General features: G+C 42.2%; 8 protein-coding genes across 22 annotated transcripts; 3 read left to right on the top strand and 5 right to left on the bottom strand.

The window, feature by feature from the left end:
* Nucleotides 1–9,709: 9,709 nt before the first annotated feature.
* Nucleotides 9,710–10,579, bottom strand: LOC128753570 (DAN domain family member 5-like). The gene is given in 2 exon segments (XM_053855352.1): nucleotides 9,710–10,015; nucleotides 10,112–10,579. Coding segments are annotated over 2 exon segments (774 nt in total).
* Nucleotides 10,580–15,094: 4,515 nt separating this feature from the next.
* Nucleotides 15,095–18,068, bottom strand: LOC128754502 (tetraspanin-1-like). The gene is made up of 7 exons (XM_053857168.1): nucleotides 17,941–18,068; nucleotides 17,180–17,395; nucleotides 16,174–16,248; nucleotides 15,978–16,085; nucleotides 15,779–15,907; nucleotides 15,608–15,700; nucleotides 15,095–15,391 (listed from the first exon to the last, which is right to left on the bottom strand). Exons 1-7 carry the CDS (start codon nucleotides 17,995–17,997, stop codon nucleotides 15,326–15,328), a joined length of 744 nt encoding a protein of 247 aa, XP_053713143.1. The 5' UTR covers nucleotides 17,998–18,068; the 3' UTR covers nucleotides 15,095–15,325.
* Nucleotides 18,069–19,979: 1,911 nt separating this feature from the next.
* LOC128753757 (ras-related protein Rab-3D-like) lies at nucleotides 19,980–30,718 on the bottom strand. Its single transcript, XM_053855817.1, has 5 exons — nucleotides 30,585–30,718; nucleotides 29,332–29,562; nucleotides 23,754–23,872; nucleotides 22,891–23,015; nucleotides 19,980–20,532 (listed from the first exon to the last, which is right to left on the bottom strand). Exons 2-5 carry the CDS (start codon nucleotides 29,560–29,562, stop codon nucleotides 20,348–20,350), a joined length of 660 nt encoding a protein of 219 aa, XP_053711792.1. The 5' UTR covers nucleotides 30,585–30,718; the 3' UTR covers nucleotides 19,980–20,347.
* A 2,503-nt stretch (nucleotides 30,719–33,221) lies between these two features.
* LOC128753569 (mitochondrial cardiolipin hydrolase-like) lies at nucleotides 33,222–36,665 on the bottom strand (the record flags this gene model as incomplete). Its single annotated transcript, XM_053855351.1, has 4 exons — nucleotides 33,222–33,706; nucleotides 35,465–35,694; nucleotides 35,857–36,026; nucleotides 36,615–36,665. Coding segments are annotated over 4 exons (711 nt in total), but the record flags the coding sequence as incomplete, so codon positions are not given.
* A 108-nt stretch (nucleotides 36,666–36,773) lies between these two features.
* LOC128754379 (transcription elongation factor 1 homolog) lies at nucleotides 36,774–38,730 on the top strand. Its single transcript, XM_053856953.1, has 4 exons — nucleotides 36,774–36,821; nucleotides 37,094–37,231; nucleotides 37,300–37,370; nucleotides 38,057–38,730. The coding sequence occupies exons 2-4, from the start codon at nucleotides 37,116–37,118 to the stop codon at nucleotides 38,119–38,121; spliced, it is 252 nt and encodes an 83-aa protein (XP_053712928.1). The 5' UTR covers nucleotides 36,774–36,821; nucleotides 37,094–37,115; the 3' UTR covers nucleotides 38,122–38,730.
* A 15,297-nt stretch (nucleotides 38,731–54,027) lies between these two features.
* LOC128754130 (phospholipid phosphatase-related protein type 5-like) lies at nucleotides 54,028–86,597 on the bottom strand. 8 transcript variants are annotated; one of them, XM_053856520.1, is made up of 9 exons: nucleotides 86,465–86,597; nucleotides 86,137–86,407; nucleotides 77,329–77,439; nucleotides 66,418–66,606; nucleotides 57,177–57,297; nucleotides 56,849–57,099; nucleotides 56,537–56,713; nucleotides 55,313–55,443; nucleotides 54,028–55,151 (listed from the first exon to the last, which is right to left on the bottom strand). In XM_053856520.1, exons 2-9 carry the CDS (start codon nucleotides 86,182–86,184, stop codon nucleotides 55,043–55,045), a joined length of 1,137 nt encoding a protein of 378 aa, XP_053712495.1. In that variant the 5' UTR covers nucleotides 86,185–86,407; nucleotides 86,465–86,597; the 3' UTR covers nucleotides 54,028–55,042. The 8 variants fall into 8 exon arrangements, with proteins under 8 accessions (XP_053712495.1, XP_053712497.1, XP_053712494.1 ...); XM_053856522.1 differs by having other exon boundaries at nucleotides 55,297–55,443; nucleotides 86,137–86,575; XM_053856519.1 differs by having other exon boundaries at nucleotides 86,137–86,574.
* On the top strand, nucleotides 86,112–111,461 carry LOC128754129 (paralemmin-1-like). 2 transcript variants are annotated; one of them, XM_053856517.1, is made up of 8 exons: nucleotides 86,112–86,251; nucleotides 100,936–100,988; nucleotides 102,198–102,278; nucleotides 104,039–104,160; nucleotides 104,263–104,326; nucleotides 106,638–106,668; nucleotides 107,388–107,438; nucleotides 109,591–111,460. In XM_053856517.1, exons 2-8 carry the CDS (start codon nucleotides 100,944–100,946, stop codon nucleotides 110,385–110,387), a joined length of 1,191 nt encoding a protein of 396 aa, XP_053712492.1. In that variant the 5' UTR covers nucleotides 86,112–86,251; nucleotides 100,936–100,943; the 3' UTR covers nucleotides 110,388–111,460. The 2 variants fall into 2 exon arrangements, with proteins under 2 accessions (XP_053712492.1, XP_053712493.1); XM_053856518.1 differs by lacking the exon at nucleotides 86,112–86,251 and adding an exon at nucleotides 86,275–86,538 and having other exon boundaries at nucleotides 109,591–111,461.
* Nucleotides 111,462–120,165: 8,704 nt separating this feature from the next.
* LOC128754297 (mitotic interactor and substrate of PLK1-like) lies at nucleotides 120,166–126,709 on the top strand. 7 transcript variants are annotated; one of them, XM_053856813.1, is made up of 5 exons: nucleotides 120,166–120,205; nucleotides 121,669–123,538; nucleotides 123,916–123,964; nucleotides 124,505–124,578; nucleotides 125,670–126,709. In XM_053856813.1, exons 2-5 carry the CDS (start codon nucleotides 121,687–121,689, stop codon nucleotides 125,750–125,752), a joined length of 2,058 nt encoding a protein of 685 aa, XP_053712788.1. In that variant the 5' UTR covers nucleotides 120,166–120,205; nucleotides 121,669–121,686; the 3' UTR covers nucleotides 125,753–126,709. The 7 variants fall into 7 exon arrangements, with proteins under 7 accessions (XP_053712788.1, XP_053712789.1, XP_053712783.1 ...); XM_053856814.1 differs by lacking the exon at nucleotides 120,166–120,205 and adding an exon at nucleotides 120,738–120,781; XM_053856808.1 differs by lacking the exon at nucleotides 120,166–120,205 and adding an exon at nucleotides 120,738–120,804.
* Nucleotides 126,710–131,214: the final 4,505 nt, after the last annotated feature.

Genomic DNA, 131,214 nt, shown 5'->3' with positions numbered 1-131,214 from the left:
TTTTTCCACAGTAAAATGGAACGTCCAAGTCCTGTACAACAGTCAAAGCCTTAGCTGACATATGCGAATGGCATGAAGCTACTTAGCTAATTACTACAATATAATTACCACCACAGATATCTGAAGTCATTGACCCTCTACCTGAGCTACTTCTTCAAAAGTCGAAAAACACTTCAGACAGCTTAGATTTGATGTGCAACTTCTAGAAAGACCGTTTCTGCTATAGTGGGAGGTGAAAATGTCATGTTCTGAAGCTTCCCTGAGAAGTTATGGCACAATGCGGTAAACGCGTTTTCAGCCTGAGATAAGGTGGGTTTCGGAACGCTAAACATAAAAATGTTGGTGAGCTTTCAAGTTTTTAACACACAACACACCTGGCTTTGCACCAGTATCTTGGAAAGAGATTCTTCAACTGAGTAAGGAAAATTCTTTCTGTAGGAGAGGGTGAAAGGCAAACCCAGAAAAGGACATAAATTCCCCTCGTGCTGCAAGTGACCTCGGAAACATGATTTGATTTTTGTCTTTTGTTTTCTTGAGCTTTTTGAAAGCTCCTCAACCTCCTGACTGTAAAATACCTGTCGTTTGGTTTGAAATATGTTCCCTGGTCCTTCGGGCAGGGTCTTTTCCTGCACTAAACTTTTACAAGACTTGACTGAAAAAAAAGTCCCGATGATGTTTTGATCTCACTTGCCTGCAGTATTGCTTGCAGGTGGTCTTGACGGCAAATACACATAAACATGCTTTTTAATTTTATGTCTTTCCTGTATAAACACAGTTGAAATGTATTGACGAATTAAGTAAGGACTTCATTAACCCCCCCAGAATCCTCCCTTAAAGTTATCTTTCATGCTACACAGCTATTGACAAAAGTTTGTTGACACACAGATTTTGATGGATAATTTATCCACTGTCTTCAGTAGTCTAGTTAGTGTAAAGAAGTTGGGAAGACCACTGCAGTTTGCGAGTGAGAGTTTGGTCAGTCAAAACCACGAAGCTAAAGATAACTGATGTAGGGAGAGCAACAAAGGCAACTCCAGAAAAAAATGATAGGTGCAGGTGAGTCTGAAGAAAAAGGAGAAGATTGCAGCGGAGAGGGTCCCTGCAGTCAGTGAAGCTGTCACCGGCCCGACCTGTGACTCCAGTCCGACAAGCAAACCAGTGCAAAGAACCACCAGGTTGGGATACTGGCAGAATAACTATATATAAAGTACAGCTTCTTTGTTGAAACTGAGAATCGTTTTTCGTCTTTAAACTCGAGCACTTGAAGGGTAATTTCCCAGGCATTGCCAAATTAATGTAACTTTTAGGAAGGAACCAAAATAAATCTACTCAAAACCGATTTAACCTCAATTATACCATGGGATGTGTTGCCACACAACAGAGTTTTCACAGAAAACTGTACATAAGAAATGCACTAAACACCCAGATGGGACGTCACACCTACTTTATTTACCAAGTGACGTGAACCTAACCACATTTTCTTCAAGTCCAGTTATCCTGTTACCAGACAGAAAGTCAGTTTTGGCACTGCTGCATTCAGAATGTGGACGGCCAGTTCACCACATCAGTCTTCTTACTAGATGTAAAATTGCTCGAAAAACACAAGACTTTCAAGCTGACTTGAAAGTGTCCTGTTCTCGAGATATTTCCTTTTATGTAACATATTACATCAATGTAACATCTGGGCTATCCGTACTTACAGGGTCTACCAACCCCATTATATTATAAGGATCAAACAGAAACCTTTTTAAAATCTAATTCCTCACTCTCAATATCAATATAACAGTTAAATAAAAGAGCTCAGACAAGTGGATACAGTGGACTCACACTTGTTCTCTTGTTTCAGCCGTACTCAGGTTCGGGGTCACCCCGGGACACAGGTTAGCACAGGGTTAAAGCCTCATGCACATGAGAAAAACAGCAGAAACAGATTTAAGAGAGAAATGGATGCCAAGAGTGCCATCTGTTTGAGTTACCCCCAACCCCTTTCCAGTATCCTCACCCTGTTCTTCCATCTCTCTCTGTACTTCTCCATGTCCTTCTCTCCGCGCATTCCCTCATTCCCACGTCCCATGAGGGCCACATGCATTTCTGGTCCCCAAAAGTGGAAAATATAAACCATTTATTAGTTGTTTTCCAAACACTGTTCCGGCGCTGATAATAAACTAAGAAGGTCCAGATAGAAGAGCGAGTGTGAGAGTGGGGGCTGGGGGTATACGATAAATCCAAATCTGGCAACCGTCTCAAGTGTAATGACACTTCCATCTCTATGGAAAACCATCCCCTTTTGTCTTCACTTGCATGGGACTTCTTTCTTTTTACTGTTTTGTTCCCAGAAAAGCCATGGAACATTTGCCAACATTTTAAGAGCTGCGAAAAAGCAGGATTTTTTTTTTTTTTTTTTAAATATTCCACCTCGCAGGTGTTTCTTTTTAAGGCATGCTTGACAATGCCAAGCTGGTCTTGGCTCATCTTGAATGCGACAGGCCTCGAGGGGGAGAGAAAAAGAAGAGGTTTGAGAACATCTTATTGATTAGCCTTCCCTTTTCTTTATCTCTACTTTTTTGCCCTCAATCACTTGAAACTATTGATCTGGGTAAGTTACATAAAAGCATGTCAAACATTGTTTAACAGAATATTTCAAATAAAACCTTTTTTAAACGCACATTTGTTGGATTTATTTCATATTCACACATTAAAAAAACATTATGTCCCCATGTTTTTTACTTAATAAAATTCCAAAATGTAAATTTGAATTTTCAAATTGATTGACTTAAATCTTAAATTTTACAGATGATATCGTTGTAGAGGCTTTGACTGTTGTTGTACACGTTTATAGTGCTGGACATGAATTTGTTATGTGCGGGACATAATCTAATGGTCCAAGTGCCTGTTTCCTAATGACCACCATAATGTAAATCACGGATACATTTACACCAGTTTTGCTGTAAATCAACTCTATTTCAACTACCATTTACTTTATATATTGTTTTTCCAGATGGTTAACTGTTCACCAGCAAAACAAAAAGCATCCTACAGAGCTGAATTTTCCCGTCACACCACGTTCTGATTATGAATAAAAAGACAGAAAAAAACAACTTGCTCTCCAGAGCCACCATGTGTTTACAAATGAGAACAGCAGCTGTACTAAAAAGGCCATTGTTCATCAATCGCTCTTAAAGACAGAAAAAATACCTCAGTGAAGTACATTTGCCGTAATGACAGATTTAACTGGAGGGCTGCCAGCGAAGATCACTGATAACCCGTAACTCAGGGACAAAAGAAGGGAGCAGCAAAGCCCAGTGAGAGGTATGAAAGGAGGGAGTCGGAAGTAGTACAGACGGACCATCTGCTTCTGTGGGAAAGATAAAGATGAGAGTCGAGCTCAGATGGAAAATGTTAGTAGACTCGGGGTGTGAGGACTCTACATACAGGGGTGCACGAAGAGGTGGGGGGGCAAAGGCGGATGAGAGCGAGGCGGACAGATGGAAGACAGGAGGATGTGTGGGAGAGAGAAAGAGGCTGAGTGGGAACCAGAGATTGGGCCTGGCAGTGGTGTGAATGCACTGGGCACGCTGGCATCAGGTGGGGACATGACTCGACATGCCGGCTCAGCCCAGCTGGGTCAATGCTCGCTGCTGCCATGTTGTTTTGGCTTGGAGCTTTTATAAGCACATGCACAGGCGCACAGAGCAACAAACAAATACAGCCTCTCTCACTCGGGCTCATATCAGGACACACACTCCTTCACAAGCAAACACACGCGCTCACACCCAAAATGCCACGGAATTGGCCAAAGCCGGGGAGGCAGACGAAGGCCCTGGACTAATGGAAACGCCAAACTCGTTACTCTAACGCTGGGTGACAAGGGCACCTTGGGCTGCAGATGTTCCTGCTGATGACAGATGGAGCCTGGCACTGCCAGGGGACAGTGGGCCAGGCCGGTGCCAGCGCGGTTCCACCTGCACCCCTCTTCTGTACCCAAGCACACAAACTCGAACACACGCTGCCTCACTTTCTCTCCTGCCCTATCTCTCTTGAACACTGGCAAATATTACCCCCAACCGCCATCACTCACTCTCTCACGCTGGCACACTGCGAGGACGACTGTTTGTGGACAGATATCTATGGCACTGGCAGAATGTGTTGCATAAATGGCGTCTGTATTGGTATTGATCCTTTTAACACTTTCATTATTCAAGACGAGGAAAAGTGACAAACTGCCTGGTTATCAAACATTGGTCTCGGCAAATCTGGTTTGCATGTTTGTCGCACATTCTGTCGCTGTTATCTGATGAATCCAGAGAGTTTTTTGCCGAGCGCATTCCGCTTCAGTTCATGCCTGATAGGGGCTGTTTAATGATGCCATTTATCATCATGGAGCTCCTGACAGACTTCTGGAGTAGACTCACTGTCCTGGCTCTAAGAAGCAGTCCACCAGGATAATTTGCTCCATGCTGTTGGTGGCCAGATTACCAAAGTGTGCTCAGCTGTAATTTTGATGATCCTCTCCTGCTTTCAACTCATCATGGAAAACTATCTCACATGTCATTGTTAATGCCTCTAAATTATCCAGACTCAAATATTTTACCTTCAATTACCGCATGCCAAAAACATATCCAGACACATCGGCCGTCAATCTGGGACTCCAAGTTTCATAAGAACGTCAGGATTTTAACACAGTGATATCCACTTCTTGTTGTTTTTCCATGCGGCAACCTTGCGCCTTTGTACTTCTACTCTTGCAGACATCCCCTCAGCCCCCTCCCCCGGTCCACTTCATCCAAAAACCATGTGCGTCGTGTCATTTTAACTCCCTCCTGCTGAAGAAGGGCCCCTAACAAAACAAAACAATTATCTCTTCCCTGGTCAGGACACGGTTGGCATCCCCTCAACCTCTCTAATGCCCTTCAGTCTCCTGCCGGATCCAGTCTTCACGCTCTTCTATCCATAGCTGTCGGTCTGACACTAAGTCAGGCTGAGGGTCTCTTAAGTGCATCTGAAGTGGAGCGTTTAGCTGACTTCAACAAAATCATGTTTCTTTAAAAAGCCAGGAGTTTAGGACCCGGGAGGAGAGACGGTGCCGAATACGGGGTCACACCATGGCAACACATCGAGGAGGTGGAGGGGTTTGTAGGGTGCGAGCTCCTATGCGCCAGCTCTTAATTACCTTAATTGGAGTCATTAGGCGAGAGAAAGTGCGAGACGTCACCTGCAGGCAGACAGGCGCGCACCTGCATCGGCCTTGCTGGATCACCATCAACACACAACCAGCGTGTTTACTGCAGGATCCACTCTCAACCAAAACAAACACCTTCACTTGTTACCCGTTTCACCAAACTACCAAATGAGAACCACCGAAATGTATTTCATTTGGATGATGTTGATACAGTAGAGGGGCCAATAGAAAAACATCATCTTTATCTTTAGAAAACCAAAAAGAAAAAAAGTAAATAGAAACAAAACGCTAACAAAAACCATTTGGGATAGATAAAACTGTGAATTTTATGCTGTCTGAAAGAAGAAGAGGGGCAAATCTATAACCAGAGGGAGGGAGAGAACATCTCCACAGACACACTGTGCTCCTTAAACCAGTGCCTCAGTTGGGAGTTGGTGTCACATGGTTTCTAGCTAGAGTTGAAATGCACAGTCGAATCTTACCAAGAAGATTCAAGTCACTTCCAGATTCTCTTCATGTGTTGTTGACTGACATTTCCAATGAGCTGATAAAGGAATGGAGTTGCTACAAATTTGTAAAGGATTATGGGCTTCAGCAGGAAGGTGCCATTGCCATTTCCATGGCCAAGTCCCCTGTTCCCAATTCAATAGGAAGCCATCATGTAAACTATGTTGTGGCACAAACTTGATGCCGTTCCTGCCCCGTATGACTTTCCTCCCCTACACCTGCTGTCACAGCAATAAATAAACAATACTCATCACCCTAAATAATTCACACTGATGACCATATTTTTGTTTTTGTCCCAGCAAACTACATTTAACTTACTTAATATCATATTGATGTGACGCCTCTTCAATAGGTATGTGAGGTTCCAGTGAAGGAAAAATACACTAGAGGCGGCCTTTATTTATAGGCTCAAATCTTTCTTTCATAATAATTCTATTCCAACTATGGCTATCAAAATTAGTCTTAGGTGTTTATTACAACGTGGGAATTGTTTGGCTTTGTTTCTAAGACCTGCAAAAGTCTTAACTATGGCCTCGAAGACTTTAAAACAGTATGGCCTTAGTTTTCTTGCTTGACAAGAGACAAATGATAGAAATCCCAACAACCCTAAATCTTAAAGTGATGCTTTCTGAATCAGTCAAGCACCAGTGATCAAGCTAATACCCCAAAACCAAATAAGGGCACTTTCCAATCGACACCTCTGATGTGGCCCTATCAGCAGTCTGCACCAATCACGGTTCACTTCAGAAGCCTGCAACAGACCAGTCGCCGGGCAGAGTGGCGGTCGGACGAGCCAGCTTCGACCAGCTGCTCCAGGCTAACACCACAGTCTGGGCACCTTCCCCAGTATCAATATGACGATGTATGCTTGCAACTGTCCACATTCACCCAGGCAACTTTATCCCAAACAAGCTGATGTGTGAAACAGTTAACTGTGCGTGGGCGGTCGACATATCACTTTGACGAAATATCTGATTTTATCAAAGGATTTTCTTCTGCAGGAACTGGGCTCGGGTTCGCGCTTCCGTGCTGCTGCCAAAATTTGGAGCCTGATCCGCCAAAAAGCCCAATCTACCATGACTGTTGAGCAGCACGGTCCTGATGAATACGGGACTTTTTTTTTTTTCTACCGACACACACTGAGCTGCGGCGAGCATTTATCTGCGTTCACTCTAAAAAGACCTTCATCTGGGTGAATATTTTGGGTCGGACTTGGGTGCAGGTTTGTTTAAGCAGGTTTCTAAGAAATATGCTTTTAACGCAACTCTCAATTTTAAAGATAACAAATGAAGTTTAACAAGGAAAGGTTCCTCTGTTCTGGGAAAAAATTAAAATTTATCGTGTTTCATGAGCCAACCACAAGACCAGCGAAGCTGCGCATGAGGTGTCACGACAAAATGGCCAAGCCACCTGACCTGGCTTGTCTCAATGAAAGTAGAAGCAGTACGTGGAGTGTCACCTGAAGGACCAGCCTCCTCACCCAAGAGGCAAGTCTAGCGCCCGCGTATTGGACATTCATTGTAGTGGCTTGCATTTTAAGCTTTCAGTCAGTGCCCCAAACTTAGGGTGGGAAACACAGTCGATCAACAACTAGACTTATGGCTCAGCTCTTTCATGACCAGGACAGACACTCTTATCACCTTTGGAACCTGCTGCACTAATGCACTCCAGTGTCTCAAGTACGTAACTAATGTAAATCGATATAATCTAATTAAAACATGACTATAAATTAATTTCCGCCGCGACCGTGGTCGTGAGACTTCAAGGGTCGCCCATCATTTGCACCTAACATCCATTTCCATGTCAAACAGTAAAAAGGCGTACACGCGAAGAGACGGAGCAGGCAGCTCATTGTGTGTTTTAAAGCGCTAACTAGGCCACTTAGCACCCCGTGACGCTGATCTGATCCCTGAGGCGCTGAACTTGGCACTGCGCCCTCCTCCTTTCGCTCCTTCCTTTCCCCTCGCCATGGGAACCAGGCCATCCTTAATGACGCAGGAGTGCTCTGCCCGATCCCACAATGCAAAGAGGGCTGACATCTGTCTTGCTAAGTGGTGCACTCTCTTGTGCACCTTGTTTGTTCAATCAACAACCGCCTCCTCCCCTCTTCCTCCTTCCATTCACCGTGTATGCTCTATTTTTTTTTTATCTAGTTTTCCTGAGAGTCGATAAAAGATTAAGTAGCTCTAAATACAGAAACAATAGACACGCAGATAGATCATTACTGCCTTAACTATCCGCCACTCTCCCACAAACAAATTTGCCCAAAGCCGCGGCGTCTCTTCTTATCTCAACGCAACATGCCCGATAAGATTCCAGTGTGTTAGGAGTGTTTACATTGTCTTTGAATCATCACCGTCAGTCGACAGAAGTGTTCGACTTCTCCACCTTCTACTCAGATATGAGAGCCCATTTGAAGAGTCTTTGAACTCCTCATTCTGAAGCCCTGAGCAAATATTTGTCCCATAAATCTTTAAAAATATAGCCATCAAGCAAAGATGTTAATCAAATGCTAATGGAATCTGAGGGTTTCAATGCTCCCCCGTAGAGCAATGAAGGCTTTCACTTTTCCAGAGAGCCCACGTGAATGCAAATGGCCATCTAAGCAGTCATTTTGACTGCATGCCAAGGCAACGTAAAGAGCCCCCTTCTTTATGCTCCTTTGGGAATGTACTTTGGGATGTGTGGGATGAGTTCACTTTACCAGGCCCAGGTGCCAGGGCATAAATGAATAATAGGTTTTATGGGCCCTAACCGAAAAAAAGCACACATGCCCACTGGTTCAAGTGCATCTGTACTGAATGACGTTCAAATTCCCACAACCAAACTAAAAGGAGACTGGGCATGAGAAGCTGCTTCCTATACATAATTCAGGGCTCCATGCTGAAACAATTATGTTTGCTTACAGCTAAGTACCCCTGCTTAAAAGTGCCTTCGCTGCTTTCAAATGCAAACGCTTTGTGCGTAAAGTCTGTGGAACAAGAGCTTTTTTTAATAAAATATAGGACCTGATACTCGAATGTCGCACGCATGAGTAGAAGGAACAAAACAGAAAACAAGTGGGAACACTTGTAAGACTGTTAGACGCAGGTTCATCGAAGAGTAATGGACACAAACGCAGACAGACATTTGTTATTCTTCTTCTAATTGTACGCTCCGCATTAATACCGCCAAGTGCACGATACATTCATACAAATATTTCTGTTCATTCCTACTACTAATATATATATTTTTTGGGGGAACTTTCATTATTACTACCAGACTAACGCATGGGTCAATGTGTTGTAGTGTGATGTCACTGAGCATGGAACAACTACTTCTCATCTTTGTGGGTGCCACCAGGTGAAGGAACCTGGAATTTGACAAGACGATGTCACCTTCCCTTATTGTCAAAGGAGAGACTCAATGAACAAAAATTTATGCCAGTAATTGGATTATTTGTAAATAATCACATTTTGAGGTGAGGAGTCTAACCTTCTAACCTTTTTTAAACATACATTTTCCGTCCCTCTTATTTAGTCTCCCTCATCATGAATGTTTTGGTGCTATCTCACATTGTATAAAGACCTGCACCTGGAATTTGTTTAATAATACTAATAATAATAATAATAATAATAATAATAATAATTTCAATAATAATAATCATAATCCAATGCAATGAATAAATCAGAATCTGCATGTTAAAGTCTCCTACTTATTTCAATTGTTGTAGATAACAAGTCAAACAGTTCATCTTCCAAAAAAAGTTGCAGACCTTCTGTCCTGAATTATAGTTACGGTTAATGGTGCAAGCAAATGACCAGATCACATGAGGATGATTTGACAAAAAAGATTTATTGGCATTATATGAAAATACACTTGTCAGGTTTAGGTCAATCTAAACAATATTTATGTCCAGCGTGGACTGTCAGAAGGTAAAATGCATGACTCAAATTAAAGTCATTTTGTCAACAATCAAGAATTCTGAACAAGGAATTCAGACTTGGACAAACAAACAAGAAACAACCGTGACAACAGTTGCGCTTAAATAGACAGACAAAAACATTTAAAGAGAGACGTCTATGAATGTGCAGTCGCCGTGTTTTCTTCACGTCCTGTCTCACATTTGCATTCTTCCACCACCATCACTTTTCTGGAGCGGATGACAGAGCCACATTTCAGGGGAACTGTCACGGTGTGAACTTTTGATGGGGCGCATCTCGAGCAGGGGCTGCGACGGTGGGCTCCCAAACCAAACTCTCCTTCAGGTGGAACGAAGAGGGAGCTGCACTGGCCAAAGCACAGGTTGTTGTGCACCGTCACAGCATCGCATCCCGGTGCTGTCACACGCTGGAAGAGTCAAACAAAGAAAGAATAGAGTCTATATATTTCAAACAAAGAAGCTGAATAAAGGGCAGGAAAATCTGATGTTCAAACCAGTTTTACCTGAGTGAAGGGAACAGCGCTGCACGTCTGCTTCGTGTCCTTGAGTCGAATAGGTAGCAACGAGCTGATCTTATCTCCTTTCTCAATCGCTCGCTGCCACATCTGCAGACCCTGCTTCTTCTTCAGCTCAGGCTCAGCAGAAATCTTTGGTTGAAGGTGCTGCAGAGGATGCGAAAGGCCCCGAAAGGCTGGTCCAGGACGGCCCTGAGACAAGAACGTGGGCAAGGCCAACCTGGAGCTGCCAGAAGGAGCCCGTCTGGAGTTCATTGTTCTTCTAAAGAACCCAGACTGGGCTACCAAGTGTGGCTCCAGCTGCACAACCTTGACCGCTCCATGCACAGGCTCAACTGGACCACTGGCAGACGACTCAAATTCAACCCGAGACCCTTTCAGGATTTTGTCAAAAGAAAATGAAGTCGCAAATGGCGTCCAACAACACAAAAAAATGATGTTGAAGAGCTGAGACATTTTAACAGCGAATCGCTCCGTCAAAAACAAATTAAACAGCTAGAGAAGTATTTTTTAAATCTTGTTGCGGTTCAAGGTCTAGAAGGAAGACCTTGCTGTCAGTGCTCTCATGAGGTGAAGGCTCCAGTCTACTTATATAGTCAGCAGCCACTTCCCAGCAGAGTTTGAATGTGAAGAAGGTGTCGCATTTCCCACACCAGACCAGACGTCACACCAAAGCTACACATTCAGGTGCGAGACGACTGAACTTCACCTGACAATAAAACAAACGAATGCCATGACTTTTAACCACCGCCACACATGCAGAGGCAGCTTCAAGAGTTCTTGATTTAAAAATTTGAAAAGAGAAAAACATGCAATAGTACGGAAGTGTATACGGATAATAATGATATAATGTAATAATGATAATGAACAAAATGAATCCGAATGCTAAAACAAGAAAAACTGTCAGTAACAAGACATAAGAAATATTTCTTATAATTTTAAGATAAAAAAAAAATCACTAGCCACCAAAATTTTCCTTTTCAAGCAGTTCATTGATCATCCTCCTGCCCAGTTTATGGCAAAGTTTCAGGGAATGTATGCTCATAAATTTAGAATATCAACTTAAGATGCCATATTTAATACAAATGATTGAAAACATTAAATGTATGAATAATCGAACCTATACTAAACACTAACAAATACCAATATTAATAACAGTAGAATAGCAAAAACTGTAAAAAAAAAAAAAGGTGTTGTATAAAATGTGTATGATGATAGACAATGGAGAATGGACCGGCCACATTCTACAGCATCTCATCTCGCGCAGTAAAACAATCATGCCTCGTTTCCCACCAGCAGTTCTGCAGTCTCACCGGCGATCACGCCACCATTAGGCTCGGTCGCCCGTGACCAGAGCGCTCATTGTTTGTGACTAGACCACTAAAGGTGAGAGCTTATTTGACTTTCTCATAGAGACCTGGGTGTAAACTAGCGCTCTCTTCCTTTTCTGCGTTCTTTCCACGAGCTTTTCCCAGATCACAGTTTGATTCTTCGACATACAGCCTCGTAACAGACTGACTGCGCCACTGTGCTTAGAAGCGCTATATCCACTAGATGGCGCCAACGACGAATAAATTCTTTGATCTGAACGTCATCTTATTGATACTATTTTTCATTATTTTATTTCAGTTCTTGTGAGAGATTCAATACAATAAAACGTATGTGTGGCTTAGGATCTTTTTTAGAAGTTTTTTCTTGTAGTCATCCTGATAAGTGGACCCTGCAAGTAGCCTGTCTAGACATTACATTGACGAAACATAAACACATACATGTACACAACTGAACATAAATGTATAAAAATGGTAATATCTCCAGAACAGTACACTTTCAAAACTTCATTGCTTTTGCACCCACAAGGCTACTGAACACAAGAGCTCACTAAGGAGACATTTAGCATTACAGGATTTCTTAAGTTGTTGTGCAAAAACAGAAATAAGTAAATAAACAGGTAGTCGTCATAACATATTTTCAAATATACAATACCATGGCTCAACGTGGGGAGGGGTGTTATGCACATTACACAATATCAGGGTGTATATATGATAATGGTTGAACATTGTGGTGTATTAATTTTATAACCAAGATGATTGATGATAGCGTGTTGTAAACGGCTTGTCTTATGTATGGATGACCTTTGTACTGGTCAGGACTATACTTTACTCTTATTTGTGAGCAATGTGGAACTGCCACCTGTACTTCCTTCTTCAAATGGTTGTTACACCAGTGTTCCCGAATGACTAACACCAAAATGAGAAAGTTATATTAAATTATTATTAAATAGTTAAACAAATCAATACATTTGTTTAAATGTAAACAAAGTTTTAGTAATTCATTTAAATTGAAAAGTCATTGAGACAAATATCTAAAAAATAACAAGCATATCACTTTGCATTCATGTGAACTAACACACTTAAATTAATGTATTATTATCAATAATAATAAAATCATTGGCAAAACTGTAGTTTCTTGATCAACAGTTCATTCACAGTTCAACAGGGTCTGAAAACTAATGAGCACTATCTTCATCTCCACTTTGATCAATGCGCAAAGTTCAGATCTGTCAATCGTGCTAATGTCACAGAAGAATCTGAACAGATATGCCTATATCTCATGAAACAAAGTCTGAATCAAAAGGTCCATGGATTATGTATTCATAAATCACACACCCCCAAATACGAGTATTATTATGCTGAGGTTCATGAATTACAAATACACGTTTGATTTGATCTCAAAAATGACAAAAATAAAGATTCCTTTGGATCCTCATTTGGCTATTCTACACAAGATTCCTTTAAATCTTTCTATTAATGCACATAAGAAAAAAAATTCTAATTTTCTGTTTGCTACAGGCCACGCATGTTGTTGCATTGAATTGAAAAAATGTTTCAGGTCCTACAGTTGGTCAACGGATCAGGGAAATGTCCAGCAATCTGGCTCTCGAAAAACTGACCAGTACATCAAAAGGGAAAGTGCATGACTTCTGTGATATCTCTACAAGAGAAGCCATTGTTTTCTTTCCTGTGATCGTGACTTTATGTGACTGGATTTTGTACACTGAGTAAGTTGGTATTGAGGGTGGGGAAATGTGTATTGGTTGTTTCTTTGTATTTGTCATTTGTAATTATGGAAATTAATAAATGTATGTATGAAAAAAAATGTGATGTGGAACTTGTGTAGAGCAAGATTTAGTCTCAAAAGTGCGGCATAGATAAGGCTCCTTTCAGTGTCGAATAGTCTGCTCCGATTTGGAATGCAGTCTTGGTAGGAGCACAAATCCAATTGGGAAGTGCAGAGACTGTCAATATGCTTTATTTACCTAGTAAAAAGGAGATTAGGCAATGAAATACACTCTTGCTTTAAGTTTTCCGATTCCATTAAGGATTATACAAACAACTGCAAAGCTGCATGTATTTGTTTCGCGTGTAAATTTAGTGCAAAAGTGTTAAACTAAGGAGGATGTTGAATGCCATTGAAAGCAAACCTCATGGGATGTCAATAAAACATGACTAAATAATATAATAAATTGAGAAACTTACCCGTAGGTCATACAAACCACAACATTTAGAATGAACTTTTGGCATTTCAGCAAAACCAATACCACTATCTAATAAGCCCTTTACGCTAGCCGGACTTCTGCTACACACTTCCGTTTTTTTTAATAAAAACCTTTTATTTTATTTACTTTCTTTAATAATACTGTTATGAAATGCATAAACTGCACAACATTATTATACAGTATCTATCAATTATATTATCAACAGTCTGCTTAAATCACTAGCCTCTTTCCTCTGAAAAAAAATGGAATAAAAAAGAAAATAACTTTTATGGATGAAATTATTGAAAATAATAATTTGAAGAATATTTTTAAAATTTGACAATATATAGAAAGATCACAGACAGGATGCCCAAATGACAAGAAATGTACGGACTAGACTAAACCAAATAAAAGATTTCTGAGTGGTGGTAAAGGATGTTGAAATGTTTACAGCGTACAGCGGCAGCTGGCATCTGTACTGCACCACAGGCTGATGAGAAGACCAACAGGTGCAGACCGACTCAGTTAGACTGTAAATGACCTCACCACTGTCACTTGTTGGAGTTTATGGGGAATGACAAAGCACTGATGTCATCAAAGATGACATAAAAAAAGAAGCATAATTTCCATCTGAACTTATAAGTATTATTGTCATTATTATTATTATTTCGATTAATACCTAACAAACATCAAAGATATCCACAAAGCATGAATCACTTTTTTTCTTTATGTGTTAGATTACACGTCCACTTCTCTGTCGTAATGGATCAAAATGAAGCAACATTTAGAACAGCACTTTAACGATCAGTTGAGTATTAACCCATATCAACTTGTGGTGCGAACTTCAAATGGAAAAATCTAAGAGTTACTAGTTAATTAGTAATGCAACTGTGTGTGTGTGACTGAAGACTCTAAACTGACCTGACCTAAAACACAAGTGGGCAGCAATTATGCAGCTCCTTTAACACACAACTCCAGTTGTCATTTGATAACTGAAAAGATTCTGTCTTTTACCAGCTAAACAGTCATGGTTGACAACTCCTTTTCTTCACTGTAACACCAATGAAGCGTAACTTCATAGCATCTGTAACTTCAATAGCATCATTTGGAAACCACAATCTCTCACACTCCAACTTAGTGTTGAGTTTAGGTTGTGAGACGACATCACCAACGCAATTTAACAACAATAGCTAACTAATCCAACTACAAATAAAGTTTGCAAGGCGACATGTTAATGATCCCTGACAGGGATCACCCAGGTGCGAGTGCGTGTGTGTGGTTCTGTGATGCTCCCATGGTCCCCTGTCCAGGCTGTCTCCACTATTGTTGTGTTGTTTGAAACATACGGGGCTTTCAAATGCAAACATGCTTTATAACAAAATGACAAAAGACGCCATAGGTGATATAAAAATATTTTAATACAGTGTAATCACGGCGTAAAATGACACCATATTATCACCAGCTTTTGACAAAATATGTAAAGAAGTACAATTGTGAATTGTATGTAAATTAGACAATAAATAGTGTTGCCCGACCCGATCCGAAAGTGCATGGCCTCCATTCTTATTGATCTACAATTGGGAATTGTTCATGTTCATCTTCGCTCAAACACAAGTAACAAACTTTACAAACATGTTGAGATTTTTTTTTCCCCTCAGTCACTTTGTTCACTTCTGTCTTGCATCTGCACCAATCTTCTTGTAGAGAATCATGGACACCGTCATGGCAGCAATCTGGAAGGACAAGAGTTCACTTGCAGTCTGTTTAAGCATAACAAGTGTCACGTTTGTAAAGGTCACGTGCTCAGTGAAAACTGTTGGTGGGCGACAGCCTATCAAAGAGCCTTATGGCCCCTGTCTAGAGAGATCCCTCAGTCTTGTGAGGAAGGGAGGGTTTCTTCATCAGTCGCTGACTTTAACTGGCTAAAAAGATGCTTGTGAGTGTTGTACCTCCAGAGCGGCGACCCCGAGAGCCACGCCTGCAACGATCGGTGTGTTCTCCTCAATCAGCGCCAACAGTCTGTAATAGCAACCATTGACGTTCTGAAACACAAATATGAGGTTAGCGCAAATGTCTGAATAAGAATCTCTAGTTTTAATGGTAAAAAAGAGAATTCTCACAGATTCCATTGCGTTGGCTTCAGCGCACATGTCACTGGTTCCAGTGCAGCATGGAGATGGAATGCTGCCGTTTCTATTAAACGGGGAGCCCTCAAAATCAGTGTAGTTTGTGTATCCACAGCATGAAAGCTAGACGGAGGAGTCCAAGAGAGACATGTCAACAGTGGACGTCACCGGCCTCAAACCATCCGTGCGTTACCTTGTCCATGGTGACGTCCCAGAACTGAGTGAAGTCAGCGTCTGCCCCGTATTTGCCTTTAATGCTATTCACAACCTTTACCTCGACCGTCTTGAGTGCATCTTCCACCTTAAAGGTTGGAAAGAGAGGTTAAAGTAACACAAATATATGAGAGGTTCCCTCTCATTTCTGACATGAATTCTCCGCACAGACTTACCACACCATTGAACGCAAGGAGGACCACTGCTCCTGCCACCTCTGCCAGGAATAAGATCAGCACGATACAGAAAAACTAAAACAGAAAGCAACAAAACAATAATGAAGCAAGGAAAGCAGCACAATGTGGAACAGTCTGTTCATTTCCTGTGTGTGTTACCAAAGCATCTCCCTCACACCCCTGAACGCCCACGTTAATCGTCAACCAGCTCAGTTATAAATCCCCTGCTATTAACTACTATAGAAATCACGAGTTTTGAAAAAAAAAAAAAAACTTTCAGCAAGTTTTTAAAAACTTTCATCCAAAGTCCATAGTTGTAAGTCTTGACAAGGCACCTTTCTCTGAGGACTCACAAGGTCTAGAGGGTTAAAACTCCAGTAAAACTATAGGTTATTATCATAGTTTGGTTTGAAGTCCTGGTTAAGGTGAGCCATTTATTTTGGGTGGTTAGGTTAAGGGTGAGAGGCTAGGGAACGCATTGTGTCAATGAAATGTCCTCAGAAAGACAGCAGTACAAGTGTGTGTGTTATGTTCTGCCATACTTGTGAGCACCAAGTCTTGACTTTTTGTGAGGACACTTAGCTTGGTGAGGTCATTTTGGCTTGTCCTCTCAAGGTGTAGAGGGTGAAAATGACGGTAAAAATAGTTTATTATAGTTAGGTTTAAGCTTGGTTCATGTCTTGGTTAAGGATAAGTTCAGGGTGAGAGGCTGGGGAAAGCATTATGGCAATGAGAGGTCCTCACAAAAATAGGTACGTGTGTGTGTGTACTTGTATAGTTTGTGGGGGGCATTTTGCCGGTCCCCACAAGTCCAAGCCTCAATTTGAAGATGAATGCATCAAAATAACATTGTCATTTTAATTGATCTTTTTTTATTTAAGTTTGGTTCAAAGTCCTGGTTTAGGGTGAGAGGCTGGGGAAAGCATTAAGGCAATGAGAGGTCCCCGTAAGGATAGCCATTTCAAATGTGTGTGTGTGTTTGGCGTCACAGAACATTCTCGCTCACCGTCAGCAACATACACCGGCTCTCGGTGACGGCTCCACAGCAGCCGAGGAAGCCGATGATCAGCAGGAAGGCGCCCACTCCGATGAGCAGGTAGCTGATGTTGGCGAGGAGGGACAGCTCGGATGGAGCGCCCGGTATGCTGTTCACTAAGCCCAGCAGAGATTCACCATCCACCCTGAACCAAATTCCCACGGCGAGAATGGCAGCTCCGGCCAGCTGAGAGAGCGAAACAATAAAAGTCAGAGACACATTTGTACCAAAGTCAGTGGTAGATCAGCTCAGCATGAAGGTCCACTGTGAAGCTGAAACACCCAAAGCTCATCAGCGTGGATGTGATTTCCACAAAACTAATGGCACTATGGGGCTTTATGGTGTGACACAATTTTACGCATACTCATTTTGGGTGTTGCCTGGCAACAAGCACAGGCTTAATACACCCGAGTTATGTGAGTCTCTGTGGCCACCAGATTTTTAAGAATGGTGCACCGTTGATCAAAACATGTCTTTAAAGTTCATGTTTTAAAACTAGACCACTGAAATAGGGTGGGATGGAAAGTTGCTGGAGGGCCACCAGAGTGAGGACACTGCCACGTGGTCTGAGAAGCTTGGCCACTTCGGAGAGACTCATGGTAAACCATCTACAGTGAGAGATGCCGGTGAGGAGGCATCCTCTCAGACAACCTCCCTTCTCCTTCGTCCTCTGTTTAAATCACTTCTCAAAGTGTGTTCACAAAAGAGACAAAGAAGGAAATCCCACTCACAAAAATGATCCCGTTGAAGAGGAACATCATCATCTTGAGGAAGCCGGCACAACACATCTTGGCGGATAAATATGTCCCTCACACTGCTGAGGAAGAAAGACTTTGGTTAGACTCTGTCTCAAAATGGGACCAGAGTGGAGCAGCAGAGGTGGGCTGCTTGCACAACAGCAGGATAGTGCCGGCCATGGTTACACATTAACCTCCGTGACTTCAGGTTCTAATCCTGAATGAAGGTGACAGGTCATTCATCAGAGCCTTGTGGTTTCGGGTGAACTGATGGTGCTGTTGTAAATGACAATACTGTACATATGTTTATAACTGATCTGACCTGCTTAAGAAGACAAGCAGCAATTAGTCATCACATTGTTTAATTATTAAATACTTGGTTTTTTTTTTCCACACACAGTTCCTTCCCGGATCATTAAGCAGGTTTTATTGAACCAACTGCGTATTTCTTCCTTATTGCCGCCTTAGCGGTAGCGGTCAGGCCGGTGGCAGCTGTGTTTCCAGGAGGCAATTGAAGATTTTAAAGCTGTCACGTCAATAAAAGCACGAGGGAGTCGGATGAGCATTATCGAGTGCTGTTCCTGTTCCTTTCCTGCTGCGCAGGGAAGCACCGACAAATATTGATAGTTGGGCTTCAATCTGGGGCCACAGTTGTCTCATAAACGGTTACTACAATGAACCCGGTCAGGAGGAAAACTGGAACTCAAAATCCAGTAGTTCCCCTAGTAATAGCAGTACGGCTCTCATGAAGTCAGAGAAAACACTTGGTTATAAAGTTTCTTTACTATTTATTTATTTATTTTAAGGTAGTGTTCAGTTAAGATACCAGTTTAAAATATATATATATATATATATCAAGAATCTTTAAGTAACTATGCAGATGGAATGAAAGTTAGAATGAAACACTGTAAGTGTATTATGTTATAATGTTATTTTATAATATTTAAGTAAAAGAAAAGAACAAATTTTGGATCATTTCTGTTCTTTCTGATCTTTTGAATTGACGGCCCTTTATATTACTACAAAGTATGTAACGTGTCTCCTTAGGAAATGGAATCGCCCCGCCTTGTGAATATAGTGAAAACTTGTTTCACTATATTTTATATTCATTATATTCACTATTCACTATATATATATATTTTATATTCACTATATTCCAAAAGGTCATCTTGCACTTGAATATTTTTACACGTTCTTCCAAGTTAATGGGAAAATACGTTCATGTTTTAGCTTTGAAACATAGTGTGATAAAAATAACTCAATATCTTTTGAGGTGATGCGGCCTTTAAAAACCTGTTGTGCACCTGGAGATGCAATTTCTATTTTGTCTCTCAACAATTTTGTTCGCAGTTAAAAACTTAAGATCAACGTTCAAGATCAGCATAGTTATCTAGTAGACAAAGAGTATTTTGAGAGCTTCTCCACAAAGGTTTCCTAAACACCTTGGATCTTCTGAGAACTAAAACCAGCTTCAGATATGCATTACAGGTCATCCACCTGGATGTCAGGCAACAGTGTAAAAACACAGAGAAAGTACCTGGTGCTGCGTCGGCTGGTCAGTCAGGAGTGTCTCCCAAGTGATGCTTGTGCATGACCATTTATCGAAACGTTGGTTCCTCCCCCCTCTGTCTCTCCCTGTCCTTCTCAAACACAAAGTTCATGAACTTTACGTCACTAACTTATAGGAAAATGGTCCGGTTTCCTGCTGACCAAAGTCCACGAGAACGGCAGGTGCCATAAAGAGAAAACATCACTGTGAACTTCTCATTTTGGTTAGTCATGGGAACAAAACTTTTACAGTTCTAGTGAACGTTCTAGGTGTTTTTAGTCAAACAAGACCTGAACTACGAGCTACAATTGTTTGTGTCGTTATTCTCAGAGCTTTTCAATAGATCAACAACCTTTCATCTTCAAAATGAGTGTCTTCTTGTCAAACTAAACAGAATAAAAAGGCAAGTCGTAAAAATCTTTCAATCTTTTAATTACAACTTAAACAGAGGCGATTACTTTGACAATAACATTTTATGATTGGCTATAAACACCTGTACTTAAAAAAAGGAGACAGGGCTATGAACGCGTTTTAAAGCAACTTTATAATGCACATTTTAACAGTCTGCTCAGTCACTGTGAGGCATTGCCGGAAATCAGCCACAAGAGGGAGCTACTACACAAGCAGATGACTCCTCTGTGAACATTTGCGCCAGCAACAGATGCTTTTCGCACAGACGACTGTGTAAACAGGATATGTGTCAAAGGCACAGCAGCTCTGACCAGCTCATTGGCAGATACGTGCGACAGTCACATTAGAATATCAGCAGATTTTGCAGGGTCCTGGTGAACAGCAGGGACTAAAACATTGAGGAGTCAGTTTTACTATAACCTAAAAAGGGTCAGACAGGAGTCAGCATGCACAGCCTCCCTGGTTGTTCTGGGGCACTTCCTTTAATGCTGTTCCTCTGTGGTTGGCTGGAGTGGCGTCCATGTTGTCCCCATCATTCATCTTCTCACAGATCACATCCACCAGTTTATCAAACACTTGCTTGACGTTGATGTTGTCTTTGGCACTGGCCTCGAAGAACTGGAAGCCTGGAGACAAACACGGTTTAGCCAGCATAAGTACCTATAGTGCAAGCACAACAAAGATGTTTCTATTTTCACTTTCAATCCCGTTGCCTCTGCTCGGCCCCATGTCAGCGTACTAACTGGAATAGAAGCGGTGAGAATACTAAAGCACGATGAATGAAAGCCTGTTAAACATGCGGTGGTGTGAGACTGCAGGCCGTGCTTGCATGCCAGGTGAACGGTAATAACAATGATGACCACTGTTGTCAATAACTGTCTCAGTCAAGTGGCTGACTAATGCGTGAAGAAGTCAGAAGACTTTTTGGTCCCAATATCTGGCATTTAGACGGGTTACGAAAGTCTGATCAAATGACATCCACACAGAGCAAATTCAGAGGTCTTCAGATGATTTTCCTGATGTTCAGTATTCCGTGACTAACCAACCAAGCACTTCATCGACTGCTGCTCTGATACCGCATCAAGCTAAAAGCAAACCAACAAGAACAAAGTGAGCATTTTAGAATAACAAGCAGATATTCTGCCTGTAGGCAAATAAGAGGTTTGGTATCTTTCAATATTCACTGGCTACTTCTAAAAGCTTAAAGGTTTTTTTTCCAAACAGATTTTGCAGGTTACCGCCTCACCCAGGTGCTAATGACGAGCCCCACTGGTTGTGTTTTAGTAGCCATTGTGGTTTGAGGTTTGATGTGAGTTCAAAAGGTCATACACATCTGTGCGGGGAAGCTACTTTGCTAGCCTAGCAAGTAAACTACATGTCGTTCAGCTGCCAGTAGTTTGAACAAACAACCGCTAGAAAAAGTGGCTGCAGCAACTACAGCACATATACTACATGTACATATTCTCTAAGTCCAGTTCAAGACCCGAGGTGACCTTTAAGCCACCTTTAAATCTGGACTCAGAACTCACTTATGTAATATCCTCCAAACTTTCACTTTGTTCTACTTTCATAATCGAGCAAGTCTAAACTTCCTTCATTGTTGTCTGTAAAGATCTGTGTTCAGAACAGTGTTCTAAAAAGTACAATAAAAATAAAGCTTTATTATTATATTATCATCATAGTGGCCGGAGGTTTGCCCATGTGACCACTGCTGTGCAACCTGCCCCATCCTCGGGACACACGCATTCACTGCCTGGCCAAAAAAAAAGTGGCACCAAAAAAGGGTCATACACTCTAATATTTCGTTGGACCGCCTTTAGCTTTGATTACAGCACGCATTCGCTGTGACATTGTTTCAATAAGCTTCTGCACTGTCACAAGACTTATTTCCATCCAGTGTTGCATTAATCTTTCACCAAGATCTTGCAGTGATGATGGTAGAGTCTGACCGCTGTGCAAAGCCTTCTGCAGCACATCCCAAAGATTCTCAACGGGGTTAAAGTCTGGACTCTGTGGTGGCCAATCCATGTGTGAAAATGATGTCTCATGCTCCCTGAACCAGTCTTTCACAATTTGAGCCCGATGAATCCTGGCATTGTCATCTTGGAATATGCCCGTCCCATCAGGGAAGAAAAAATCCATTGATGGAATAACCTGCTCATTCAGTATATTCAGGTAGTCAGCTGACCTCATTCTTTGAGCACATAATGTTGCTGAACCTAGACCTGACCAACTGCAGCAACCCCAGATCCAGGATCCGACTTCTTTTTTGGAAATGCAGTGTATTACACTGGTGTGAGATTTGCCCAATGTCCTCCTCAGGCCACCGCAGTTGGGAGAAATGGTGGTGGACTGAGGGGCACAGCTAACTACATTATAAGTAGTGCACGGGTGTCAGATGCGATTGAAACAAGCAGCACCAGATGATCAACCGATTACAGTCTTCAGGCACCGGACTGATAAAGCGCGTGTGCTCGTTGGGTAAAACCAGTAATAGACAGTAGCTTGCTGATAGGAAACTTCAATGAACACGATTTCAGAAACATAGTTTGTGACGAGTCAAACCCATAGCCAATGTCAATACCCAGACTATGACTGGCTCTAGTCGCAGTCAGTCATTTTTAGGGTGCGTTCCAGTTGTGTTTGGAACTCGGAAATTCCCAGTTACGCCTCCAGGTAAATCACCCGGTGTTGGATTTCCAAGTCGGAATGTCACCCCAGGAAAAGCAACCATTCAAGATGGCTTCCCCAAACATGAACCAGATGTAGAGACATTTTGCAAACGTGTGTCTCCTCATCATCTGTCAGGTTTTCTATGTATCAAGAAGCTGCTTACATCAGAGCAGAATAGCTTTCATACACAGACTGTGACAACTGGAGCTCACTGATCTCAGCTGTGACGTCATTCCCACCTCTGACCTCCCACTACTGAGCTAACCGCAGCATTGTATCAAATCATCAGATTTATTATTGAGAGCGCTGACCTAGCTCTTTAGCAAGTCTCTCAGCTTCTTCGGTGGGAACTTGGCGGTCTTCCTCCAAGTCCAGCTTATTGCCAACCAGTACCACCTGAGCGTTGTCCCATGAATACGTCTTGATCTGCGTGGCCCTGGGAAAATAAAGCACAAATCAATGGCCCCTATATATAGAACGCTGCTGACACAGCACTTGAGCTAGTGTTCCGCCCACAGACCGGCTGCACTGACGTCTCTGCACTCATCACTGCTGACACTATCAATAAGCTAATCAACTTGGGCTCTTTATTTTAATGCCATTTTCAAAAGCACTGTTTCAGTCGATAGACTTTATTAGACGCCTTCTTACTGCAGCACTCGTCAGTAGGAGCACTGAGCCCTACAGTTCAGTCTGAGTTGCCATGAAAACATAAGCGTTTGGTGCTCAAAATATGCTCATCATGCTTTTGTTCCATGACTTTTTATCTCTCCATCACCACACACATGCAGAGGGATATTTATTTAACACTATTCTGGGGTTGTAACAGACTTCAGAGAATAGGACCTTAAACTTGAGCTTGTTACCTTGGCCGAGGCTAGTTCTGTTTCCACACGACAATTGCTGAGTATGTAATAAAATGGCCATCTATGAGGGCTCAGAGTAAAATATATAAAAGCATTTAGCTATGCAACACCGCTGTTAAAGTTTACCATTTTGACTCACCTGAATGAACCATACTATATAGTGTATATAGTGTGAACACAGATCCATATTCGTATCATTAACTCACAGAAAGTCATAAAAAAAGAAAGAAAACTAGGTGCCAAAATTACGGTGCCAAAAAGTACGTACATGCACTCACTACTGAAGTTGTGTCCTGAGGAACACCTACCAGTCCTGAATAGTGCAGAAAGATTCCTGGCTTGTGATGTCATACATGAGCAGGAATCCCATGGCTCCTCTGTAGTAGGCTGTAGTAATGGTTCTGTAGCGCTCCTGGCCTGCAGTGTCCTGCAATCACCACCACCACCACCATCATCATCATCATCATCATCATCTGCTTGCAAAAATAACAATAAAACATCACGGCCAATCGTATAATTGCATGTAAATGTAAAACAGTGAACTAACTGTTGTGCACCATGTGTAGGGAGGATGCACTACATAGGTTGAGGTGGAGGAGGTTGGCTAGCTGTGGCAACTTTTCACTTTGCTTCAACAAGTCAGAGGCTGCTGAAAAGACAGGTTGGAATAGCTCAAGGTTGCGTTTTCAAGGTCGATCAAAGTAAAGCAGAAACCCTGAAAGGGGTAAACAGTGGTGAACCAGTCTAGGCAGCTTCATAAGCAAGTATTGTGCAAGATGAATATTCTTCAAGGCAGTGTATGTATCAGAGCCCTATTATATTTGTTTGGTTTGAAGATGCATTTTCTGATTGAACACAAAAGGCACAGTGGTCCAAGTTCATCATGTTGAATATCAATGGAAGGACTTCATGGGGATCACTGAGGAAAAGTACAGGACCTCAATGTTTGCAATGCTCTTATCAAAGCTGGAAAACTCCCACATCTCCTGAACAAACCCGGTTTAATTAAATCAAGAATCTAAGTCTTGTTGTTTCTCTTCTTCTATTTACTCATCCCCCATGAAGCAATGTATCCAAAAAATGACAATAATAATATCATTTCCAACCTCAATTTAAGCAACAGACAATCTCTCAAATGGAAAATGGAGCCAACCTTCTGTGTGTGCCCAGAGAAAATATTTCACGTGATTTGGTTGTCATGGTTAGAAATCAAATCTGTTGTGTGTCTCAGCTCATAAAACACCTTCCCCTCAGGAAACCCAAGCGTCATAAGGAGCCGGAATTTGTTTGAATCTACTTCCCTTCAAAGGGAATAGGAATGGTTAACTAGTTTTTAAGAGAAGTACTTGCACACACGAGTCATGTGCTGTTTCCTTACACACACACCGCATATAACCAAGGACCCGCTGTGACCTGAAGGAACAGACACTACATGAAGAGGTACATCTGCATGTATTATAAGAATCAGAACAAGCCTTCAGGCTACAGGAATAGCTCAATAACTTGTAACTCATAATGTCCTGATTCGAAACTCTGCGACTGAATCACGGTCTGTGCTGAGAGGGAATACATCACGTTCAAAATAAGATGCATTACTTTGGCTTCACAACACAACAGCATGGGCGTCGCTGCCTTCACACTAACAGTCAGTCATATATCTGTCCTGGCGTCTGCCTGCACAGTAAGCACATTCAGCTCCTGCAGCTCTAGCGCATGCATCTTTCATGAGGCCTGCTGTCTAGGGACGATGTTAAACATCAACTGTCATTAACTTTGCAGCGCGAGAAATTAGTTTGCGCCAGAGCCATGGCAGCCAGCAGCAGCAGGAGAGCGAGGAGGAGTCAGTGTGGAGTAACAATCATTTCTAAAGAGCTTTCGGGTAATTGATCCCGGAGCATTAATAAGGCTATAAAGACGATGACATACACTTGATAAAGAGTTGCTTATCATGTGGGCTGCTCTGATTTTAATTATCAGAGACTGTTATTTTCTCTTAAAATACAAAATTCTTAATATAAAACGTACTCTCTCCTCTGACTATGAATAGAATCAAAGGTTAGCATGAATAAATAAAAAGTATGCTTAATATGGAATTTCTCACGTATGAGTGACAAATATTTTCAATAGCGGTGGGACTCGTTTAAAAAAAATAATCTAGTTAATTGGAGAATTTGTGATTAATTAATCTCAATGAATCACAGTTTAATGGTATAAGAATATTTGCCAGAAGAAGCCACATTTTTCAATTTGAATGAATTTGGTATATTACTGAATCAAATGATGGAGCCATACATACATTTAAACAACAAAATACTGTTTATTTTGCATCAGATTAGCATCAGAATAGCACAATAACTCAGGATGGTGACTATATTAAAGTTTTCACTTTATTTAAACTAAAGCACTTTTAATGTCTTGAAAACATTTGTATAAGAATTTCAATGTTATAGGAATTTCAAGTACATTCAGAGTAGTGGAAACCCTGGCCATTGTGTAGTGAAAAACCTCCCTGAACCAAAGCCAACAGATGCTTTTGTTTGCTTTGGTTCAGGGATTCCTCCATGTTTGTTGTTGTTGTTGTTATCATCCTAGCTGCCACGTGTCTTGACTGACAAAGGTTCCCCGTTGTCTGGAGAGCAAACTGTTAACTTAAATAAAATGATTTTTTGTTGTTGTAATTAATTAATTGCAATAATGTTGCAATTAATTAATCATAATTAATTCATTGAAGTCCAACCACTGATTTTCATACATAACCACCATAAGCACATATGACTCAACTTCCAAGATTTCCAAGACTGAGGGAAATAATAGTAGTAACAATGCATAAACAACAAATACAATGATCCATATCAAACAGATTTCTTTGTCAACAACAAATATATCCAAATTAAACATTGTGCATAACCAACCTGAGATTCACAAACCTCAAACCAGATTTGCTAATCTACACCTGCATTAAAGACGGTGAACATCACAGAGCTCCCATGGGACCTGTGCTTGGAGATTAAAAAGCTGTGCAAGACTGGCACCACATGTGAGGTTCCCTAGCTGGAATACCCAAATCTATCCTTGTGAAGTTGAGTGCAGAGGTTTTGTGGCATCATCCACCACAAACTGCTAAAAGATTCTGGAATCTGTGGACGGAACTGTGGGAAGACCATCAAAGCATTCTGAGACCAGGCAGAAAGAGACACCTAATGGATTGGCAAAAAGCGAGATGAAGCATGCTGGGCTCAAAATGCACACAAAGTAACCATACTTTTATTTCTTCACTGCATTTTTATGTGCAAAGGTGGCTGGCCATGGGCCACACGGTGAGGACTGGCCACCCTGCAGGGGGCTGCCCTTGCTGAGGGGGTGTCGAGTTCAAAAGCTGAACCCTCCAGAGATGCTGGGCCACAAAGCCAGTGAAGTCTGACGCCCACCATTGTTAACTGTTCCATAATGAGCTTCATCTTCCACAAACTCAGCTGAAACCCACAAAGGCCGACTGACCAAGCTCAACGGCAACTTCTGAAATACTTCTTCACCACTCATTAGCACTAAGGACATTAAGTAATGCTGTTGCACATAAAGGAAGTAAGGTTAGAAGAAAGCACTAACAGTTCATGAGAGAATCATGTAAGAGACAGAATGCAGAAGGAACTGTCAACAAATGTCCCGTATAGTGGCTGTAACAGCTTACAGGACAAAAAACTCCTACTCTTAAGCAGCACATTCTGTAAACTTTAGCTAGACATATGCGATGCAAAGCTGCTCTTGTTGCAGGTGAGACTTAATAAATGAATTTAAAAAAAATGCACAATCTATGATTAACTTAGCAGGTCTTGTCAGTAACTCATTCTGAGTGCTCCTCTACATTGTACACTGATCTTGAACTGTTATTTCTTACGCAAATAGCTCTCTTGACCACACAGTCCCCACTGTAACTTTGCTAGCACCTTCCTCCAAAACAAGGCTCCTGCCTGAAGAGTACCCTCAGCCTTGGGTTATGATGTCAGGGTATCATCTTCTCACTTTCTCAGTAGGCCCTGAACGCTGCTAAACTGAGGGAAAACAAATGATCCCAAAGTGTAACCTGTCAGTCAGGTCTCTCTCACCGCAGAGTAGAAGAGGTCAATGGCTGATTTCAGATCCTCTAAAATTAAGGAAATGTGTCACGTTCAATCGGAGCACCCTGAAAATGCTACTGATATTTTTGAAATATCAATAGCATTTTAAATTAATTTAAAAATGCACAATTTATGAGGGAAGTGTTCCAGGTCTGCTTTTATGATAGAGGATTCAAATCTGACATTGCAATTAATTTTGACTAATGTTAGTGTAGTGTAATGATCCTTCATATTTCAGCAGGAGTAGATGGAAAATTATGCATTTATTTTAACCACTTTCATATGTCTCTGTACGTTCTCTTTTAACCCATACTTGTGAGAGTGGAACAATAGAGGCGATAGAACACCCAGTGACTGCACTTTCTACACTTCCATGTTTGATTTTATGACAAGAACTGTAGCTATACATCACACGTGCTGCAGAGATTAATATGTCCATAAAGATTTACGAGTGCATAACTGCTTCATAACAGACATGAAAAAGACTAAACAAGGTTGCTTTTTTTCCACAAAAATTCATAGGGCAAACTTGTTTTCCCACAAGGATTTCAATCAAATCTAATGATGACTTAAATCAACAAAATTGTGTGTGTGTGTGTCTGTGTGTGTGTGCCAAAGTGGTTAAATAGAAGGTTTGTGTGTAAACAAGCGTGGCGCATCACCACAGATTAATTGAGAGCCAACAGCACCAAAGATGAAATCTGGCATGATCAAACGTATTACAACTGAGTGGAAACATCGAAACAAACTAACTCCTGGGGGTGGACATGAACATATTCGCTGTGTTTTTCACCCGAAAGAAACACATAGACTGAAGTCTATATGTATGTTCGCTGAACTCAAGTTGCACATTCCAGCTGGGCATACACAGAGACGGAATGCGGCTGAATGGAGAAATTTACTTATTTCTCACGATTGAACGTGTACACCAATTCAGTACACCTCAAAACTTCCCTGTCTGATTCATTATTTCTCTATAGCTTCATTTCTGGCAGAGTTCCATGTTTTGTTTTTGTTTTTTGGGGGGGCGGTGGCTGCTTTGCCACAGTTTCAAAAAAATCCTGGCAGAAACCCTGTAATATGTACACTAACCAGGGACTTTATAATAAGTTATTTTGGTGACCAAAGAGAAAATAAAGTCTTCATGAAGTCTCAGCATGAGGTTTTAGTTACTTTAGGAAAAAGTTGCAAAGTAAAACAGAAACATTGGATCACCAAACGTAAGCATGGCATGAACAACCTGAGATAAACCAAATGATAAAGAATGAATATAGCTCAGTGGCCTTAAAATGAATAATGTAGAATAATGTTAGAGCATAGTGATCAACTGGTAACATCTAACAGTTCACTGAATCTGAGACAGATTCAGAGTTTCTAAAGACCTTTAACTCACTTCACAGCCAAACCCAAGTGACGTGCTCACCATCAGCACAATGTGACTTCAAATCCCTGGTATGTATTAAATGTTAAAATGAACAACCGCTCTGTTGCAACTCATCTTTTGGAGAGTGCAGCCCTGAACAAGCTCAGACGTCTCACCCTCTTGAAACCAAGCCTCACATCACAATGGTGTTGTTGAGATGGATTTCATAACAATGCAAGTGGCATTTTTGAAAGGTAATGTTCTGAGATGAAAATCTGTAGTGCTCCACTTGGGCTTGTGAGCCGTAATGTATTTAATGTATTCATTAAAGGAAGGATGACATCATCATCATCTCTGCTCTTAAACACCCTTTTGAAAGCCTAAATTAAACACTTGATTGGTGCTCACCCAGATCTGAAGCTTCACTCGCTTGTTGTTCCTGTGGATGGTCTTCACTTTAAAGTCGATGCCGACGGTGCTGACAAAGGCCGACGTGAAGGAGTCGTCTGCAAAGCGGAATAGGAAGGACGTCTTTCCCACACTGCTGTTTCCGATGATCAGCAACTTGAACATGTAGTCAAAGTTCTGGTCAGCTGCGTCCTGCTCCGGACTGCTCTGTGGATCTTTAGCTAATGCCATCTGCAGACATGACACAAAAAGAGAGAAGAGTTTCTGAATAGTCATCCTCATCGCCGATAACCGTTGTGACCCAGTGTGACCCGTAGGTTATGTGAGGAGGGGACAGTCTACATACATACATGACGCAACACCACACCCACGCCATTTTTACAGCGTAAAACCAAGTGTATTGCCTCGACAAGATCTCCATACCATGCCTCTTATCATCCTGCGAGTGTCCTGAAGATTTACCAGCTATGCATCTGCCGTATTGGCGATTGAGAGAAGTGGCCTGATCCTGTGAACACTAACCAGCATCACATTTGTTGGAGGCTGGTTAGCAGAGGAGTTATTTCAGAAGTGCCCCATCCGTCTCCTCTGTGGCTCAGCGCTGTCATGAATCACAGCCAGGCCACGCTGCAAGCCTGCCCCTCCCTCCATCACTCAGCCACAACTCTTAAGTGTCCATTTCTCACATCACGGGCTGCTCAGAGCGGTGGGTGAGGAGCAATTGAGGCTCGACTCTGTATGCCATTCCTCATCCATCAGGACACTTATCTAGCCATGCACATTCCCACTTTAATGAACAATCAAAGCGCGCGCACCACACACACACACACACACATATATATATATATCCATTAATTTCCACTTTCAAACTCCTCCGGCCACATCCCCACACCACCTCCCTCTCCATTAGGAGAGCAATGGAAGCACACGCAGACGGCTGGGAACACATAAGCAGTTCATACTTACATACACGAACAGCCGGCGTGCTGCCGCACATCACACGCGCATGCGCGTCACACGTTCATTAACAAGACTTTTTCTTACTACACAGCAGCAGCATTTGATTTGAAAATTCTCGCGTCTTCCAAGCAGCTTTAGAATGGTCACATGACGTTTAAGCGCTAGTTGAAGCCACGTTTGTCGTCAAAGACACGAAGCGTTGCTATTTACTACTAATTGTTAATTAGTCACCCTGTTGCGCCACCTTAAGCTAACTTTCAACGGCAATAAACACACGCTTCCTTCAGGTTTACCTCGGAAACAGCTGGTCCCGACGACTCAAAGACACCTTCCCCGACCGGGCAGATCCGTGTGGTGCAGTCGGTCAGCGGGCTCACGGAGCTGCACACTTGGCGGCGAGCGTTTGATCCTGGGACGTCCGTCACCGCACTAGTCAACAAGTCAAGCGAGCGGCCGAACATCACACTTCCTACCAAGCTTCAAAATAAAATCTGCGTGGCTTTACCACCACCACCACCACCAGTTGAAGTCACTGTAGATTACGATAATAAAGATGTGCTTCATGTGACTGTGACTCTGCGAAACAAAAAAACAAGAATAATTTACCAATATATAAAAAATGTAAAGTAAAAAAATTACAACGTAAATCAAACGAGTGACTGTTAAATTTAAACATCAGGATTCTCCCTCACCGAAGACTTTCACCCTTATGTTTATTATGAAATATCGTTTGGACACGAAAGATTGATGGAACAATGACATGACTGCCATCTAATCACATGCTGTCTTATTATTCACAACTATAGTTAAGAAACATTCAATTTGCGTGAGCAATAGATACACTTCCTGTCCGGAATGAGCGTCTGAGTGAAAGTTGAGGCTGCTGCACTCTGAATGTACATCCGGTTTTCTTGGTTTGGCGCATAAACGCCAAAAAAATGAATGAATAATTAATGTCATTTTGAGTGTGCAATTCGGTAGTTGATTTTATTCAACCAATTGCGCCATCTGACCTTCCATGCTTTTACTTTGAAGGCTAACCATTTCCATATCAATGATTTATTTTTCCTCCCCATTCATTGGCACGACAGACAACCTTTGCTGGATTTGCACACGTGCAGTCATTGGTGACACATCCAAACTCATGATCACCCAAAACAGTGACTTATTCACTGGGGATAAACTATAACATCTGATTATTTCAGTGTGACAAAACAATTCACCACACCAAGCTTATTTTCTGTATGAATATTTAAAGTCAGTGACCTTGACCAATAAACATTGGTCTGCTTCACTGAAGCTGAAGAGGAGAACAGTAATACCAACAGTCTCTTTAATGCAGAATGACTAATTGTTAATTCTACGGACCTCTTGGTGTCTTGTCATGTTCCTGCCTGTTTTAAATCATCCACTATTATTACTGTTTACAAGGAAGCCAGGATCATAGGACTGAATGACTACAGACTGGTGGCACTGACGTTTGTGGTTCTATCACACCTTAAATCCATCTCTGCTCCCCTCCGGGACTCAGTGCAGTTTGCCGACAGAGCCAACAGATCTGTGGACGATGCAGTAAACCAGGCCCTTCATTTAATTCTGGAGCATCTGGACTCCCCAGGAACCTATGCCAGAATCCAGCTTATGGACTTCAACTCTGCTTTTAGCACAATTCCCCCAGGTCTGCTTGAAGACAAGCCTCGCCAGCTCAACGTGCCTGACTCCCTCTGCAGGTGAATTACAGACTTCCTGACCAGCCTGAGTCAGCATGTGCGGCTGGTGACGACTGTCTTAAACACTCCGACCCTCAACCTCGGGTCTCTTCAGGGCTCTTCTCCCTGTACACCTACTGCTGCACCTCCAGCCACCAGTCCGTGAAGTAGATCAAGTTTGCGGATGACACCACCATCATCGGGCTCATCTCAGATGGAGATGGACTGTTTGTTCTCTGGCAGGAGGTGACGGTCGATCCAGACCAGAACCTCCCGTCACAGGAACAGCTTCTTTCTCTCGGCCGTCAGAGTGATGAATTTGTGATCAGCCTTTGTTGTTTGTGGGTTATTAATTTATTAGTTGTTTCTGTTTATTTATTCTTTTTTAAATTATTATTATGATTATTACTATTATTATGGTGGTTTGCTCTCTCCAGGTTGGTGGAGAGTTCTTGCCCCAAGTGGTGGAGTTTAAGTATCTCGGGGTCTTGTTCTCGAGTGAGGGAAAAGGGGAGCGTGAGATTGATAGACGGGTTGGTGCAGCAGCAGCAGTGATGCGGTCGCTGTATCGGACCGTCGTGGTGAAGAGGGAGCTGAGTCACAAGACGAAGCTCTCGATTTACCGATCGATCTACGTTCCCACCCTCACCTATGGTCACGAGCTTTGGGTAATGACCGAAAGGATGAGATCGCGGATACAAGCGGCTGAGATGAGTTTCCTCCGCAGGGTGGCTGGGCGCACCCTTAGAGATAGGGTGAGGAGTTCGGTCATCCGGGAGGAGCTCGGGGTGGAGCCGCTGCTCCTCCACATCGAGAGGAACCAGCTGAGGTGGCTCGGGCATCTGATCAGGATGCCCCCTGGACGCCTCCCTGGGGAGGTGTTCCGGGCATGTCCTACCGGGAGGAGACCCCGGGGAAGACCCAGGACTCGCTGGAGAGATTATGTCTCCGGTCTGGCCTGGGAACGCCTCGGGATCCCCCAGGAGGAGCTGGAGGAGGTTTGTGCGGACCGGGAAGTTTGGGCTTCCCTGCTCCGAATGCTGCAGTAGAAGAAGGTGAAGGTGAAGGTGACTATTATTATGTTTTTGACTGCACGTTTTACAAAGCACTTTCCTATTAGGTGGCATCCCCACTGACCATGGCAATGAATCTAATTCTCTTATATGTAAAATTTGGATTAATATTGCGAAAAAGTGATTGAAAATAGCACTTTTATTGGAGTCTGGTCTCTGAGAGTGCAGAACATGAGACAAATCTTGGGTCCTTTACTAAACACACCCAGTCAAACAGTTAAAATATGAAGACAACAGTACAGTCTAATCAAATGCACAGGTGCAACTGAACAGACCTAAAACAATTCTTGTTTCTACTAGCATCACAATGTCATGCTCTGGAAGCTCCAAATAAACACCTGGGAGTCATCACTGGGAGTCTTGGCACACCTGATCAGTGGCCGGTCATGTTGGGAGGTTCACCAAGAGCTGAGGGGTAAGAGTGAAGCGGATCGTTGCACTCCCACAGCCTCTGGAACTCCCTGATGAAGGGCTTGACCAAGTCGGGTTCCTCTGTGACCAGAACGTTCTCCATGTTGCATTGCACTGCTGTCAGTGTCCAGTTGAGGGAGCCAGTGATGAGCTGCAGGCCATCAACAATGGCAAATTTGTGGTGCATGTACACAGAACCGTAGTCGTTGCGCACCCTGATTCCTACAGAGATAAGACAGAATATCAGTGAAAAGAAGATGGCTTAAAGAGAAAAATTCTCGACTTTGGAATAACAGCTACAATAGTTGTTGTTTATATACACACCAAGTGACAGAGAGCATCAGCTTTATGAAGAGTAAGAGTGGGCCTTCACTTTGTAAGAAACCAGCTCTTTAAAGGAGATTGGAAACAGTGCGAACCATGGGAAAACTGATGTAGGGATGAACAGGATTAAAGAAATACACAGTTTAGTATTAACACAAATAAATGACAAAACATACAGTTTAAAAAACATAGTGCAATAGCCTTGTTAGGAAAGACAGACGTGTATTCAAAAGCTACATTAATGGCCCCCTGACTATGAAACACACTTTTTCTTAAGCGCGATCAACCTCATTCATATGCTCAACACATATTCCTAAACAACTCTACAAACTGTAGAAATATTTGATCACCAAACTGGACTAGTCAGACCAACAACTGCAAACTCAGCTCGGGCTGTTTGGTGTCTGCAATTTTAAGATGAAAGAATTCTGCAGGACAGCGACAAAATGTGAGACAATATGGGGGCAAAAAAAGGGCCAAGTTTCCTGAGGCTTGCAATATTGATGCACACTCACACACACACAGAAACACTTTGCCTAATTAAATCAGCAGCCCTCCTTGCCAATCTCTTACTTACTTAATTCTTGCTTAACAATATAGCTAATTTTGTAGATGCAGATGACTGAGGCAGAAACTGAAAGACGAGGTCAGGAACAAAATTTTGCTGCACATTGGGGCAGCTGCCGTGACTCATGCCGGATCTGTCATAACAGACATGAACTCTCAAAATCAAAGGTTTTGTCTAAATATGGAGCATGTGAAATACTTAACTCTCTTCTGAATAACTCATCCGCATAGTGGGCTTTTGTTTTTGAAAATGAGGGTGTAGGGTGGCTTTCTGTTCCTCACTTGAGCAGGTACTAACATGCAAAAGTATATATAAATGAATACAGAAAGATGCAAGAATCAATGAGGAAGAAGTTCCTGGAAATGAAGGCTGAGACAGACAGTCTCTTCCCTGCAAAGATTAGAGTTGAGGTCCATGGTAAAGAGGACCAGAACCAAAATCCAGACGCAGCATTCCAGGCTCACCGGTGCCTTGCCAATGGAAACTGAGGAAGAGGGAGACTATGACTGAAACCCAAGTTGAAAAGTGAAGGACAAAGAAGTGAAACGCATCATCACCATTTGCTTTTACTGACTGAAACCCAAGTTGAAAAGTGAAGGACAATGAAGTGAAATGCATCATCACCATTTGCTTTTACTGTCTCTACCAATCATTACTTAACTTTACTTATGGGACTCATTGAGACTCATCAACTTCATTAAGAAAAATGGGAAATGAAAAAGGAGGCGGGAGTGATAACAAATATTCTTCTCTCTGCCTCTTTCCAATCCTGCAGATCAAGTTGAGATGAAAGAGTTGTTGGGAGTGTGATGCGGGACTGAAATAACAATGTGGCTCGATCTAGTAAAATAGGGTCAAAGTCTGGGAGTTTATTGTATACGTACAAAAACAACTTGCCTGGAGGGGTTACCGCTGAGCAGCATTTACAATGTCATAAATGTACTTCTCAAAGTTCAGAAATTCTCACGGAAGTCCAGTGACTTATGATGATGTAGCAACTATGCATTGTGCAGCACAAGAAGCTAGTATTTTACACAAGTCAGAAAAGCTAGAAGTGACAGCTGTTTCAGTAGCCGTGGTGTCCTTACCTGCCTTACAAAGCACACCGATCTGGGAGCCTGTGATGGCAGTGTAGTCCTTGTCAGTGAGGACTCGGATGGTCACTTTTCTTTTGTGCAGTGCAAGCACAGCTCTGCACAGGTCCATGTTGGAAAAGGCGAAAACACACAAGTCCAGAGAGGACGACGCAGAGAGGATGTAGCGGAGGAGTCGAGAGAAAGATGTCTCCACACCGTGAGGTAAGGGACACAAACAAGGTCTGGAAAAAACAGGATGTAAAACATTTATTGTTATCGTACTAAACTCACTTTGAATTTTTCACTTACTGATATACAGTAAATGTGCATTGTATCGTAATAAAAAGCTGCCGTACAACCGAGTACACAATAAACTGAGTATACTACAGGTACGATTTACTTACTGGGGTAAATCTGGGTTGAAGATGTGCTCCACACAAGCCAACTCAGAGGGGAAGAAGATGACTTCATTCCGAACTTTTTTGGTCCACAGACGGTGAATCAACACAAGCAGCCTCACTGAGAGGACCACAACACCAAGTCCAACCACCTTAATCTTCCACATCGCTGTCACCTATCCCCAGCAACGGACAAAATACAACGTTAGAGTGTGTTTTGAACTTCAGATTTTACTGACTAGCTAACATAGATTTCATATTTGGCCTGAAAAATAAAAAACAATCACGACATTGTTACCAAAACCGTGGATTATTCCATTTTAAGTCCAATTTACACCCGTTTTCTGTTATATTACAGTGGTTGTTTTATGTTGTCAAAGACAAGTCATTTTGACAACTTTGATAACTTCAAAATATGTTAAACACTACTGAACAATTGGTTTGAAATTTGAATCGTCAAATCTCATTTGATGAATTACCACAAGTACAGCGATGAAAAACGAAATTTCTGTGATTCATTCTCTACTCAGTCGATGAATAACTAAAGACATGAACCATCACTGGTCAATTTCGTCACTGAAAGTGAACGTATTTCAGAGGCACTAGTCACCATGTCAACCGAACAAACGGTGGAAAGTAGCTCGACAAAAAATGATACTCAAGTTGAAAACCAAATTAAGGTGCAATATGAGTGACTGAAGGTTACTTTTCAAAGCATTTTGCATCGTTATGCGAATAAAGCAGGCGCAATTTTATGAGCCAACCTGTGCTGATTCTGTCGCCACCACGCGGGAGTGTGTTCTCCCAGCGCTATGTCGTCATTTCAAATCCCTTTGATTGGCATATGTCTAAACCAATAATCGATTGCGCGACGAACCACGCTGCCCAATCATTTAGCTGGAACTGTCGGCCTACCGGGCTTAACTGAAGCCACTTCCGTATTGCTTCAACGTGTTTTTCGACCACGGAAGGTAAACATGACTTGTTTTTACTTTGAAACAAGCTAAAACCCACAGATCGTTCCAATTACCCAATGTATTTCACCCAGAGCGTCGTGTGTATCTGGCTACACATCGGTTTATGCATCTTTGGTGTTTGGTGTCTTTGAATTTAACGGCTCAAAACATGCTAACTCGAGCGGCTAACTCAAAAGTGCTTTGCTAATTGAGCAGTCCAAACAGAAGATCTAGCTTTTGTGTTCTGCTGCGGATCTCGTCTTACTGACTGTTGTTTACATGTGCAGAGTTTGATCAAGTTCTGTGGAAATGGGTCGCCGAAAGTCCAAAAGAAAGCCTCCGCCGAAGAAGAAGATGACTGGGGACCTGGACTCCCAGTTTACGTGTCCTTTCTGTAACCACGAGAAGTCATGCGACGTCAAAATGTAATCCAGCACCCCGAGCAGTCGCTCTTTTGACTCGCATCTAACTCCTGTCTTTCTTCTTGCAACAGGGAAAGAAGTAGAAACACGGGTATTATCTCCTGCACGGTCTGTTTGGAGGAGTTTCAGACGCCCATCACATGTATCCTTCTGTGTTCTTAGATACATAAAGACCTCACTTCAGGTGCTGACTGGCTTATTGTTGTGGAAGGAAGGTAGATGGATGAAGTTGAAGCAGAACAATATCTTAATTTAAACAACTGTCAATGGGTGAGAAAAGGATAATTCGGCTATTTGCCTATGTACTTGTATATGATTTGTAAGACATCTATCGCACAGTTGAGACACAGTAGTATTGTCCAGTCTGCGTCTCCTGAAGTGTTCCATCATGCACTGAGGGTTCAGCGGTCTGTTGTGGGAACTTGCTCACTCCATTTCTGTCCTTGTCAATGGTCCTGTTACCCCAGTAGACCAGTTCCTGCAGCCTGAGGTGACTCAGGAAAAACAAGAGTTTAAGCGATCAAACTGTTAAAAAGTGTGACTTAAGTTGATGCCCTAACACAATCTGTATTAACCTTTTAATTCCACAGTAGAGGAAATATTTAACAGTTACACATCAACAAGATATACAATTATTTTCTGACTGCAAAATATGTAAAGCAAAAAAAAAAAAAAAAAAAAAATCCCCCCCGCATAAAAGTCACCTGAGGAAAAAAAGAGTGCTGTCAGCAGTGTTCTTTCCTCTGTGTCTCTGTCTACGCACATGAATATTTAAGCGAATGTACAATCAACGTAATCGTATTACTTCCTTAATCTATTGTTCCCCAGATCTGTCAGAGCCTGTGGACGTCTACAGTGATTGGATAGATGCCTGCGAGTCAGCCAATCAGTAGCTTGCATGTCTCTGACAGCAATAGAAGCGGTGGTCACCCCAAAGTTGAAGTGAGACATTAATAGCCAGCTCAGGAGAGGACGGCTGCTGAATGGTCGGGTCTCCTGAGATGAGGAGTCGGATGGACAACACAATGTCTGAAGAAAAGCTGCTGCTGCCGCCCTTGTTTCCTAAAGTGTTCTCTAGACATTATTTCAACATTAGCTGTATTGCATCATTTGTAGTGACTTATTATGATTTATGCATAAGCGTGGATGCTTTTGTGTGAATTTTTTTTTTTTTAATTTTATTTTATAGGTGTTGTTAAATCGAATAATGTACAGTACACACAGGGTTGTAACTTTCTGATGAGGTTGGTCTTTATTCAGTGCATCCTGATGTGTGGTACCTAATTTGACCTGTAAAAAAAAAAAACGATGCCTCTGCATTTTAATTGGTGTTAGTTTCTTTTGTTGTGCGGTTGTTCCAACACATGGTCCTGGTTTGGATGAATTGATGAAGTTGATTCTTGAATTGGAAGCAGAAACGATGAATGTTTGAATGCAATGGCAACCTATTAATTTGACCTTTTCTTAAAAAAAAATAAAAAAAAAAACAGCCAGGAATGCCTCGGTGTCTCTGTTTTTTCTGTTAGATTTCTCTTCAATACCGATATTATTAAAAAAAAATCTTAAACTTTAATATCATTTGAGAAATTGCTTGCTGGGAAGTGCTTATCATCAGTTTCCCTTTTGATTCAGCTCCACTTACCATATGAAGAGAAGTTACAAGGCAATCCATTTCATGAAATTGTCAGGCTGTTAATATACTGTAAGACAGGACAGTAAATCAAGCAAGCTCACCCTTCTTATTCATGAAGCGAGGGCTTGGAATGATTTGGTTTTCTGGCTGGTGAAAAGATGTTTACCTTAACTAGAGTGATTCTTTTAGATGGAAAATGATGCAACATTATTTCCCTGTAATCTTATTTGGTTTGATTAAATTTCCCTTTAAAGGGTTCATGGTCGGAGGCAAGCATTCTTCCTCTGTTTCAGACTATAACTATATGTACCATACGATTCAAAACATTTGTGAGCAAGGTCTCCTACTTGTGCGATCTGCATTCAGAAGTGAAAGAAGCAGCAAGAAAACACAGCTACAGCCAGAAAACGGTTACAAGGCCGTGCAACACTCAAAATTCAAGGTAAAATGTATTCCGTCATGGCATCTGTGACCACAGCACATGTTTCAGGAGTCCAGTTCCCATTCAGGGCGGCGGCGGCCACAGGATGCAGCAGATCACAAATGAAAGAAGACGCAGCAGGCAGAGTGATAATAAATGAGATGTGGAGTGGCTGCCGTGACTCCCCAACTAGGAAGAGTGTGTGTGCACACAGCAATGAACGCTGCGTTGTGTTTGGTGATGGACCCCAGCTGGAGAGGTATTGGCGACGCCTTACGAAACGCTGTAGGATGATTACAGAGGAGCATGATTGCTACTTAGTCCCTTTCTCCTGCCGCCCCTTTCTCCTCCACATCCAAGCATATTAGCCTCCCTCCTCCCCTATTCAGAACGTGAGGTCAAGTGTCATTGTGTCTCTGTTGTCAAGGCTGCCAATCATCCACTCTGTGAGTGCGCGGCAACTGTTGCCAGGGAAACAGCCATTCGGTTGCTAGGCACCTGGAGCAGCGCTCACAATAGTCATTATGTAGCTTCGAACACGCACAAATGCACGAAACAAAATCACCAGTTAAGGTTCAATCAACAGGTTAAACATGTCAAACGAAAATCCAGGTTCACTTTTGATCACGGCTTGAATAACTGCACACAACGCGGCTCACGCCGGTGGCAAAACTCAAATTGAACATGAAGCCGCTTTGATAGACGTTTATGTATTCGCCGGTCCACTTGTGTAAGGTGTTGAAAATTCAGCAGGTTTTGCTGATCGCAGGACATATTTGATACGTTTAAATTATTGCTAACGGTTGTAAATAAGAGATGTAAATGCTTGGTCAGCTAGATATTAGCATTTGGCTTTGCAAATGCACATTTGATAAATGGAACTTGCATTATTTATCGCCTGTGTGATTGTACTTCTAACTAAGCACTTTTCCTTTTTTCATTTGGTTCTGTTTCCCTCCAGGAATGCTCTTCTCAATAAGATAAACAAGAAGCTGTCATACATGAACCACAAATGGCACTTGTTGATATATATTTAATACATTTAACACATCACCATTTCAATCAGTTATGAGTGTTGCTCCTGTTATGAACAACTCTGAAGACAAATGACTGTCTGCACTTGTTCTGGCTCTTTAAAAAAGCACAGCCTGTATCAAACAGAACAGACAAAACGTTTTGGAATCATACACAAACTAAAGCTCAAGTGAAGCTGCAATGTTTTGATGAGACTGAGAATGCACACGGTGACAACCAAGTCCATACATGAACATCTTGCCTCATGCCACAGCTTTAAATCAAGACTTTAAATAGACTTTTCATCCATCCCTTCTTTCAGCTAGAGCCAATGGAAACCTAGTGACGACCATGATGTGTTTGTGAAGAACACTTGACTCTAATAATCAATGGTGAAACCAGTTATTCATTATTATTAGTGGTGGGACAACAACAACAAAACAAAAAAAAGCAATTTAATTTAACAGTTAGCTCTCCAGGCAACAGGGAACCTTTGTAAGTGCAGGAGTTCCTGGTCCACTGATCACACTGATCACAAGACACGTGGCAGCTAGGATGATAACAACAACAACAAACATGGAGGAATCCCTGAACAAAAGCAAACAAAAGCATCTGTTTGCTTTTGTTCAGGGAGGTTTTTCACTACACAATGGCCAGGGTTTCCACTACTCTGAATGTATTTGAAATTCTTATAAAAGTGAAATTGTTATCCAAATATTTTCTAGACATTAACAGAGCTTTATTTTAAATAAGGTGATATAAAAACTTGAATATAGACACCATGGTGAGTCATTGTGCTATTGTCAAACCGATGCAGAATAAACAATATTTGGTTGTTTAAATGTATGTATGGGTCCATCATTTGATTCAGTAATATACCAAATTCATTCAAATTGAAAAATGTGGCTTCTTGAGGCAAATATACTTATCACATTAAACTGCGATTAATTGAGATTAATTCATCACACATTCTCTCATTAACTACATTATTTTTTAATCGAATCCCACCCCTACTTTTTATATATATTTTTTTAATTCTTATTGACAGTTTCACCTTTAAAAATCAAGCAGAAGAAAAACCAATCTGGTGAGAACAAACCAGTTTAGCCCTCAGTTTTGTAATAAATTGGAAAGAAGTTGTTGATAAAATCTGCTTTCATTTCAAAAGGTTGTGAAAGATTTCCTGGAACCAGAGTGTCCTCTGAGCTGCCCAGCTTTCCTCGAGATCTAAAAGACACGCATCAAGTGATAAGATTACGGGCTCAGTTGAGACTAGGGCCGACTGACAAGGGTTTGTGATCAGGAGGGGTTGGAATTAACATTGTGTTAATCTCCCTGAACTAATGCCCAGGTGGGGACGGAGCTTAGTGGCAGGGTGCATGTCCGCCCAGCTGGCAGCACCACTGCAGGAGAGCATGAATCCAGCTTGTGAAAGCAAATTCATTTTCTCCACAGGTGTCAACACCGGCTGATCAAAAGCTTTTCAGGGCACCTGGTTCTGGTTTGCGGCAAATTAGTCCAAGAACGCCTCTGACTGAACCAAAAAAATCCATTAAAAGTCTCCGTCTTCAAGACGCTTGTCCTGTCTGTGACCGCTGCGTAATGTTTCCGTCTAATCCAGTGGTGTGAAAAATGCTCTTCACCTGACTGGATTCAAAGCAGCAGTGTATTTCTCAAACCTACGGATCAGGAGGGACATCCCGCTCACAAATAAGTCAAATCCTTTTAGTCGTTGAACTTCTAGTGTGATAGAAAAGCTGATGAAGCCATGGTGAGATACAAGATCTGACTCAAGTGGTCAGTGTTTTGTGTGAACTGGGTGGAGATTCACTGTTCATTCTCATTCTCACTTGCACATGTAGGTGACAGTGCTGGACTGAGGTCATGTGTGTGACACGTGTGTCAGGTGTGGAGCGATGACCAACCAACCAGGTGTGCTGCCTCCATGAGACCCACAGGACGATGGAGGACTAGACAAAGTGAAGAAGCTACCAAAGACTTCACTGTTGCAGTGAATAAACACAAACTGGATTTTTTCTAGTGTTTTGTTGAAAACAATTTTGCAAGGTGAATGTTACATGTTGACACAACAAAGAAACATTGTCAAACGAATCAACATATTGGTGATTCAGAACACGAATTTCATGAGTAGAGTTAAAAACTTTGTGGTTGTGGGGCATCTGTTCTTTTTATTAACTCCACAATGAAGTGTCTAATTCAAATTTGATGCAAAAATGTCATACAAAAATTGCCCCGCCCTCTCAGCCGTCCATGGTCACCTCCTCCATCATCCTCAGATGCAACCTCCACACACACACACCTCAGCGTTGTACACATTTGGGTGGTGATCTTGGCGGAGTAAGTCACATTGATAACTCTGTTGGAGCTCAGACAAGTTGTGCCAAGTGTCTTATTCACCTCAGAGGATAAATGCTCTGTGTAATACAGCTGCATGTTTATTTTGTCTTGACAAGATTCTGATCTTAAAACACTAGCAGCAGGTCAACAGCCAGTTCAACCTGCGTGTGGCTCTTGTATAGTGTTTGTTATGGTTAGCTACTGTAACACTGCTGGCAGTAGGCTGCTCAGGGGCACATCAGCCAGTGTTGCAGTCGAGAGCACCTAACCCGAGACTCAGACCAAGACCAAGTCCTAGACCAAGACTTTGAGGCCAACTCAAGACCCAGACCAGACAAATTACAAGTTTGGTCTAGTTACAACATTTCAGTTCATTTTTTATGTTGGGAAAAAAAGCATGTTTCTTGTACAGCAAGTGTGAGTCTACTTGCAAGCAGACTTTAGCTTCGGTACTCAGTGTTGATCTTGGTCACGACCCCCTCATTGCTCTCAGTTAGCTAGTCTCGACTACCCCACAAACATCCCCATAAACACATCCAGGAGGTTTGGAAGCGGTGGCCCCTCAGAATGGAAGCGGTGATACAGTTCAGTGCAGACGAGGCGTCCACTCGACTACGCGTATTCTCAAGCAATAACATCCACATCTGTATTATCAACCCAAGAATACCCGTGGTCGAGATTGGAGCAGAGGCCCTCCTCCTGCTGCCGCTGCGCTTCCCCTTGTAATTATTCTCTTTTCTTTCCGCTCGCATCTCTTCAGCTCCCGCCTTTGGATGGTAAGAAGGAGGTCTGTGTGGAGGAAATTCTTAAAGGACAACACCTAGGATGAGAGGGAGACCAAAGAGACTATTCATCGACACTGCAGCACCTTTCAAAGGTTATAACACACACCGCATGCAACTCACATCTTCAGCGTATTGTTCGACTAATAACCTGATGGCAAGCTTTACACAATGGACACAAACTCTCGCTCTCCCGACTATTCTTTTCCCCCAGATTTAACTGCCAGCAGTCAGTCCCTTCGCTCCGCAAGGTATCAAGCAACCATTTATCTCGGCGTGGAGGGACAGGGCAGCTTCAGCTATTAACAAAAAAGGTGTCACAGTTTGTTACAGGCCGTTGAATGGAGGCACAGATTACCAAACAGATGTTTGCTCTTTTTTTTTTTTTTTTTTAACTCCAGCTTAGAATGTAACTTCCCTGCTTTTCTCTCAAGCTGTTTCTTCCCGAGCAATTCTCACTCCTCCTCAGTCTGTACGATAGATGATAAATCCTCACTGCCCACATATGCCAATTAACGCCGGAGCTGTCAGTCAATAGCAGGGAGTGAAGCGAGAGCGTCATTGGGGGCTTGGTTAGGGGTTACATCAGCACAACAGACAGCTTCCTCTAGTAGCACAAACATGACTCTGCCATCTATTTCAGGGCTTTACATGCAAATGATCAATTTCTTTGTTAAGATGTGCATCTGTACAAGAACAGATCCACCAAACTGCACAACTTTGGATGGATATTTTGGTAGTGCATCTTTCTTTCAAACAGTCATAGTCTCCTGTCTGGAGCTCCAGGGTTAGGGTTATCCACTAAAGCCTCCCCCGTGCCGGATGCGCCGAGGGCGAGGGTCGAGGATCATAAAGCGCCCAGTGAAGCCTTTTGGCTCAGCTCATGACATGATACTGTGTATTCCTCAATGAAGATGCATTGAGGGACCTGAAAAACTCATTTTCTGTCTTTCCCTCACTAGTGACCCAGACCCTGACACCCACATTTTGGGTTATAACTGCGTCGCCAGTTAACCTCCAAGCGGCGAATATATGAAAAACATGACTTTTGTTTTTCACTTTATCACCTTCCTTTTCAGTTTGCACACTATATTTGTGACATTTCAATTAATGTAATTTAAAAATATTTTAAAATTGAAAATATTCTTAAGTTTCCCCATTGATCCTGGTTCTAGTTCTATTGTGTGCTCATGTCTTTTTCTTTATTTAATATGACTGTTTTTCTATTACATTTCTAAATGCTTAGGTCACGGGGGTGTGGCCTGTCCCTCAGTCTTCTGTGATTATGGCAACATATTTGTATTTTGCTGCTGTCTTTTGCAGTTATTTTGAATTATTTAAGGAGAAAAGAATGCATATGAACAAAAATCAATTACCAAAGCATCGTCTTGGATGCCAAGTGAGACAGAGAACAAAACAGGGTGATTGATGATCATTTTTTGGTTTGGAATTCATCACATGGCAGTTGCGTCCCCTCACCTCCGCCACATCTGCTGTCTACTCCGCTGGCTTTTTGAGAAAGTGCAGATAGAATCCATCACGTTTCGATGACTTTGACACTCAGCTCCCATATTTCCTTCCCTCCTCTAGTGCTCTTGTGCACCGTCCATGTCTGGGGTTGATGATGAGGGTGATGACAACTGGAGAGGGTGTGTGTTCTCCTCGCACTGGGAGCTGTGAAGAGACGAAATGTCAGAGAAGTGGAGTAAAAATACACTTTGCTGCAGATTTCCAGATGTGTCTCCTTGCCCTGATAGATGACTTCCTGCATGTCCACGGGGCTGTGGTTCCCACTGAGGGGTAGTGATTGTGCATACAAGACATTAGCCGGCAACATAATGAGGATAAAATGAGTCTGAGGTTTCAATGAAATCATCCCATTAGCAGGCTGCAGATCTGCGTCCAACAAGTGCCATCACTGCGTCCGTTCATCCACTCCCGGATTACTCTTTTCAGCGTCTATTGCCTTTATTAAAGAGATTATTTCGTCTTAATAAGCATAAAATTAAATAATTTTTCAGCGCTGGGAGTCATGTAAAGATTTGTGCATCAGTTAGACTATAACTCCCTCATTCTCCACTTCTAAATAACGTGATGTAAAAAGTGTTGTTACTTTTTACACTCCCCTTATACAGCTGTTGAAATAGCATCATGAACATAGGCGGCACTTCAGCTGTCTTCCCCATGTCAAATGAGATGTCACCGCACGCTATAATTACCTCCGGTGCATTGCCTATGAACTATTTATAACACAAATTAGCTCATTTCAATTCCATCTTAATTGTTGTTTAATTGTATCTTCTCTTCCACTTTGCGGCTGGAATGATGACGTTCATCACCTGGGAGACGACTCAAGGACTTGATCTTGTTACTGTATCATGTGCTGTCACTAAAGGCCCTGCTGTTGGAGAGCAGCCTCCCATTTCATTCAATGTCAAGTCTTGGAAAGCGGACAGATGCTGAATATAATTTATGTTTTGTTTTTGGTTTTTTTTGCATTTTACCGCTGTTTACTGTGATGAATAAAGAGGAGTCTTAAGTATAAAGTGCCCCGCCCACTCAGCCGTCCATTGGTTGTCAGATGCATCCTCCACACGCAACACACACACACGGGAGATTCCTTTCCCATCCCTTCATAACAAGAATATCCAAACACACAAGCGACCTGAACGTTCTAACTAAACAAGTAAGAACCGCTCCACTCAGTTGTGAGTGCTCCCAAACTGAGAATAGCTTTGGACCTCCCTCATAAACACTCATCAGAAGCGCCGTAGCGCCACAGTTAGCATTTCTTACGCTCCTTTTTCACCTCATTATTGTGTTTTTAGTTTCCTTAATTGGACCCGAAACCGCAGCACATTCCTTGTGTCGACCTCTTTACATGACAATTTTACTGCTTGCTATTTCTGTTAGCTTGCAACCCAAGCTCCTCTTGTTCACCCCATTCTGTTTTCATTAACAGCATGTGTGTAGTAAGAAAGCTGATGTCTCTTTTCCCAAACTATTATGGACCATTTCCACTCTTTTTATCTCTCTAAAGAGCTGCAGGGGGCTGGAGCATCCCAGCTTCGTGATGACACCTTCGAACTTCCTCCCATGAGAGGGTCATGACTTAGCTGGGCGAGATGACCCTCTTGGTTGTTCACCAAAAACCACCAACATGACTGAGTTGGATTGAAAATGTTGATATGTCTCTTTGGCCTGCATTGTGAACATTCAAACATTAAAATGATGAATATTCCACATGGCAGCCATGCAAACATCACATGTAGGACCACCCATCTGTACACGCATCTTAATATGAATCATCCCGGCGGCACCCTGGTGAGACTAAAATGACCCATTACACGTTTAAATATGACTCACATGCTCGGAGCTGCTGCGTCAATCTACAGCACTGAATAAGTCCCAATAAAAGATGGCTCACAACAAAGAGCCAATAATTGTTCTAGATCATCTCAGACCTTTGAAGAATATCCATTATTTTGTCTTTCAAAACCTAATCCTACATGTGACTAACCAGCTCCAATTGTCAGCCACACAAGAGGCCTTTTAAAAAGCCCTTTCTCTCGCTTTTTGTTTCTCTTTTTTATCAGCGAATCACAGATACTGATTCATGATTGACCTTTTTCGCCGCTCCCCTCACTCTTACTCACACATCTCTTCTATTTCTGCCATTATTCACAGTCATTGTGACACATAAACATCAGGGAAGTCATTAATATCAGCGTGTCACAAACAGCACTATGTTTTAAGCCTTGTTTTTATTTTGTTTATCAACCAGTCATGCACACTCTGGTTTGTCACACCATCTTTGTGGGGACGGCTCATTGCTATGATGCTTTCCCCAGCCTCTCACCCTAAACTTAACCATTCAAAACAAATGACTAACTTTTACCAGGACTCTGAATCAAACTTAAACTCACTTATATTGACTTTGTTGTTCTGAAGTCTTTATCTTTAGACTGAAGCTTAACCTCGTGGGGTCCGAAAAAAAAGGAGGTCTTTTCCCAAAACTGGTCCTCACAAGGATAGATAAGCTTAAACACAAACACATGTTTGTATTCCTATTTTGTTGGGACCGCTCATTGACTTTCATGCTTTCCCTAGCTTCTCACCATAAACCCAGCCATCCAAAACAAATGGCTAAACTTAACCAGGACTCTGACCCAAACATAGACCCAATTATAATGACCCAGTTACTTTGATGTTTTAATCCTCAAATTGAGGCTCAACCTTGTTGCTTTGCTCTCTGCAAAGAAAAATGTCCTCACAAGTCAGAGTATTTCCAATTGTTTTCCAAGAGGTGGTCCTTGTATAGCTAAACCAGTTAAACACACACGCTTATGTATGTTCAGCGTGTACGTTCTAAAACAGAAAAATAATACTCACAATTATAATAATAACTGTTTTTTTTTTATAAAAAAGAAGAAAACCATCATAAAATCAACAGGCTTAGAAAAGAAAGATGAAATGATAAGGAGGGACAATAACTAAGAGGACAAAGTACAGAGCTAGAAAAGTCTGGAACGACTCTAAACTTTTCAAACTAAACAGCAGATTTCAACCCCATTTTAAAACATCCATGCTCCTCACTCACTCACCCACCCTTGATAGCCAAACACCACTATTACAAGATACAAACCTGGCAGCTGGAGGTTTCATGAGTATTGATGCGGTAAATGATGTGGACCAAGACCATTGAGTGATTTACAAACCAGTGAAAGTGAATGTAGTCGAAAGCAAGTAGCAAGACTTGTTGTGAAAGTACAATTTTCAATGTGTGTTTTCGGCAACCCAACACTCACCTTCCTCCTCACCCGGCTAAGAGGGTGGTTCTCCATATATACACGTCGAAACAGTCTTAATCTGCGAATACAATTCTCCCTGCACCCAAAGGTTTATTCTCTCATGCAGCCGTTCACCGTTAAATAACTGAGCTGAAACTTCCTGAGATGTGTTTAAAGTAAAGGAAGCTGACGGTGGTTTCTTTTTTAAGGTCTTGGTCCTATAGTGGCTCCTCTGAAGGGGGTGGGGAGAGAGAAATCACAAGTGTCTGCCTGCTGCCTGCACATTACGGCTTAATTGCTCGGAACTAAAAGGAGCGGGACGTAAATGTGGAAATATTTCCAGTGGTTCTGGCTGCACCGTGGACTCTCAATGAGCGATGGGAGCCCAAAGACCAAATGCAGCTTTTGGGAAAACTTTGTCTTCTTTGGCCCTGGAAGCAGCGCAGGTTCACGCCGCTCTCATTTCAGACGTGTATCACAACACGACCGCTGAGTCTGACCGGGACTGACACTTAACCCTTTAAGCATCAGCAGGGAGAGCTGTCACTCATCTGCGGTGCTGATGAGAGCAACCTGTTCACCGAAGAGGAGGAGCGGCAGCTTCGTCCTCAACTTCTCTCCTCCATGGAGGAGCATTGGCAGCGAGCAGCTTTTCCTACTGACACGAATCACAAAACAGGGAACTTACCGCGATGTCCGGCAGCAGCAGAAGCTCCACGGATCCACGCTGGAGTGGGAGAATAGACGACACTGTGCAGGGAAACGCCCCCCCCCCCTTTCCCTTCCTCCTCCTCCCCCTCTCCCTTGTGTGCTTCTCCTCCTGCTAGTGGAGAGTCACACAACCACTCCTTGTTTTTCCTTCTCTTCCATCTGAGGGAGGGATGGAGTCGATGCAGCATCAGCATCCCATTCAGCTCTCCTGCAGTTTCCTATCATCCTTTCCTTTAACCTTCTTTCCTTTCATCAGTGTCCACATCCCTTTGCCTTTATTTTATTAAAATGTCTTTCTAATTTATGTTCAGTCACTGCCGTATTCGCTCTCTGTTCTTAATTCATTTCATGTTGTCTAATTTACTTTCCTCTGTTCCTCCGCTCTTTTCTTTTGTTGCATGTCACTTCACTCCCCTTTTATTGTATAATTCATTTTCAACTGTTTTTTTTTTGTTTCATGCTTTTTTTCCCTTTTATTTACTTTACATCTCTTTCATTACCTTTTATCTTGTCCCTTTTTTCTTCCTTATCCTTGCATTGACATCAATTCCTTCTTGTCTTTTTTCCTTCTCTCTTCCTTCACCTTCCTAGTTTTTATTTCTTTAATGCTTTGCTTTCATTCACGTTATATTCCAGTGACCAGTTTCTTTGCCTTCCTGCCTTTTCTTCCCTTTCATTTCTTTTCAATTTACACCGATTCTCTCCCTTCAGTTTCGTTTCATTTTTCCTCTCCTTTCTTTGTTCCATCTTCAGTGCCCATTCCTTTCATTTCCTTTCAAGGGCTTGCACACCCATCATTTTTTTTTATTTTCCACCCCTTTCCTTTGTATTTCCTTTTCAATCCCTCCGCTTCCTCCCTCTCTCATTTTATCTAATGCCCTTGTCATCTCTTTTCATAAGGCCATATCCCATCGTTTCCTTGATTTGGCTGTCATTCTATATATTTTGCTGGCTCAAAAATACACGTTATATTGACCCTTTTCCTTTTTTTTCCAATTTCACTTCCCACATCAATTTCTATTGAGTTTAACAACTGCAATCAATTCACCTGCAATATTTATACTTTCTTGTTCCTTCTGTTATTTATTCCTCGTTCATGTCCTTTCTCTGATTCATTTATTTCCTATTTTATCAAGGATTTTACCTTGATAAATGTTCCCCTGTTTATTCACTTCCAATACATGTTTTATCTTCTATCTTATTTACAGTCGTCTTGCATTCAGTCTCCTCTACATTCCTCTTCATAAATCAGCTCCATATCCCATTGTCTTCCTTTTGGTCTGTTTGTTATTTTAAACATTTGTTTCCATTAAAATTAATTCCTTTTTTATCTTGATATTACATCTCCATAATGAGTGATTTACTTAAATAACTTTTTACATTGTATTTACTAGCATTTCCCCCAATATATCGCACATTTCCTGTTTCCTTTGTGTTTATTTGTAATTCTCCTCCCTTCCAATTCACCATAACCTCTCCTTTCATTTTCCTTGACCCCTTCCTCTGTTTTCTTTCCCCTCCTATCTTCAGATCACATCTTTTTCTCCTGCTTTCCTTTTTATTCTTGTCATTTCAACATACATTTTCCCATTGCCTTCATTTGTCCTTCTTTATTGCCTCTTTCTTATTTATTTCCACAAGAGTTTAAGTTGGTCTTGCTCACCTTCAAGACTCGCCATTATGACCGCCTTGCATACGCAAACTTTCCTTTCCAGAAGAGGGACGTATGCTGTATGCTCATGATCAAAGGACAGTCTTACTGTACGTAGCTTGTCATCAAAGGAGAGACCCTATTACCCGCTCAGACTGACCCTGAATTCTCAAGCCAGAGGTTTGATGTAACATCCCCATCTTCTATATTGAGAACAAGTCGCTCTACTCTCAGTCTCTTTTCTTTTTAAAGAAACAAAACAAAAACATCCTGTCACAAAAAGGAAGAAAAAAATGTTTCACAATTGTGGACCAAATCAAAACAGAATGACAGATGACGAAAAATGTTCAACAACTGTGTGACTCGACATATAGTTTGGAAACAACATGGTAGGCAGCACTCCAGAGCAGTGTCACCACAGTCTGTTGTGCCATTATGGTCAGAATCATAAAATACTTGAATGAGATTGTGTGCGTGTGTGTGTGTGAGTGTCTCTCTAATCCGCTCTCCGGGGACTTGTGTATCCGGTTGATGGTCTTCCTTAGCCGACATGCTGGATAGGATTGATGATAATCCGGGGCTCATCTGGTGCCCTGTAAAACAAGCGGCACCTCAAGACTCCAGGAGCAACAGAGACAATATTGCAACAGGAAATGGACAAGACATTCACTTAAGAGGAAAGAACAGTTGGACGTTTGAGGACAAGGCGCTGGTTTGTGATGCACTCCAGCCATCAAGGCTGCGCACGCAAGCGCACACACTCGCCGTGTTAATGGCCTCATAATTGCAGAAGCAGACCACCGAGCATAATCAGGAGACAGCAGCAGAAAGATGAGGACTTATATTCGTCATTTATCCTGACAGATTTTTATGAGTCAGGGTTGTTGGTTTGCCTCTGCATCCCACAAAGTGATTTACGATTCGCTTTTGTTTCCTCATTTGTTCCGGATCGACACTCTGCACTTCTGGTCCAAAGACGCAGCAGACAGTGTGTGACCTCAAGTTCAAATGCTTTATGTCAAACACAGTCGCTCAGTCTGGGAGCAGAGGTCACCTCATGAGAGCAAATCAGGGGCGAGCACACACACCTCACACACACGAGAGACTCCATCGCAACATGCAAGCTAACCAAAAAACCAAACACAACCTTCACAGTAGCGTACAACCTTACTCACGCACCACTTCCCAAGCTTGACCCGAATCGATCAGATGAACTGGTGGCTTCACCTGAAGGCTCAAATCCCATCAGGTCTTTAAAAGCACCATTGGCCTCCTGCTTGACATGAATCAAAGCTTGTCAATTCATCTTTCCACTTCGCTTCCCTCATGAGTGGCGGCTCGGTCGGTAAACTTGCAAACAAGGGTGTTACTCACGGTTCCGGCTCACCGTCACAGGAAATAAAGCGGAGCACACAAATGACTGAAATGAGTGTTTTATGGAGTTTAGGCCGGAAGATGGAAATGTCAGTGATTCATAGTTGATCTAGTCTGCAGGCCACTGTGTGAGTGTGTGTCTGGTGTGTGTGAACTCGTATAGATGCACTTAAGGGGACAGATTCTTGCAAACACACCTCCTTGTGGGGGCCTTTTGTCAGACCCCATGAGGTTAAGCCTCAATTTGAGGTTGAAGACTTCAAAACAACATGTGGTCTTATTTCCAGATCCCACTAGATGGCGCACTTGGTTTAGAAATGATGGCAGGTTTCATTGAAATTGTTGACAGTGCCATCTGGTGGCTTCTGAAAATTAGGACACTGTTTCATGATACCTCATCTTCCCATCAGCCCCTTGGCTCCCAAATCTCTCACCTTCTGAAAGAGAAGTGTTTACGTACGCCACACACAGGCTAGAAATAGGCGATGTCTTTTTGCTATCCATGCGTAGTCAGTGAGGCACCGAAGTTCAGCGCAGACACGCACGTGTGACAAATATTTCAATGTAGAGTATGGAATGGAAGCTCATGTATGTAAATTCTGTTTTTTTTGCAATGAAAGCAGCTCATACTGTACTGTATCGATATTGAGACATGAACATTCAAGATGTTAACATGACTTTCTACATCCTTTTGAATGATAATTTATTTATTCATTTTAAATGTGTTTATCACTAAGACCACAGTCATAAAATATCACGATATCTGGCATGAATATTTGGAAGTGAAATTCTGTTCCCGCCATAAACCTTTCATTTGTAGTACAACATTTTGAGCTTGAGTTGAATTGCAGTTACAAACGTCTTAACTCACAATCTGCTCTATAATAATTTTGATCATTCAATACTGGAGCACAGGCAGAACACATCTGCCATTTTTGCTGTCCTAGTCACCTTTTTTTTTATGTGAAATGAAAGTGAAGTACTGCTGCTCATAGAACGAGTGTATATTTGGTAAAATTGCTCCCAATATGAAAATGTTTCTTGGGGGGGAAACAACGCAGAAAAGATGGAACATACAGTATAATATCCTCTGGTGTTAACTGAAGATCAGACTAAAGATACAAACCAGTAGTAGTAGTAGAAGTAAAATTATTATTTTTTTGTTGCTAAACATTATTAGTTGCTGACAGATGAATACATACGCATCACCAACCAGCGTGATCGATGAGTCTGGAGGAGGAAGTGTGGTGGTGCGCTGATGTGCTGCCCCTACTGGCCAGGAGGGGGCGTGTTTTGTTACTCATGCTGGTTGAGCTCATCCAGGAGCCGAAAGTTTAAACACATTTTTTTAAATTCCATGGTTAAGTGTTCATTACCAACTTAAACATAACGCATCCATGAGCTCCCAAAGCCACCAACTGCTCGCCAGCAAGCTGGAGCTTTTTGGACACAGGAGACTCAGATCGAGTCAAACCCTGAGTGATGATTTAAAAGAAAAAAGAAACTGACGATGTATAAAAGAGACAATAACCAAACGATCAGAGATCGGCCATTGATCGGTGGGAGGGTGCGGGGTGAGGAGGGGGAGGAGGAGGGAGCAGGTGTATCGCTAATGGCTTTTTAAAAAGGTTACACTGTGCGGCTCCTCTTTTCTAATGGTTGCGCTTGAGAGGCAATTTCCGGGAGAGATGTCGTTCAGAGAGCGGACACAGACGCTCCTTTCTCTCTCTCTCTCTGTGTGATGTCGTCATTAGCAAGACTGACTCGAACCGACTCAGAGCATCACAACGAGGGACTGGGGGAGACGCACACTTGAATCTGGCCATTTACGGGCCAAACGCCCGATGAGCGACTCCGTGCATGAAGCGCTCACTTCCCTCAACATTTGCTTCATCTCCTCTTCACACGAGCGAGTGTCCGCAGCGGCTCACTGCTGCCCCCAAGCGGCCAGTGTGGCTCACTGACACTCCACCGCTGACGGGGTTTCCTTCGCTGTCATTCCTCTTCCGTGTAATAACAGAGCGGACAGCCTTTTATATAACTGCTATTTATTGTAATAAATTAATACAAAACAGACACTTGAGAAGAAAATAACAGAATCTTGACTCTTCACTTACAAAAAAAAAGTTGTTTTCATTTAACTCCAGAGTCACAATGACCAGTTTGTTCTGCTATGAGCTGGCATTGTCCAGACGCCTCAGCAGTCCTTCAGACACACGCTTGGTAGTATATCAGCTACCAGAGATAGCAGAAGAGAAAATACAAAATAATAACAGTGGCACTGCCCTTGGACGTGCTGGTGAACACACGCGCGAGCACAGTCGTCTGTAGATAACGCAGTTTCGTCTCAGCCTGTGATGTCATTGATGTGCATGTTGAGTTATATCATTGAAGTATTCACAATAACGTGTAAATAAACTGTACAATAACACCTGTTGCACACGGCTTGTCAGTCAGCAGGAGGGCGGGATGATGGGGGGGAGAAAGCGATTAAAATAAGTTGTGGTCGTGGGAGCCAGAACCGGCCTGGCAACAGATCAGCACCCGAAGACGATCTTATTCATTGTTGGGTCCTTTTTTTTTAAAACCTGCAGTCGTCTCTTCTTTAACCTTAAACGTGTTCCGCTGGCATGAGTGAAGGTTGAGGAGAATGCAGTGTGGATGTCAAGTGTTTCTGTCAAAATCACTGGCGTGCTCTCTGTGCTGGAGGTGATCCACGTCTATACTGATAGAGCTTACCTGAATTTGAGATCATAAATAGCTGTGATTTAACTGATTTGATGTCCTGAGTGAGAAGAATGTTGAAGATTATTGGGCCTTCGTCCACATCATGACTTTTCTGAGCAGTCTTGAGACTCCTTACACAGACGTGGACACAGTATTGCTTCAACTGCTCTGGCTTCCACCAGTCTTTCGTCGTGCCTCCACACTCATATGGAGGAGGGGGAGCAGCAAGGACACCAAACTGGTCTGACTCAGTTCTGCCTCCAGCGGTCAGACCTGGGTGGATTTGACTCGTCGGAGGGGTTGGCGTCCTTCAGGGTGGGCGGGGCATGGTGTGGCGCCCTCATCGGGCGGATCTAGACTGAGCTGGTGAGACAACGTCTTGAGGGGAGAAGCACATCTGGAGGGGTGGGGGACAGGGTTGGCTGATGGTCATGTGATCTCAGAATACGGTAGCCCTGGAGCCTAACAGGAGACAGAAGATCGAAACAGTTCAAACTTTTGACACGTTATGATTCTTATTCTTTTGAATAATCACACTAGTAAAAAGACCTCACGCTTGAGCTGAGATACCTGTAGGTCTCCCCTTAACTTTGATCCCTCCCCTTACCTGAAAGCCACTTAACTTTTCGAGTGGACTCTCGATGCGAGGCAAACTGAGCAGAGGAATCCCGACTGGCGTCTCTGAGATCTGTATCGGCGGGGGAGGCGCCGGTGGCCTCCTTGTGGGCTGGAAATTATTGATCACACAGGACACCTGTGGCAGAGAGGGACGAACATTTCAGCAACAAGCTTCTCTGTGAATTGGTTTCAGAACACTGCACCTCCTAATGTGACACTCTCACTGACACCCGACCAGAGATCCACTCCATCAAACTCCCCACATCCCCAAACATCAGTGATGTAACAGTTTATGGACTGATATTCAACTGATCTTCAACTCATACGAGCAGTTATTGTGTGTGTTTTCAGGAAACAGAGATGCAGTTCCCACAGTCACCACGAGATGGCACACTCCGGGTAGCTTGACTTGCGTTATATATAACGCAACAACTTCCTCACACTTCCCTGAGCCCCTGATGAAATGAACCAAAAAAAAAAAAGGCAAAAGTGAGTGTTCAGTAAGACGGGTAACTAAATAACAGAGCTCGGGCCCAAAGGCTTACTCACCCCTCGCTGAAGAAGAATCATTTCACGGCTATTAACGATGAGTTGCAACAGAATCAGGAGTCAGGAGCATCATAAAACATACAGAGCATCAAGCACCCGCCAAGCGAGCCAGATGCCACTACCTCAACCGTTCCGTTAGATGACGTCCCTCTAAGTTACAGGTACTTATTTGCGCAATGGAATTCAGGGCGGCGTCACGCTGTTCCAATCCGCATCACCACCCGAGCAAAGGCGCTCCTCTAAGCGGTGGAGTTAACGAGACGCACAGGAGCAACGCTGTCCTGGAGCGCAGCCGCCGCCAGAACCATCAGCAGTTTATCTTCATTCCTGCGTACTAGCGAGTTTAATCAGCTCCCTGCAGCTTCTGACGAGAGACACTGCGCTGAAGTTGCCTCCTGCGATCTGCATGTGCGGAGACGTCTGCGTGCAACTTATGCGGTTCATATCTGCACAAGTTTCAGATCGATCTGATGCCGGATTGTTTTTATGAACGGCGGTGAACTTTGAGTCCAGCTGGACAAAGCCGTAATGGAAGGTCAACACTCGCTGCAGACGACGCTATTTCAGTTGCTGTGTGTCCTAATGGAACCATTGTGCTCTGAGCAAAACAAATACCAGTCATCACCGTAGCATTCTTTCAGTCGCCCTTTTGTATTGACCTTTGCTCTGTTCTCCCTCACCAGAAAAGCAGCGATGGCTCCCCCGGTGACGAACCCGGCCAGGATGTCGCTCCAGTGGTTCCTGTGTTCGGTCACCCTCACCACTCCCACCAGCACCGCTAAGGACAGCAGCACCAGACACAGGGTGGGCTTCATGAGGCGGGTCCCCTTTGTCCGAAAAATGAGGGTCACATACATCTGATGGGAATCAAAAAACAAAAGGTTACTCAAACGGAACTAGCATAAATGAACCACAAAACAACAAAAAACAAAACCTGACCCATCAATTCACAGTTCGTACACACGCCATGTTACTGGACGACCTCTTCTTACCACGGTGTAAATGGCTGAATAAAAGCTGAGCGCAGCGTCTTTGGAAGGGAAGGATTTCCGGGCGTTGGCCACCAAGTAGGGGTTCCCAGTGCAGGCCCGGCGCTCGGTGATGTACTGCAACGGAGACTGACACCCCAGAGCGGTGTAATTTGGTTTGCAGGCAGTGAGGAAATGAGGGGTCTGGTTCCCCGTCACCACTTGACCCGCGTTGGCAAAGATGGTGGTGGTGAAGAGGCCGAAGGAGTACACACCTGTGTTCAGTGGACACGGAGGTTAGCTTCAGAGTCACATGAATGGATGATGCATCGAGTTTGTCGCTACCACTGACCCAGAAAGCGGACGATCCTTCTGAGGAGGGGATTGAAATAACAGCAGTCAGCGGTCACAATGGTCTTCTCCTGAGCGCTCTCTGTCTTGACAAAGAAGCTGGTCACTTCTCCGATCAGTATCTGGACGATAAAGCACACACACACACACACACACACACACACAGAAATCAGAGTCAAAGTGAGTGACATAAAACCAACCGTTCCTCTTGTGAGTCAGTCGGAATCAAGCATCCGCCATCAGAGGAAATTTGTTTTAAAAATGTCTGCCTCAAATCACCACGCACTGATTTTCCATCCAGGTCAATCTTTTCAAGTGTTTTTCTCCTTTATTTATGCAGATATTCAGAATGTTTGCAGCTGCTGATGTGATTCTGGAGCAGCCTGTGCCAGTGAGAATTGAGTTCCGTGAAATCCAGCTGCCTAATCTTTGGCCCTCGCCACTGGTGTGGAAGAAGATGACTTTAGAATGACCCTCTAGACAGAGATGAACGAATCCAAAGTGACATCGGCCCAAGTGCCTTCCATGTTGGATCTTATTGTATATCACGGCACACACATATAACTCGCACCATGGGGGTAAAAAAAAAGGCTTCTTATGTCTTCACCGCTCCAAAAACAATCCATTCATAGTGGAATTAGCTGGTTTTTGTTTGAGACATCATGTCAACAGACATATCGATCATTAAAAAGCTGCCCCGCTCCGGTGAAACAACACCCACCGCAATCAGCCGAAAGGTCTCGGAGAGAACCCAATAGGTGTTGCCACCTTGATATTTTAAAAGCAGCATGAGTCCTGTAGTCTCCGGCAAGACAGCACTTTGAAACTTCGCCGAGTTAGGATATGACGCACAAAAAAGTTTTTCCTCCTGAATGTCACATTGATCAGTCACAGCAAGCCATGAATTACAGTTGTTTCTTCGGTCTCTTTGTTCAACCGCTCTCAGGGACCATGTGATACGACGGGAGCGTGAGAGAGGGTCGGCTCTAGAGACTCACCTTTGTGTGTGTTTTTTTTCAACAAAAAGACAAGCCATTTTAGAAGTCAGATAACATAAGACACGTATGACCTTTTTCATTTCACCTCAGAATGGCTGCACTATCATCAACAAGCGAGCTTGCGTGCACGCCATTTAGTTTCAGACATTTCCTTCACTTAACACTGCAGTCCAAAAATGAATAAAACAATAATAATTCACTGACCCTATCTAGAAAAGACCAAAAAGAGCAACTAGATCATGAGAGATTCTCTGGGAACACCAGCTTAAGAACTTAGCTCCGGCAAGGGTTTAAGTGATGTCATGAGCTGTCTGTGATGTCACTTTGTAACAGCCTGATCAGGTGTTACAGGGTGGTATGTCACAAGATCAAATCATCATATATATCACAGATTATATATGATGGCTTTCTTTGTTCCTTTGCAGAGGTAGCAAACAGAAGAACGTGGATGAAAATGGATGAATTATGATGTAACCTGCCTCAGTGAAAACATTTTGACTCAATATATCAACATAAAAAAGACTCATTGTAATAAATTGATTTTCATGTGACTCTATAGTCAAAATGTAAATTTACTGCGGTTTCAAAGATGTCTTATTTATTCATTTCTATAATGTCATAGGAGCTAAGTAATGCTACTGCTCTCTGCTGTCTAGCACTAGACACTAGATTAAAACGTATGAAAATGAAAAATGGAATATGTGAAGCATATATCCTTGGTAACAATGTTTTTTCGGGAGGAATGGGAGGAAACCAGAGTATCTGGAGGAAGCCTATGCAAGCAGGAGGCTCCCCGCGGGAAAGATGCTTGTTGGCCTGCGGGGGACCTGTGCGCAGCTACCTTTAGCATCCGTATCAAACAAAGATTAAAAAGGAGAGCCTGCAATGTTTAAAAGATCAGAGAGCAGTCACCAGGCAGAAGCCTTGAACGATGAGAAAACTGTGAGAAAGAAAACTAGGGTATCAGCGATTAAGGGGATATGACAAATCAAAGGCAGTAGCAACAAGATAAGGAGGACTCCGATAACATGGATTTGGAGATAGTGAGCAGGACGTGCAGAGTAAATGTGTAACACTGAACTGTGAAGAGACAAAAAGCCTTTCAGTGGAAAGTCTGTCGGCTGCTTTTTATATCAGTCACAGTGGAGAGAGGGGTGACGGCGGAGTGCCATCCAACTGTTTGCAAAAGGATGGACGGCTTTGCTTTCATTATATATGCTTTGTGACTGGATGCGTGTTCCTTGCAAGATGTTCTTGCGCTTTTGTGCGCTCAGAGGGTGTCAGTCTGTGTGACAAAGGGTGCAATCTTTACTGACAAACACTGACAATGAGATTGGAAGAGGACTGGAAAATGTGTTGAGAGAAGAAGACGGTCTGTAGGCATGGGTTCCTGGCAGAGAAGAAGGACCAGGAGCACCAATCCAAGCCTGCGTGAGGCGGATGTGGTCACATGAGAGGCACTTAGAATCATTTTAAGGCTTCCAACAACTTCACATCACATGGATGTGTTTACATCTGTTGCATTGTGTTTGGAATTCCCTGAATCAAATAGCTTGTATGCAGCTGTTGCCACACCAATCATCTTGTATTCTATCTCTTTGAATAAGCGCTGACATCTGCTCTAGCAGCAAGCCCAGCACTCTGATACAAGGATGCACAAATGCGCTCTTCTCCACACACAAGCGATGGTAACCATGACGATCTGCCTGCATCCCCCACACTCACCAGGGCTGCCCTGAATGTGCCTGCTTCTGTTCCGCTGTGACTGGCAGCTTTCCCATGCCGTTTTACAGACAGAAACTAGGTTAATCAGACATTAGTTTTTCCTTTACTTATTCATTGTTTTTGCGTGTGGATTTAAGTGTGTTTAATAAGTGCGCTCAGAAGAAAGCTTGTTTTTGTTTTGGAAAGAACACATCATAGTTTTTCCTCTTTATGGTAACAACAAGAGGATCTGTAAAATAATAACTTGTTATGTCTATGGACTTAACCAACAGCATCTTCTGCTGAAACAACGACAGCCAGATGCATTTTCCAGCGTCCCATTTGTCCCACAACCTGACTTATCTTGAGCAACCCAAGTAGACTAGCCTATCCCAAAATGACAAGGTCTGGACAAGGTCTGTTTCAACTCCAACAGGTGAAGCTGGCGGATCAGGTCTGGATCTTCAGGACTTTATCGGTTGGCATAGTCTCCGCAGGGGGCTTAGGTTTTCCACAGCGTTGGTTTGTCTCTTTCAAAAAAAGAAACGCTCAAAATAAATTGAAAAGTAATGGGCGGATTTGGATGAAATCTTCAGGAAATGTGAAAATGGGACAAGGAAAGAGATGGATTCAATTTCCGGAGTGATCTGGACCACCGCCTGGTTCCAGGGACTCTTTAAAGGATTATTTAACACTGGGCGGACCATTTTCAGCATTTGAGCCAGATCAAGAGACTTTGCCAGGGTGTGGACTGAAGCCACTTGGCAGAGGTTTGCTCTGTCTGAGTGCTTTTCCTGTTCAGGCTCTTTTTCCACAGTTTTTTTTTCCCCAAGCGATGTCAAATGACTTTTTTGTTCACATATGCAACAGATAGGAGCAAATTTCAAATAATAAATAAATGAATCAAATCTCAACCAAAAGGTTTGCTGCAAATGGAAACAATGAGTTGGAAGATTTGATCAAATATTCCATCCAAAGCCTTATATCATAGGAAAACTCATTGGTTTTACAGACTTCACACTACACAACTCTGCAATTACAATAAGCTCCAAATGGTTTTAGGGGATGAGATGTAAACTAAATCCAAACATTAGAAAGCTGAAAAGTCAATTGGAAAAGAGAGTGTTTTCGAATGAACTAAAAGAATGATATGACAAGAAAAAAAGATGAATTTCTGGTGCATGAGATTCAATGACCTGAGTCATCGAAATGATCCGAATTTTTAAACAACGACTGCAGGTCAGATGACCAAGGCATTCAGGATGGAGACAGTTCTGTGAGGCGGCGAGAGGTTGGTTGACTCTCCATCTGGAGCTGAGCAGGCTTGCATGATCACCCAGGACTAGGAGTGGACACTCCAGCATATATGCAGTAGATGCCATCATCCCAGCAGGAAATGTGCTTTCCTGCAACAGCTGAGGACGAACAACTGCTCCCAAGTCAGCCTCACACGAGCGACCATCGGGTTCTTTAAGAAATAAGCGCAAGCTAAAACAGATCACCACCACGAACATACACACTCAGTCGATCATCAGATTTGCTCACATATATTTTGTGACCGAAAGTTAACAGACCTTTAAGACCATTTTCCTCTGTCATTAGCTTATAACAATGGCGATTGTGATCCGTGTGGGAAGAGAGTTTGGCTTATCTTCCAGTGTTGCAGTGCGAGTGTTAGGGGTGAGATGAGAGGCTGAGTGTGCGTATTACTGCCACGGTGGATCGGGAAAAGTGCACACTCAATCCATCCTGGGGCAACTTCTCCTAATCCTCTATCCAATGACAGGATGAAGCTGACACTACCCTTCCTGATCCCAAATTCTCTCCACAGTAAATTAAAGCATCCAGTGACTCTCCATTCATTTTCTCATGAACACACGATGAACATCCAGCTTTATTCTGTGACATGAATTTGACAATAACCTATCCCTCATAGCATAACAACTTTAAGTGTGTAATAATATCACTTCATAATCGTCACGCACCTCACAAATCCATTTATTTCCACATCAATCCAACACAAGTAAGATGGAAAATCTGAGTGTAATATATCACAACTAGTGGATTCCATTAATCTCATTATGAATCGCTGGCGAGTGCCTGAGTGAGTCCCCATCTTCCAGAAGAATAATTCATTAAGGGAAATTATTTGATAACTTTAAAGTGAATTTTTCATCTTTATGTAAAGCAGTTTCCGAATTCCATTACAGACTGTTCAGTTGATTAAATATATGTAAATTAGATTTTGTGATCACTCCCAACGTGTTTTCATGTGAAGGTGATGTTGCACAGTTGGTGTCATGCAAAAGCAGTTTGGCGATAGTTGGCTGGAGATGTCGGAGGAGCAGGATGGTGGCATGTGCGGGATGAAGAAGAGGAATCAGTGTGAGTGAAGGCAGGTCTGAGTTACTTCCAGACAACTGTGATTATAATGGAAATATGTTTAACGTGAAACACGCTGATAAATTCAAAGTTTGCAGTCCTCACCAAATTAGCCATTTGAATACAACAGCAATCTAAAACAAAGCTTTTTAAACTCCATTTATGCTCCAGATTGGACTCCAGATCTATCAGCATAACTTATACAGTATAAGCATAACTTTTCTTCAGTTTATTGCATTAAAATTACATAAAAATAGATGTAATTTAAAAGAGACATAACTCCACTTTCAATGGATTGATGTAATCAGAAACAAAATAAGGCTAACAATGTCAATAATTTTCAGCATTTATCCATTTTCCCTGAAGTGATGAATAAATATAGATATTTATTCATTCAAGTGGGAGCTGACAAGTTCAATTTAGTGTTGGATAGAAAGCCACATCAAAAGAGCCTGATGGCTCAGTGGGCGGCCTGAAACAGTTTGCAGTTGATATTTAATTAATGTCAAAAAATAAAAGTAAAAAAATAAATACAACTAAAAATAAATTGCCTCATACAAGTAAATTAAATGAATGAAATTAAAAAAAGGAAACAACTAAGCCACAGTTGCTACCGCCTCATCTGGCCATCACGCATACACTGTAATATATTTCAGCTCACCAGAACTGTCAACCAACAGAAACAAAATGGAAAAGTAAAATTGTGCAATGCAAATGAAATCATAAAAACCACTCAATCACTTCTTATGGAAAAGCTCTCGTGAGTGTGAACTTGGCCTGCTGCATTGGTGATACCAATTCTGAAACAGTGCATACTGTAGCTGTTTTCTCACTGCTAAGAAATTAATTTGATCAAAACCAGTTTAAGATACCTGCACTTGATTTGAAAATCTCAATACGATAACTAAGATTGCCAACCATGTTCATGTGTTTTGACACTGCAATGCAACATCTGATAAAGCCACGATCGTGTTTCTCAAATGTTTATCTTCTCAGAACGTTTTTCTTGCCTGCGACATGACCTGCGGACGTTTTGCTAAGAGGCAGCTCTGTTCCATTCAAAAGGTTTTTGAAAACATATTAATTTCTCCCCAAACCCAAACAAACAAGCCCAATAAGTCCAACAGTCCAACTCCAAAAGTTTCCGCACTACGCTTCCAATTCTCCTGCTTTACAAGCTGGCATGATGGTATCGTATGGCCTGCCGCCATGACTTTCCCCAATCCGTGTGTCGCTGTCACATGGTGATGCATTATGAATGATGGCTCCACTGGCGCCAAGAGTGAAGATTTAGAGCAGCAAATGGCATAAATGGCCTCCGTAGTCGCTTCGTATTACCCAACATTATGTTTTATATCCACCATCACTTTGAATCTGTCGTCTCCTGACAACAGCGGACCCTGATTTAGAGAAAATAAGCAAGCCATAAATCATGACACGAACTCATTCGAATTTATATCGAGCCACACTGTAGAGGCTGGGCTTGATCAGCTGCAGCTTCTTCACAGTTTGCCTCCTCACATTTATCTTATGCATCGATGTCTGGAGTAAAAATGGATCCGCTTCTGCTGAAAAATTGCCTGCAGCAAGTTGTTCTCGCTCTACCTCACGAGTGCTTCGCCTCTCACCTGTCTCTTTCAGGCGGCTGTAAACACTCACTAGATATTTTCCTTTTCCTCTAAGATTCCTGTGTTTTTAAGGGAAGGTTAGACTGGGGTGAGTAGATGTCATGCTGTTTACTTCAGTCAAGGACTCGCTCAAGGAAGTACCTCTCTCAACGTCAGTGCCTGTCTTTACTCCCACATGCCCGTCTTCTGTTTAAACCTTCAGTCATCGCTACTCTGCTGTACAGTACACAGCTTAGATAAAAGAATAAGCTCAAAATAGAATTTCCCAAACATGAGTTGGTTAAAGGCGTACGTCATGGTTTCCTTTGTCAACATGAAGTCAAACATAGTTCACCACAACTTTGTTCTTTTTGGGATGGGTTAGTTGTATAGTAGACGTCATTTGTTGAAAACAAACACGGACTGACATAAAAATCAGATGATCAGACCACTGACAAAACTAGCTGTTTTTAAGTGAAGACAGCCACACTCTCTCCAACAGCAGCCATTTCACACCTCATACATTGCTCATCCTCAGTAGAACACTGGAGTGGTTTGTACCTTTAACCGCCAGTATTGTGCAAGTTCTGAATTCTATACCAAGTTACTGCTAATTTTCAGGTCACGTCAGATCTATACAACGCATTGCAGGGTCAGTGGATGAATCAATCTGAAGTATCCCGAAGTACACATTCACCTAACATTAACCATCACATCCTAGTAACTTTACACCTAGCGCAGCAGTGGCAAAACTCACTTATTTCTCCATGGTGACAGGACACCTTGACTAGGCGAGCAGTTTTTCTATTTTGGTATAAGGCTCATTCCAGGAAACCATGCATCGATGATACGATTACTGCACCGGTCTTGGAATTGCACAGCATAACGTCAACAGAAAGTGGCAGCCCGACACATGCTGTGGTTGCCTAGCTACATGTAATTCATTTAAGATTAGCTTGCACACTTCCACAGTAAACAGCTTGATTTACACACGACTGTGAATAAACAACATAATGTTCCGAAAATGCATACAAACAAGTATAGAGAACTGAGATCAACTGAAGAGTGAAATAGGGACATCAGTGCCAGGCAGTACACAAGCAAGACAGTCCAGGATGATCCAGATTTATAGAGTGCAAAGCTCAACCCTACTTCTCAACACTTACTATACTACTGAAGAACGTGGTGTTATAATTATCCAACCGTAAAAGTGACCATCCGTTGTAAAGTGTAAAGAATTAGGGATGACCTTTGGACTTGTCATGTACTGTCTTGTTGATGTAGGTTGTAGCACTGCCATCCTATTTTTGTTCTTCTGATTTCAACCAACCAATCTGAGTTTACAACTTGGTCGCAAAAGCTTTCTGCATGAGCCGTTTCACATCACTCCTGAAGATGTAAGCAGCTCTGCTTCTTGTCTCTTCTTAGCCTCTAACAGATCGTGGCAAACCTAAAGCAGTGCTACGGACTAGATCACACCTGGCAGTCACCTCCGTCTTCTCCACCCGGCCTGCACTCTTCTCTTCGCCTCTCTTGAACTCTATTTAGTTGTCCCAGTCACTACACATTACTTGCTGTTTTGACATGCCTGGACAGCCAAGGAATCATCTGTGGCGCTTTATAACAGCATGTATAGAGAACCAGTCTCCAGTGCGCTAACTATATGCAACTTTGTTTATTGATGTGTTAGGTTTGGGATTTAATCGTGACCTGTCCACACAATAAACATTATAACTACAGCTTTAACAACCTAAAGATATTTGCCCGGTGACACATTGAGCATGGTTATGAAGAGCAACATTCGTCTATTCACTCTTTTGCTCAGAATCCCAACAGTCAACAGTTGCTACTTAAAACTAAGCTAACCATGACACGTCTTTGAACTGCAGGGTGTTTTGAGATGTACGTTTTTGATTTAACAGCGTGAAAACATACATCCTCTACAATATATTCACATTCAGAAGATGAAAGCGAGCACATATTCATGCAAAAAAATTGGGTCACCAGGGAAAATATTTGATCAAGTGTTGAGTGTCTTTGCATGTTAGCATGTGTGCTGTGTTTGCTAGTGTGCCGCTCTCATTTGTGGCTTCAAGGCAGCCATGTTACCACTTCATTATAGGACTTCAAAGATGAGGCGAGCCCTCGGGGACAAGACAGACGGTCATGAAGACATCGCTTTGATGAGGATGCGGAGATGTCATTTATTATTTATCGTGCTCTGCGACTGCTGCCATACATTTTGGACTGTCCTATATAGTAATGATCACAGGTGTTAACTGAATCATAATAATAATTTTAAAAAAAAATGCCTTGAGTTATATAAACAAGAGAAGGCTCTCTTCGGACAAATATAGTGCCGTCGCCATGGTAATGAAATCGAACATGCATGCAAACAGAAGAGTCAGACCATGAGGAGACACCTACACACTTCTCTTTCCGCTCAGCACCACGTGCGAATGATAGTCGGCCCCTGCATTTTGTTAACTGGAATTCCTTGTCAAACACTGAAAAGGCACCTGTGGAGTCCAGTCATACAAGTGACACTCACCGTCACAGTTGGGATGGCGGTGACGAGGGAGTAGACAAGGACCGGCGGTGCCTTGCTGTAGTCCTCTGGTCCCGGGTATGGCTTGGAGTAGGCTTTGTCGAAGCAGAAAAAGCCCTGGATGTGCACGGGAAACGTGTCCGTGTACTCAAAGTAGTACGCCAACAAAACAGTTCCTGCCATGATGACCAGCTGGAAATAAAACATAGTGGTCCCAGGTTTAGAATCTGAGAGTTCAGACAACAGCCGAGAGAATAGTTCATATAGCCAAAAGAGAAAAAAATGAAAATGCTGTGTGAAGTGAGGAAAGGAGATGACAGGAGGGACAGATGAGAGACGGAGACTGTGAGAGAAAAACAAGGAGAAGGACTGTGAGAGGAATGAAAGAGATGCGGCGTGAGCTTGAGCGAGCAAGATCTCTTCAGCTGTGTTAGTGTGATGAGTGGGAGGGAGGAGAAACACATGGGGAAAAAAGAAAAGCAACGTCACGGGGTGCACTAAAATAACTGATCAAGAATCTGAAAAAGAGAGGGTCAATTTGGGGAGAAATAAAAGAAGAAGTAGGGAATGAGACGGGAAATTAAACAAGCGTGAAGAGAATATTTTACAGTGGGATTTGGAGAGGCAGTAACATTGTGCTTTGCTGTAATGCAAAGTAATACTCAAAGTAATAGCCATAATAATAAAACACAAAATTCGCAGAAATGGCAGACGTAAATGAGATGGATGGAATGATAGGATAAACATGCAGAACATGAAACACAGAAGCAAGTCTGCCTTCAGTTATACAACTTCAATATTTTGGTTAGGCAAAACAAACAACAATCCAAATGCAAGATTTTATGAGAAAATAAGTTGTCATCACTAAATCTGAGGGCAATGGCCGCAACACATCCTCACTCCCATTGAGTCATATATTGACGTAGGGAAAGTGGACTTATGCTCACGCCGTAGGCAGCCCGCCAAGTAAAAGATGGAGGTTGGTGTGAGGTAAGCCATGGCATGGCACTGTCATCCTTCACATAATCATGTGTCAACTGCTATTTAAAGCCCTACGTTTCAGTTACAGTGACTATGGCATTGTTAGTAAGGAGGAGAGCCACACAAGCGGTTATAAATAGCAACTGACACCCAATGCAAATCAGCTTCTGAACGTCTCGCCCGCGCACCTTCTACATGGGTAGCAAAAACGTTTTGTACGCCATTGAAATGTCTGTGCGTCAGCATGAAGCGTTCATTGTCAAAAAAGGAAAAAGCTTCCCGTGTGTTTATCTCCCATCCATCTTCACCTTTGTCACACTTACTCTCCTCATGCACCTCTTTCCCTCTTCTTCTTTCACCTTCATTATAAACATTCTCAGCTCCAATATGTTTCTTCGGTTGTGTAACTGCTGTCAATTGCTTTTCAATTGACACTTCATTTTAAATAATGGCCGTAAAGAAGTGATGCTCAGCCATGCATTTCAGGGCTGTTCACACATCCTTGATAGAAGCAATCGTCTTGCAGCAAACTCATGTTCATGTCAAGCTAGTTATTTAGGTTAACCGATTTTGAAACAGTCATTTATTTCCAACGGTCAGGTCCATCACGTTAAACTTAAATTACCCAGCATGCAGTAGAGTTAGGCTAAAGATATTTGGATAATAAAAACAAGCATGTTACCCAAGTCCATTCGTTTAACATCGGTTAACACCACTCTAGTAGCCGCCTATCCTCTGTCCTGGTTATTTCCTACACAAATATCTGGTTTCCAAACCACTCCAAATATCTCTTATTTAATCACACTGGTCCTCACTGTACAGCTTCTTGGGAGTTAAATTTTTACTTTTACTTCCACTGTATTCACTTTACATATAAATAAAATTTAGAGTATTCTGTGCACACCGCAGGGTTGCTGTATGCTATATGCTATGTGCTACATTGCAAAGATGGCCACCATAACAAGGTCTGGTCCCAAACAAGTCAGCAATAATTGACAAATAGATAGATCGATCGTATGATAGATAGATAGATAGATCCACAAATATAATATATAGCAAAATAATATACAGCAATCATGATTTAAAACAAGTGCTTCTAATAGTTAACTCTCCATCGCTTCTGTATGGCAGAATATCCAAATTTTTCTTAACATATTATAAAAGAATGTTTCCACAAAGCCATGAGTTTGTGGATAATTCAGCGAAATTACGAGTAACACTCTTATCATAGAAACTAGTGTGATGGCACTGTGATAAGAGAATGATACAGAAATGCAGGGTGATACAAAAACCCAGGGTCCCCAGGATTCCAAGACGCTGCACAAGCTAAAAGCCTGGTGGATGCTAGCTCTAGCTTGAGCAGCAAGTGATCTATGTCTTTCTATTCTGTTTATGGATTCATATGTGAGTTGTAAAATCAAAGTTTGATGATGTGCGGTCGGTTTGTCTGGGTAGGTGCTCATGTTCAACAGGCTTCACTGTGGGGAGAGAGTCACGGTGGAGGTGCAGCGTATTCAGTGACAGATCATTAGCCGCGAGGGCCGTTACAAGCCGCACCACGACGTACACACACATACATCCAAGCCTCCACTAACAAACATCCCCAGGCAGTCGCTCATATTTAGGCCAAGAATATCCAGCAGCGCTTCACATTTCCCGTGTTTGTTTTCAGCTTAGTGAGTGTTCGACAGTGTGGGTGTGTGTGTGTGGATTTTTCTTTTTTTTTTTCCCACAAATGTTAGTGTGAGTACGTTTGTAGGCATGTGGGTGCATTCCTATGTCTGAGCAGGAACTCTGACACAGACACCTTGTGTTCATCATCAATCATCTCCACTTGCTGAATTACAGAAGGTTTGGAGGCGCGAGGGAGAGAAGTGTAGGTAGGTGGGAGGAAGATCATGAGCGAGGGCCAAATAACCATCGCTGGTAAAAAAACATTCGAGCTTGTCCTCATCCCACAACTGAGCCATCACACTGCTCTGTCAATCAAGGAGCTCCAGCAAACGCGTGCGCTCACAGGACAGCTACTCTGTCATTAAAAACATACCTGTTATACCTACTCCCTAATTTTAGGAGCACGTCATCGCATGTGACAGATCTGTCTACTCCTGCGGAGAATGAAAGGTTAATTGGGATTTTATCGTGTTCCCGTCACGCATGCCGGAGCAAACATTTGGCTGCAGCCTCAGTTCATTTCAATATTCATGAAGGTCCAAGTGTCAAGTTTAGAGCGTCTAGCACAACCTGCTCAAGTCACCTTGAACCATATATTTGCATATAAACACAGGACTGGCTGCAGAGAACAACTATTGTAGCCGCGCACAGCCACCTGATGACACTCAGGTCCAAAGTAATTCTGGGAGACATATTTAACATGCATTTGCACTTCTGACAGCTTTCATATGTGTGTTTGAAGGAGGGAAATGGACCAATGGCCTTGTTTCCTGAACATACAGGAACACTCTGCTTATCAGCTGACCAGCCCATAATGGCCTTCTTTCAGTTAAGCAGCTGCATCAGCTTGGACACACACAGCCTTGAATGAAGGCCCCGATCCACCTGCACTGGGTGGGAGGTAGAACCACATCTGCGCTGCACTTCACCACATCGTCATGCTGAACAGCTTTTCCTGTGATTTGCATTCATATTTCGGCTTTTAGGAGAGTATGAAATGAGCATGATGAACAAGGGGTTAGCCTTTGATTTCAATAGCAAGGTTACTCTTATCCCTTCATGTTTACATTTACATCAACTTCTCCCAATCTATTTCCATGTGTCATCACAACTAGTTACATTTTGTTACCTTGAAGCATCATATATATATACATATATATACAGAACCTTTGTAAGTGCAGGAGTTCCTGGTCCACTGATCCCACTGATGCACAAGACACGTGGCAGCTAGGATGATAACAACAACAACAAACATGGAGGAATCCCTGAACAAAAGCAAACAAAAGCATCTGTTGGCTTTTATTCAGGGATGTTTTTCACCACACAATGGCCAGGGTTTCCACTACTCTGAATGTACTTGAAATTCTTATAAAATTGAAATTCTTATACAAATATTTTCAAGACATTAAAAGAGCTTTAGTTTAAATAAGGTGATATAAAAACTTGAATATATCCACCATCGTGAGTTATTGTGCTATTGTCAAACTGATGCAAAATAAACAATCTTTGGTTATTTAAATGTATGCATGGGTCCATCATTTGATTCAGTAATACACCAAATTCAAGTGAAAAATGTGGCTTCTTGTGGCAAATATTCTTACACCATTAAACTGTGATTAATTGAGATAAATTAATCACAAAATACATTCGCTGCATCCTTGTATAGGCCACAGGGTGTGTGAAAAATGTGATGGCTAGTCTGGAAATTACTTTCATTTTTTAGATCACGATCAATGTAATGGCACCAGAACAAGTGCCAGACTTGTTCTGGTTTAACATGGCATAACATCACTGAGAAGGTCTACAGGGGTTGGACAAAGTGTGTTTTGGTTGAATTGCTGACAAGAAATCTAACGGCAGTTGTGACATTTTCAGAAAAAAAAGTAATATCAAAGACATGTTAAATTGTTCACACTCGAAACACGCAAACATTTAATCTTGCCCAACAGTAACATGCTCCACTGTTAAAATCTGTCAAATTCATTTCAACTAGGGACAGTTCCCACAAACATTTGGCTGATTTGACTGAAGCGGCTTCAGTATTCCACTGATGGTAATTTTATCACATCTTAACATCCAACTGAGCAGCAGCGAGACGATCACAGATGAAACGCTATTGTAGATAGAAACAAAAGAAAACTCTATGCCCAAGACGGCACTTTGATCTAAGTGTCACAGCCATAATAATTGTCACAAGAATGGAGGGAGGGAGGAAGAGCGTTGGAATTCAAATCAAATGGAAAAGCCAGATGGCACAAAAGTCAACTTACAAAGTCAGAGTTGTTTACAGGGTGCACAGAAGGGGCTTGTATGGAGATGGCAGGCCCCCCGCTGAGGGTGCCAACTCTGCTCAGGGTGCAGTGTCACATTGGACGCACCAGGGATGTTAATGGCCTCTGTTTAGTCTGCTTTATTTCCTTTCAAGATGTGTGTGTTTGTTGAAGTCAAATTCATTCCAACAGTGTGGCCTAAAAAACAGTGCACTGAAAACAACAAGCACCTCTAATAAAGAATCATTTGTCTGGCGATTAATAATGAATACATTTGTGTATCCATGCTTATTGTAAACATTTAAGTAGCAGCCACCTTCACCAGAGAAACAACAAAAAATGCTGATCTGAATCATGTGATGATGGCCCAGGGTGTCAGATGAGTAGAACTGCCAAACCACCTGCATGAAATTCACTGCCTGCCATAAGGCACACGCGCTTATAACAAATGGGCTTCACTGCCTCCTAGCGTCACAGTGTGTTATTGCAATGTGAGAAGAGATGCATGACAAAGGAGGAAAAGTCATTCACTCATTGAATTCAGACTGGATTCTTTGTTCTGGTATTAAGACTGTGACAGTGATTAAAATAAATAAACAACTAAAACTCACTGTTCTCAGAGAGCAACAATCGCTCCTGTGCAGTTCCTCATCGTTCTGAGCATGACTGTTTCAGCAATAACTGTAAAGGACAGTGTTTTCAGGCTCCAAAAATTCGCCCACATAGTAATTTTAACCTCCGGCTGCCACTGCTAATGGTACAGAAATGAACAATCAACAAGAGTTGAACAGAATCCCGCCATCCAACAAACAAACCCCCACACTGCACGCATTACCGCAGCTGATAAAAGCTCACATGCAACAGAGCATTATTTAAAACCGTCTTTGTCTCGATCGCCATTATGAAGTGAAGGCAGGGAGACGCTGCACTTTCAAACCACGAGCTGGTTTTATCAAACGTGGCAGTGGTTGGAGAAAAACATCAGTCGGAATCTTAGCCTTAAGCTGACCACTTTACAGGGCTCACTCTGAGAGACGAGATATTATCCGCCTTCATGTTTTCGCCTGGTCTGTGCTGCTCCTCGTTCTCAGTAGTAACATGAATCACTTGAAGGAGAAACAGCCCTAATCATCATCTAAGTGATCCACAAGACCAGCGTAAACACTGTTAATGGACGCCTAATAAAGGCACTTTGAGAGGTGACCTCACTTATGAAAACAACTGTAGTACACCAACAGACACAGAATAATAGGAAGCTCAGAGGTTAATCAGTAGGTCGGTTCAGTCAGATCTATACTTACATGCGCACGTTACACACCTCACTGTTATCATGAGAACCAGACAGTCAGTGGTGTCAGCGGTTCACGGGGAAGCTTACCATCATGTTATAAGGTAAGCAGCAGTGTTCTTGACTGCTTAAGACTCTCTTCATACCTGGATTGCGCACACTATAGGCTTAAAAGTGTGACATCACTGAGAGGAAAAAATGCAATGTATCATGGGCTCTGAGCGTTCTGCGCTAAACATGTTGCAAATACTATTAATTGTTTCCGAAACAAAAAAAAAAGGGTTGAGATTTTCCTCATATCCAATGTGGAAGCATCAAAATAAGATTAATTGTTGAACAATTGAATAAATAACTTCACTGCGTCAGGTCAAGCTAGGAATTAATTTTAAAACAAATGAATTATCTTCTGTAAATAGTCATGTCATCAGTGCCTGATGCTTAAATAACAGGCATGTTCAGAAATGTTATTTCAAGGTGTGCTGTGTGGCGTAGCTTCAATAAAAAAAAGGTTGAGCCAGACTCCATTACAAGGTGATAAGCAGAACGGCAGAGGGCATTACACGTCCTTCATGCACCTCCTTCACAGCCACCCTTAAAAGGCAGAGTTCTTCTCGAGAGTGTTTTAGTCAAGACTGGAGACAGAGCATACGGAGACCAAGAACAATGAGGGGGTGAGACCAAAACCTGGACCAAACAGAATACAGAATTATAGGTAGCCATTTTTTCCTAAATAAATCAAGAACTGGAATGATTTATTGGACGTTCTGTTTTTCGCTTGGTCTGCACCTCACCCCCTTGGTCTGCTTTGGTCTCAACACAGTCTTGACAACCACACTACTCCTTGACTGGTGACGATGGACTGCTGATACTGCATGTCGCAGTTCAACACATGGCTGACAAAAAAGAAAAAAAAAAAGGTGGCCTCCCCCTAAGAGGTGAAAGCCCTGGATAGGGGTGCCCTACGCTCGGCACAATATCTCACTTACTCCATGTACATTATATATGAATGCAGAATTGACAGTTTTAAAGTCGAACTTATCTCATACTTAATGACCTTTTAATGGTTTGAGCCAGTGGGAGGAAAGTGTCCACCAAGCACAGGGTGAACATACAAAATTCACCCACACATGACCTTTTGTGACTACACTACAGTGCAAATGATGGGTTCAAAAAAATAAAAATCACTTGGTTCGGTTCGAATCTTTTCTCTGAAAACCTTGCGGAAATCCACAGTTGCAAAACTGGGATAATCACTGGCGTAGAGCAGTCAGGGTGTGCGTTTCTCAACACTATTGAAGAACGTGTTTCGAAGGCAGTCGGAGATGGGGTTTAGTTGCCACATTGGAAATGTCTGAAATAAAACATTTTGAGAACAGAAACAACAGATTCAACAAAAACACCGCCTGCAGGTAGAAGATGTACCGAGGCAGTCTGGAACGGGGATGAAAGTTGAGGCACACACTGAGAGAGACTTTGTAGTGAATAACTGGTGGCCTGGTGCAGTTTAGATACAGTGCAGCAGCTCAGCAGAAGAATGCCACAGGCCTTGGTGCTCAGATGAAAACACCTCAGAATATGGCGACGGTTTGACATCAACATAGTTCTGCAAAGTCTTGCAAAACCAGTGCATAAATTCAAACCACATTCAAGCTGATCGGTTAAAGAAATGTTTAGAAAATCTCATAATATCAATAAGTAAAGATTGAGCGGCTATTCATGTAATTAATGCTATGACTTCGGTTAGACCTCATGACATTGAGATCCAAGACTCTTTAGACAGGGAATTGTCTGCTCAGTGCAATTGAAAAGAATCTTGCCATCACACAGAGAAGTTGGATTCGGCCGAGCTCAGGGTCAGATCATAGCAGCCTTCAGCCAGCACGTTCACTGTTTGAAAATGACTTTTTAAAGAAGATCTAGTGGAGAGTCAGTGTTTTCCCTGGCGCCACACTCTGTGTACGCAGCTTCACCACAGGACAACGGCACCGGCTGCTGCACCATGCTGTGTAAACATGAAAGAGGATTGTAAGGCTGGAAAGGCAACAAAGAGTGGGGGAATGACTGCTTATCAGCTTTCTTCACAGTCTTACCAATGTCAGAATTTGGTTGTAATTAAATCAAATGTTTGTTTGAACAAGAACTGATGACACCAGTTGAGACATCTCAATGGAAATAAGTGGGGAGGAGAGGCAATGGCAGTGAAAAAAAGGAGGATCACGTTCAACGATAGCAATGAAACTGACAGCCGAAAAGTATGTGGAGGAAATAATAACAAGGGGGAAAAGCTGTGACTGAATGGCATAACATGGCTTTAGAGCAGCTGGTAATATAAGAACAAAGGACTGAGTGCCCGCCGGGTAGCTGTGCTGCAGTGAGACGCTCTTAACATGAACACCGCAAAAGAAACCGCCACTAAGCGTACAGACCATGATATCCTTATTGAACATTAAAGATTTATAAATAGCATTCTTTTGGGTAGCGCACAGTCCACTGAGGAGTCAGGGCCTTAGGTGCAAGGCATGTATTTTAGTTTGACATTAGCAAAGGTCAAGGACAAAATGAAGCGAGGCGACTGTTTTCTAGCTTGTGGTAGTGTGACCAAGCACCTCTAGCACACATTTCAAGAATTTAAAAATAAACAGCATTGGAATAAATACATTTAAGACCAAGCTCTTGAGTAAATGATCATTTCAGGGCTATGTGACAAAGAAATGTTTGTCAACTTACAGTAGCACCAAATAGATGGGAGATTCAATCAATGGCAACAAATCTCACATACTAATAGAGAAAATTTAATTTGAAATGTTTGTAATTACAAACTGAACTCATATTAATTTAAGGTTAGCAAAGTGGGAACTTCACTCCGCATTCACTGAGCACGAAACTAGACAAAGACTATGTTCAGGTTTCAACCAATTAAAAATATGAATCACAGACCCATTTAGAGCAACTTAAATAAACCTGTTGGGACAAAGAACAAAACTGACCCACTTGTCATCTTGGCAAGACGTCTGCTGCTGCATTTTAACTGTTAGTGTAACAGCAAACCATGTGACGTCTCCCTCAGTTGATATGGTTCTCCTCATTCTTGTAGTGGTCAGTATAAAGTTTTACAAGACTGAAACGTGTTCATTGGTGGTTTAGGATGTGACAAAAGCATCGTACAGTATCGGATTCTGACGGACATCAAAGTTTGTGATCCACGACGAGTCTTTAAAAAGCTTCTTGACTGAGCATGAGTGCTTCTCCACATAACCGGTAGCTGCCATCTTGAAAAACAAACCTACTCTACAGGGCCTTCATGGCAGAGTCCTCAGCAAAGGCAAATGCATGCACCTCTCCTTGACAGTCAAAAGCAAACAATCCAGTATATGCTGAAGTGACACTTCATCTCGGCAAAATGGTTGAGAACTTGAAGGCTTAACAGAGCCCTATAACGCATATACATTTTGGAGAATTAGTATTGACATTTTCCTTTTAGGCTCATTGAAAGATAATAACCCTTTTGTCGACTGACTTTCCAGAGCAAGTGTGACACAATTAAAGGCCATTTAATCTAATCTAATCTGATTATTTGTTCTTGTTTTTGGTTCTGTTTTAGTTTTCTGCATGCAGTTCTTTAAGTAAAAAAAATATGGTAAATTCATCCCAACAAAATGCCAGCTGGTCTCAGACAGGGACATCCAGCCATGGAAATCCAGGCCCTGAAATACATCTCTGGCACAGAGTTGTTAGGATTGTTGTGGTATTAGAGACCCATAAAGAGTGTACTTGATATTCTGAACAAGATTAATTGTCAATGAAGGCAACATCACACAGAAAAAAACATCCAAATATGCCTGATCTGACAAGACAGCTCCAACATAAAAAAGAAAACATTTAATATGCACTCTAAATAGTGAAAAAAAGCCCTGAAAAGCTTGATGTCTAAACATAACAGCCTGACACATAAAAGCATGCAGCAGGCCTTGTAGAGGTGCACAAAAGTACGCAGGGAGAGGAGATCATATTTAGATCGTCTCCGGAGGATGAGGGAAATAAACGAAATTGAAAACAGATCAGTAGAAAAATAAGTACCCATAAAACATTGACATTTTTGAATGAGAAAGGTCAGACGATTATCAAAACAAATCGAAATGCAGTTGTGTGCAAACATGTTTTTTGGCACGCGGCAGCACGGAGGACACAGAGCCATTAAGCGTGTCAGCGGTGGCACGGGATAATTGAGTCTCCGATTCTAATTAGCCAGGTTAATTAATAAATCCAGCAGACTCTGCCAGTGCCGCAGCAGGTCATTTAAGGCTTAGCCAAGAAGAAGGGGAGCCGTGGGAAGAGCACACAAGCGAAAGAAGGAGATTATGAGTAAAAGATCACATCGGAACAAAAGCCCCTGAAATAACTCTTCAGTGTTCGGATGAATGCTGCGACTAATTGACGGATGAGTGCTGGAAAAATGACTCCTTTCAAAATGACTAAAGGACGCGTTGGGATTCAGGAATGACATTCCGATACAGCTAAGAAACTGCTTTCCAAAATAAAGTCCAGACGAGTTCTATTTAAGCACTGTAATCCTGTTCTGCGATGATGGCTGCCACACATTTGCTGGCTGCGCTGCACTAACTTTCAGAATAGACACGCGGTTTTCCACAGTCTTTTGAATAAAGCTTTTTTTAAAACCATTATCATGAAACAGTCACTCACCTCCACGAGAAGGAAGCAGGGCACAATGTAGGTGCTGGTTTTCTGATGACCCCTCTCCCCCGGAAACTTCCTCATCTCTCTCCTTTGTGCTGAAATTCGACTGTCAATCATCTATAAAGAGCAAAGGTATCAATGTTAAAAGAGAGAGCGAGATATATAATCACTAAAAGTTGAAGGCTGTGGATGAACGCTGTTTTAGTTATGCCTCTAAAATATATATTGAGTAGTCGCAAGCATTTTGTACTGATAAGAACTCTGTTCTTTCTATGTTTTAGTCACCAAAACATAGCAGACTTTTTCTACAAGCATAGCGTAGTAAGAGATGATGTGCAACTTGACTAAAATGCTCCCCACTAAACTGACTGAAGGCACATTTATGCCCAACATTACTTAGGGGATCCGTATGGAGCCTTTCGTCCGTATTCCTACACATTTCCACAAAGCTTTCATACACAGACCAAACGGAGCAGCACCACTGGAAACTGTGGGGGCAGTGTTACTGCTTCCACCCGATAAGTAGCTCTAGTAAGACACGAAGAAGACATAACAATAGCGGAAATTCTCCATCCTCCAGTCGTGATATATTTAATGGCCTCAGTGACCACCGCTTCCTACAACGCTGCCTCCATTTCATCTTTTGTCCTAGAGGTACATTATCAATACATCTTCCACAGTTACCATGTTAGTTTTGGAGTTTGCTGTCAGACACTTTTGACTCTGGGCTTCTTCCCCACAGTAACAGTAAGATAGATTGCAACGGATGGGTATAATTTTGTACATAAAAGGAGCATAAATTGGCGTTGATGTGCTACAAAAATGGCCACACATATTAGTTTGACAACGTGTGGCCGAAAACCACATCTCTCAACTACAATTTGTTGCGACTTACCGGTGATTGAACTATATCTGTAATGTGCAGCATCAAGGAATTCAACTACCTTTTGGGTAATTTCTCCACGGGTATAAATGTAGTTTGTTCCAGCTACTGCCAATGTAGCTTTACAACCTACTCTTGCAAAGTAGCTTCAAAGTCCGGTGCTAGTGTGTGTGTTGAGGAAAAAGAAGCCATATAACATGCATCTGTATAAGTGTGTCTGTTCACAAACACTCTCTTTCTTCTGAAGAAAATTTAGAGGCAGCAGCTTGAAATACTAAATAAAAAATTTATCAAACCCGCCTTTATCCATGAACATCTCCAAAAGACACTGTCGGTGAGGACGTTGGTGATTCATGAGACAAAAATCGATTTTTATCTATGAAGTTTTGTTGAATGAGGGTTAAGGAGCTTTGGATGCCATGTATGAGACTCAACTACTGAAGAGAAAAAAACATTACACACAATAGGGCTCCTTTACGTAACTCAAGGTAACACTTTCAAGGTCAGTCCAATTTTCTCCCAAACACCAGCCAATCTGCAAAATTAAAGTTGTATCACAATATATATATATTTTTTAAATCACTCACTCGTAACAAATGCAGACTGCAGAAACATAAATAACTTTCCAATGAGGTTACAAATGTCCTTAACAAAAGAAAAACAATTAAAAAACAGTTGAAGTTCAATGTTTCAGAGTAATCCGGTCTATTCATCAAGTGTCAGTCTACCGTCTGAGACAATGAAACAATATTTTGTTGACCTTAACCAAGGACAGAACAACACCTGTCCACAGGCATTAGTTTCACTTTGAGCATTGCATTTTTACTACGTCTTAACCGGATGCTAGGCTAAGTGATTTGTTCAAAGAGACAACACAGGTAGGCATTTGAAGGAATCAGGTCGCATGAGGAATGGGAGGATGGCGTTGAGGAGAGAGGAAGAAGAGCTGAGGCAAAGGAGCGATGATCAAAAACAAAAGCCTGCCAGAAGAAGATAACAGAGAGAGACAAAGTCCTGATGCAGACTTTGGAGACTCTTCTGAGGTAATGAGGGTTTGGCGGGTTCCGGCAGACTCAGCAGCAGAAATTTATAGCACAGTGGGCTATGGGAGTGTCAGAGGCAATGATTGTAACTAAGCAAAAAGAGTTTGTCAAAAAATGTATTGGCGCTATGTAGCTGGCAGCATCAGCATGGTATGGAATATGATGTGACGGACTGTGGGAAAGACTGGGGGAAAGACAGGTGAAGAAATCTCTGCACCAGCAGAGAGATGAGCGGAAGGAGATGCCATTGGAGGAACAGTGGAAAAGCAGTAAATGGAAATTTGTAAAGTCAAATGATGCAGGAAGAATTGAAGGAATTAATAAATGAAACATGGACATCGCGGAAAAAAAACGAAGACTGGAAAATAAAATGGATTGGGATGCAAAAAGCAACTATCCTAGAGATCCTAGTCGAAAGACATGTAGTGACATAAGACATGACAGAGTGTGACATGTATGGGTTGATGAACATGCCGACCTGTCTGACTGTGGCGTTGGGAATAGTAACAAAAAAAATGCTGAATTTTTAATTGTTCAAAATGTGGTTCAAAAAGTATGTTTTGCTAATGTTACAGCTTTGCATCTTTCTGTCGCGGTCAATACATTGGGGATTTGGCGTTTGGATAGTTCCAGAGCTTCAGACATATCTGGTCTTAACAGCGGATCGTGCTAAATCATGTCATCATAGAAGAATGAAGTCATGACCGAAACCACCAGCGACTAATAGTAATAGTGGATTATTGTCGACTATGTGGACTGGTCGTTGCCCTAAAACAGATGAATGTGGATAAGCAGTAAAGGAACAAATGAGACAGGTGAAGGTGGGGATTAAGAGAAGGCTACAAGAGGAAGATGCCAAAATAAACAAAGTGGTGAACATAATGCACTAACATACACTAAGGGATTTTCCCCCACTGAAAGAAATATATAAGAACTAGAACAGTTGTAGAGTTGTAAAGCAAAAACATCAGGATAAGAAGGGATGGAATCAATGGACATAATTAAGCAGAGACAGAGGAGACATTCTCCAGATTGGAAGCGATGCAAGAGTGAGGAATATGATATGATATATTCTCTGCCAGAAGAAATGGAAACTGATAATACAAGGAGGAGTTTGTTGTGCACTCAGCACGACGGATCACACTCCGGACTGATTCTCGTCACTTTGCAAGATGCACTGATGAAATACACTGCGCTCAGGGCAGCTTGGCAGGCAAGGAATGTCGCGTTGGATTCTCAGAGCAAAAAGTACTCGCCAATACACCTTTCCTAAAAATCATGTTTCATTTCGTAACCGCAGGACCTCGGAATAATGCAAAGAAGAGAATGATACAAATACGACAATCTGTCGAAGAGAGGAAAATTGCAGTAAAGAGGTTTTAAAATACTGTATAATCCACTCTGCTCCTTCTTGTGTACTGTACAGTATGTTGTTATATGATGAACCTCCCTCTAAACAATCCCCAAAAGCATCAGTACGTGGAGGCACTGTAAGAAATACTCACTGAATTAATACTGACTTATTATGATCAAAGTCTGCTTAATATTAAACAGAAAGTATTGTACACACTATCATACACAGCAAATTGCTAAATGATAGCTTGTTATACATGCACTGAGCCAGCAAAAAAAAAAAAAAAACCAACATGGCCCCAAAGCACCTTCACCAGATCTGTGCAAACAACTGGTCTGGAGATCAGAATGATATGACTGGTTCCACTTGTCACACTACAAGAAGGGCTGTGCTGAAGAGTGTCTGTGACGGAGTCAGCAGTGAAAGAGCTGGGGAAGGGGGTGGGGTGGGAGGGCAGTCACCCCGCTGCGCTGCACCTCAGGTTCATCAATGTGGGTCACAGCATGCATCATCCAATAAATATGCAAAGAGAATCCATTACGCACTGGTTCACAGTGTTTTCAAACAGATAACAAGAGTGATCTGAAGCTTACCTTATGCTTCGTTGGCGCTCAGGAATATTTGCTCCTCATTCCAACGTCTCTTGGTCTTACAAGCTCTTTTCTGTTCTTGCCTCCCTCAAAGCAGAACCACCTCTCACTTCCGCTGCTCCACTACTGAATACCCTCAGAACTGAGCGCGGAGAGGAAAAAAAAGAGAAAAAAAAAAGCAATTTCAAGCCACTGCTAGACAACCTTCCTCCAGCCAGGCGAGTCCACATCCGTCTGCGCTCTATTCATGACACACAGCTTAATATCAAGGTCTTCAAAAGCACTTCAAGGCTAATTAGACAAGTGACTAGATGCACAAGCTCTGTGCAAGAAGTCCCTCAGAGCGGTAGATGATGCATACGAGGAGAGAGGGAATGGAGGGGAAGGGAAGGGGAGCGAGTATTTCTGAGCATCTGAGGAGGAGAGGCTGCGAAGAGGAGGAATACAAAACAAGGGCTGTAAGAGGGAATAAGAGAGAGAGACAGTGGGAGTAGAGGCTAAAAGAGCCATCGAATACATGCAGGGACATGAGAGGGGGAGAGTGACAGAGTGTGACAGGAGGTGAAGACAGCACAGGCTAATACCGTACACGGAAAGCACCACAAGTATGGACATGGCTGGAAAAGGAGAGTTGAATTCATGGTGGCAGAAATACACTGTAAATGTCCGTGGGTGAGAGCAGCTAAGACAAAAACCAACACCCAAGCCATGAGTTAATAAATCAGTGTCAACCCAACTGGAACCTCCTGCAGATTTATATGGGTCACGCGTCCACAAGTGGACACGTACAAGCAGAGATTTGCCTATTTTCTGTGTTTATTTTGCATAATTCATGATAAGTGAATAAATAAATAAGAGGCATACAGTAAAAATAGTTGGTGACACTGTGGATTGGGGCAGTTTCCAAGAGGCAGCTAACAGAGGGACACGGGTTAGAATCTCAAAAGAAAACTTCATATCTATGTCAGTGTCATGTTTTTTATTTAGTCCTATTTGCTTGTCACTTCCTGTGTTCTCCCATCTGTCTTCCTGAGTGCTGGAGTCCTGCTAATGGCACACACCTGGAGCTCATTCCCTGCAATCATCACACCTCCAAGACTCCTGCCCTCCTTGAGGTGTGTGCCCCAATGACATTGGTCCTGCGGAGACATGTTTGTGACTTGGTTTGTTTTCTTTTCCTGTTTGCTTCTTGGAGTGCTTTTATAGTTAAATGTGTGGGTCTTTGTCTTCTCTCCTTTTCTTTCCTGCTGTGTGTACATGTCTACACAACAAGCGTATTTTCTTTGTTATTATTTCGCTTGCAAATAAGTGCACAAGTTTTGACCCAATGCTTACCTAGTGTTTTATTCGATCGGAATATTCATTTTGGTGTGTGTGTCTGACCTCTGTGTTTCTTCGTGCTAGTTTTCAGATTATTTCTTCAATTCCATCTACTTGTGTTAGGTTGAACTTAACTGTCTTTTTTTTTTTTATTCTCATAGTTGCTGGCCGCTGATCCCCACTCTCACTGGGGTTCCATTCATACAGGGAATAGTGTCTCAGAGTAAGCTCCGACATGAATCTAGTTTACGTCTGCAGCAGCAACTACATCTTATTCCAGTTTATGAATTTTACTGACCACCAGTTTACTGATTTAAAGTGAAAAAAAAAACATAAAATTGAAATGAGGGATAAAAATCAGTCATATCTGGACATTAGTTACCTCAGATGTTCTACAGTGTTGAATCTATGCCGTACTGTAACCTCACTTCCTTGGTTACTTGGTTCCCATGGTTACTAGCTGCCGTTCACAGTGATGACACATTCATTAAGACTTCTCATGGAAAACCACAGCTCGCTAACAAGGAACACGCGCCGTTAAAACAAATGTGAAAAAGGAACTTTTCATTAAACGTGATTCAAACTGGGGTTAGGCAGAAATGTACAATGGGCAGTATGTTTTTTTCCTCTTTTAGACATTCAACAGGGTGAATAAAATGTAATCTCAATGGATTCTGTGTCATTCAACATAGGGATTCCATTTTGTTTTCTTTTAATAAAATAATTCTGCATCATTCAGAGTGTCACCTTTTTCTCTCCTTGCTAACTATTTTCAAAACAAGGTTAAAGGGATTTGACACGGCTTCTTCTCAAGGATGTCTCAAGTCCATCCTCCAGCACTGAGTATGTCTGCAGATGAATTCTCAAGTTAAAGAGTGAACATCCTCTGTCATGACTTAATCCCTTTGGTTCCGGACCACATGGCAAGAATCTATTCAAAACAATGAGATCCAAACGGTGCTATTTCTATGGTGCCTGCATGGACATGCACAATCCCATACCAACAAAGCAATGAGGGGTTTAGAAAGTTCTGGCGATAGCGCACGTACACACAAAGGCAACACATATTTGGTATTGTTAATGAAAGGTTGCTTCACTTACAAAAGCCTCACACACAAGAGAAAGAGATTGTGCGGCTACATTGTCTAGCAAGACCATGTGATTGAGCCTGTGCGAGCCCTGCACCAGAGCAGTTTAGATGAAGACTTTTGTTTCTTAGGGAATCAGAAGTAGGTCGAGTCAGAAGATGCACTAATTTCTTGTACCATCGGGGTGGATTACAGCCAAAGACAATGGAGCTCCACAATATATTCCCACAGCCTTAAAGAATGCATGAAAAGACAGCAAGGGGCGGTTAAAAACAGAGCAGACACTCCATAGATGCTTAAGCAGCAGCCATCCTTTATGTTAATGGTCACAGTTTTTTAAGAGGTTCAGAGCAAGCTATGCGGAACATTATAAAAGCCATTACGCTGCAGGAAGATGTGCCTTGTAAATTACAACAAAAGTTGTGTGAACTTACATTCATGTAATTAAATGTATTTAACAGTGCCATAACAAGGTTATTCCTGAACATATTCTTTATTACTCTACTGCTTGTTTTAAAGTCCTTGAAAAACACACATATTTCTAGGCACTATTATATATAAAAAGCATTTTATTCCCTCAAATTAGTATTTAATTGCCCTTTATTAGTATTTTGTGTGCGCATTTTACTTATTTCAGGGCCACAATTATCATTTTTTGCCATGTCAGGTCTGAGCTCCGTAGGTGAGGAATTTCCAGATGTTGATTTAATCATTGGAAACTCTATGGCTGTCACCTTAATAACAACACAGGTAGATAAGCGCTGAACTGAACTGTGTCATCCAAAGAACAAAAAAAAAACAAACACAAAATCTCAGACAACTGTGTTTCAACTGTTTTGTAGCCTGGTTTGATTCTAACATGAGGTGTTATTTATACAGGTCATTGTTCATGCATTGTTGTTTTATTATTTGTTCCATAGTTTAAAAAAGAAGTCACCACACTATTAGTGAAAGCAGCCAGTTGTTTAAAAGGGATGAGGGAGTTTTATTTTTGTGTGTGTATATATATATATATATATATATATATATATATATATATATATATACAAAATGAAAATTCTGACATAAAATGCACCAATAAAACACATATAATGCACAACTATAAGGTGAATGATATAATCATTATAGATAGTAATAAAATAGTGTTTTATACCACATTAGACATCTGGCTTGAGATTTTTCCTCCAACTGAGCCAATAAATGACACCTTGTTTTTCCCATCTTCACTATCTGATGAACTGAAATTGCCCCAGGTAAGATTTTAAATGCATTTGATGATAATGAGACATTTATGCTGATTGAATATCGTCTGCTGCTTTTGGAATAAAGTGCAGAAAAGACAGTGTGTCTCCTGATTTCATTAATCTCGTCATGGATCTTCTCCATCACCTGTGATGGTAGTGGTGGCCAAAGCATGCAGAGACTCTCCAGGAGTCCTCCTGCCTTGGGCCGTGTCATCAACATCACCTGACTCATGGATTAGTCTCACATGCGTGTAATGACTTCCCATATTTCACCACCTCAGACCTTATGAGGCCTATCAAATCTAGCTTTTCAGGCATCCAGGATGCCTTACTCACATTTTTTCCCTTGCTCATCTTTTCATCCTTCTGCTTTCACCAACACTTGTTCCTCATCATTAACGGGTGATGAATTTTTAAAATGTGATTGTGTTGTTGTAACATGTAAAGCAACCAACCCTTGTTGTTCACTACTGCTCAAACTCAAAATACAGTTTTAATCTACAATCTTGTTTTTCATACTGGCAGTAATATCAAAAACTAATGACTGCTGCATATTCAAATAAATACAATTTTCTCATAATAGATTTGACTAAGCAACAAAACATAAAATGCATTAACTAAGAATCTAAGATTATATGGATTAATTTGAATTGGAACAAAAACATACTCTTGTACTCCGCTCTAATACCACCATACTTTTAATTACTACTACTACTATACTATACTTATATTACTATACGATACGGCTGTATTATTTACTTGATTGTATCAAGTGCTTGTTACAAATGTTACAATAAAAAAAGAAAAGAAACGTGCACATTTGTTTGGAAGCACAGTTGTATAACTCTTTTCTCCTACAGTAAGCCAAACATTTTTATTTATTATGCACTGTCCCTTCTCAAAATACAGACAATATATAGCGAACCGTAGACTTCCGAAAACGCAGTAGCAAAATTTCATTCAGTTTCTTGGGTGGTGAATATAAAATTAATAATACAACCATACCAACTCCACTAATTGTTTCACTGTCTTTGCCAGAAAACGCTTGTTGCAAGTTGATAAGGATGAACTGCGAATGAATGAATTCATGAATGGATGAACCTCTTACTACAGCTGACCGTTCCAGAGACCTCAAGAATAGAGGAGAATTGACCGGTGAAAACGCAGTTAGAATGTGTCACAGCAACGAGCCAGGCAGTATCAAAGTCTATATTTACACTGAATAGTTCAGTTAATAGTTGAACTTGACTTTGAGCAAGTGCGAACAGAACACTTCAGCAAACACGACTAACCTGACGGCTTGAGGTGTTTGTTGTGTTAGCGCAGACAGCAGGAAACATGAGGCGGCAGCGGCACGGCGGAGGGCTGGTCCCACGGTGACTGGAGCCTCACGGGGACGGGAGTCAGGTAACCACGTCCTCGCTCACGGACTCACTTTTGGCGAAGTTCCTCGGCGGCGTATCCCAGATGTCAGCTCCCGCTTTCTCTTCTGAACTACCTTTTCCACGGACGGGTCATGTTAGCAGTTAGCTTCCCTGTTTGACCCACAGGTGTTCTTCTTCGCTGCATTTAAAAAAACTGTCTTTCACCTTAATTCATACCATAGCGAGCTTTTTTCACCTTTTAACACCTTACATCCGGCTTATTATTGACTTAACTGGAATCAACGCCGCAACTTGAGGACGTTTGAACAGGTATGGAATCCTGAATTGCTTAATAAAACCGGTTTTGATCGTTCCATGGATTTGTTTCGTTTCACCAGTTGATACGCGGCTGCTAAGTGGTGCGGTCACCTTTAGCCGTTTAGCATCTCTATTCGTGTGCTCAAGTTACTTAAAAATTATTTAGGTTGTCAGCGCTCTTGAAAGTAAACTTGAGCTTCTATGGCAAAGGAAAATACTACTTGCCAGCGGTTCTTTTCATTTTCACCTGATTCCGATGTGAAACTGAGTTTAACCGTCCTCAGTTTTACACGAACGTATGTGCCAAATATACTGTACATGACATTACATCATCCAATAATAATAGGTCAGATATTAAAGCGCCCAAAGTTTGGGTTTGTTTATTAATCTGTAAAAACATGCAATGAGTTTCATCACAAGATCAGTGAAGGGGAAATGTAATCGTTTCAGTAGTTATTATTCAGGTATGATAGTAACATAAGTACTTAACATAAGTAATATAAGTCATATTAACAAGTCACAAATTCTTTGTTTAAGTGTAATCATTAAATTTGCAAATGTCATTATGAAAACAGATGCTTTAGAGTATTCCTTCAAGAGTTTACTAAGTGTCTCTTAAGTCTGACCTGTAAAGTTTTATTAGTTCTGCAGAGTGAGGTGATGAAGCAAAATCTTTTTTCATTTAACTGTAACTGTTTCAGATTCTTCTCACTGCTGCTGAGACACAAATAATGCATTCTGATTTTAAATGTTGCAGCTCGGGTCGACCCCAAACTCTTGCTGTTTCATCACCATTAACCACAGCTATGCCGTATTCACACTGGTTTGGTTTAAAGAGACTCGGTTTCTACCCTCAAATCCCATCTGTCAAGGGTTATCTCACAGGAGACAAAATAGGCTCCCCACATGTCATCATCAGTCTGGCGGAGGGCGAACCCTGAGGCCTTTTCAAATGGTAACACTCACTGTCTTCATCTCACTCTGATTAAAAGGGTGGGATGTTTTGTTGAGTGGCTCCCTCAGAGCTGAGACTGGTCTTACAAAAGATGCTTCTGTCAAAAACGCAAGTGAAATAGTATTTTTCATATTCTGCTCCTGCGTATTTTGGTGAGAGTTTGTCAGAATGTACTTAATGATGCATTGGCAACAGTACTGTTCAGCTAAATAATGATGAATGAATTCTCATTCAAATTACAATAACTTAAATGTATTTTTAGAATCTCCACAACCAGCCGACAGCGACCCCATTTATTGTGAGGAGTCTGCTTGCACCGATTCAGCAGAAAAGTTTCATCATCTCTGCATTAAATATATCACATAGTGCATTATTTCTATGTAAATCTACATGAAAAAAAAACTTTTTTTTTAGAGAGTGGGCGACATAGCTGCTAAAGTGAGATAAAGAGGCGAAACTGTGTGGTCGTCAGCACTAACAATCAGAACGGGTTTTATCTTTTTCATATCAAGTTGAAGAGCTCAGCGAGTCAAACTCTGACAAGATGAAGGGAGATTAAAACCTGGGAGATAAAGGGAGGAGACAAAGCAGTAGCTCCAAGTGATGAAATCCACCACTTCTTGTCCTCTGTAACTGGATGATGGATGAATTTCCAGCAGGAGGGAAATTCCTCCGTGCCACGTCGCTCCTGGCGAATCTGTCTGCCTGTCTGTCTCCCAGTTATTCACTCCAATATTGTCACCTGAAATTAGACTGCTTCTGCTTCCTTTCTATTTTTAGGGTCACATACCACCATGTCTTGATTCAATTAGCATGTGTTTATGTCTTCATGAACATCACCTGGTGTCAGATAAAAGCAAATGTGTTGTCAAAATAATGAACTGCAGTTCACTCACCATTGTAAAACGACCAATAGTTTGTCTTTAAACATCATATACTGTGCTGAAAATCTGTAAAACAATGTTTGTTTTTTTAATACTTTGGCGCGGAGGATTGACTTGACTGATATGACTTGTATGTGTATGTAGGCGGAGACTGAGAGTTAAAGGTGGGGAATGTTTGTGTGTGGGTGACCGGAGTTCAGCAGTTCATTAATACAGAGAATTAAAACTTTGACTGGTGATATGTTCCTCGTGGTCGTGAAGTGTAGTGTCAGAAATAGCATTGCGTGCGTCAGTCATGTTTGTTGATGACCGCCCCATATAGTGTTCAGGTGTCTGGTGAGTTCTCCTTTTTATTTTGATTCTACATTTAAGTAAATTTATTCACGTCCGAATCACAGGGTTGGTGGTAATATTTGTGTGCAAATGTGAGTGGCGTTGCACATGACTTATCTCAACTGGGTGGTGGTGTATATGTTGACGCACGTCCCGTGTAGAGGGGTGGGCGAAAGGAGACTTGAGTGATTGGTTGGATTTGAAGGAGAGTCGGAGGGATTGGACCTAATTTCAGCACCTTGCAGAACTTGTGGGGATTGATTGAAATTGTGTTAATAGTTGCAGTTGTAAATATTGAGATTTCCTGGAGGGGCTGGAGATTGAAAAGGAGCAGTGTGATGAACCGTTTAGGTAAAGGTTCCAAAAATCGAAGACCATTTTCTCCCCCATACTCTGTGTTTTTGGGAAGACTGCTGTGTTTCTTTTGTGCAGATTGATCCAAATACATGCACTTGTACTGCAATAATCATTTTTGTCCGCATCTTTATTTTAACTGCTAAAGAATTTAACCTTGTGCAAATCCTTAAGCTAGGGCTAACTATAGTAGTTATGACTATGAGAAAGTGATTATGACTATGACAACCTTCAATATTACATGATATTGATTTGCCTTTGATAGCACCTTGTGATGAAACATTCTCATAACACAAAAAATGAAACCGTGGACATTCTAAAATGTTTGGGCTTCGTGTTAATATTTGCAAAACAGGTCCTTGTCCTTTACCTAAATGACAGAGCCCAAGAATGCTTGAGATTCCAGCCCTGCTGCAACATGCTAGTCTGAACTGAAGTTTTGAGACTTCTGATGTACAGTATTTCAAAGTCTCCATCATGTTTGTCTGGAGGTCAAGTCATGTGTATCCCAATAATCGTCTGAGAATGATATGAACGTCTCAGTTCAATTACACATTTTGCAGAACTACAGTAATGAGACACTGCTCTGACATGTTGAACCTCACTCGAGAAGAGTGACCTTAACTGATTGTTTATTGATGTATTTTTAACTTTATTGCAGTTTTGCTGTGGTCTAAGTGGCCGCCTAGTTTGTCAGTGGAAACAAGCAAACTGGTCCAGTCTAGTTTGCAGTAGTAGAAGCAGTCACAGTTTGAAACGTTAAGTTAGTTAATGATTATGTGATGCTTTGTCAAGGACGTGGATTTCTTGACAGGAAGCTCATGAGCACAGTCTGATGAATTCCACAGTCGAATTCCCACTTGTCACAGGCAGAGTGAATTGTAAAAGTGTTTAATGCTATTATCTGTTACGACTGTAATCAACATTTTTCAAAAGCTATTTAGAGCGTGTTTGGGTGGGTAGAAAATATAGAGCGGCAAAGGCCCGAGGCGAAACCTTATTTGTGCACTCCACATATGACACTTCGTCGCACCTTGCTTCTTGTCAGCTAGTATGACCAGTCTGCTTGATTAGCCTGAGGTTTATTCAGTCCTTCATCTTGGGTGCAAAGCTGTTCAAGCTGGAATCATAGAGGACCAGGTGAGGCCGGTGTGTCCTAAATCACAGGACACAAGTTGTGTGGGTTTGTTTTAGCATGAGGAGCCTACTCTACAATAGTGGGTTCCTAAAAGTGTAGTGCATGATAAAAACCATCTGTTCAGCTTGTTAACTTATTTCCGTTCCTCCTACAAAGTTGTCTACTTCAAGTTGGAGATCAAGTCTTTACAGTCATCTGAAGTTATTATCCTCAAATTGTGTTGTGTTGTGTGCCGTAAAATGAAAGTGATAAAAGAAAGAGGCCTATACACGAGCACACACGTCATGCTGGTTTACCTTCACATCATGAAATTCTGATTCAAAAACGTAACCAGAGGTTTCCATGATGCTCTGCTGTCCATTCAGCCAATCGCAGTGGTCGATCACGACGATTTTTACGGGCCAACAAGCTTCTTACCACCAAGATGGAGCTTCGTCACATCAGGACAGTGAAATTGCCAAGGAGCTGTTTTGGTTCATGTGTATAACCTGGGCACTTCTGTCTCCTCGCAGCTCGGCTTTCACAGTTGGTCCGCTGGGAACAGTGGAGAAGTGAAAACATTGAGCACTTTAATGGCAATAAAACGCCTTGTAATATTCAGTGGTCTGATGTGATGGTTAAAAGTTTAATCAGTTTAATGCGCGTTCAGAACATTGCTGCGTTTCTTTTCATCATTAAACAGTTCGTGCTGCACCTGTTTTGAAACTAGTTCAGGTGTCATGCTCCGTATCCTCGCTTGTTTTTAAGGCGTTGAATTGACTGGCCTTCCCATGCCGTGGACTGCACCGCTGTTCCTGCAGCTCATAGACCGGTGTACAGATTTTCATTGTGTAATATGGATTCTTGCAGTCATGCAACTGCAACCATGGAGCATCCTCCTTTGAGTTTTGTGAAAGGAAATTTTGATACCCTAGCTTTAAATTTGTTCTGTTCTTTCAGTCTGTGCGTACTGTGTTTTGTCTCTGCCACCAACTTGAACATGCTGCAGAGAGAGACTGAATAACAAACAAGAGCAATAAAGCATGCTCAATATAATTATTATGTATATGGTTTTAATTGTTATGGTATGGTAGATCATTGTGACTTGGTCGTAGCTTGCAAGCTGAAAAAGTGTGGCAACGCTGCTCTGGATAAATAGAACTTTTGAACAAAAATAGAATTGTTTTGATGAGATAAATTATTCATCCGATCTTCTGCTAAAGTAAGTCTTCAAGCTCGAAGAAGCTCTAAAATCAAAACTTCAATTTTGCTTTGAAAATGGACTCCATTATTACTGTATTTATCTCCAATTTATTTAATGCTATGTAATCAGCTTTCAAACTGTTTTCAGCATAATGACAGAGTGACCCTGGATTTTTCCGCAATATAGTCTATTTTAGAGGATTTTAAGGATGAGTCTGTTTTTTTGTGTAATTTGTGATGAGACCAACCCAATTGCAGCACCATTTAGTATAATTTTGTGGGGAAAAAGTAATTTATTATCAATAGAACTATGAATGTTTGTTCCCATTCACAATGATACTAAATAAAATAGACTTAAGCAGTGATTGTAATGGATAATCTGTCAAAAAATAAGCTTTAAATGTATTAGGTCTTGAAAAGATTATTTCATAAATTGTTTCCTTTGCATCATCTATGATGTGTGTGGAATGGAGTGAGTGACAATGCCTGGAGCATAAATACCTATTACACAGTCACAAAAATAACTGACACTGGATTACAACAGATTTCTCTTACAACCAGTTTGACGCAGTCTTGCAAGCTTATCGTAGATGCCTGCTGGTACATGCCAATGTTAATCCTAGATTGCAAAGAGACTCTTAAAGTGGCTTCCTTTGCTGCTGATCTCTTCACATTATGAACAATAAAAATATAGTCATTAGTCTGATGTGCTAGTCTTTAGCCCAGTGACTACTTTGGTTTATTGTGGAGGATTACATTGTTGGAATGCTGCCTGTTTGCAATAGGAATGTCTGTGATGTTGAGATGGATAGTTGAGCTACTGGTTTGGAGTTTAAAAAGAGAGCAGTATAAAGTTACCCTCAAAACTTCCCACAAGACTGTTAATGGTTTTGGTTTGCACAAGTGATCAGTGTCAGGCGTCAGCCTGCATAGATATGTTTGAATGTGTAAATATGTGCAAGCTTATTTGCACTTGTCAGATGAAATTTCTCACGGTTGTTCCTCTTGATCATTCACCTGTAGAGATTTTGTTCTGGCGAGGTTTGAGGGATTGTTTTAATATTTTACAATGCATTAGGACACAGGACTTGGGGACTTTGGGAAACATTTTCATCTTAAAATGAAGTCAGTTGTATGAGTCTCCTTTTTTACTGACTTGACAACTGACAATTTGATTTCTTTCTCTCTCTTTGTGAAACATTTCTGCCTCCAAGATGAACTGCAGGTTTGTCCTGTGTCCTCTGGGCCACCTCAGTGTTGTCATGTAAATCCAGCCTCCCATTCCACCTCCAGGTTTAAAACCTTGTTTGCCCTTTATCAGAAACAGCAATAGTTGATTCTGCCTACAAAACAGTGCTTGCAGTGATAAAGCCTGAGATATCAAGAGTTCATGATGTTGATCCCATCAGAGGTCGAGGTTTACTTAAGCCGTGCCTCAGGGAAACCAGTCTATTTGCTTCAGTATAATCACATGTTGCATAATATAATGTGTCTTCAATTTCAGATCATGTGAAAACCTTATGAAAGTGTCTGAATGGAGAGCTAGCTAAGAATATTTTGTGCTCTATGTACTTGTATTTAAAATATATATATAACTTGCTTCATATTTCCTATCAATTACTTAAAAAAATAGTATTTTAGTTGTTGTTTTCTCGTGTTTGTGCTAACTGTAGGGTCCATGATAGTGACATTAATGAGACTGAGGAACGACCGTTCACAGTAGTGGTGAAATTACGAATATGTGGAATTGTTCAGTTTCCTTCCCTTAACAACCATGTTGGTAAAAGCTCATCTGTACTTTCAGTTTCACACAATGGCGAGGTCTCAAACCTTTCATCATGCTGCTGTCAACAACTGCCATTTTGTAAGCTTCCTTGTCTTTTGGAGACCACTGAAATAAAATATATATATATATATATATATATATATATATATATATATATATATATATATATATATATATATATATATATTGTCGCATCAATTCTCTTGTAGAAAGACGATATATTGTTGGGCAAACTGTAGGATTACATAGGTAATTATACTTAGTAAATACACAGCACATGCTTCAGCTTTAAATGTTTAGGTATGAAATGATGATTTAGATGTGTTTAGGATATTTCAGTCATCATTGGCATCATTCTTTAAACATAACTAATTATGAGTCACCTGAAGTCAAGGATAAATACATGCTCAGTCAAGAAAATCATGCACACACGCTGTAATTGTACGTTGCCACCCAACGTGATTTGGTGACTCAAGCAACTTCCCCCATTTGTCAAGTTGCTGTGAAAAGGCGGGTCAGTCTGTCTGAAGTTAGTTGAATGTTAACATGGCAGATCAGACAGGCGGAATTGTAGCCCCTTATCTACTGTAGAAGTATATCAAAGCAAAACTCTGAGAGAGTCTCCACTGATCAGCCAACACAATCTGCTGTTGCTCCCTGTTTATTTTATTAAAGTCTGCTGCTCCTACTTGAGTGGAAATTTACCATTACTCATCGCAGCCTGTTGTAAGACATATACCAGTTAGATAACGGAATACTCTGGGGTGGCCAGTCGCTGCCTTTGGCCCTTGGACAATGGCACTCTACTCTGCTTCGCTCTCAGCCCGTGGGCTTGATCACCCACATAAAACTGTTGTTGTCCTCTCGTATGATCTTCAACTTTAACTCAGACTGATACAAGCCATCTAGATTCTCATAAAACTGAATCACTAACCAAACTGTTTCAAGGAAAATGTAGTGGTGGGAATCTTATATCTCACGATTCAGTCCAATTCCAATTTTTGGAGCCACGTTGCGATTCAAAATAGTTTTTCGATTACATTTATAATAACATTCATAATGATGATGTAATCTAATCTGCTTTGCAAGATGGAATGACAAATAGATATTAAAGTTTTTTTCTTTTAATCTGAAGAAAGTGTTCTTATTGGGGACCGTTCTTTTTGTCTCTTGGTAAAGCTTACGGGCTGTAATGTCTATGAAGCACAGCAGTGTGTGTCTGCGATCTCTGGGAGATGTCTCACAATTGGAGCTATCACATTTGTTGTGTTGCCCAAGTGCTCGCTCTTAGTTTTGCAATGACTGCTCACTGTGTACATCATGTCCAGCTTAATGTTTTCAGGTGTTTGGTGAAACCGAAATGACGCCAAACTCTAGCCTTTACTTTAGTGCTTGTGTGCATCCAGAAAGGGCAGGGAGTGACCTGCACATTAAAAAAACAACAACAACAAAAGATTTTGGGACTTGTCTAATGGATTTTGTAGCAAATGAGAATTACGATTCTTGTGTGATTCATATGTGAATTGATTTTGCCAGCACACAGTTTCAAATGTGAAAGCCACATTCTCATGCCAGTGAGGTTGAGTCTTCCAATGTCAGTGTTTTGTGTTGTCACGTCACACAATATAGCCTTGCTGCTATATTTAAACATGCTATTGGATCGTTTTTGATCCCTTTAACGTATGGAATGTGGGTTAAGCAGCCCAAGGTTTACCCATCATTGCATGTTAAATCTATCTTTAATCACTTCACAATGGAAAGGCTTGAAGCCCAAGTGACACAACATAATCCTGCATGTTAATCGTGCTGGGCCAAGAAGACTGTGTGAGTTCCTATCTGACCGTCGTTCATCTGTGAAAACAGGACAGCTCATTAAACTCTTCACAGCGGCGCACGGTGCATTTTTGAGCCTGTCATCTTCAGCACCGAGATCATGGCCGGTGCATACTGAGCCATTTCAGGGGTCCGCCAGTGTTTGCCGCTGCTCTTTGCTGATTCGATGAGAGCTTGACAAGGTTTTTGCGATGGCTGTCATTTTCAATCGCTCTCTCTGCTTAGCAACCGTGCTACTGATTTTCTTCAGTCAAATTACACATGATGTGTGATCAGAATGTGTTTGACCAGATGCGAGTGTGAGATTCGGCTCTGAACACTATTATATAGAGAAGTGTTTTCCTGTCATTCTTGAGCAGGAGATGAGGCTGCTGCCTCTCAGCAAGAAAGTAGCAGGTTCTATTTCTGCCTGATGGTATCTTTCTGTGTGCACTTCGCATGTTCTGGTTGTGAGCCTGTGTTTTGCAGATGCTGAATTAATGTTATGCTCGATGAATATTCTACTTCTCAGAGAAGCCCAGTGAGCCAACTGAAACTTGGGTGTTGAAAGGTAAATTCAGTTGCCTTAAAATAGAAATCTTTTGAGAGCTCAGACTATTTTAATGCTTCATGATGGTGATGAAAGTTGGCAGAATAAAAGTTTTTTTAAGAACAGTTGGTTCAGTCTAGTTGTCTGATTTTACAGCTGATTTTGGTGACTCTTGCGAACGTAATACAAAACAAGTCATGTTTACTGCTAATGTCTCTAAAAAGTAAAAAGCGGAGTTCCTCCAACTGCCAAATTTAGATCCTCCTTGTCTTCCTTATCGGAGAAGGTACAGACCTCAAGACGCGCTTTCACAGAAAGATGTGATTTGTATAAAAAAAGACTGCTAATAATGCGAGCTGGTTGCTAGCGACAACATTTTATGTTGGTTTTGAGGACGGACTGCTGTTCATGTCCACTTTTTTCCACATTCAATGAATTAGGCACGGGGATCATTGCATTTCACAGTTTATTCCTGAACATAGACTGCAGTCCAAAATAACTTACATCCTGCTCCCTAATGAAACTTATTTGTGAGGCAAATAGTACAGAATAACTGCTCTCTAGAATCCAAGTAAACCATCCTGCAATGCTATGTTTTGTGGCCTAGCTAAAGGCGTTGAATGGCATAGTCTTCCGTGTTCACTCCCTGTGAACTTTGCTGCCACTCGTCCCTCAAAACTGATTTGTTTGATTTCCATCCAGCCCCATCACAATTTCTACTGAGAGAAGCTGTAGTGGATGTTGACGTTGGATAATCCCTGACACACTCCCAAGGCCACGATTCTATTAGCTCGATGATGTTAGACACACAATGCTTTCACACATCTAGATTTAGTGGCTAAGCATGCAGCAATCAAAAGGAGGAGTTTGGTGAGTTTGGTTGTATGTTTTCAATTAAACAAAGTTTATAGCTTTATCACCCAAAATGAACATGTCCAATATTCATCTAAATATGAAGTGAACACTGTTATACGCAAATATGCGCACTTGTCCATTGTGTGTCTTGTGATTTATTTTCATCTATATGAGCAGGATATCCATCCCCAATAAAGCATGTGGTGCAGCAGAGTCTGTAAAACAACTGAAAATCAATAGTTGATGAAAAAGCACTTCACAGCAGTTCGCTGGGTCCATCCCTTCAGCTTGAGAGTGATTGCCTCTTCGGTTTTTGCCCGTCCCCGAATGAACCTGTGTCTCAGATTTTGTTTTGCTGTTCACAGTGTGAGCTCTTCCCGAGCTGGGCTCTGTGACGACAAAGGAAGTGCAGGTTCGAAGATCACGGTCCTCTTGATTGCACTTTCTGTCTGGAGGACACGCATGATTGTACACTTCCTTTTCCTGACACATGTAAAAGAGAGATATTTTGAGTTCATACAATCCTCCTTTTGTCTGAAAGGATAGGACATATTCCAGTTTTGCAAACAATACTGGCTGCTATGAATCAATGCTGCTGTTGCACTTGACTAACAATGACTAACACCAGTTGAAGCACCAAGTGTCATGCTCACAATAATAGAGCTAACCAGATGGGATGGGCTAAGCTAGAAACAGACAAAGGACATCAAGAGTGAAAAGATTGTGTGGACAGAACCGCACCAGAAATCCTGTCAAGGAACACTAGGAATGTCAATGATAAAGCATACTTTGGTCAAAAGCCAGGTCTGACCATAAAGAAGTATCCACTTTTTTAATGAATAGAAAATAACTATTGTTTTAGTACAAGGACAGTGTCATTTTGCAAGGTGAGTTAGTGAACTAATATGACTACTTTTATTAAGGGTTTGTTTGGATACAAGTGTTAGTAGCAGTGGGAAAACACCTGACTAGCTTCTTGCACTTTATTAATAATTCATCTGAGGACGCACCACTGAGAGTGAATTATTAAACCCGCTGCACTGATTTTAATTATTCGGATATAGAAGTTAAATATCTGTATTTTAGTAAAGTTTAAATGGATACACATCATACTGTTTTGATGTAAGAATACAATTGGTTGAAGTCACCGGGCTCTCCACACCCCTCACCGCTAGAATCACTCCCTCACTATGAGAAGTGGAAGAGAGACTTGAAAGCAGGGGGGAGATACGAGGCTGAAGGCAGCATTATTGCATCATTATCGAAAAACAAAATGTCACTGGGTGGCCTTTTAATGACTCCGTCCCCTTCGCCCCCATGAGACCAACAGCTATTTCGCAACACATTATACCTAGTGGCTGTTATTACTCGAACACTTTCATCTCAGTAAATGTTTGGCCGAGGCTTAAGTATATGTCATTCTGAGGCCAGTAGCCTGATGACAACCTTGATCTCCCACAGACTCATGAGCAGTTGCTGAGAGCGCTGTAAATGAGTGATTCACAGTTCCAACACCACTTTATTTATAAGTATGGTGGTAACATTACGTGCCTTTGCATCACTCCTTGCCCTGGAAATGGACTGTAGACGTTACATGTAATATACATACATGATTGTGGTCTTTTTGATTAGATCCCCTGAGCCTCAAAATTATTATTAATAATATTATTAATAATAGTAATAATACTAAAAACAGTAAGAATAATCATGATAATCTCTAAATTAAAGGTTTTTATTTCCCTGCTTTTAATAATACTTAATTTCTAAAGTCAGATTGGAGTGGGGAAAAAAAATCTTTGTCTTCTTAACTATCCTTAATCTGCTTGTTAGAAGTAGAGTACTCATAATTGCACTGTTGCTTTATGCTTTATGAGCTTGTCATCTTGAGGCCTCTAAGAGATTAGCTCTCTATCTACAGTAGTTCCAGCTGATTTCTATTGTCAGTAACCAGATAAATGTTGTGGAGATTTTGCTAAAACATCACAGTGCAACTGTTCATCTGGCTATGTTCGATACATTTAACTTAAAAGTAGTAGAGAGTGTTTTAGAAACAGAATTTGAATAACTGTCAGGGAAGAAGGTGCGTATTCAAATCAGTTTTACCATGCATGTAATGTGTGAGGAAATGTCACTTTGTTTGAGAACTTGATGCAATTTGATCCACAAGTTCGAGTCATCAAAAGGACATTATGATGACACTGCTTCTCAAATGCATTCCAAGTTCAATGTTCCAAATCAATGAGAGTATGGTGTTTCACTAAGTACTGCTGAAAACGTCCAGTCTCCAGTCGATTTTTTTGTTTGGGGGGGTGGGACTTTGTCAACCATTATCTCTGTTAGCTAAAATGTTAAGCAAACATTGACCTGTTAAAGCCTCTTGACCAAAGGTTGATGGTTCTGCCGCACATCCGTGTAGAGAAGCGACCTTGTCTTCTCCTCACAATACAACAATTATGTACTAGTCCAACACTTCAATTATATCTGCCAAATGGTTGAGGCTTGAGCGAACGAACCTGCAGCCCTTTCGTTGAAGAGTCGATAATGAACAATTATGTCAAGATGCATCTGTGTGCAGGCCATCATGGAAGCCTCAATTACTGTGCTCAGGAGTGTCTCAGTATCCTTGTAGATGTCAGGATTGTAAATCCAAATCGTCATCTTTTGTTGCTGGTTTTAAGTTTCGTTGTGTACAGTCCACATTTTATGAAACTAGTCTTCATTTTCATTGGAGGGGTATAATTTTTGTTAAAAGTGTGTAAAAACAAAAAAAGAGTTTTCTGTTGAAATATAGTTTTCCTGGTTTGAATGTTGTTATTCTCTTGCGTGACATACTTTCCCATTTGTTGACTCAGTCAGTGCAATCCTTAATCTCTAGGGAAATGCTTCACCTCTTTTCATGGCATCTTCACTGACTCTGACTTAACTTCAGGATCGTCTGGCTGTCCTCCGGTGTTGAGGCTAATTATCGACGCTGCTGCGTGTCTATGGGGAGCCCCTCTATACCTCCTCATCAAAGCCTCCGTGTTTGCTTGTTTATCTCTGGCTGCTATTCTCAGCGTTCTGCAGGAACCCTGATGAGACGTGAGCCGCCACTCTCTACGGAGGCTTACACTGTAAGCTGTGGCAAAGTCCCAACAATACTTGATGTTTATCCATCTCCTCCATCTTATTTAGACCTAGAGACCCAATTAAATCTGTTTCCTGTGGATTTAATACAAAATCCTATTTCATTCCTTTTGACGGTTAATGATTTTTATTTTGGCACCTACGTTTAATGGGCAGTGGCGGGATTTCATTGAGTTTTGTCAAAGAGACAACACCCAAAATCTATGCCAAAGAAATTGACATTTGATTTTAAATTTGGGTCTATGTCTTACTTTTTAAAAAAATGCTTTTTGATCATCACATCTTTCTACGGAGCCCCTAAGGGCACATGATTTTGGGGACATGATATTGTGAGATCTCGCAATACTGGTTTGAAGTGACGTCGTAACTCCTTCCGGCTCATAACAATGGCGAGTCAGCATCTGTGAGAAACATTCATTGAATTTTATTTCGAAATTGGACTAAAATATGAGGACATACTGCCCGTGCTTCATCGCAAGCATGGTTTTGAAATCAGTGTCAGGTCATCCTCCATGACTCCTCTACTTCTCGCAGCAGATCAATACATTTGAACAGCGTGTGATCTTGCAAAAGTATTGTAGCGTCTGTTGGTAGTAGACGAAAACGGCCGTTCTGCAGTTTAGTTTCTTCTTTTATTTCACTCAAACACTGTATAGTGGTCTCCAGAAAACAGAAACCCCCAGCCAGCATCTCACTCCACCCTCACTCACTTGTCACCATTGAACTCTTTAAGGAACCGTAGCATAAACCCAGAATGTCACAGTAGTTTTTTGTTGTTGTCATGTCCCCTTAGGGGCTCCGTATGTTTCTGACTAACTTCATGATAGTGAGCTGCTAAATGAGAGTGCTAAATAATGCTAGCTGAATCCTGAAACCATTTTCTTTAAAAGATGTTGCTGACTGCAACCTATCTGTGTGAGTCCCAGGAAGATGGTGTCTAAAACACACTTCAAGTCCTGCTTCTCCGAACGAAGAGCAGCTCAAATATTTTCCTTTTGGTGTCATATATCGGAAAAACAAACGTCACTGTCGCTAATGAGGGATGCCACAGGCCTCGTCATGGTGAACAAAAAAGTCAAATATGTCATGTGGGTGGAGTTTATGCAGAGTGCCAAACAGGGACAAGAACAAAGGCTACTTCTCACCGTCCCATTGTCCAAATAAGCTTCAATAGCGGCGCGGCGGCAGAAATTCCTGCCTCTGATGTTGTGATGCCAGTCGCCGGCTGCATCTAAATCCTCTGATGTTGCAAGTTTGGGACACGCGGCGTTTGGGGACTGACAAGTAAATGCAGTTTGATCCTGTTTTTTTTTTTTTTTTAACCTCTAAACTTGCAGAGACAAACAAGTTTTTTCACTTCTTGTGTTTTTTCTCCACTCGATGAAGGATATTTGTTGACTCTACAACACACATATTTGTCTTATTATGTCACAGGTTCCGACATGGATGAGGTGGAGAAATACAAACGGCGACTGGAGGCTATCGCTGTGAGTACACACACGCACACACATCCATGCGCGGGCAGATTTACTAGCATCCCTGTTTGCGCGTTCTATTTAGACGGAATGGTGGTTTGCATCCGTTTGACTGAGTTTATGATGTGTAACAGGAGCCTCTTTTTCTTAAATCTGAGAGTGCATGTTTCCTAGTTTGTAGCAGGATGAGTTTGGATAAGGCCTGAGTGCATGGAGCCACGAGGCACATCTCAGGACAAAGGACAGCACCACAAGTGTTAAAAATAATAGTGATGGGTTGATGAGGTTTCATGAAACAGTGTCCTCATTTTCAGAGGCCTCATGATGACTCGAGCTGCTGTATGTTTGGACTTGGACAACTAATTTAATGAAACCTCAGATCATTCCTAAACAAGGAGCACCATCTAGTGGCCTCTGAAAATTATGACACTGTATCATCAACCCTGCAATACTGTTTCATAATACCTCATCTACCCATCACTCGTGGCCTCCTATAATACATGACATTTATAAATAGATGTTAGCGTCAATTTGTCACTGGGACAAAACATCCACACAACCATCAGCACAAACACACAGCCACAGAGTTCAAATGTTACATTATGCATGCAAGAAAGTGCTGGACCTTTTTGTGTCAACCTAAGAATGGAGTACTCTTTTGATAAATAAATATATATTTGACACAGGATTTCTTGTCAGCACCCAAGTGTGCACAGTATTGCATGGTAACAGTTAGCAAGCACCAAATAAAGATGCATTTAGTTAACATACTCTTATTGGCGTAATAAATCAGAGAGCGGGAGGTGAATGTATTTTACATTTTCATCTCTATATCCTCCTTTTCCTCGATGACAGTCCCAAACCGCTGTGTGCCATCTTGATAAATCATCGTCCGTTTTTAGAGTGAGCAAACAGGCGCACGTGTTCTAGTTTGTCCAAACCCACCCACTACTGTACTCAGATAAAGCTCTAGATACTCTAGAAGGCTTTGACATGAAAAGTCCCTATGTGTCACGTCTCATACACCTCTTCTTTCATGACAGTCCTTTGTGGATTTGGGGATTAAGATTATTTTCTGTCATCTTTGATGCTAGTTTGTGTCAGATGAAATTCCAGGTGTCCCAGTTTTACCACCATGTTTCTATCTGTTCTTTCTACTCCCAGTTGTCTCTTCCGTTTGTCTGTGGAATTACATAATTTTTTTTCCTTCACACTCTTCAGGAGAGGCGACGGCTGCAAGAGGAAGAGGACAGAATCAGGCGAGAGATGGAAGATGAGAAAATAAGACTTCATCAGCTCAAGGTCTGAAACATATGCTGCCCTCATGAAAGCTGCCTCTTTTTGAGCGTAACCCTCATTTATCTTCACTGATATCACTTGGAATATCAGCTTTGATTTCAGAATGAACAAATTTGAGTTGAATCTCTATAAACATCAGGCGGCTCCAGTGAAGAGCGAACTCTTGTCTGTTGTTCAGTGTTCATAACAACATTTCTTTGTGCTTCTATTCTAGAGTTTTTGAAATGAACTTCAATTTTCCATTTTTATTTTACACACATTTTATTTCGTCTCCTTCATCGTTTTGGTTGTGACATCACGTTGTATAATGTGATGCGTCTGGTCTTCAGATTAATTCATTATTTTTGTCTGTAATTGATGAATCAAAATTAATCTCTTGAGGTCCCAGCCAATTCATTTCCCGACAACTGTAAAAAAAACAAGGTCTATGTCTTTGCATTGTTGCATTGCTCAAAGGCACATTCCAGAAATTGCTCCAGTTTGACTACCCAGTGTTTGTGTGCATGCAGGTCCCGAGCATTGTGTTGAAATGAAAGCTAACATCACCTACAAGCCATCTAGCAGTTTGACCGATTTAAATCCCCCTGCAACTAGAACCCGTCTTGCTGTACATTCATCAGCTCTGACATCAACGTCAACCTCAGGGAGGGTAAAAAGGTCTGCTTGAAGGAAGCTGCTCCTGACCTGTAGGAATGTTAAAAACGGGGTTGTGTCCGGGCAGCCCAAATCACCGTGAGCAACAGAGTGGCTCTTGTTCTTCTCTGCTGGGGAAAATACACTGATGTTTTTGTTGGACTCGTATTTGGAAAGGAAGCCACCGACTAACAGGATTTGAGAGGTGTAAATACCATTCCATCTCTGTAGCTGTTGACAGAGACGTCACCTGGTATAGAGGAAGTAAGCAGATGTGAAGTGGGTCACACAAGGTTTCACCTTTGAATCCAAACCAAGGTTCTTTCTCAAAAAAATAAATGTTTTATTTTCGAAAATCCAATTCCACGGACATGGACGCTATCAGACCAGTGAATATGTGTGTCTTAACATTTGAATTTTCATCATGACCTGCGTTGAAAAGCCATCAGCATTTCAGCCACATTTACTGAGGGGATCAGCATGTGCAGCAGCCGCTCTCATGGCCCAGTAATTTGGCGGGATGTGGAGAAGCTCAAGGGCCTCTTCTCGACACATAGAGGAAGCCAGAAGGAGCTTTATTGCCTTCTATTCATAGACGCTGTGTTTGAGGACAGTTAAACACCCTCACTGGTCAAACATAAAGAAGTGACACTAAACAAGCTGACTCTATATACAGAGGACCAAGGCTGTCACCTGCTGTGTACGTGGCTGCCTTTTGTTTCTGCTTCTTTTCTAATGTAAAGCATAGAATTATGAATGCGCTTTGTGAAGCACCGCTGTCAAAAGATTCTGTTTAAAATCATCATCACGCCATCCAGAGGCCTAATCCTGTGTGAACGTGTTCAAATAAGCATTTATCCCATGTCGATAGGTGTGGTTGTGTTTGCGTGTGCGCTCACGTTACTGTGACTAATACATTTCCTCAATTCATTCCTACTTGAAACGGTTTCTTGCAGCTCAGCATTTGTCAGACGATTAGCTTTTTACTGAAGATAGGATTGCTTTCATGAGCCAAGGTGAATTATTGATAGTATTAAACTCCTTTGGCGACTAATGGATATTAATATTATATTGTTAGTGTGGTTTCATTTCCTGACAGGCCACTCTGCTATTTCTTCTTATCTGTTCAGAGGAAGTCTCTCAGGGACCAGTGGCTGATGGAAGTCGCACCATCTCCACCAACTTCTCCCGCAGCCCAGAGCCCCCTCTCCCCTTTTTGGGGGTCCCCAGCGCAGCAGATGGACAAACACAGGTGCAGTTTGAGTAATATAGAGCTGGTGTTTGGCTCATTTGCTATGTCTATGTTGGATCGATGAACTTTTTTTAACAATGTGATGTTCCAATATTGGTCTAGATTGTCTTCTGCAACTCAGCGGTTGGAACAGAACATAAGGGGACATAAAGAAGACAGCCACATGGTGAGAAATACACACTTTTGGACATGTGAAAATGTTGAGGACATGCTTCATCATCATCTTCCTCACCATCATCGGCATCATTGTTGCACACTAAACCCACCAGATGTTCTTCCAGTGTGTCATGAATAATTGAACTCTCTCATAATGTAGCTGTAATGCGGAACATTGTTCAAAGGAGCCGACTGTAATCATGAGCACTTCTAAAGGCAGTGTGAGGAATGCTTTTTTCTTCTCCCTTTCATTGGGGAAGTCACAAGAGAGGCAGTCCCGCTTCTGTTTCTCTGGCATGACTACATTCTAACCGTCAGTTATCCATGTTCAATTTAAAAGAGACAGTAACACGAACATTTGACGAGAGTCAACATGATGCAGACAGTTGCTGCGTCATCTCATGTTTCACGCTGTTGCGTGTCTCACAGTGCCTCTCTATGATTTGTCAAACAAATCGATTCAGACTTTGTCTTATTCCAGTTGTGAGTTTCAGATGTGATATCAAACTAAGCTTGTGTCTTATTGTGAGTGTGTATGCAGGTAGGTGTGAGACTGTCAGTCAGTTACTACTACTACTGCCAATAAATACATAAACTTTTATTGTGTTGTGAGTCAGTTGGAATCCAAAATACATAGGTTTTCACAAAGTGTACCTGTGATCACCTCCTGCCACTAGCATTCACAAGTGCACAAGGGAGACTCTGGTTGTTGTATTATGTTTAGTAAACTGCATGTCTTCTGCTGCTGATATTGGTGCAAAAACAAGTCTGTTTCCCCTGTAACTCATACTGAGTTGTAATATTTCAAGTCAAAATTGTGTCGTCAGCATTTTAAGTACCATATTATCGGAAACCATAAGAGAGTTAGCGCTGTATGCTCACTATGTATTGTGTTTATGGATATATGGTGTTCTATTACATTAAATTATTAGTAAAATTGATGAACAGAGTTTTAATAAAATCAATAAACTGACAAAATTGACACTTGCATTGGACGTCTTTGCAGCTATGCTTTCATTTATAGTGGTTAGCGAACAGGATTTAAATAACAATGAAAGCAAAACATGCTACAACACTGCAACATGACACAAAGCCCCTCCTCCATTGAAGTACCTTGTTCAGCTATGTAAATCCTCCATACATGCCACTAATTCAGGCCGCTCAGATGTGCATTCCTTTGTAAAGCCATCCCAGATGATTTAGTTCCTCATTCAGTGACTGAAGTGAATTCATATTTGACGTGAATGTTGTGCCGAAATGCGTTGGTGCCAGGACTGTGGGCAGATTAGACATGACTGACACTTGATATCTGGCGAAAAGAAATCCTTTTCTAACACCTTTTGTGATATCGCTCGGGCCAAGAACGATGACTGATCGTTGATGTACTTCGTCTTGTACGTTCAGCCTCAGCAAATCTCTTGTTGAGTGTTCACCTGACTTCATTTGGATGAAATCAATCCACCTACAGTACTCACATGGCAGATGTGGCAGAAAAACCACATCCACCTATCATAACAAAAACAAAGATGTGGACTACTTAGGATTACGTAATGAAGTGTGCAGAGCTTATATTGTGTGTATTTAAGAGGTTTCAAGGGACACAAGGGTTACACTGCATGTAAATGATCATGGCGATGAAGAGACTCTGAATGCTATGAAAAAATCCTGGGGAGAACCCTGGTAATAACTAAATGACAGGCAAAAAATCCTGGTGGAAGGTTGAGGGCAAGAAATGACCTGTCTTAAAACATCACAACGTCAAAAGTTAAAATGAATAACTCCATCCCTCAACAAGTCAGTCAGACTCTCAGGGTTAAATAGGTGATGGAAAGGGAAAGAAGACAAGAAACTTCCTCCCTTTTACACTTGTCACCTGCGTCAGGGTAGGACCGAGACAAGTTGGACTCGGGTATGTGAGCACTGTGTGCAGCCTTAAATTGAATCAGACAGCATTGGGCACAGGACAGTGTCTTGTTGACAGGCATGACAATGGAGACCCACGTCTTCAGAGATAGAACGGTTCACCTCATATCTATTTCTCCTTGTTATTTCACTGTTTATATCATGTTTGAAATACAGGTGCGACTGACTTATTAGTTGAAGCTGGAAAGATAGTTGCAGAAGCCGTGAAGAAACTATTATAGTTAGTGTCCAGATGTTTTAAACACAGTTGATGTGAGGTGTATCTTTCTGTTCTAAGCTGTAACTGACCTGGAGAACCACTGGTCTGCATGGAGTTGTGCCGACTGGCTTGTAGTTGATAAAGACTTTACTTGATGTTTACATTCCACACATTAATTTTGTCTTATTTGTTGTGACAGGACAAAGTAAACTCTGTAAGGGAGCAACTAGGTAAGTGGTACCTCTTGTGTTTTTATTAATGGCAATATCTGCTTTAGACATATCCAAAATTGGTGGTACCTCCTCAGACAGTACTATGTAATGCAGTGTAAAACCAATGAAAAGTGAGGAATCATATGGTGCCCGAACATTATGGCTGTCAAAAGCATTTGGATCCTCTGATAAAAATAAACATGCTCTAGCATTAGCAACTTATTTGTGAGACAGGCTCCAACTTTTTCCTGATTTGAAACCAATATTAGGAGAATAAGCGTTTCTTCATCATGTGACATTTGTTTTCACGTTGAAGAATCTGATTTAGGAGACCAGGCTGTCGTAGTGAGGGGACAAAAGGACACGCTTGACTCCGCAGTAACAGCACACAGGCAGTCTGGCCAGCCAGGCATCCATCTGCCTGCTCTCTTCAACAATCTCACTTGTGTCAGATCTGTTTTTAAGTGTTTAATCACGTCGAGATCCTGTCTGCTGTTCCGGCTCTTTGCTGCACCTGTGCTCCGAACGCCGTAATTACACCACTACAGATTGATTATTAATGCATTTGATGTCAGCCGCGTCTCCTCTGTGAAATGTTGGATGCTGCAGCATGAAATAGCTTTTATGGGATTTTGCACCGTTCTGGCACTGAAGGTGACTTCGGTCGAACATTTGATGTGGTCTTGATGGGATTTATGATATCGTGTTGCAGTTATTACAAAGTCATTTTTCCTCAGATATGGGCCGAGTCACTGCTGCTGTGCACAATGGAGAGGCGACGGGATCAGGTGAGTTTTTGTGTCGACTCATGATATATGTTCCTTCCTATAGGTTCCTCGAGCTTCAACTGAAAAATGACGAGTGCAGCAAAAGAAAGTTGCCTCTCACTTCAGTCAGCTGGAATAACAAGTTGTACATTCCAGTGATATCAAATCAAAAATACAGCTAGCTCCAATACGCATATCTGCACATCCATGAACCTCTAAGTTTACCAGGTATCTCCTGAAAAAGGGCATGTGATGCCACCGGAAGGAAGCTAGTGTTAAGGACTGCCCTGACTGAGATTCTGGATCCCTGCGTGTTGGAAATCTCTGGTTGGATTATTCACATTGTTTTTTGGCTCATCTCTTTATTTGGACAAATGTTCACAGGATTTGCCATCCCTCTGTGCGGGCCCCAAGGTCAAAGGCCCCTGTGTGTCTGAGAGTGTGCTGTTCACTGTACAGTGGAGAGAGAGACTTCAACATTTTTTGAAAACAAGCCCAGCTGTTTGAGTCAGGACCTATCAGCAAACAGTGTTCAGGCAGCTCCGGTCACAGTTGCCATCCAAACCCTGTGAAATTGCTAAAAGAGTTTAGCGGGGTCAGATGGAAGACACAGAGTGTCACAGTTTGAGGCGTAAAGAAAGGTCAGGATGAGCATGATGACCTCCATCTAATGTCTGTGGCCCGACCAAGGCAAGATACTGGGCCAACTTCATTTCATTTGATAAGAAGCATCGGTGACATCTCAATCCAGAGGAGAGTAGAAAAAGCAAGGTTTTAAAATGGCATTCATTGGTACACGCTTCCATCTTTTCTATATTGTTCTTCTCTTCTTGTGTTATGACCGCTCATATACCTTGCTGAGCCACGATGTGACTCTCATATTAACTCCTGTACATTAGTATGATCAAGGAGGAAGTGACAGCAGCATACCGGGTTCTCAAGCCCTCATGCGGCGCGGTGAACACTTGAAAGTGCTACATTTATGTATGACGGTGGAGCACAAAGTGCTGAACGTGTGATTTTTCAAGGACACTCAAAAGCTTAACCACCCTGAGGCTAAGAGCTATGAGGAATGAGGTTCTGTTTTGGACTCGCCATGCCCTGCAGTGTTGGAGCCAGAACCTTGAAGATTGAAACTGAGATGAAAGTGAAGTGTTAGCTTGTCAGTGACGTCTTTGAGAAGAGCCTTTCTCATAAAACAACACTGACTAAAGTCAAACTAAAGACCTAATGTGGTGTCATCTTTCTTTCTACTTCAAGAACACATGATCTGTTGCAGGACAGTATTGAGATCTGCCATGATGATGTATGGTGCAGAGACATTAGCTCTGACACAAAGACACAGAGCCTGAGGCTGAAGTGGCAGAGTTGAAGATGCTCAGGTTTTCATTTGGGTGAAGGACAAGAGTTGAGACGGATACACCAGAAGGGCAGCTCAGGGAGACGAGTCTGGAGACAAAATGCCTGTTGGTTTTGACACGTGTAGAGGAGAGGAAGTTTTGCATGAAGTGCAGTGTATTGGCGATGTAGAAAAAGTCAAAGAGAATTGCAACAATGAGGTTCATGGATGTGGCAGAGGAAGAGGTTGTATGTGAACTGGGAGGATGATCCAGACTGGTTTAGGTGGTGGAGGCTGACTGGCTGTGGGGGAAAATGATGAAAGACAAACAAGATTATACATTTGCGCTAAATTCCAATTGGTGGCTTTTTGAGGATCAATTTAAGGTCACGACTTCTTTCAAAATATCTTTCTTTTGTTGTGGCTCTGGTAGTGTTGCAACATACCGTTACTAGAAATGAGGAGAGTGAAAATAGACCCTGGGCAATTGTGAAAACAAGCCCAGCTGTTTGAGTCAGGACCTATCGGCAGGCAGTGTTCATGCAGCTCCGGTCACAGTCGCCATCAAAACCATGTGAAATTGCTAAAAGGGTTTAGCGGGGTCAGATGGAAGACACAGTGTGTCACAGTTTGAGGCGTAAAGAAAGGTCAGGATGAGCATGATGACCTCCATCTAATGTCTGTGGCCCGACCAAGGCAAGATACTGGGCCAACTTCATTTCATTTGATAAGAAGCATCGGTGACATCTCAATCCCAAAGGAGAGTAGAAAAAGCAAGGTTTTAAAATGGCATTCATTGGTACACATGTTCATCTTTTCTGCCAATTTTTCCAGCCACCAGACATTTTCATGAAGACACCACAGTGGTCGTCACAAATGGAGGAGCAACTCTGGACATCAAGGATGCGTCAACGCTTCCATACATTCAGATCACAGCCAACAGACAAGGTGAAAGTCTCACCTCCAGCTCCGGTGCTGGTCCAAGCATTGACAGCGACGGCGAGGAAGAGGAGATGATGGTGATGAGGGCGGAGTGTGTCATCATCACGGACGAAGAGGATGATTCAGAGGTGGACATTCTACGGTCAGAAGAGAGTCTAGTCTTTGAGTCTGAAGCCGTACAGACGGCGGTGAAGCGTGAGGAAGAGTCAGAGGAAAAAGTGGAACCCGCTGATGAGACAGGACCCGTGAAACTGGACGGACATGACAGTGGATCAAGGGAGCTCAACGGTAATGACCCTCAGGAGTCAGTGCTCATGCTGTCCGAGGAAGAACCTGCAGAAGGCGCCCCAGTGGCCCCGGTGCCAGTCTACTCTGAGGTGCAGCCTTGTATTCTGCCGTCAGAGCAGGAACCTCAGCAGCAAGTGGAACTCGGCGCGACGACAACTCAGGAGTCTGAGAGCCCGTCTGGGCAGTTCCAGGAGGTTCCCCTGTCCGACGCCCAAGCAAACCACAGGTCAGCGCCAGCGGCTGAGGAGCAGAAGCCGCTGCTCTCACATGCCAAGGAGCACAGCACACTGGAGGTGGAACCAGACGACATCAGCACAGAGATCCACGGCGAGACGAGACCCATCAAGAAAGAGACAAAGCCCAGACAGACAAAAGCCTGCCAGTGCTGCTCCATCATGTAGACCCCCCAGTCCTCCCAGCACTTCAGAAACCCCTCCAGACTGGAGAGATGATCGACTCTTCTGAGAGAAGAACTGACTGACTGGATCTCACAAGTGCCTTTGCAGCTCCTTCCCACTTTTCCAACTCGAAACAGACCCTTTTCACAGTGGCCCAAAGACCAACCCGCTGCTCTACAGACGTCAAACATTCTGACCAAGATATGAATCCATTAGAAACAGTATGCGTTTTTCTACCATTTATATTTCTGTAGGAACAGCAGAAAAAATACAATATACCAGAAGTGTATTGGATTTGGATTTTATCCTAATTTAATTCATTGTTCCGACTTATTTAATTGAGATTTTATGTGGCTGTTGTTAACTCACGTGTTAGATATTCTACAGACGGCAGTGCTCACATTTATCCACATTACGGTGTGAATGTTTAGTGGAGGTGACCATTGTACATGAATAGATGTATGAAGTTGAGCAGAACCTCTGCGTGTGTACAGATGCTGAGCTTGAAATGATGACCAGGTGGTTGAATGATTAAACTGAGATTTATGGTTCAGTGTTGGGTGTGCGTTGATGCTTATTTTGTTAACACGTGTCAGACTCGAAGCCGGGGGCCACCAATGTCACGCTGCATCATTTGTCGTGGCCTGTGACTTGAATTTAGGTGTCATTCTGAACTGTATGCTAGGTCCAGGTTCTATGGCCACTATCAGTGATGATGGAAAAGTTGAAATATAAAAGTGTTTAATGTCGATCACGTGTACAAATATAAACACCTTGGCCCTCCAGCCTTAATGTACATAATGACTGAAGAGACCCTATTAACATAAAGCAAATACAGCTATATGACAATCTGATCTGAAGCAAGGCTCATTCTCATTGGTCCGCCTCGTTCGATGACGTCACTTCCTCCATCTCTGCTGGGCGGGACCTTTGAATCGAAACAATACTAAGCTATTCAGCCCAATACTGAATTGTGCCTTTGACTTCTCAATGTCACTTCAAAGCTGAATAAATTAATATGTAACTTTAAAATATACAACAAAATACTTGCATATATAAATCTCCTCAACTGCATCTGGACTCACAGCAGACATCGGAAGTCTTTGTTGTCATCTTCACTGTATTACAGAAAAGAACTTGGACTCAAGGACATGAGGAAGGGATCACTGACTAAATACCCAAGGGAGGGAGGGAGTTCAGCAGCTGATCAGTGTGGAGCTGCTGATAGCGCAGGTGGAAGACATGAGGCCAGGAAGGTGGGCAGGAACAAAAAGACAATGTGAGACTGAACAAAATAAAACAGGAAGGTGCACAATAGAGAACAATTGAACGACTAAATTAGTCAGTTTAGTTGCCACGCTTTAAACCACTGTGTGTTACCAGTGTTCGAATCAAAGCAGGCGTATGGATTCTTGAAACTCACTTTCCTCTTTAAGATCAATTGTGTTGACTTGTTCTCATTGTGGTCTATAAGTCATTTTGCACCTGGGTATTACAAACGTGTGGTCAACTATGTCCTGAACTCGAAGGGCAAGACTCCCTTCTTCCATGGTGACCAGATGGCTCCCACTCAATAACTGCCTGTTGTTCTTAGTTTAAGTTCAACTCAGGAAATGCAAACAATACATGGACTATATTGTTAAAGTCTGGGCATCCAGCATTATCGTCCATACACGTCAACGGATGCCATCAACAAGCATCGAGAGCCAAGACTTTGAGGGTCAGAGCATAAGTCTGAGCATGAGTTATATATATATATTATATTATATATATATATATATATATTACTTACTATAACGCTCACAACTAACTAGCAGTACCTTCCAGCCCAGATTCATTGACTAATTTCATCTTTTTGTGGATGTAAATGTTGTAAAAAAAAAAAAAAAAGTTCTTAAAATTTCAAGTGTTATTTGCTAATAAAAATAACAAAAAAAGTTTTTAAAAAATGCATAGCCTAACCAGAAGGGGGCAGCCCAGAGACATTGTTGTAGCCGAGCTAAACGCAATTTATTGTGCTTAAACATTTTGTTTGCAGCTCATTTCATAGTCAGTGCCAAAGTGTGAATAAACATCAAAGGTGCAAAGGAGTGCAACACCGCTGTTTTACATATAAGGTCAATGGACCTCCAGGCAGTTAGATGCTACAGTCATGAGAGCAACACACAGCAAAGCAAGTGATACGACTGAGACCAGTCGCTGAAATTCAGGAAAGTGAACTTCAGAACTTCTCCCCCAGGAGATGCTAATCGCTGTCAAGTCCACCTGGTCGAAAACTCACTTCATCTTTGTAAAAAACGAAAGAGAAGATACGTTTGAGGCAGAAACCTTTGGGTGGGAGTCATGGTGGGTGGTTCAGCTCAGTGGAGGCGACAGCAAAAAGGACAGATGCACAAAAAGACGATTCAACAAGACAACTTAAGTTACATATAATGAGCATTTCAAAAGAAAGACTTCTCTGTACTTAATGTTTGTGTGGAGAAGAAATGTCTAACCCTAATGTTTAGTAAGAAATGACTGAATTAGTTGCCTCGACTTCCTCGAAACAGACTAATGCAGGTGAAGCATGAAGAATTTTTCATGATTTTTAATGCTGTCACCTGAAGTAGAAAACAGATCAGAGAATGAAGGATTTCATTCATTCATTCACATGAATATCTTGGCAGAAGACAAAGAGATAAATCTGAGTTGTTTGATTGTGATCAGAACACAGTGCTCACGACGACCTTTAACCACCAAATATTTGATATTTGCTTTAATGACTCAATCCTGCGATGGTGAAAGTGGACGTTTCAAAGGTTTCCTCCAACTTTAAGTTGCAAACCAGATGAATTCAGAGTCGTATCGAGAGAAGACTCAACGTTTGGTAAGATGTTTGTCCTTTTTCTCATCGCGCTCACGCTGATATCCATGAGCTCCTCGGCTCCTCTCAGCTGTGAAGACCTGCTCCGACCGCTGGATAAACTGAACCCAGACCAATTGAACGGCACCTATGCTCTAGTCCTGGCCAGCTTGAAGGACAAGGCGGATGAAGACAGTCTCAAAAGAAGAGACAGTGTGACTTTTCACTTCAGGAACTCCGTCTACGTCCAGGTGAACCGCGTTGGGGAGCAGTGCGATTACAACCAGCTGAACCTGACAGTTACAGGAGGAGCCTTGAGGTTAGATTTGAAGAAGCAGAGACTCACCGGCACCCTGGTGCACACGTCCTGCCAGGACTGCCTGGTGTTCACCCTGAACTTGCAGGTACAGAACTACTCCTCTGAGGACTTTTACCTGCTGAGCCGGAGGCAGCAGCTGGAGCAGAAGGAGGTGGAGGAGTTCAAGGCTCAGACCGAGTGTCTGTCAATGCCGCAGCCTATCATCATGGACCACACCAAGGAGCTCTGTCCTGAGGCGACGCTGCACAAACCTGAGGAGGAGAAAGCAGAGGCAGAGTGAAGCCCTCGCTGTTGATGTCTCGCTGCTATGCCACGCTCTTTTATCTGACACAATAAAAGCCTCACTAAAATGTCCCGATTGGCTGATGTGAAGCCTCAACTTTAGCTAAGGTGGAACCACGTGGAGGTCTACAGAAAATGTTGGAAATATATTGTGTGTGAAATACATGTGATTTTGACATGTAAGAAGTGGCATTTCTCATGCATAAAAACGTCATCCACAGAGTGACATAGCAACATATATACACAACATTGCTCACATTTTCTTTCTTCTCCTATTCACAAGAGTGAGAAATCGTGGCGCTGCTGGTTCAGAAACTCTACGCTGGTCAGGTGGAGAGGTTGAGGAAAAGGTAGCAGTGCAGGAAAGAAACTCTTCAATACCCGTTTATTTGATCAGCAATGCAGGTAGCACAAATAGCTTGTGTACTTACGGTTCAGAATTTGCCCGCACAATGCACACTTCACAAAATCTGTTCCGATTATAAACGTGACTTGAAGATGAGTTTGAAATAAAAATAAAAAGCTGTCCGAGATGATAAAGAGCCCTGGAACCTTCATATATACTGGGGGCGAGGTCCTGTTTCAACACAAGAGCCTATGAAATATTTTTACTTTGAAGTTTATATTACTTGTTCAACATCAAGGCACCAATTAGTTGAGGTTTATTTTGTTGAAAGTTTTACATATGAATGTCATAAATAATATTTTATTTATTTTTATTCATCCCATATGTAGATGCGCTTTAAATAGTATGAAAACTCTTCTCCTTCTCATGTTTACTCCCACACTTTTAAGTTGGGATTTATCTTGGTCTGTGTCTAACTAAAATAACTTCAAAAGGACTTATTCGTATTCATATTTATTTTACGGGGATGAATGTTGATAATGGAGCGAAGAACAAAAGATGCAATTTTGTAGTGTATCGGAGACGCATGTTGATCTAAAGGAGCATCACTTGTTTTCAAACTGGCTCAGATCCCAGATCTGTTCAAAACTATTAAAAAGGGAACCTTCTCTTGCGACTTTGGTAAGAAAATGTGTCGTTCATTCAATACTAAACGTATTGAATGAACGAGGGTTGCTTGATAATACTGAAACAGTTTTGTCAGCTCTGGAATACGACTTTGTGGTCTCACCCTGGCAACTGCGGTTCAATTTAGTGCCAAGGCTTCACCGTGAGTTGACAGAGTCCTTGAATCTTGTGGTCTGCTGGTGTGCTGCTTGAACTTCTTTGCGGAGGTATGCACTGACTCAGTGCTTTTCTGGGTTCAACTTACAGGTAGATACACCGCAGTCATTGATGGTGAATTTGCTTACATCTTTCCATAAAATTAAATAAAAGTAATTTCAATATAAATACTTAAGAAAAGCTGCCTCTTTTAAACCACGAATCCAATTGAATTTGGAATTGGACTCTGCTGTCTCGTGTCCAGGGTTGTGAAACTGCTGTTTAAAACCATGCAGAATAATTCTGTGCCGGAAAATGAGTGCTATGTTCATGGCTGTTGTCTGCTTCGATTCCGTCGGTCAGGCAGCTGCGCTGACCTGTAAGGAACTAGTGGGCCCTTTAAGTCCAGCTGACCTCCTACACTCGCAGCGTTCGCTAAAGCAAACATTGCCAGTTTGTGTCTCAGGAGGTGGAGGGGTTCATGGCCCAGGCGGAGAGCTTTGGGGAAGGGTGCGGGCCTGACCAAAGAGATGTTGTCTAGGGTTGTGTCCAGAATCGCATAACGCCTGTCTGAACTGCTAGTAATTTACTTACTTTTATTTACTTTGCCAATGTAATCCCTATCTCACAAAAAAAAAAAACCCTTGTAGGTCCCAAAGTCCCAGCACAGTCATTCGCCAACATGCACATTCAAAATCGACGAGTGACTTTCTTCCACTGTTTTTTTTTTTTTTTGACTCTGAAGCATCTTTCATTTCTTCTCTCCAGTAGGTTTTTTAGTGCCATGTGTCAGTCAGCGCCTGCCTCAGTCACAGTGAGCGCCTTGATCACCAGTGATACCCGGGGTCTCGTGACATCATGCCTCACCGAGGCACTTTCAAAGAGGCGGTGAACTCTCATCCCGACACCTGCTGTCAGAACTGTGAGCTGATGAGACTTGATGTGGAAGTCAACGCAGCACGAAGACAGCTGGTCCAGAAGGAGGTGCAGGAGTTCACAGAGGAGTTTGGCAGAAGGAAGATGTTCGCACCGTTCACACGGATCACCCAAAAACCAAAGTCTTTGTATACCGCTGACTAGGGAGAACCACTGCTCCTATTTTGGTCTTTCAGCAAAGTAGCCCTGCAACTTCAATCTGTGCAACATTTAGGCCATGTTTCTATGAAGGTTTTGGAGTGAACAGACCCTCCTGGTAACAGACAAGGGTGGCTGTAGTTACGTAGAAGCACCTTAGGAGAGAGCAAGGGAGCGAATTTGTCTCAGATTCTGAAGAGGCATGTTCATACAGTGTGAACACTGATTCACAGTATGCCTTCATCTCTAACCTTTTGATATAGTAATATGATAGTTCAATATAAAAAAACTCTGGTGCTTAAACAGTTAAATAGTTCAATCAATAATTGCCATTAGAACTTAAACTGTCGTGGCCTGTCTGTGGGATCAGACCCAGTTGCTGGATTGTTGAGAGCTGACGCAAGGCTCGGAGGAGCGAGAGTAGATTTGGCAAGATTTATTTAAATTACGCGAGAACACAAAAAGACGAACAGGAACGATGAACCAAGGGCGTCAACACCAAAACGCGGATTGAGGAAAACAAACAGGGAAAAAACCTGAAACAGACAACGGGCAAATAAGGCTAAGCCTGACAAAGAAGGACAGCAAAACAAGACCCAAATAACAGAAAGCGATCTGTGGTGATTCTACACACACACACACACACACACAAGAGGAAATAACTATGACGAGTGGAAAGCAAAAGGTGAGTTATACAAACAAGTCACACACAATCAAATAGTGAGAAGCAAGAAACAGAAAACTGTGAGGAGAACAAACTAAGGAGGCGGCAGAAAGAAGATCAAGCACCCACGGAATTTAGAAATATACAACAGGAGCACGAGAGAACGGAGGGTCGAAGGAGTGTTTACTGTGAGGACGCAAAGCAACCATCTGGCAACGCAGACTTGAACCCAGGTGTAGAAATCAGTGGAGTCTGATCAACGGAATGGGATCCAGCTGCGCTGCTGTGAAGCTGAAGAGAGAGAAGGAAAAGGAAACAATTGACCATTAACTGGTTACATTTATCGCCTCTTAGTGTCTTTTTTTGCTAGAGGCTGTGGGCCGCATAACAGTTTCAAAACACTTTCTTGTCTTGTCTGCTGTCAAACTACTTTAGATCCATCATAACCCAAGCCCCTGGCATTGAGGAAGTAGTAAGAACTTAACAACTAGGTCATTAAAATCAAGCATGAAAATGCAGTAAATAAAAAGCCATTAAGCGATTACAATTTATAGACTTATAGAATTTACATTTATAGACTAAAAATATTTATTTACTTTTTAAACTGCAATGAACTTTGTTTTAGGCCCAACTGTGAAACACACACCAGCCAGACTAATACCAGTTCCTCTGTGGGAACCTTAAAACAGCTCAGAATTACAGTACAAGAGTCATAGTCACAGAAATGACTAAATCTGGGAAATGCTGTAACTGCGGAAATGTTGAAATGGCCGTAACATGGCAGGTAAATAAAGACACTCCGTTCAAGTACCGCACAAGTGAGACTTTCAGCCATTGCGCAACGTGGGAATTTTAACTTGGCTGAGACGCAAGAGCGTGTTGTCAGACTGGACTTTTCAACTCAGTGTGCTATATAACCAGCAGCCGACTTGCAGAGGAATAATTCAACATGTTTGTGCTGTCTGTTGTGTCTCTCCTCTCCTGTGTGTGTGTGAGCCATGCTGCGAGCTTGGCCTGTGGAGACCTGCTCCGGCCTCTGGAGGACCTGCAGCCTCACCACTTGGAGGGCAGATGGGCTTTAGTTGCCGGAAGCCTCAATCACTCTGCAGCCATGGATGCCTTGAAACTCAGAGACAGCATCACCATTTTTTTCACCAATGAATCCTCCACCATCAGCTACACGCAGTTCAACCGCTTTGGCGACGACTGCCAGAGTCTGCACTACGACGTCTTGCTGAAGGGAAACACCTTCAGCTTTGATGTGGCAGGCCGATTCTTTTTCAGCGGTTTATTCCGCCGCACGTCATGTCCGGACTGTTTGGTGGTGCAGTGGGAGGTCAGGTCAAAGAGGAGGACGTCACTGGATCTGTACCTGCTGAGTCAGAGGAGGGAGCTGGAGCCCAAGGAGATGGAGGAGTTCGGAAATCAGCTGGAGTGTCTCCACCTGCCTCCACCTGTGAAGATGGACCCAAACAAGGAGCTCTGTGCCCTGCCGCACCAGAGTGTCACCACTGACTGAGCAGAGCTCTTACTGCTTAAAGAGAAATCACTGTCGTGAGGAATGAAATAAACACGTTCCTTTGACAACTACTCCTGTTACCACATGAAAATTAGAGAACACAAAGGGCCAAGTCATCTCCATGGCATCTTCGTAGACTGGGGCATTCCTCAGTACAATAAAGTTTATCTTTGACAAAATGACTCTGTGTGATTATGAAATGTGTTAAAGAAGAGGAAATACATTCCTTAGACGGCATATTGGCCCCCCAGTTGCCTGCAGAGACTAAGACCCAGAGGCCTTATAATAATAATAATAATCAGTATCGTAATAAGTGTCGTACAGGAATATGATTTATCATGCATAACATATATTACATCACGTTATTTCAGAAGTGTCTACCAAACTGATGGTCGCGCTTTCTCCCTGCCGTCTTCCTGTTCCTGTGGCACACAGCTGGAGCCAATCTACCCCTGACCATCTGTGTATAAGAACACCTGGACTCCAGCAACGTGTGCCAGATCGACTTCATTTGCTAATCTGCTCCATTCGTATCTGCCATCGGACATTCATCCGTCGCTTAAATAATCTTCTGTTCAGCTATTTCTTAACCCTGGTGTTCTGAGTTTTTGTAGTTTGACTCCCTTTGTTCTCCCTGCTCCGTGTGGCTTCTTGGTTTTCTCTCTGTTTTCTGTAACTCCCTACTTGTGCGTTCGTTTTGACGACCTCGATAGTTTACTTTGTTTTATTGTTCATTGTGTGTTTGTTCTCCTGTTACAGACTCTTCTTGCATTCTTTCTCCTGGTTTGGTGGCGCGTTTTGTTTGGACTCATTCCGTTGTGGACTCTTCCCAGTTTTGGTGACGCTCTGGATTTGTTTTGTTTTCTTCTCCCGATTTGGTGACGCCTTTTGTTGTATATTTTTGTAACTTATTAAATAACTGTATTGACTCGCTCCAGCCTCCTGTGAGTCTTTCACCACTGCACTTGGGTCCCGCTCTGCGTCTTGCACCATAACAAGCGCTTTATTTCGCATAGTGCCCTCGCAGTTGCTCTGGGGCATTGAATGATATGCCGTGTTACATTCAGGTGCAGATCCAAAAAGGAGAATAAATGGGTGTCCAGTCGGAGGCTACAGTGGATACGGAATTAAAACCAGCCTATTGCTGATAGCACCATAAAAGGGGGGCAACAGTCACCAACTGTCCAAACCAGAGGGTAGGCAGCACTGCACCAGTCGCTGTCATGGTGTCCTCGGACGAGACACCTTACCTCCCTTATCTTGAGTGAATGTCCAGTGATCGTGGTGCTAGTGGGAGGGGCCATTAGGTTACGATTCACAGCCTCATAACCAAATGTGAGAATGTGAAAACCTGCAGATGAACCTCTGCGGAGCAAAACCTGGAACGCACACACAAACACTACCCCTGCTCACACACTAAAAACCTTAGTCATACAAATGAACTTAGACCAAGCAGGTAATGGATGTGGTGAATTTGATTCTGATTCTGATTCTGATTCTGGTGAATGAGGACATGAAAGGAGGAGGAGGCTGACCGACTCGGAGACCATCCCACTTAAAAGCCTGTGAGCTCCCAGTACTGTATTCTAACTTGTGCTGGGCACAGCAGATAGTTCAGGCTCCAGTTGTCTCATGGATTCTGTTTTTTTTTTTCGACTGCACCAAATAAACATTTTCCTCAACATGATCATCTATCCGTCTATTTACTCGCCAACTAGCTGGGTACAATAACCGGGTTGGCCTTCAATTGGATTAGCACGACCTTTACACATTTCATAATCCCCGAGATGCTAATCTCTGGACCACGTAACCCAATTAAGCCACGCTCTGGATTCAAAGTGTCTGTGTGTGTGTGTGTGTGTGTGTGTGTGTGTGTGGACAGCCTTGTTTGGAGGTCGCTGACAGCACAATAAGAGACACGTGAGCTGTCATATTTGAGGGCATCACTGACAGGTAAGACGACTTTTCTTTATGAAGCGATGACAACACATCTTACCTCTGAATTGCTTATCGAGGTGTCCACATTAGCTGCTCGCTGTTCATATTTAATTGCATTCATTGCTGTTTTTGTGAAAATCTGTGGCTGGCAAGGGAAAATGCTGACCGTCAAAAAGCCTAGTTTATTTTTAGGGCCGCACTTTTAATGATGCTGGTCTTTTGCAAATGGAGGGTAATGAGCGAAACACACACCTATTGTGTAACTGCAGAGCATCACACAGACGCTCGCAACTGAAAACAAAATGCTTTTCTCCGTTTTATTGCCGATTAATATGAAGATAAAAGTGGAAGATTTCTAAGAAGTAGTTTGTCTGTTGAGGTTTATCCAGCTTTTTCTCTTTTTCTTTTTTGAAAATACCTCATCAAAGCCTGTGAGGACTCTTCAAAGGAGCAGGAGCCTTCATCATCACATTAAAGCTTGATCACGTTCGGCAGGATTTACATAAGAATCTACAGGACAGCTGTACGGGCACTAGAGTTACACACTTATTCCAGCTTCTAACATGCTGTGGCTTATGTCAGACAAGTCAAGTTCAGTCAAAGTGTTTGTTTGTGTGTGTGTTTCTCTGATCTTTTAAATATATTTGACCAGAAAAGATAGACTCCTGATGCGGGTGAAAACATTCATCATCAACACCGAATAAACTATTGCACCGTTTTCCACTTGGAGACAACAACGAAAGGTGTCGCCTTGAAAACAAGGTGTAGAAAGAATAATCGATGCCCACGTGGAAGTCTCACTCGCGCAAACTAAAGTCAAACCCCTGACTGTTCAGGTTTGCATTTACAAGTTGCATGGACAGATATATGTCAGGAAGACGCAATGAAACGAAGACGTTTCACTCAGTGGTAGTGGTACAATTTAAAACTCCCACAATGCACAACTGTTTAAATCAAGAGGCACTGAGAGTGAAGAATGTAGTACCTAAGCTTTTTGTCATTCAGTTAAACAGGTGGCAGCGAACGCCTGGCCGTGATTAAAATGTAGTTTTAGATGTATTTTCTTGGGTTTTTCACTAATTTCCCTCTGATAAGTCATTATTCTACCTAGTAGCACAGCTTCTGTTTATCAATAAACATGTCTCAACTTAGATTTGAATGCAACAAAGTCATTTTCCCCCTCAGTTGGCTCCTTGAGCCAGACTAAATTGAATGTCGAGACATTTAAATGAAATTATTAGTCACAAACTGACAGAGCTGTGTTTATTTTCTTTGTCTAACTGTTTCAGCTCAGCCAATACGCTGAGTAGAAATCGGCAAAAGCAAAAACACTTTCCTAGCTTCTATGTGTGTGAATGAGTGTAGGTGCAGTGTGTGTTGTTGAGGGAAGAACTGCATCTTTTGTTCTGCTCAGCATGCATGTGCTCTGTTGTTATAACATCCACTTAATATTTCAATGAATCTCTTCTCTCTCGCAGCCTCACACCAGTTTCGCCATGGCAACTGAGCTAGCGGCCAGCCTGGGACTTCCAGAGGAACCAGACTGCAAGTCCTTTGTTTTAGGACAGGGTGAAATGTACAATTTTCCCATGGAGGTGAAGCCCGCACCAAAAGCAGAACCAGAGGAAGACCTGGAGGAGTTAACAATTCCAGAATCGAACGAAGATCAAGTCTCCTCACTTTCTTGTTATGATCTTCTTGCAGATCATGAAGAGGAATTCACTGACAAACAGGAGGAGTTGGAGAGTGACACTGAGCTCAACTGGGATCCCAATGACAGTCTGGAGTGTCCTGACAGTCCAAATACTGAGGAGCGACCGGTAACGCCTGCTCCGGTTGAGCAGCATGACCACAAAAAAAACTCTTCATCTCCACCTTGCGTTCATGAAAATGAAGAGGAAGCACGTCCAACTGTTTTGAATGCAGAGCCTGCTACTGAGCAGCAGGGGGAGTTATCACAAAGTCAACCTGAGCCTAACCCTGTGGGGGAAAACCAGGAAGCGGCACGACAGGTGCTTTGCCAGAGCCCTGCACCTTTGTCACCTGTTGCCATAGAGACAGCCAATCAGGGCGGGACAGCTTCTCAGGAAGGTGAAGTCTCTGTGAGAGAAAGGCAGGGCAGTGTGGAGGAAAGAGAAACAGTCAGTACGGACGTGCAGGGAGAGGAGGAACAGGAGAGAGACACCACTCAGGAGCAAGATCAAGGAGCCCACAGACAGAAGCAGAAGACTGTCGGGAACCACAAGACAGGGGTGATTTTCAAACCCTTGAGGATGGAGAGTTGGTACGACGACAGCCAAAGTGATAGCAGCACGTCCGTAGACTCTTCCCATAGCAGCAGCGTGGAACTCAACAGCAGCCTAGCCACTTTAACCAAAGAGACGCCCATTGAGAGGGAGATCCGGCGGTCCATCGAGCGTGAGAAAAGCCTGAGAAGATCCAGAGGGCTTCCCTTTCCCATGGAGTCCATTGAATATGTTGAGATCCCCTCACGGATAAACATCCTCCACCAGTCCCCAACAAGTTTGGAGCAGTTTCAAGGTAAAGAGCGGCAATTCGCAGGCAAGAAGATGCAGCAGGAAATCCATGAGGAGACCAAGCGGGAACTAGATTTGGTCAAGCTCGGCAAAGTTCCCGGGTATTACGATAAAGGTACGGTCCGACAGCTTAAAGAAAAGAGGCAAATCTTTGAGGCCTTTCAAGCACCGAGTGACTTGGCCTCCCCGACCGTCTCAAGTCGGAGTAAAGTGACGTCTTGGACGACGGTCAGGGATGACTCCTCATCCTCATCATCATCCTCGCAGACATCTTCAAGCGACTCCTCAGAGAGAAGAGATAGTATCGAACACCTCACACTGGTCACAACTCCAAACGGCTCCAAAATGCCAGGGCCATCACCAACGTCCCGCAGAGGCCCGGGTTACTCTGAAAGCACCAACTGCCAGGTGATTATTGTGGAGAACAACATGACAGTTCCGACTTCACTTGCTCGCCACAGCAGCAAGCTGGAAGCCCAAGCACTCACCACTGTGGACTCCAGTCCCTCACATGTCACCAGGACCAAAAAACGAGTCCTGCATCAAGAGTTTGAAAAGAGGTCAGAAGTGGAGGGGATACTACCAAAAGAGAATCCCTTTTTCAAGCTCCGTCCATCCCTAAATGTGATTAAAGTGGAACAGGACATCCGCGAATCTCAGGAGAGGGAGAGGGAGCTCCACAGGCAGCGGGTCAGCCTTTACGGGTCCACAGCAACCAGCCCTACCGACATGTCTTCTGTTTCCATGAATGGACAGACTTACATGGACTTGCCTGTCTCACCCTCCAAGGAGAGAAGCCGGGCTCCGGCAGGTAAGCCTTCATCACTCTGGATGTAAAACTGTCAGCAATTTTATGATGAAATACTTAAGATCTAAAGTTGTCATATTAATGTCAGAGGTGGGTTGATGAAAAACCCTTCACGCACCCACCTACTCTGTGAACTAGAACCTTAAAACATGGCAAATGTAACAATGTCTTTCAGAATGAGCAGGGAAATACGTCCCTCCCGAGACCAGGCAGGTCTCAAAAAGCAAAGCAAAACTATAATATGTAATGAATAACTGACAATGTCTCCTCTTTTATTTGCCTTAAATTGTGGACATAGATATTTTCGTATTGCTCAACACCCCCCTCTCTTGTTTTCTTTTCATTTCTTGGGACGTTTATTCCAAACCCATGTGTTCAAGAATTTACAGCTGAGCATCACCGGAAAATTATTGTCGTGGAAAGACACTGGTGAGACTCTAAATAATAACAGTTCCTAAATCATTTCCGGTTGAAGTGGCAGTGGACTGGAAAGCTGAAGTAAACATGACCAAAAGTCCATTTTTATGCCCATTTTTACTGAACTACAGAAACCTATTTAAGTGTTTTATTAAGTGTATTATATCGTATCTATTTATTTGTGGCGTCAACACTCACAAACCAACTCCAGCATAAGCTAACTCTTGAGTGGGCATGAACAGCTGAGGAGAAGTCAAGCGCATTTCTGAAATATTTGGCTGTTAGTTTGGCTGATAGCGAGTCACAATCCTAACAACCTCTAGATAAAGTGATCTGGGCGTGTCTTGAATGACTCAACCGAGCAAAGATGAACTTCTATAGACACGATAGCAACCCCAAACAACTCACTTGAACGATCCCAAGCCACAATCTCGCACCAAACTCCCTGCTGCTGCTCCCTCAGGTCCACTTTACAATCCATTCCTGGAGCGTTTATCGCTCTCAGGGGCAAAGTTCAGCTCAAATCAAATCATCTCTTTGTCTCTTTTCAAGTGCGCCAGTCCGTGGGGAGGCTAGGCGTGTGGCCCCCGGCCCCGGCAGCGCAGGCCAAGATGAACCAGATGGAGGTGAGCCTCATTTAGTTCAAACAAATGTACGGACGTGGCTGCACTCGCCATGTCTTCAGGGGAGCACCCTACCCTTAGACAATGCTATTTTCCTCTTTAACACTTCAAAGCAGCACTCTTCATCAAAAGTGAAGCTTGATGCCTCGGCCCTTCCCCCTTCCACTACATTCACACATAGCCAGGTGCAGTGTTTAGTAAGGCAAATATTACCTCGCCCCTTGTTTGGTAAAGGGGCAACTGGTGCCAGTGCTGGTGTACTGCTGCGATGGCAAAAACATTTCAGTGAATGTAAAAATGAATCTCACTTTAATAGCATCCATCATCAAACCCTAGCGTCAGCACTCACATCATATATTTTCCAGCACATGCTGTGACTTTAATGAACCTAAACCCCTGCTTCTGCTTTGGCTGGAGTCTTTAGACAGAAACGTTTTCCCTGATATAAACAGTGTTGCCGTGTAAATCTGGCATTACTTCAGTAAGTTCTGCAAACTGAAAATCATTTACTTCACAAGATGTCTCCGACTCAATACAAAGCAGATCTAATTTGAACAAGTTGACTTTGTGGGGGTTTTTTTTCACGCGCCCAATATGGACTGGTTGGATCTGATAAGACTTTGAGCACGCAGCATGAGGCTTATCTCTGCTGATAGGACATGAAGGCAAGCAGCCAAGTGAGAGTTTACGTGTGTGGGAGGTTCATCTCCACCATCATTAGCAGTGAACACAGAGAGTCAATTGACAAATTCTCCTTTTGGGTCATCCGTCTCTTTGCATTGCTTTCTGCCTCATCTGTGTTTGTCTCTTTCAACTTGCTCAATTTTATTGGTGTTTTTTACTCTCCCGACTTGGTGCCTGGTCCAGCGATAAATCAAAGGCTGCGCAGGATATTGGAGGCTCAGGCTTAGTCATACTGAACATGGCGTCGGATCACAGCTACATTAACCTCCCACTGACTTACACAGCTAATGAACCGGATCCAGTCAGACATTACTCAGGAGCTTTTCATCCCTCTCTTTCTCTAACCTATCACTGTGGCTCAATTTTTTTTTTTTTTTTTGGACTTAACACCCTGTTTTTCATCTTTTCAGATTCACCACCGGACCACTTCACACAGACACAAGTCCCCGCTCGTGGACCGCTGGGAGTCGGGTTTGGTCTACCGACACAGTGAGGACGAGGACTGATGAGAAGAGTCAGTTTTAGAAATGTAGGGAGGCAAACCAAGTTTTTGAAGTGGAGGTGGCGAGGGAGGGAATGAGCAGATGCGCAGGTTAAAGGAGGAGCTGGAAGCTGTGATGAAAAGGGGAGCAGGGGTCGGGGGATTGAGACTGGAAATCAGGTCATGGGGATTGGGAAAAGGAGAGGGGATCCCAGTTGGACAAAGACGATTGAATGTCCTTCAGCGAGGCTAAAAAAAAAAAAGGTGCAGGAGTCTGAACAAAATCAAGTGTAAAGGAGACTCCTTTCTTAAGAGGTGATCAGGAGCCAGTAAAAAATGAATCAGTGTTCTACAGCAGTTTTATGAGTTGATGACAGAATTGAATAAGATGATCCAGCTTGAGAACAAGTGCAATGACTTGCACTAAACGGTCTCACGATGTGGACCTTTTTTCGGCATTGGTTCATGGGGTAGTTTGATTTAACCACACACATATACACACACAACATAAATCAGACTTAAACAAGGAGCCCTTTTCATTCTGCAACACTGGTGCAGGTGAGATTACGATCTGATCACTATTGATAATGTTATTGCAGCTGTAACATCGGGAATGTGCTTGCTCAGGTGCAAATGGCGGAAACACTTTCACCGAAACTGATGAGTCAGCTGAGCATTGTTTGTCTTGATCTTTATGACAGTGATATAAAGCAAGATCAGTCAGATATCAATCCATGTGCTGGCGATTCTCTTGCGTAAGGAACATCAAAGGCGCAATGTTTCATTATCAAAAGTGTCTTTAAAGGTTTAGCTCGGCCATTGCTAATAGCTAACGCATTTACAGATTATATAAGATGTTACGATCTGTTCTCACATAATACAACACACACACCCGCTTTTATGATTGAACACTTTCATCGTCTGTCAGCAGTTCTGCATGCTACTATAATGAATAATAAAAGCCGTGATGGAAGCGTGCTCTTGGTCTTTATTTGAAATGAGTGACTGACTTAAGTGGACAAAAATCAGTTAACATAATTATTTGTTAAATAAATAAGTAAAATGTTTGTGTTTTTTTTAATATGTGGAAGAAGGACTCCATAAATCAGGAGTGTCACACATGCTGAGGTGAAGGGGCCAAAATACCCCAGGAATATTAAAAAAATAGTCAAAATTTCAACAAATAAATAAAAAATGAAAACACAGATTGTCTTTTGTTCTTGCTTATTTTCTAAATAGTAGTGTTAAAAGTTTACGTTTTGGAGCCTAAATCTTATCCCATCTAGTCAAGCCATGATCTCAAGTCTCACATCAAATCAAGAACCTGGATGGTTGAGTCCCATCGTGTCAAGTCTTGTCAAGTTACTCGAGTTAGTCAAGTCTCCATGCGAAGTCAAGTCTGGTCCAGTCCCACATCATCCAGTCAAGCCATTGTCTGGTCTCCACATCAAGTCAGGTAACAAATAATCAGTGTTGCCACAGTTACTTTGAAAACGACTTACTGTTTACTCCCTCAAATAGTAACTTAGTTACTTTACTGATTACTTGAATTCAAAAGTAACTAAGGTAGATTACAAGTTACATTTGGCAGCCGACTCCAGCTCTCATGGCCTGAACAATGTCTTTTATGTCCATTTTGAGGTTAGAGTTCTTGGGGGTCCAGTGTTTTCCCATGTCTGGGGTCATTTTTTTTTAGCACAATCTCAGTTATATGAATGTACAGTCAGTGTTTTGCTTTGACACACTCTAACCTTTTTTGCTTTTTTTTTTTTTTTAAACTACAAGGCAAAAGTTTAGTAAGTCTCAGTGTGTCACATGTCCTGTTGGCCACCTGGATGCAATAATTGCACTTAAGTGGTTGCCGTTACTCGCCTCTACGCTCCGTCGCGCCAGAGGATCATTTTATTTCTGACTTTGGAGAGAAAAGGCTACATCAGTACTTCACATCCGTGCCGTTTCTTCCTGCACCAAAGAATAATCTATAAAAGTCTTAAAATCTATCATAAGTGTCGTTTAACTTGACCTATCAAGAGGATTAAAAAAAAACTGTTTTGAGTCTGCACTTTCGGCACATTTGCAAGGCTACTTTACTTCGCTCTCTTTAACCGGTGACTTCTGCGCATTGGTGGACTCTCTAGGGTTAATACTGTCATCTATAGCAGACACTAATTCAAAGTAGTGGCTGTATTTTCAGCTAGAAACGTGCATCTCTCTCCTCACGCCTCTGTTATTTACTGCCATGTAGCCGGCAGCTTGACACGTGAGCTGCCCGCGTGTTGAAACCGTGACTGGCGTGTCCCGCACATGACGCCATGCCCAAAGCAACAATAGTAACGCACGGTGACTTAGATAAGCAACTTTACTTTGTTTGAAATAGTAACACGTTATAAGGGTAACGCATTACTGGCATCACTGCAAATAATGGCAGGTCGAGTCCAGCTTTGTCACTCCATCAAGTCAAGTAGAGTGGTGGTCTCACCACGTTAAGCCAAGTCTTGTCAAATCATCGCCTTGCCTTGTCTCAAGTATTTTCTACCTCTACTTCTGTTCTTGTCCTGCCCAGTTTGGTCCTTGCCCTCCATTTTAGTTTGGATTAGACCCCGTGGTTAAATCCTGCTCCTGGCTCCCAGAACTTCACAGATCTCATGACCAAAAGCAATAGAGTAGGTCACAGAGGAGGAACATTCCATCACTGCATCTAGTAATGACGTCACTACCAAGTTCTGCGTGTTCCAGTTATGGAAGTTAGAAAACAAGAGAGGTACGTCCACAAAAGCTATGCTCATCCATGCTTTGTGTGGAGAAACCGGTAGGGGGAACCAGGGAAATACCGGATCTGACCACAACAGGAATGCACCCTTATTTTCAGAATCAGATTCAGAATCACTTTATTTATCTGGGGGCGGGAATTGGCTTTTGTTACAACCACAACTCCTGCTCAAAATAAAAGAATAATAAGCAAAAAGAGAGAGTACCTAACATGGAATGTTACTCAAACAGACATGCAAGATAAAGAAAGAATAAATCATAAAAATAAACATAAAGACATAATAATATATACAACTCAGCGAAAATAAATAAATATTTCACCTTGTTTCTTCACACCTTGCAGAGAGAGAACCTCTGGTTTCCTAGAAAGAGTAAAGACACTGTATGAAATACACTTGAAATCAGCCAACTGTTGTGATAACATATTATCCCATAGATTATCGCAGACAATATTGTGAACATTATTTTGATGCTAAATTGAGCCAAAATATATGCCAATACACACAATCCGTTTCTTCTTTGTCCTCTTTCGTTGAACTCAACTGTAATGCTAGCAAGACGAAGAGATGACCAACAAGAGGGTTCATTCCATCCATGGATTAGATCATTGCAGGAGCTACTCCTTTAAAAGTGTTGGGTTGTCAAGTTTTTTTTAAGCTTCATCCCGAGGTACCACCTCACTGAAAATCCCCTGGGCTATAGGAGCGCTCGCTCTCATCATGGCCGTGCACAGTGTGTTAAAAATCTCTGCCCGTCAGTTACTCTGCAGAGGGTGTTAAAGTTTGACCGTCAGCAGCTCCATCGGCCCAGGACTGCAGAACGCTCCGTGAAAGTCATGTATTTTGAACGAGGTGTATACATTCGCTTCCACTCTTAGGTCAGCCACTCAAAGTGTTTGTTGACAGCTGGTCTGTATAACACCTCAGAGGTTCTCACTTTGGTGTCTGTCAGTAAGCAAAGGAAGATGTGTCACCATGGAAACAGGTCTGGAAGATGCTAATCGCTTAAACTGAGCAACATTGAATTCCCCTCTGGACCTTTCAGTGAGTGTTTATAGGCAGCGCAGTGGAGGCTTCAGCCCACCACGCTTTAGTGACCTCCTCAATCTCCTGTGAATAATTTATCGCCTCATTCTGAGTGGACACAGACCACTGACAGGGCCGGTGAGTTATTGCAGAGCTCAGGAGCTCGGAATTATGACGACCACACTGCGGAGGAAGACTCAGTAAAAACAGGTGATCTATTCGCTTTCCCGTAAAAATGAAAAACAGCGCTTGCGCCGTGCAAGATCAAGTGTCACTATTAAGATGTTTAAGTGCTGGCAACATAAAGCAAACCAACTGCATTAGTGGCAGCCAAGCAAGTGCTCGCCCGCCACATCTCTCATGCCATGTCCAATTCCTCAATTTCAGACAATAAAAGAGCACTTGTTTGGGTTTTGATCAACTCACTAGTTGACAGCAAATGTCTGTTTTATGTATTTAGTTGGTCAACACCACGCCCCGCATTATGTCAACCTGTTTGACTGAGTTGGACTAGTGGACTAGTGCTCTGAGGAATGGTGGGATGAGATCATCATTCAAGGTTTAACGGTTAAGAAACTACAAACTACAAACTCACAGCATTTGCAGAAGGTTCCTCACCACTAAAGAGGAGTTCTCCGCAGGGTTTCTGCCCCAGTGTTTGTCCCATTACTCTGCTCCGAAAATGGTCAACAATCGTAATTCTTTTGCATGTTCACTATTCTGGAACAGTAACAAACTTTGTGCTGCTCCTGGAACCCATCAGTTTAGAGTCCAAGACCCAGAGAGCGTGTTTTCTCCACGTAAAAACAACTTCACAGCGATAACAGCAGAAACACAATGCAACTTAGTTAGGATCATCACTATGTGTACGAGTGAATAAACCCCGGACTCACACTAAAAGCGGTCGCAGTTTGCGGCAGCCCCCATGCCAATTCCATGGGGACTGCCCAGAATAGCTCCCCTGATTTCATTTGGCCACGAAAACATCATCCCACATTCAGAGCAGGCTAAACATCAGAGGTAAATCGCTGAGCTGAACAACTGAGCTGAGCAATTCTTCAGCAAAAAATCTCAATCTGAAATTGGTTAAGTTTAGGGTTAGGGGAGCAGAGGCATTCTAGCCAGCCATAAGCGAGGAACGCAGTATCTTCCTCTACTAACCTCAAATCACAAAACACATGTGCGGGACACGTCATCAGCTCACTGAAACATTGAAGCCTAGCAACGCAGGAATATTGATAGCGCATTTAAAGAGTCCAAAACAGGTGAAACGACACAATATAGAGTGATTGATTTTCAGCTTAATCCAGGGTAAACAAAAGAAAAGACCACTTCATCGGTACAGAAAGAACCTTTTAAATACAACCAAACGTAAATTCTTATGTTGACACTCCACTGATTTAAAGAGTTACATACTCCAGACTCTGCTTTGTTTGTCTGTTGGCTATCACAAAATGCTAAAAAGCGCAAACATACTCCCTGAGAATCTTGACCAAAAGATCATTTTCTTCACCAAAAAATCTTCCTGCAACTTATCTGGACTGAGTTTCAGCAGTCGTTCCTTAGTTCCTTCTTAGTTTGATATTTCTGCAGCAGGCTACCCCAACAGTGGAAGCACAGACACATGTTCAAGTACCTGCAGCATCAGACACTGGAAATAAATGTGCTCTCAGGAGGTTT

The sequence above is a fragment of the Synchiropus splendidus genome, chromosome 2 (genome assembly GCF_027744825.2).
Source record: "Synchiropus splendidus isolate RoL2022-P1 chromosome 2, RoL_Sspl_1.0, whole genome shotgun sequence".
Classification (NCBI taxonomy): domain Eukaryota; kingdom Metazoa; phylum Chordata; class Actinopteri; order Syngnathiformes; family Callionymidae; genus Synchiropus; species Synchiropus splendidus.
This window is presented reverse-complemented; position numbering and strand designations above follow the sequence as displayed.

Coding starts and splice junctions, on each gene's coding strand:
- LOC128754502 (XM_053857168.1), bottom strand. CDS start 17,997: ATGTGTTGTGCCGGCTTCCTCAAGATGATGATGTTCCTCTTCAACGGG. Junction 16,249..17,179: donor GCCGGTGTATGTTGCTGACG/GTGAGCGAGAAT, acceptor TTTCTGTTTTAG/TTTTTCTGTATCGTGCTGAT. Junction 15,908..15,977: donor GGGACGTCACCATGGACAAG/GTAACGCACGGA, acceptor TCCTCCGTCTAG/CTTTCATGCTGTGGATACAC.
- LOC128753757 (XM_053855817.1), bottom strand. CDS start 29,562: ATGGCATTAGCTAAAGATCCACAGAGCAGTCCGGAGCAGGACGCAGCT. Junction 23,873..29,331: donor GAGTGAAGCTTCAGATCTGG/GTGAGCACCAAT, acceptor TGGTGATTGCAG/GACACTGCAGGCCAGGAGCG. Junction 20,533..22,890: donor GAGACTTGCTAAAGAGCTAG/GTCAGCGCTCTC, acceptor GTTTGTCTCCAG/GCTTCCAGTTCTTCGAGGCC.
- LOC128754297 (XM_053856808.1), top strand. CDS start 120,754: ATGCTGTGGCTTATGTCAGACAAGTCAAGTTCAGTCAAAGTGTTTGTT. Junction 123,539..123,915: donor GAGAAGCCGGGCTCCGGCAG/GTAAGCCTTCAT, acceptor CATGTGTTCAAG/AATTTACAGCTGAGCATCAC. Junction 124,579..125,669: donor CCAAGATGAACCAGATGGAG/GTGAGCCTCATT, acceptor TCATCTTTTCAG/ATTCACCACCGGACCACTTC.
- LOC128754379 (XM_053856953.1), top strand. CDS start 37,116: ATGGGTCGCCGAAAGTCCAAAAGAAAGCCTCCGCCGAAGAAGAAGATG. Junction 37,232..37,299: donor AAGTCATGCGACGTCAAAAT/GTAATCCAGCAC, acceptor TTCTTGCAACAG/GGAAAGAAGTAGAAACACGG. Junction 37,371..38,056: donor GTTTCAGACGCCCATCACAT/GTATCCTTCTGT, acceptor ATTGTTCCCCAG/ATCTGTCAGAGCCTGTGGAC.
- LOC128754130 (XM_053856520.1), bottom strand. CDS start 86,184: ATGTTTCCTGCTGTCTGCGCTAACACAACAAACACCTCAAGCCGTCAG. Junction 77,440..86,136: donor CAAACACCTCAAGCCGTCAG/GTTAGTCGTGTT, acceptor TGCTCTTTATAG/ATGATTGACAGTCGAATTTC. Junction 66,607..77,328: donor CCTGCTTCCTTCTCGTGGAG/GTGAGTGACTGT, acceptor TTTTATTTCCAG/CTGGTCATCATGGCAGGAAC.
- LOC128754129 (XM_053856518.1), top strand. CDS start 100,944: ATGGATGAGGTGGAGAAATACAAACGGCGACTGGAGGCTATCGCT. Junction 104,327..106,637: donor ATAAAGAAGACAGCCACATG/GTGAGAAATACA, acceptor TTGTTGTGACAG/GACAAAGTAAACTCTGTAAG. Junction 107,439..109,590: donor TGGAGAGGCGACGGGATCAG/GTGAGTTTTTGT, acceptor CAATTTTTCCAG/CCACCAGACATTTTCATGAA.